Source organism: Catharus ustulatus, chromosome 5 (genome assembly GCF_009819885.2).
Source record: "Catharus ustulatus isolate bCatUst1 chromosome 5, bCatUst1.pri.v2, whole genome shotgun sequence".
Lineage (NCBI taxonomy): Eukaryota > Metazoa > Chordata > Aves > Passeriformes > Turdidae > Catharus > Catharus ustulatus.
In genome coordinates this window covers 69581964-69726142 of record NC_046225.1, presented here as the reverse complement: position 1 = coordinate 69726142, position 144179 = coordinate 69581964, and the positions used below count along the sequence as shown (strand labels likewise).

The 144179-nt window shown below is 42.5% G+C and overlaps 1 protein-coding gene across 1 annotated transcript; it reads right to left on the bottom strand.

Annotated features, from left to right (window-relative positions):
• Positions 1-60660: 60660 nt before the first annotated feature.
• On the bottom strand, positions 60661-129555 carry FAM53A (family with sequence similarity 53 member A). Its single transcript, XM_033061114.1, has 5 exons — positions 129473-129555; positions 108970-109214; positions 102233-102287; positions 97688-98490; positions 60661-61852 (listed from the first exon to the last, which is right to left on the bottom strand). The coding sequence occupies exons 2-5, from the start codon at positions 109045-109047 to the stop codon at positions 61529-61531; spliced, it is 1260 nt and encodes a 419-aa protein (XP_032917005.1). The 5' UTR covers positions 109048-109214; positions 129473-129555; the 3' UTR covers positions 60661-61528.
• Positions 129556-144179: the final 14624 nt, after the last annotated feature.

Genomic DNA, 144179 nt, shown 5'->3' with positions numbered 1-144179 from the left:
CAGAGAGGAAGGAACATGTTACAAAACAAGTTCTGCAATTCACTTGTGTGACCAAGAGAAAAACCACTTTATCACAGTCACAGAATGGTTTGGGTTGGAAGAGACCTTAAAGATCACCCAGTTCCAATGTCCCTGCCATCACTAGGACACCTTCCACTAAACCAGGCACTCAAAGCACCATTGCTGTCACCAACAGTCCAAGACAGCTCAAGGAGGACAGGAGCTGCAGACTTTCACTTGGTCTGGGACACAGAAGTCCTCACTGTGTCCTCTTTGGTGACAGGTGACACACCTTGAGCAGTGGGTCACAGGAGGGGACAACTGCAGTGGGCCAGCTGAATGAGATGGGGTAGAGCTGAAATGTGGGGCTATTAAAAGGTCCTGAGGGCATAAACAGGTGTTTTACATAAAAGCTGTGTCCTGCAGCTCAGGATCTTGTAGGGCTCTCTCTGTGCTCTGACAGCAGACCCAAGTAGGAGCTGGTCAGGATGGATCAAATGGATGTCAGCCTCCAAGGGCCACCTACTCAGAAAGTGAGATTTAGCAGGACTGGGATGATAAAGAAGTCAGAAGGAATGGTATTTAGACATCAAAAATAGGTCAAACATCAGGTATTGGGCTGCATATTCCCTCACCCTTCACTAACAGAGCCTTTTTCAAAGATTCAGAATTCCCCTTTTCTTGCTGCTGTTCCTACTGCATTTGTCTGAGCCCTGAGAAGCCTGTGCAAATCTGTATTGCCCCCCAGCAGACTGGGGGTGTCTAGAGACAAAGGCAGGGCATCTGGCAGGTCCACAAAACAAAATCCATCCTTGGCACGAGCCAAACTACAGGAAAACCTTAGCAAGGTACCCAGGAATTTCCTCACACACCTTCACAACTACAGCAAAGGGATACATTTTTCTCTATTTTCAGCATGCCTGGATGGCTTATCATGATGTTTCAGACCCAGAGGCAGGATAGAGCCTGGGGGTTTGGTTTTGGGATTAGCTTGTGCTGGACATTCCTCTCCATGAATAAAGAATGGTTATCCCATCATGGGCACCAAGGAGCTCTGTGCTGAGGCTGATCCCAGGCTCCAGATGAGAGGATAAACCCAGGTTTTCAATTGCTTGGGACTGTAGCTGTTGTCTTGAACTTCTGGAGAAGCTGAAGCTGCTCACCATGACACCAAGCCAATTTCATAGCTGGGTGACCACTGAAGAAGTGTAAAACAGCAAACAAGCTCATCCTGAAAAGTTTTCTGGATTGCGCTTTGGGTTTTAAATGTTCGCAAAGAAAGTTCTGTTAGTTCAGAGAGCTGTTGGCTGAAATGGACACATTTTCCAGGGAAGTCAGCCAGTTTTTAAAGGAGGCCAAATCTGTTTCCACATGGAAATTGGCTCATTTTTGGAGTATAGATGAGTTTTGCATAAAATATATTAAATTCCTTCCCCCACCCACAACTGTATACATTTTCATGCATCTTGATGGGAGAACTGCTATTCCACCATCACAGGGAAATGCAATTTCAAAAAGTGCAATATTATGTAATTAAAATGACAGTCATGTCAGTATGGATGAAACAGGGAAAAGAGAAGGGGAAAAAAATCTGGAAAACAAAGATTATCCAATTCAGTCAGCTCTTGGAAATGCTTTTTCAATCTACCTAAGTTCTTCCAGAAGCTGCACATGGGTGCAGATACTGTCAACATTCTTGTTCTTTCAAAAAAATAACCAAAGCCTCAGCAATAGAAAGTAAAATTAGGAAAAAAACCCACAGCTGCATGGTATGTTGCCATTAATTAGCAAAAGGCCAGTTATACAACTTGTTCAACTTTAATAGCCCTCATCCTGAGACCATTTGGACAGCAAGTTTGTTCCAAGAAGCACACCCTCCTCAAAGGAGGAGCATCATGGAAAAAAGAAAGATGTTTTTTAAGACATATGTACCAAAGGACTGAGATGTGCTGAGAAACACATAGCAATGCCTCTCTCTGAAGTGGCTGCCATTTGGAATATTGCAATTTAAATACTTTGCCTGTTTAGTATATTTTGAATGGCTTCATTATAGGACTGCAGGGAAATTCTCCACAGAAACTAGAAAAAAAAAATGCTTTGGAAAGTATTTCAGGTTCAGAATTGTCAGAATGCCCCATTTTAACCTTTTCAGTGAAAGCAAAAAAATCACTGCATGATGACACAGATATGTATTTTACAATATGTATCTATAAAATAGATAGGAAATAAATAGTAGCTTGACTCAAAAGCATATGGCTTAGAAATGATCAAAGAAGATTTCAGGTGGTCTGCATTAAATGCTAATGGAAAAACTCTGTCAAAAAATGTCAACATTTTGTCAATTTACATGGGATGGAAACCCAGGTCTTGCCCTCCTGTAATCTTACACATTCTGGATCAATTGCGTCTTTAGCAAAGGAGATCCTAAGGCTTGACTGATGGATGTGAAACCCTATTCCATATAAGCCTGGCACTACAGCAATGTGTAATTGTGGCACTCCCAATCGTGCTGGGTATGAGGAAGAAAGCAGTGCAAACAAGTAGGAATCCCAGTTCATCCAGCTCTTCTTTTATGGAGAAAGGTCATTGCTTCATTCAGGTATTCACTAAATATAAAAAATATTCAGGAAGCTAAGAACTTTGATCTGGATATACTTGTAGGCTCAGTGCTATGAAGGGATGAGGGAAATGTTTAAAAATGATGGAGGGAAACAGATGTTTGGCTTCTCCATCCACGGCCACTAAATCAGTCACTGGCCCAAACTAGTATTTAACACAGGTGATTTTCCACAAAGCTAATCCTGCTTTCATTCAGGGCATTCCTCTTCCAATAAAAGTCCATCTGCCTGCCTAGCTTTAGACACCAGCATAAATTTTGGCTTGTCCAAATGGATCTTGCAAGGGGGTCTCTGCACCAAGGCTGAGAGAACCACATGCTGCTTAGTGAGAAATCACAGAGCTGCTCACAGCTTGAGCTGTCTGAGTCACCAGCTGATGAGAAACTTGACTTTTTGCTTGATTTTTTTCCCCTGTTCCTTTTAAAGGAAACTTTAAAAAACAAATAAACCCTACAGGCAAGCAAGCAAACTTTCTCATTTCATAGGCACCTCCTCTGAGCCATGGTTAAATACACCACAAAATCCATTTTCTCATGGATTTTTTTCATTTATTTCCTGCTTGCCTCCTTTTGTTTTTCCACAGGCATTAGTGTCATTTTCTCCTCCTGCACACAGGCTGTGAGCATTTAGTTCATTCTCTCTGACTTACACACTAAAGGGCTACCAACTGTTACGTGTCCCAGCAGCTGCATCCAATTCCCCTCTGCAAACAAGAAGCCACACTGAGAGGGTTTTCTGCTAAAGGAAGCTGAAAGCAATAGTTTTGAGCTATTAGGTTGCAGAATAAGGGCAGAAGACTTGGGAATCAAATCAACCAGGTCCTCCCTTTGCAACCCCAGCCCTCATTTAAGATCACTGGAACAGCCTGTGGTCAGCCCAGGCTGAGACCCCAGCTCACAGCTTTTCTTCTCTCCCAGCTTTTCTTCTGTCCCAGCTCATATTGGTCATGGAGCAGCAGACCCAGATGCTTATGGACCAGTCAATAAACACAGATAATAGCTTAAAACGCTTAACTCCATGCAACTGTCCAGACAATTATCTGCTTAATGTATTTACATCATTCTTATTATGTCTCATCAGCTCCCCTGCATTAATGGACTTTATCCTCTGCGAGTGCCTACCACAATAGGACAAAAAATCATGTCAACATTTGTTCCTATTTTTCTTATGCCAGGGTTCTTCTGATCATCAAAATAGTTTTTTATCTTGAAAATGCTACAAAAATCCATACTGTCAACAAAAGTAAGTTTGTACTGGAAAGTTTACAAGTTCAACAAAAGTAATGCTGCTGCTTAACAAAGCTGTGATTGCAAAAGAACTCAAAACATTTATACTGCCACGAGTGTAATTTAAGGATATTTAGCCTTCGCTCAACCTTTTACAGACAAAATGATGTTTCACCCTGTCTATTCTAACAACATTTAGATTGCAAAATCTCATAGAGTATTAGCAGCAAAGCTGCATTGTGAATGCTAAAGTTGCATTACAATGCTGCAGCTTTACAAACAGACAAATTATTTCACAGAAACAGCCTTTTAAATTTTTTTTATCATCAAAAATTGATTGTAAGACATAACTTCAATGTCAGCCTATAGGGTAACTTTATTTATGGCATGTATTTTAGTTCCCCATTATGTTTTAGGAACAACAGGTAATAAAGTGTCAGTATCTTACAGGAAATAAACCAATGATAAAATCACTGAGCTTTCATTTCATAGTTCTGGACTAACCCTGAGTTTGGTAGCAAGGTATGCCAATTCTAGTTTGGGGACAACTACAGAATTCTGCACAGACTTCTGCAAGGTGAGTTTATCAAAGCTTAGTCAGGATGAAAAACATGGGGGGATGTTTTGCTTCTCTCTTATTCTGAGAGAATTCTGGGCAAGCTCTCAGTAGAGACTTAAGAGTACACAGGAAAACACACTTGGTTCAGGGTACCACGATTTTCACACCCCCAATGAAAAAAGATCACACAGATCAATAAAATACCTGTCTTCTGCAATAAATTGCTAAATGAAAATCAACATTGTGATACTTAACTTGAATCCACACGTCTTTTCAGCTTTAGGCTTCCTTTGGGAAGCTCTCTTATGTGTTCACCCACAAAATCAACTTTCATTTTTTCCTCTACCCTGAACACACATTTTACCTACAAAGGGTGATACGTGCTGCTCTGTTCATGGCCTCATGGACTGGAATTGGAGGTGAAAGTTGTTTTGGGCTAAAGGAGTATACAGCTGATGTATTGCTTCCATTTATTATTTGATCTCATTCTATTGTGTGCTTCCTTATGGCACACTCAATAGGTCTGTAATCATGGGGAACAAGATAGAAAGGGTAGGGCAAGGATTGTATTTCCTGCCTTGGCTGGTGAATAATTTTTATTAGAGCTTATTTTGAAACACAGCTTTGAGATAAGAATCCAGCATGAAGGATTAGAGATACAATGTTCTGGACTGAAACCTACAGTTATTTATTTTAGCTTTATGTAAGCAACATGAAGAGTTAATACACTGTCCACTTTTTAATAGCTGAAATGTTGGAGCTTTTGTTTAAAAAAAAATGGGAAATGATACAGCGCTGTTTAAAAAAAATTGTTTTTCCAGCTCCTGTGGTACAACAATTGTTTGATATAAACTTTCATGACACTGTGAGCTTCCTCTCTGCTAATAGCCCAAATGTTCTTTTTCCAGCAGGAGGAAAGTGCTTGTGTCCAGGGATAGATCACACCAGCTGCCCCAGAGCAAGAAGCCCCAGGGTGCTGCCAAGGCAGGGCTCAGCAAGGACATCAAGCCATGTGGGGCTTGGCACTCACTGAGGATGGAGGGAGGGATCTGTGCATGCAGGGGAGGGGAGTGTCTTTTTTAAAGGAAAAGCCTTGTATTGTGTGGCTGGTGAGGGAAAAGAGGACATGGAGTAGAAAATTAAATGCAGCTGTTTTCTTATGAAGGGGAACAGGCAGTGCTGTGCCTGCCCCAAAGCCCTGAGTGCTGCAGGGAAGGTGGAGGACTTTGCACCAAAGCAGATGAGATGTGGGCAGGCACCCTGCATCCCTCTGAGGACATGGAGAAGGGGTGACCTGCAGCTGAGACCATGGCAGGGGGCCAGGAACAGAGCTGGCAAGAGGCTCAGGGATGAGCATCCCTGCTCCACTCCCAAGAAACATCACTCCCCTTGTGGGGATGGGTGCCCTGAGATGTGGATATCCCACCTCTGGCCTTGGGGCTGGGCAAGGCAGAGGGCAACATCCTCTGGCAGCAGGTTCCCAGAGATCAGAGAGACAGAGCCATGCTTTGATCAATGTGTCTCTGAGGACTTTTGGGAATTAAGGCTGAGGAAGTGAAGGAAAACTTGCAGTGCAGCCACATGGCTCTTGGGATAATAAAAACCACTTGAGAAGTTGCAGGTTAGGACAGGTCTGGTCAGAAGTTTTCAGAGAAATCTTCAACTCCTTCTTGATGTAGCTTGTTGAAGTGGAGATCTTGCCAGGCTTTTACTCATAAAAAGAGTTGAAAGATCCCCCAAAATAGTCCTGCCTAGGAAGGCAGGTTGCATGAACTGGGGTCACCCAACATCTTCCCACCTTCAGCTGCCTGGTGGGGGATCCATGCCTGACTGGCAGCTGTGCCCTTTACACACAGTGAGCAAGGAAACCTCAAAATGGACCCTGACCCAAACAGACTCTGGGACTCTTCAAACCCCTTGTTCCAGGAGTGCAAGTGCAGATGGAAATGTGCATCCCTAGCCATGGCCCTCCACAAGCAGGCTCCTCCTGTCTCTGCAGCCAAGAGGGACCTTTCCACAGCTCAGATGTCTCCTGCCAGCCCTGGAGCCAGTCCCTGCAGCTGGGCTCTGCAGAGCCCTCTTTGGCCTGGCCACACTCCCTGGTGTCCCCAGGGACAGGCACCCAGCAGTTATCACGCTCAGCAAATGCCCTGAAACACCCTGGCCTGCCATCACTTATCCACTCCCTGGGCTTCTCCCTGCAGGATTATCCAAAGCCCCAGACATCCATATCTGTGCTCTTTGTCTCAGGCCTTTTTGAGCCCTCTGTCCAAGCAGATGGGATGGGGCAGATATTGCAACAGTCACATGGAGGAAAGTGGTGAAGCTCTCCTGCATCAGATGTGCAGCAGTTAATTTGGGATGGCAAGAAGCCCACAGTGGCCAGTTCCTGTGTCCTGTCCAAAAGGTGATGACATTCCCCGATTGAAAACATGATCCTATGCACCTCATAGACAATTGTAGTCACAGGCTAAATTGTATAAATCTACTTTCACAAAAGATAAAATCTTCCCTTGTATTTTTTCCATTGCTCAATTAACTATTGTTTTGCTCAGCATGTTTTAATCATAAATAAGTTCATTAATAGATGTGCTCTTTGGAGTCATGGGGGACTGTGATATAATGGCATTAATCTTTCTGAATAACATCATTAATATCCTTTGCCCCTTAAAGGCACCCACTCTGTCCCCCAGGCAATTACAAAACTTTGTTCCATGGTACTGAATGAGCTCATCCAGCTAAAATGACTACAATGCATGTCTGCATAATATTGCTGTTAGCTGAATTCTATTTGTTTATCCTACTGCTCAGACACTATTGGAACTTGTTTGTGAGCAGGTTGGTTCTTTTGCTGTAAAGCCACCAGCTCAGCTGGCTGTTCCCCACCTGGATCTCAGGAGTGCTGTCCTGTAGAAGGGTCATGAAAGGAGATCTAGAAATCCCTAAGCTTGACATTTCTCTTCAAAATAATCTAGAAATTGTTTGACCACTAGAGATGTATCCTGTTAGAGAGGCTCCCATGAATTCAGCAGGCTTGGGAATCTTGCTAAGCTTATTTGGAATTTCATGCAGCCTTACCAAAACAGAATTCCCAGGTTCTGAGTGGACTGACACTTTTCTGCCCAGAGCAGCATCTCCACTCAGTGAGAGCCTGGGCCATGTCTGTTAAAGATTTCCAGCACCAGACATGTTTGAATTTATTACACTTTCCATCCAGACACTTACATCTTCCCATATTGGAGCAAAGATTCAAACTTCTAAAGAATTTGGGTGTACATTTTATTCATCCTACTTCCTCGGTAGAAAAACAGACACACAGCTCTTCCCTCCTTTATACAGCAAGCTGGGAACTATAGATAAAAATTCCTACACAGAGGTGAGATATCTGAATTTTTTCATGAGAGTACTGGGTAGCTGCTGTGTGCTCTGAGCAGAGCAGCAGAGTTTTGTGGGCTTGCTGTGTTTATTCTGTCCATATTTGGATGGGAAGAGGCATAGGCAGTAGATGAAAGTAGTTCATATAATAAAACTGGGCTTGGATGAAGCTCAGCAGTATATTGCTGCTTCATTTTAGCACTCCTGAAATAGTAAGACCTTGTCAAATTCAGTCCCAGAGGAGAGGACCAGGCAGATTTCAGCTTCAACATGTGCCACATACTTGCACTTTGCCATATTTGCTCACATTATGGCATATATGTGTGCAGGAAGAAGGGAAGAATTTCCCCATTTCTAAGCTGTAAAATGTCTTTCAACACCTCTCTTCTTTACTGCAATAGCAATTTGTCATTACTGGTCACAGAGAGAGGCGATTACATGACTACAGCCACTCCATCTGCAAACACAGCCATCCAAAATGTGCATCCAGCTTAAGTTTAAGCAGGGGGAATTAAAGTTTTATTCTTAAGTTCCAACTTGTATGGCAAAAACCCCCCAGAGAAACCCAGCTCTTCTTGCTCCCTATTTAATATCCAGCTATGCACAAATTCCTGAATACAGGACCACAGCTTGTTTTCCTAGGTGCTCCCACAGGCCTGATGCACTTTGAGGCTGCAAGTTGCATGAAAGGAAGGGGAAGAGAAGCATTTCATGGACAAGGAAGTTTGCTGAACCTTGAGCACAAGGAGGAGGGGTCAGATGCCACCCACTACTGAAGGACAGTGTCCAAGGCCAGGCTGGATGGGGCTTTGGGCAGCCTGGTCTAGGGGAAGGTGTCCCTGTCCAAGGCAGTGGAGTGGTGGAAATAGATGGTCTTTAAGGTCCCAAACCACTCTGTGATTCTGTGATTCTGTGATTCTGTGATTCTGTTTGCAGCTTTGTAGTCAGATTTATCTGATGGGGAAGTACAGAGAGGATGGGGAAGCTGCACTCAGATAGGACAATGTTTAAACTTATCTGGAGTCTGAGATCAGGGAGGAGGCACTGATCAGAAACCTCCTTTTGTTCATTCCTGCCTCATTCCAACAGGAGTAGAGGACACAACCACCCTAGCACACAGGGATGCTGCTTCTCCTGGAGGCCAGAATCTGGATTTCAGCAGCAAGGGCACTCCTGGGAGCAGAGTCCCCCCAGCCCCTGCAATGTCAGAACCAGCAACATCTTCAGGTGTTTCCTCTGCCCAGTGAACTCTGTGGGGTGAAGGGATGCAGCCATCTCACTGAGCCCAGCCCAGCACATGAAACCAGGATGTCCTGCTAACCAAAACTGAGCAGGCAGTGACCTGGGTGCTCCTCTTTGCTGTGCCACAGCTTTCTTTCTGCCATCAGGAAAACCTCAGTGCCAGAAATGCTCTCTCTATGAAGCAGGAATAATTATTTTCTCCCACATCTGGACTAGTCAGCCCTTTGGACAGGGATGTCACCTGGCTGCAGCTTGCAGATAAGAGTGCTCAGTGGGAGCCCTGAGCCCATCTGGGGGCTCCAGGCACAGCCCCACAGGCTGATGAGCAGGGCTGTGCCTGCCCTGCCTCTCCTGCAGCCCTGCACATCAGGGCTCCAATCTCTCTGTGAGTGCTATCTCAGGGCAGACACAGCCACAGATGCTGCTGACCCCACAAAAGGAGGGTGAGACAGGTTTTCATCATCTCTCCTTACTGGCATAGGGGCATGCAAGTTTAGAAATATTGCATAAATAATTCTGCATCTGAGGCACAGGCCAGAGCAAACTCACTGCTGACCTGTTGCAGAGGAAGCTGCCTCTCCAACAACACATCTGGTTTAAACCTACTTTCAGTGCCTTCATCCAAATGTTCCTGCCAAAGTTCATATCTCTGAATATCCCGCTCCTCTGCCCGCTCCTGCCTCCTGCTCCCTCTCCCTCCATCTTCCTTCCCACAGCCGTGGGAACAGACTTCATCACTTGAGAAAAATGCCCTGCTCATACCCCCCGCTGCTGCTTGAAGCAGACAAAAAAAATTAAAGTCTTTTGAGCAGAGAATCCTTGTCAGGACAAGAAATAATACTGACCTCAGTGAGGATGGCACGTACAGCCCGAGAGGTGGCTCAGGCTGTGTGTGCTGCAACCAGCTGTCTGTGTGACTACAATACAGTGTGGAGGATATGGAATATAATTTCCCTCTCCATTTACATTTAATACAATGGCTTTGGACCACACATTATTAAAAAAAACCAACATGAAGTCTCGGCTCTTGGCTTTCACTAATGGCTTGTTACTCCTCTGCCACTGTCGCTTCAGTGAAGAGTGACAGTGTGATTTGTGTCTCTCCCAAAGACTCCCCTTGCCTTCTTCCCTGCCCTGTCTGAAATCTCCTACTTTTTAAAAATAACACCTCTGTATAACAGTGGGAGGACAGGGCTCACATGGGTGGTCTCTTATAATGAAGATAGAGTATCTGGGAACAATATTTTAATGTGTTTTTCTTCTAATTGAGTTTTTCCAGCCTTTGGGATAATTATTTCTACCAATTAGCCCAGTGGTATTGTTAGCTGGAAGCAACTAGTCCTTCTTCAGGCCTCTGACAGAGGTTTACAGTATGCACAATGGTGCACAGTCCAGTTTATGAGAAAAAAATTGCCCCTCTGCTCCCAAAAGTATGGGAAACGACTCCATTGTGAGACAAACATTTCCCATGGAAATTGTCCTGAGAAGCTTCAGAAGGGTCCACATTTCAGATAAAAGCAAGTGGGTGGAGGCTGTGAACTACAGCTCAGGGAAGAGGGGGTTATCCCTGGAGGGGGGAGTGGAACAGGAGAGGGGAGGCAGGGGACAGCTCTGGCCCTTGCACCCTGCAGTGTCCCAGAGCTGCCAAACCCACCCTGGGACCGAGCCTGCCCCCAGCAATGGAAGAGCAGGACAAGACTTGACAACAGTAAATTAATCAGGAGGGAATTTAAGCCCTTCTTTAAGAGCTAGACACTTGTTTTTCCTAATAAATGGGAGCTGAAAGATGGTGCAGCCAGGTAGGTGCCAGAGCAGTGGAGTGGCTTTGCTTTACCTCAGCCCTGAGCAGGGCAGTTTTACCATTCTGCAGAAGGATGCTGAGGAAAGAGGCCTGGCAAGAACTCAGTGCAAAGTCCCTGCAGCAAAAATATATAATTGTTATAAAGGTAAAGACTAGTGAGGAGTAATGTATGATCTGGTAGAAAATAGGCACAACACTGGATTATTTCAAGCCATGCCTTAAAATATTTCTTTGGGCAAAATCCAGTTAGCGAAATCAGCAGAATTTTTCAAGTCAAAGATTAATAGCCTGAAATGTAAGTGACCTGGTGATGATGGACATATAAATATGAATTCTTACCTAAACTTAAAAAAATATTCTCCCCAAATTTTAAAAGAAAGTAGGAGAAGAAATGCTCCTCTGTGGAAATATCTTAGTGGAATTCTCTTCATTAGAAAATTGTTATTCCTGGCAAAGGAAGACATTTGTGGAAGCAGAAGAGCATCAGGACAGACGTCTCCAGATTCAGGATTTTGAAGAGAAATCCTTTAAAGATGGCTCATTTTATGAACTCTTAGATCTGTGTTTGTCCCTATCTTCCTCACCTTCCTTCCCTCCCAGTAAATTCTTCCTATACTGGGAGAGTCTCTGAGCTACTGTTGACAATTCCAGCCCTTTAACAAAGAAGCAGAGAATTTATTACTAAGATAAAATAACCAAACATCCATTTTGGCACGAGCTAGATGTCCTGGTAGCAAGTTCTCTACACAAATATCTCCATACAGAGCCAAGAAGACTGAAACTTCAATGGAGTCACTCACATGATGACCAGGGAGGTGTGGCACAGAGATTTGGACTGATTTCCCTGAGGATTACAGAGCCAATTAATGAGAATATCAACTCCTTCACATCCATTGCCCTTGCCATGCTTCATTATTTATTAAACACTTTATAATATGTACTAATGGATATATTTAAGGAGTGTGTCTCTATTTGTTATTACTTCCAGTTTTTCCAAGGACTGACTCCTATGAGCAGAAATCAGGTAATCCATTTGCCTAGACCATTCCCAGTGCTGTCTGAGCTGTTCTGCCAAATTTGCAGTCACAGAGACTCTACAATATCTTTTGTTAATCTTCATTTCATCTGAAATGTGAGAAAATAAGGGTGAGCATCTTAAAAGCAGAACTGGACACAAAGGAGGTTTTCTAACTAGAAAAAAATATTGTTTGATCTTCCCTTCATATTGTCAGATATTCTTTATATCTGTTTGGGTCCCAGTTTTAGCCACCTCAGCCCAGTTTGCACTGGCTTTTACAAAAGATGAGCAAATTCTATTATAGTTCCAGGTAGGAAAGGGTTCTTCACTGAGATCACACCATAATAAATTTCCTGGTGTCTGTTCTAGCAGAGTTTTAGTAACCTTAAAAGATGGGGGGGAAAAAAGAGAAAATCCCAACTACAAAATCTTGAAGCAATTTCTTTAAAAGAGAGGTCTGTCTCAGATTATAAGAAAGTCCCACTGTGGTTTTCCACAAACTGCTACAGAAAGGCTAAAAATAGTGGATCGGGCAGCAGTCAACAGGGACACCCTGGATCAGACCTAATGCACATCCATGCAAGACATTTTTTAACATGTAAGCCAGCATCAGATGTTTCAGAGAAAATTCGTGCAGCTGTGGGATAATCTGCCTGCCAGGACAATTTCATCCTAAATCTTTCTACTGAAACACTTAAACCCTGAAGAATGAGGTCTGATAATATTTCCAAGCCTCTCGTTTTGTTAGCTTTGGAGTTATAGTTCACTCTGCACTTGCTATCAATATAAAATGTCCAATTCCTACTTGAACCTTGCTAAATCCTTAGCTTCAAAGAGGCTCAGTTTCAACAGTCTACCTAGACTTTGTCAAAAAAGGTAAGGAGAAAGAAAAATCTTTGCAAGTGCCTTAGATATCAGAACCAGCTCCAAGAGAATATAACATTGAGGAAGATAAAGAAGAAGCATAACTTCAAAAGGTCAGAGAGCAAACATCTGAAACAGCTGAAGAAAAAACCATCTCTCACTCCAGGTTTAAGATACCTGGCAGAAGAAGAAAATAATTTTGAAGGATACCTGCTTCCCCCATGCAAAACGAGGTTTTCACTGGTAAGTATGCTAATCTGAAGCTGTTTAATATCACTTTTTCAACAGATGTTGGCTACATTTGCAAATAGTAACTCCAGGAAATGGTTGAGGTGGATGCAAAGGTACTTGGAAATACTTTATAAAGCACTGTAGCTTTCCTGCAGGCAGTGGAACTCTGCCAGTTGTGCAAGATGAAGATCTGGCCTACTCATTAAAGGTTTCAGATCTTCAAGGAAAGAGGTAGGCATGTGTTCAGAGTTGAGCTCCCTGACCTAAAAACCCAAGGAGAGAGTAGCAGAATGGAGCAGCACATCTGAAAATCCCCTGGATAACTGTAGGTCATAGCTCAGAGAGGCACTGACAATCACACCTGGTTCTTTCCAAGAAGAAATTGCTCATATTTCTAGGGGTCTACTAGAAAAGGGATCTTAATTCTGCATGCCTTTTTGGGAGGCAGAGAAGGGCACTGCTAATGAGATATGGGAGCCCTGCTCTGCTGAAGTGAAATGGGCCCTGTATGTCTGTGTAAAGCAGAATCTGGTCTAAGGTAGTGAAAATCAGGGCATTAATTTGAGATTAAAATATACACAATCATGCATTTCTCCTTCTACATAGATATTTCTGGGCAAAACTGCAGAATAACACTACAGGAAATCACCTCAGGTGAGAGCAATGCCCCACCAGGTCCTACCAGTGCCTCAGAGAAAGCAAACACAACATATGTAGGTCAAGTATTTCCATGATGTACCCCCCAAAAGTGCAGTCATCCAGGGATTTACCAAGCTGGAAGAATATGGTATTTAATAACTGTTCTTGGACTCTTCCTCCTTGAAAATGCCTTTTTGAACTCATTTATAATTTTGGCCTCCACATCATCCCTAGCAATGATTTTCACAATTCCACTGGGTGAAAAATTAGAGCTTTGGTAGAACTTATTTTTAAACCTGATAATTTGACTGGATGCCCTTGCTTTTTGGGTTGTATTCACCTTCTCCACACTGCTGAGGATTTTATGTGTCTTCATTGCCTTCAGCCACCTCACTTCCAAGCTGAAGGGTCACAGCCTACACATGAAAGTTGTTCCATTCTTCTCTGTCCTTTTTGCTTTCCTTTGTGCCAGTTCTCCTACATCTTTCTGAACATCAGGATGACTAGGATTACACTTCATATCCAAAATAGAAAAGGACCCATTAGTGTGTATTTATTCTCTCTTTTCCCCAGAAAAGTGCATTTTAAAAGAAGATAATACAAGATTTGCCAAGATCTCTGAAAAGCCTCATTGATTTTATTGTTTCTTCTCACAGTCAACCAGTTTTGCAGAACTATTTCCTTAGATCCTATAGACTTGGCTCTTTTTCCAATAAACTTCAAAGCTAAGTTCTCGCTTACTTTAGCAGACCCTTTTCTTCAGCACTTGAGTTGCATAATTGTTAATCCAAAACATCCTGCCTCAGTGATGCCAAGCACTTTAAAATTAAAATACACCAAAACTTGGAAAGTTATCCGATTCACCCCAAAAATAGCCATGCTGCCATTTTCCAGCAGACTCAATTTAGTGTTGCAGTGACTGCTTGGTGTGCTCTGGATAATCCCTTGCTCTGGGAGGTGTGAACACTCCCAGCTTGGGCTCTGCAGCAGGCACCAGAGCTGACTGCAACGTGAGCTCCAGCTCCCAGGAAGCCAGATTTCTGGAGTCATTGCTGGGGCAGGGTTAGCCAGGAAAGTTATTGCACAGAGGCACAGATTTCACAACATTTCTTCACTCACCACAGCTGAAGATCACTTTTACTGATTCAGTTCATTCACAGCCCACCCTGTTTCTCCTTGTGTTGTTTCTTTTGGTCTCAGGGTGTGAAGTGTCACATTCTGTGAGATCCTTGATACCCTTGTGCTGATCCACCTGCCCTTCCTCCCACCCTGAATTCTGCTGGGAAACACATGGATTGTTCTGGGCAGACTGGTTTGCTGTTTTGGGAGGTACTGAGGAAGGACCAACCTCCCCAGGAGATGTTCTGAAGGTGTGGACACAGCAATGTCCTTTGCCAAAGACCTTACAGCTGGTGTGGAGCGGTGAAAACGATTCCCACAACAACAGGTTTGAAGTACCAACAGTTTTCACATGGCAGAAAGGATGGACTACATTAGTCCTGGCTCCTTTTATGTGTCCAGTCCTAGGGACTATGGGGTGAACCCTGGGAGATACTTAGAAGAACTTCACTATTCAGAATAATAACTAAAAATGAATGACTGGACCTTTACCACCAGCAAGTAGAGCTACCATGTCCAACACACTTGGCAAAAGGCAACCTTCAATTCGTGCAGGATCAGACCTGTTTAATCCATTCATCTTCAGAACATGTTGAAGCAGTTGGGTTTTATCATCCTGATTTTGCAGAAGGGAAGAGCTCAAGCAGCAAGTAGAGTGACTTGTCTTTTGCCAGAGAGGTTTTCTCCCTTTGTTCCTCTTAGTGGTGCTAAAGATCCCACCTTTTCTAGAATAAAGGACTTAACTGGATGTCAACTGAAAGAAGGGTTGGATCAGTCCAGGTTCAGAAAAGAAGGATTTGAACTACAGGTTGCCCTGGAATGACTCTCTCTGCACCTCTCACATGACAGTCTGTTCTCACGCTCACACCCTTGTTTCATGTCTTTCAGGCAGATTCAACTCTATCCAAATAATTCCTGGATTAAAAGTGCAGGCTCATGCTCATCCAAAGCTCAACACCTCCTGTTTCTTCTGCAGGAAGAATGAAGCTCAATAAACTGCATAACCTGCTGAGCTCAATAAGCTGAGTAACAACTCAGCATTACCCAAAAATAGGCCAGGTGTGAAGAGAACCAGAATTCCCTGAAGCTAAACTGCATGTTCATGCGATGGAACACCTTTCTTTATCACACACAGCGCTGCAGGGGCTTTTTTCTCTCTTTTTTTTTTTTTTTTTTTAGGAGAACTTTTGTTTTTAAAAAATGACAGATCACGATCAATAACAGCATTAAACATGGATCATGGTAAGAAGGAACTGGTGGAAGTTTATGGCCACTCAATTCACTTAACTCTGCCAAAGCAATAAACCACCACCAGGGTTATAAATTGTTGAGCTGAGTCTGCAGTTTCAAAATGTTATCCAAAATCAATTGCCTCCCCCCCTCATTAGACCATTAGTTGTCAACAACCTTGTTAAAGAATCAGCCAGTGGTTCACACACATCTGCTTGGGAGCAGAGTCAGGCTTGAGCTGTTTCCCTGGCTACTCGAGCTGAATCCACGTCTGTTATCATTAACGTGAATGTGGGTAGGAAAGCAAAAAACTATGCTGGAAATGAAATCAAGCTCTCCTCCCACTGCCCGAAGCACATAAATCTTCTGAGTTAATGGTGCCACAGAATAGGTCTGATTGACTGCAGCGGGGGTCAGGGATGCACCAGGAATGTGGGGTCAAGCCCCATGTAGCACTGACCCTTTGGAGGAGGTGTGTGTGTCACTGCAGCCTCCCCAAACGTGCTGCTCAGCACCCATCCAGAGTCATTAGTATCTATTTCCACACAGCACTGACAGCCCCTGCAGACCCTCTGCTTTGCTCTGTTGCTATGTGAGCAGCTGTGGGAGGAGCTGGGCTCTTCAGAAGGCCCAGAAGTATGGGAAACTCAGCTGGGGTCAGTGGTCACAGGTCATCAGTGGGGAGATGGCTCCTGTCTGAGGTCAGCTCCATCCTTTCTCTCCATGGGACAGAGACACTGCATGCAAGGGGGAAGGTGAACCTGGGAAATGTGATCCAGAAGAAGAAGAAGAGAATAGCTGGGGTACCCTGGGACAGGGGGTCACTACAAAGTGTGGCTCACACCAGACACTGCCTGGTGTCCTGGGCACGTCCCTGGTGTGCCAATGTGCTGCCTTGTCTGGGTACAGCTCAGCACTGCACTTGGCAGTGCAGGGTGGTGGGGTGTGCTGTGCTGCAGTGAGGGTGAACACTGCAACAGCCTGATGCCAACCCACCAGGAGCCAGGATCTTAGCACACACCACACTTTAAACATTAAACCAGCAAATAAATACAACCAGCAAGGCTGACAGAACTTGTTTTCTTTTCACAGTACAGTAATTTCACGACTATAAGGCGCACCCTTTTGACTAAAATTTTTCCCTGAACCCGGAAGTGCGCCTTATAGTCCGGTGCACCTTATGTGATCTACAAAGTTGCGAATTTTGGCGACTCCCGGGGGGGTGCGCCTTATAGTCCGGTGCGCCTTATGGTCGTGAAATTACTGTAGTTTTGTGCTGCTGACTCTTCATGGACACCAACAACTTATCTCCTGGATCTGCAACAGCAACTGCAACTACATCAAGCATTTTGCACTCACTGTTTCATCATTTGACAGCGCTGTTGCTCCAGACAAGAAGCTGCTGATTTTCATTCCTACAGCTGAGCAAAATGAGGTAGATGACCAGGTTGCTGTTTGCAGAACCACCAAGAGCACAGCAGTGGTACTCCTAGACAGCAAGAAATTAGGCTGGAAACAGAAAGAAAAATGTATTTAAAGCTCTTCTCAACTATACTGTTCCTAAATTAGTTTCTTTTGGTTCCTGGTAGCTTTTCCACTGGTGTCCAAGTAGATGACTCTGGCATTCTGGATTCACCTTTTCTGTCAAGGGTATCATGAAGGCAGCTAATCCATAAAGAAACTTAGGAAGAGCTGAGTTTGATAACTAGAAGACACCAAATACTTGATGTTGATGTTTACCTGGTTTTTAGCACTATTCTCTACGTTTTCAAGACAGGACAAAGTACATCAGTGCCACAACAGAGGCACCTTACCTAGAGATGGGAAAACAGGGACCAGCAGACCTCACACAGAGATGGGAAAGTATGGACCAGGAGATCTCCAAACAAGGTTTTTTTCCTTGCTCACCACCATGTTACACGTGTAAAATACAAGTGGGCATAAAACCTTCACATTAACGTCATTCAAAGCTCAGCTCTACCCTCACACTGCTCTTTCCTCTGGAGCACATCCCATCCTCCTGTGTGCAGTTATTTATATTTCTTCATGCTGTCCTTTCTGGCAGGCTGTTCTACTTAACACCCCCCCAGCAGAGCATTCCCAGCAGGACCTCTCTGCAGCAGCACTGCTTTTAACCTACCATCATAATGACCATAATTTACTGCCATTGTATTTCTACCCCCCCTCAATGTTAAACATTAACCTTGGGCCCACTATTGACTGCAGAAGGCATCTGCTGCAATCATATGGGAAATATTGGGCATTATTTGGCTCTTCAGGAGATGGAGGCATACAGAGGTCCATGCTGTGTTGTTTAGGGGAAGAGCAGAAAATGTCTGTGCATAGCCAGCTTTAAAATTTAAACTGATCTTTCATAACTTCTGCTTACAAAGGTTGGTTCAGCAAAGCACTAAATCTTTTCCACATAAAGCATAGAAGTTTTCCTTGATGATCAACCTTGTTAGCTTGAGGGACCTATTCTTTCAAAGTTCTCATTGTGTGGCAAGAAAAAAGAAAAAATGAGTTCTTGGAAGTAAAAACCCTCCTTCTGTTCAGGTTGGAATAAAGAAAGGGTCACTGCCCCTGAAGGCTTGCCTCTCTCTTTTCCTTTTCTTAGACCACATAAATAGAGGAGTAATGCCAGCCCATAGCTGAATACATCAGGTTCTGATCATGCACCAAAGCTTTTGCAACACATGAAACTCATATTTGCTGTCACATGCACAAGGTGTCACGTACACGTTAATGCTGCACAGGATTGAATGGGCAGATTCTGTGGAGTGCATCTCCCACTGAATAATCCCTGAACAACGCTCTGCCCTTGGAAGGAAAATCTGAGAACATTCTGAAATTTTTTTAACCTGTAAATTAAAGGCTGGTGGAAGGATTAGTAGGTACTGATGGAAGAGTGGCAAGTGGGAATCCTGAAAAACATCTTCCTTTTCTTTGTCTTCAAAAGCCTTGACAAACCTCCCTTTCCCTGCCTTTATCTCATCCAAACTCACCAGAAAAATCCCTCCCACCAAGTTATCCATAACTTCCAGCCCTCTTTTACTTTTTCGGTGTTTTGAAACACCTACCATGTATAAAAGCAAGGTAAATGTAATTGGCTCATCCTCCTCTCCTTCCCTGTACAGCTCACAGTGGCAGACTGGAGGCATCCCACAACAACATCCTTCCCATGAGTGCATCCAGCACCTTGTGTGTGGGGACTCCCACACTATTAATTGCACCTGGGGGCATTTAAATATCCCATGATGGTTCTGTTAGCAAACCCTTATGGTCAGAGCAGACAAAATCTCATTTTTCTCCCATGTAATATGGGATGCAAATTATTCCATTTTTTTGGGGATGGAAGGGACATTAAATATTATCCAGTTCCAACCTCCCTGCCATGGGCAGGAACACCTTTCACTGCACCAGGTCATTCAAAGCCCTACCCAACCCTGAACACCTGTCCCTGAACATCTCCAGGAACAGAGCATCCAAAACATCTCTGGGCAGCCTGTGCCTGTGCCTCACCACACTCACTGTAAATAATTTCTTCCTAATCTGTATCTACCATCTTGCAATTTAAAGCCATTCCCCCTTGTCCTATGAACACACACCCTTGTACAGTCCCTCTTCAGTTCTCTTGTAGCACTTTAGGTGCTGACAGGCTGCTCTAAGGTCTCCCTGAAACCTTCTTTTCTTTTCTCTTTTCTTTTCTTTTCTTTTCTTTTCTTTTCTTTTCTTTTCTTTTCTTTTCTTTTCTTTTCTTTTCTTTTCTTTTCTTTTCTTTTCTTTTTCTTTTCCTTTTCTTTTTTCTTTTCTTTTTCTTTTCTTTTCCCTCTTCCATCTCCTCTCCTCTCCTCTCCTCCTTTTCTTTTCTCTTTTCACTGGAGAGATGCTAAAGCCCTCTGACCATTCTCAGCCTCTTCTGGACTCACTTCAGCAGGTCCATGTCCTTCCTATACTCGAGATCCCAGAGCAGGATACAGCTCTGCAGTTGGGGTTTGTTCAGAGCAGAATCCCCTCCCTCATCTGGTCTCTTTCTTTTGTACTCTCTGGTGAATATATTCAGTTTAATGTCCCTTGTCTGTTCTTTTTCTCTTCTGTCTCGTGTCTTGCCAGCTTTATATCACTGTGAAGTGTTTTTTGTTGGAGAAAAGTGAAGCAAAAGGCATTAAATATGTTTGCCTTCTCTAGGTCATCTGTACCACTCCTGTTCCTCATTAGGTAATGGGTTTATGCCTGCTGCTGTCTTTCTCTTACTTTACTGTATTTATAGCACCTTTCTCCTTGTATCCTAACACTCCACACTGGTTGTAATTCATTTAGCATGGAAACCTTTGTGCCCTACATGCTTATTTTATTCCTTGATCTCATCCTCAGTAATGTGACCTCATTCTCCTTTTTAAAATGATTCTTCTGGGACTCTCCTATCCTTACCCTACCCTCTGGCTATCCACAGTGGGCAGAGGTGGATCTTGTACCATGAGCAACAGCCCCTGGCTCAGATGCTCAGCTCCTACCCCTGGCCCTGCTGAGAAAACCTTGTCAAGATGTGGGATCTCACTCAAACAGCAAGGTTTTATCCAGCACTTAAGTGGTTCCAAATCCTTCCAGCACCCACAGGAAGGGGATGTGCCCCATGTAGAGGATGAGGGCAATGATTGCTCCCTGCACTCACAGTGGTGAGCTCACACCTTGAATCCTGGATTCAGCTTTGAGCCCCTGACAACAAAAAGGTATTGAGGTGCTGGAGTGAGTCCAGAGAAGGGAAATGGAACTAGGGAATGGTCTGGAGCACAAATTTCACAAGAGGCTGGAACTGGGATGTTTAGCCTGAGAAAAGGAGGTCAGGAACTTACCACTCCCTGCAACTCCCTTCAAGGAGGTTGTAGTGAGGAGGGGTCAGGCTCTTCTCCCACATAACAAGTGACAGGACAAAAGCAAATGTCCTCAGGTTACACCAGGAGAAGTTTACATCGAATATTGGGAAAAATTTCTTCACTGCCAGGGTGGTCAGGCATTGGAATGGGCAGTGGTGAAGTCACCATCCCTGGAAGTGTTTGGATGTGTGTGGGTGTGGCAGCTGGGGACACGGTTTAGTGGTGAGCACGGTGGTGTTGGTAAACAGCTGGACTTGATGAACTTCTGGTCTTTTCCCAGCTCAATGTTTCTATGATTCTATATATCAGGGATATGCCAAAGGAGATCCTTTTATCCCATGTTGCTGATGTGTTGGGACAGCCAAGGATGGGAAATGGTGGGCCTCAATCCCACCAGTGAAGGACTTACAGAAAAGTCTCTGCCCCCAGTCAGAGGTGGTTTCGCCCTCCAGTTTTCATGTCTGATGGATACCCTAATGGTTTTCTTCTGCAGCAGAGATGAGCATTTGCCTGTGCAGATCCTGTGCAGCAGAGTTAAAAGGATGTAGGTCTGCCTTGCTCCACTCCTCCTCCCCACTCACACAGCAACCAACACTTCCCAAAGCCACCTCTGGGAACTCTGCAGGCAGTTAACACAACACTGGCTGAAGGGAGGCTGCAAAAAATCCCGTTGAAAACTTTAAAATAGAAATCTCCTCTGGTAAAATCATCTGACATAGGAAGCCCCATGGTACAGAAAACTCAAACAGAACCAGGAGCTTTGTGTGTGTTCAGCCAGCGTGTGCTGCAGAAGGGGGATGTTGGAACAATAGTCTCACCCATATTTGACTTGCAGAAGACATGAGGGGGTTGCAGCCTTACCTGTTCCCTCCTCAGTGCTCAGCAGCTCCCACACCAAGGTCCCTGCAGTGTTCTGTTGTACCCAGCAGCAGCTGAAGTGCCTCAGGTCCTTTTCATGCAACCTCAGCAGGGGTGGCCCTTGGAAACACTGATAAGGGAATAATTAACAAAATTTAAAAGAAGCAGATAAAGAACTGGTCATAGCCCCAGTACAAGCAAGACACAAAAGAAAGCTGATTGGAGCCTCTGGGTAGGACACCAAAGACTTTGTCCAGTTTGGGTTTGGTGATTCTGCTAAGACTTGACTTGGTCTCTCCAGGTAGCTTTCCTCTGCAATCCAAGGTGTCAAATAATCTGCAAAATGCTTGTAACTGCATTGATATCTGTTGGCATGCACTGATACATGTGTGTTCTTTGGGAAGTGCCTCCATCCAAGTACCTCCTCAAAACTTTTTCTCTCTGAGATTGCAAGGACTCAGGACTCAGAAGCTGAGGGAAGGGAAAGCTGTTGTGGTTTCTGAAACAGGGTGTTCTATTCCAGGGGCAAATAGCTCCAGAGAGCCCTGTCTCTGCCATCAGAGTCCACAGCTAATGCAGGGCTGAGAACACTCATGGACCCCTCTCCCAGCCTTCCTAGATGAAAACTAAAATATTTTAAAGATGAGTTTTTCTAACACTCACTTATCACTTATGTGTCTGAGTACTGTGGTGTGTTGAAGCATCAGTTTTAATATCACAGCACCACTCTCCTGCTGACATGTCCCTAAATGATCTCAAACCTCTCTTTATCCAGAAAAGGTTGAGGTTTTATGCCTTAATTCCCGAAATTCAGATAAACTCCAAGGAGTTTCCCAAAGTCAGCCTCAAGCCTGGGGGGAGATCAACAGGGCTGGTTATTTTTCAGCCCACAGCTGATCCAGGCTCTGGTTGCTGCCTATCTCACCCAGTGAGACCTTGGTTGAACCAGCCTGGCCCCACCAGCTCCTGTATCAGGTTGTGTGAATGCAATCTAAATTCAGCCAGCAGCCCTAATTAATGCTCCTTATGTTTATTTGACTCACCAAAGATACACATCGACCTGAGTAGTAAATCTCATCGTTGCATAGGAACTACAGAGATCAGTTCCTTTCCAAATGTGTCCTGGATAGAGCCCAAGATATCTAATACTGTGGGGAAAACACATATTGAGTGTCAAATAAAAGCAACAGCGGCTCTGCAACAAATGGCAACTTCCTCTTGGGAGAGTCAAAGATGGCTGTGACTGCTGATGGTTTTAAATGTACTTTCAGATTATTAATAGAGACAATTTAAAATAGTTCCTCTCACTCCAATTCCTGCTTTAACTCATACCCAACTGCTAAACATACTGTGGCTGCTCCTGCTAATACACTCTCTAACAAATCACAGCCATGCATAGGTTTCCTTTCAGTATTTCCAATTTATTCTTTAATGGGAGACAAATGTGTCTTATTTGCTGACTGCTTAATGAGTCTGAAAGAATTTCCAGGCATGCTCATTAGAGCTGCTTGCAAATTGTTTTACTTGCTCAAATCTGTGGCCATAGGATATTCACTGGCACCTAGATGCTGGGCTGGCTGGTGCAACACTAACATGTAAATCAGTATATTACACAAAATAAATAGAAACTTTGGTAGGACTGTTCCCATTTAGTCCTGACAAGAGTCAGAAATCAACATATTGAACTGACAAGATGTACATGTAAACATTTGTAGGATAGTAGTTGCTGTCTGGCTTCCTGTTGTAGAAATTCACCGAGTAGCTGATCCTGGCAACTTCAGGTCTGTTGAATTTCATGCTGCTGTGGTTTACTGTGATTATTCAGAGAGACTCTTTGTTTTGGTGGCCATGCAAAGGAAATATGCTTCTTTGTGGATTGGTACATCTATTTTGGGATTGGATTTTTTTAAATAATTTTTTTGCTGGGTGTGACAACTCCACCAGGAAACATTTCCAAGCACAGACTTCCTGACACAAATATTGATATTATCACCTGCCTTTCCACCTGCTCCTAGCCACTGGGTCAGAGGTGGGAAGCATGGATTAAGGGCTGGGGACAGGGGGAAATGCAGCAGGGAGAGAGGCTGAGCCTGAGGCGAGGGTACTTGGGGCGTGAGAACGGCTGCAGGAGTTGAGGGAGGGCAAGGGAGTCCTGGGCAGGGGATTTGTACAAATATAACATAAAAAATTTAATTTGGGGTAGGATGGAAGCAGGCTTTCATTGGCAAATCTCTTGGTGTCCATCGCTCTTCCTTCACAAAGGAAGGGTGGTTTGTGGGTGCTGGGTTTTGTGCGTGCCTGCAGACATTGCACAGCAACAAAGAGCCAGATGCAGCGAGTTTGAGCAGAGTCAGATGGGGTTTGGGGGAATAAAGCACCCCAAAATAGCTGGTCATTGGAATAGAAACAAAAAGAGAAATTGTACATTGACCCTGAATTCATGTGACTGAAAAAAAAGGAATAAATCCCTCATTTTTCCAGCATGAAAACCTACACAGTTTTTAGAGACTAAAAGGCCTTAGATCTTATTGCTTTGTCTTTCTTACTGCTAGTAGGGCATTCAGGCTTAAGAAAACCATTAAGGATATGCTTTCTCAGGGTATCTGAGGCTTTTTGCTGTTCAATAACAGGGGAAAAAATGAATTAACATTATTCTGTTGGTTTCACAAACTGAGAGCGGGGACTGGGTGAGCTTTTCCTCTCTTAGAGAAGTTTTACTTTTCAGCTCTCAGCTATACCAAAAGTACCCACATTTACTGCAGAATAGCCCTGTCAGTGTGTAGCACATATTTGAAATATAGAGGCACGCCAGATGAAAACCAGCAGTGTGAAATCAGTGCACCAAGAGAAAAAGGAGGGATCAGATCAGACCCTCTGGGCTGGCTGCTGGCAAGCCTGCAGCGTGTGTGTGCTCTCCCTCCACTCCCAGTGCCCTTGATTTCTCAGGCTGCTTTGAAAGACAAAAAGAAAGTTGGTAATCATACACCGACAGATGGTTCCTTGGTTAGTTACTCTTTATTTAGATTGAAACAACTGCGATTCATCAGCTTTTTCTTTTTTTTTTTTTTTTTTTTTTATAGCTACATCACAGTGAACTTTCAACTCCAAATCTATTTCTAAGAAGTATTGTGTGGCAAGCATCTATTAATAACAAACCTTGGGCTGACTGGAAATTTCCTTTTCTGTATTCATATTCCAGTTTCTGAGATGTTTTCACCCAGTTTTGTTTCCCTTTTCAATGGCACAACTATCCAGAAAGTTTTCCAGTGAATGTCATATTAAAGATACTGCTCACATTCCTATAAATAGAACTCAGATATTTCTTTCTTATTCTTGGACTTGCTTTCTTTATTTTAATTGTGAATTGGTAGCTAATGAAATGCTTGTTTCTTATTTTGATCATGAACAATTTTGTTTGATTATTTGGGGGAAATATGCTTGTATCACCTTCCTAGGCACATCAGAGTTAAGCTGTATCTGTGAGTTGTCCTTTTGAACAGTATTTTAGAGAACTCTATATGCATTTCAAGTTAAGAATGTCCAAAAATAATGTGTCTGGATGAAAGCCTGAAACAAAGATTTTGAATGATTGACTTAAATTTGAAGAGTGGTTGTCTGCAATAAATGGAAAAAAATTATATTACATTCCTGCTCATGCCTACAGGTTCACTTTCCTTTTGGCCCTTTTGGGTTGATGTAGGATTTCACTGCACATCCTAGACCCAAGTGAATAGCAATTTCTCCAAGATTCACTAATTAAAGGAAAATCCTGTTTAAAAAAATCCAAACAACAAGAGATTCAGATTCTCTGGGGGCTTTTGTTTCACATTTCCTACCATCCATCATTACAAGCCTCCACCAGAATTACTGAGTGCAAACAAAGCTGCAGATGAAGTAGTGCCCAAGTTTTCTTTTACAGACATAGGGGAGACTTTTTTCCAGCAGCACAAACTTAAATATCAGAATTATTCACTTTTTCAGGTAATAAAATGAGTTGAATAATAATAATAATAAAAGATTGCTATCTATATCTTTCAAAAATACATTAAAATCTTTTAGATTTGAACAACAGAAAGGGACCATCTCTATGCTTAGTCACCTAAAGCAATTCATGTATCTGTGGCTATTCATTTTTTAAGGGATTCATTCTCAAAGGGAAAATCTCAGGGAACTCAAATGGTCAGTTTAATGTCTTTAATTCTAAAAGAATGAGATCTAAGTCTGCTCTAAATTATCTTATATTTGGACCTGACCTACCTTGAAACCAGTCCATAGCTGACCATTTTCAGGTCACTCAGCACTATGCAAGTTCAGGTTGGGAATTTTTCCCTTTTCCACACAAATTTTTGCCTCAAGGTTTGTTCTTTAACAGGCAAAGTGAAAGGAAGAGTCCCTTTTTCACAGAGTATGCCACACTGCTGGCCTTCTAGACAAAAGCTGCATACACTGATTTCCCATGAGGAATGGCATGCTGTTAGGAGATGGGATCATTGGCATGAACAACTCCCTTCCTTGCAAACTGCTGTCCTCTTCATCTCCCTTTGGCAAGAGGCTCTCATTGATAAACCTCAGCAGGCAGCAGCATTTCCTCTGTTTTGTATCCTCAGCTCACCTGTCTTGGCCCCAGTGCTGCTCACAGGCATTGGGAGGATGCTGTGACAAGATTCAATGGGAGTTCCCCTAAATAAACCTTTCCAAAAGTTCCACCATTTCAAGGATTCATTTTGTGCACATCCTCCCTGGCAGGAGAGCTGGAGGTAGCCAGGGCTGTTGACCTTCTCCAGCTCCTCATGGTGAGGAATGGTGACATCCCCAGCACTCAGATTTGCCCTGCAGGCACCTCCCTTCCCTGACCCCACAGATCCTCCAGCTGCCCTCCTTCTCCTCCTTGTCCCCTCTTTGGCACCGATCTGAAACCCCCCTGGGTCACACAGTGGGCAATGAGATTAAGACTGGGATTTGTAAAGATGAAGCCTTTTTAGAGAGCTTAATAGGCCAGATGCTCAGCTGAGGATCAGGCCATCTGTCCATTCAAGCCCTACCTGTACAGCAGGTTACTGCTAAGAGAGAGGGTGACAATTTGGGAATGCAACCCCAAAACCCAGGGACACAGCATCCTCCTGACACAAAAAACCTGGAAGAGAAAATGGCAGATGATGCACCTGGCTGATACAGGCACTAGTAAGAGGGAGACAAGCCCAACTGCATGCATGGCAAAGGACTTCTTTGCTCTTCCAGCAGATATTAAGGAGCCTGAGAGTCAGCAAAACCTGTAATTAGGCTCACTTTAAAATCCTTTGCTCCACCAGAGCAGGGTGAGAAGCCCCCCCAGAAAAGAGAGTCAGGCCAGTCTCCAGAGCCAGCTGCTGCTTCAGTGCAGTGATCTGTCTCCATGCTCCCTGATAAGCACTCTATGCCCCGTGACTTATAATAAAAGGGAACCCTGGTCCCTGCACAGACCCAGAGAAGAGGTATTGATTTGCAAATAGTTTAAAAGAATATTCAAGGGTCATGAGCTGACCCTTTTTCAGCTCTGACATTTTATATCAGGGATCCCATTGAGATGGGAATTCATATCCTAGACATTGTTTTGTCCTGTTTCATAAATAAGTTGAATAGCTTAATTGATTGACACCCACTGCACTTTCCCAGCTTCCTCAGGCTCAAAAGTACACTGCTGTTTTCTGCCATAAATAATATGAACTTTCAATCAGCCGCCAGGCACAGAAAGGAACTGAAAATTCTTCATACAATAGCTGCAATCTGGCATACGAGGCACTGCAGGTCTGAAGGGAGAGGGGTTTTTGATGTCACCAGGTATTCATTTTTTTTCCTGTGGCACCAATAGCATTTTCCTACCCAAACGACCTAAATCCCAAAGAAGAAGCACCCAGGGGCCCCTGCAAGGAGGAAGACTGGTTTGTCCTGGAGTTGATGTGTGGATTAGGAACCTGGTTTGCAATACTGTGAACACAACATGGAAACGTGCTGGACCATCAGTTCCAGCCCCTTGGAAATGCTGGTACAGCATCCCTTCATCTCTGTTAGATTCTGATCCAACTTCATCTCAGCCTGAGTGACATTATTCTCCCCTAAGCTCCTCATTTGTCCCCAGACCTCACTCCTCTGATTATTACAAACCTTCTCCTAATCTTCAATCCATGCTTATTTGTGTTTAACTGAGATCAATCTGTTCTCATGGCAAGTTTATTCTTTTACTTAAATAGTTCTTTTCCTCCCTGGGTATTTAGTGCCCAATGCATTTTGTTTTCATTGCTCCTCCTCAGTCTTGGTTGCACTAAGGGAAATGAGCTACACATTTTACATCTCTTATTTTTAATACAATTTAATGGCCTTTTCAGCAGTTCTGGTGACTTTTGGAGAGCTCTTGGCTTAGATATAGCCCACAGTTTCAAAAAACAGATGCAAAAAGAGTGTGAAAGTGTTGAGGACTTCCTCTCAAGGAAGGGAGGTGGATATAAGTACTTACCTTCAGTTGCCCAAATTGGAAAATGTTAGCTTCTGACCTCCCTGTGCTTTAATTTCCTCATCTGTAAAACAGAAAGAACAACACAGACCTCAAAGGGGAGCAATTAAGTTTTCCAAAGTGCTCCAAGATCTTCAAATGAAAAGTTCAGTTCTAAATGTGAAGCTCTTTTGTCTGTTATTCTTTACTTGTTACTTCTTAGGCAGTGCAAGCCCTGGAGTGAGGGCACTGAGCCAGACCAAAGCCAAGGCAAGTTCCTGCATTGATTACAGTGGGAACCCCTTAAGTAAAAGGTTTCATAAGGGGTGCAGGCATCTGCTGCTAAGACAGCAATAAAGACTGGGAAAGAAAGAATACTGACTGAAACCATTGCAAGACCAAGTGAGATCAGTAGTCTTTCTTTAGAAATAGCAATATACAGTTAAATCTGTTTTTCTTGCTTTGCTCCAGCAGAAATTTCTCCAAGGATGACCACCATACGCACCCTCATCTGTAATTAATAAATGTTTGGAAGGACACTTTCCCACTCAACATATGAAATTATAGATGATCCCTTAATTCCCCAGACATTTGCAAGCCTTGTCTTGTCAGAATTGAATTTACTACAGCTGATTACCCTGAGAATGCACTGACCTTCTTAGCTCCTGCTGTGGTCTTTATTTTTTCCATGGCAGATAATATGGGGACCAGAAACTGGGGACTTGGTAGTAGGGATTATGTGATACTAATGAGACAAAGCTTATTGTTGATGTTAACTGTTATTACCACTAAAAAAGTGCACGACTTCAGGCAGATGGACTTCACTTTGTTACACCAGGAGGGAGCGAATGCATTTTGACAGTAGCAGCATCTATTTAAAATCTGGATCACATCTGGTGCTTCTCTGAAGCAGACCATATCTGATCAATCAGAATTATGGCTCTTCAGTCTCCAGATGAGTTAGAAGAAATTCATTATCTGTTTTGAAGCCTGCTTCTCTTTCATCTATTAAAAAAAAATAAAAATGAATTGTCATCAGATCCATTTAGCTACTGAAAGGAAAAAAAAAAAAGGACAGTAATTAAACTAACTAGCAAGCTCCACATCTGAAGATATGATTAATTCTTTGAAACACAGTGTATGTAGGTACTTGGCTCACACTAGGCTTCAGTCAACAGTTTCCTAGCTGATGAAATAGATAGCCTAGGACTTATCTCCATTTCTGGTTAATTCATAAACTCTTGGAAATACCCACAGGAATTTCTCTAAACTCTGTCAGAAGTCAATATTTGTCTTTCAGTAACATTTAGCCCTTGGGCAGGGGCTTGAGTTACCACCAGTGTCTCCATGGAGCCTCCTGCTCCCAAGGATGTCACCCCTCCTGGTGTCCCCTCCTGGTATCCCCTCCTGGTATCCCCTCCTGCACCTGCAGTTTCAAAATTGGCACTACATGCTGTGAGCTCTTCCACGTGTGGTCTGCCAAACCCAAAAAGGTGGTGAGAGCCTGGGCTTACAAACAAGCAGAAGACAAAATGTTCCTGTTCTGGATCACTTTAATTTCTTCAGTTTTTTATGATTTTCTTCTTGCCTTTGCTGACGAGCACAATCATCACACCAAGTAGAACTCAGCCTCTGAAGTTCTTATCACTGCTTCCATCCTCATCATGTTTTAAGAGTGCAGTTTGGAAAGATGCCTTGTGAAAGCAATTGGCTTACATCTCCCTCATTCACAACTTTTCAAACAAAACTTGTATTAAAAGATAAAGCATTTTATAGGTTTTATAACTAAAGTTAGTGAGAGGATGGGGAAACATTTATGTGCAAAAGCATAATCTTGGAAGGGCAATTTAAAATGCTCATCGACATTTGTGAAAAAATTCTCAAAATTCTTTGTCAAACTGCTATTTTTAATTCCTGGTAGCAAAACCCAGGGAAGTTATCTACTTTTTTGAGTGAGGTGGAGGCAGTGACTGTAAACCTCCAGAAGAGCATCAGGTGTGGAAAAGAGACCAAGGCTGGCATTAATTTCTTCTGTAGCAGTGATAGCTCAGGAGCAAATGATTTTGACTGCTTGTTGATCACGTCCAGATGGGTAAAGCACAAAATGAGGTTATAATAGCTGCCTGCCTCAATGCTAAACCACCCTCAAAATTAGGTGGGGCAGCTCCAAAGTCATTTATCTACCTTGGGTGCAGGACTGTCATGGGAAAATTGACTCAGGATGATATATATCAAAATCTCCTGCTGGCAGTAGTAACTCCTCTGGAATTTCTACAAATCATGGATGACAATTTTCTAACCGAGAAATAAAAGCTAACGGTAACTAAGGTGGAAATGATTATGTTGGATCCCTGTCTGAGTCAGTTAAAAACACATGGTATTTCAACAGAACCAGGTTCACAAAGCTGAAACAAGTACAAGCCAGTTGTAAGGAAGGACTGAAGACTAAATGTGATGCATGCAATGAATAGTTTAAAATTATTTAGCTGCATGTGAAAAAGAACCAAATAACAACAAAATCAGGCTAAAACTGTAAGTAAAGAAGCAAGCATGGTTCCAAAAATCTAAAGTATGCAAAATAAGCAATAATAATGGATGGCTGTTGAGAAGACAGATGTTGTAAACACTGAAAATACATCCTGGAGCTATACAAAATTAATAAAGAAGAAAAGGGTTGCAAGGAAATATATATGGACAAAAAAAAAAAAGACAGGAAGGAGCAGATGTTTAAGTCCATTGGGACCAAGAGTAACCCTACTAATACTAAAAGCCCATGAACAGTAAGAGCAACAGAATAGTCAGTAATAATGCAGAAAGTCAGAAGTGTTAACAAATATGTCCCTTCCCTTCCCAGGAGTAAACCAGGACATGTTCATATCATAAGGAAAGAATGAATGTTTTCTGCTCAGTCATAATCGAAATGGAAGGAAAACAGTCACTACTGAAGCAACTTTTTAACAGCCAGATTGGTGGCTCCAGGACTACTAAAAGTGCAGGTTAGGAAGTTCCTCTGGATGCTGCTTTTGGTAACTCAGGCCCAGCAGAGGCAGAAACATGAGAGAAAGCAAATACTACTGCAATGTTTGGACAGGGTGAAGGAAATGATCAAATAAGTATAAATCTGTCATCCTGGCACTCACTAAGGGTTGCAATAACAGAAAAATTTACAAGACTTAACAACTAAAGATTTCAAGGAGGTACTCTAAATATTTTGCAATTTATGGAAAACAGAGCTTCTAAAAGTTGCTGTTATGATCACTGTCAAAGACAGAGACAGATAAGACCTGTTGATTTCACTTGTTCTCATCTCCAGAAAAGATGGGAAATATTCCACATATTCACCAAGTAAGAAATATCCGGGGTTTAGAAAAATGTGACACAAAATACAGACTTACTTTCTTTGAAAAATATTTCTCATCAATCTTAGAAGGATGAAGGAGGTCCTAATTAGTGCTTGTACAATTTGACCTAATTTTTAATTTAAAATTACCAGCTGTAATCTGTAACCTTTTTATTTAGTTGTGGTGATGAAGTAATAGTTTTTTTGTCAGTATTCTATTTTAAGAACAGTTTAAGGCTTTAAGGCAGTGCAATCCAAAACACCTGTAGACAACCACAGCTGATATAAAATACTCTTCTCTCTATTGTTACATAAGCTTCAGTAATTAACCCCTGATATAAAGAAATAAAGAATTTGTGAAAGAAGTGGAAGAGAAATAGTCAAGTCAACTCCATCTAATTTCCACCCAAGTCAGAAACAGGCATGAAGCGCGGTCTCCAAAAATAACTGAAATGCTTCCTCTTTTTTTTTTTTTTTTTTTTTTCCTTTTAAATCTGTCATTTCTTTGCTGAAGTAAGGCATCTCAATTCCTTTTAGTCCTGAACTTTCTGGAGTGATCCCCCTGGCAGATGGAGGGTACCGAGTTCAGGAACGACTGCGGCTCGTGATCGCTTCGTGCCGCGATTTCTGCATTTCCCCACAGCCCTTCCACCATATGGGGATGAGACAAACTTCCAACCTCTGAGCCATCACACCTGCTTTAAAACTGTCTGTGACTTGAGGGGTGGGATTGAGATCCAAGATTAGGACACGGGAGCACAGCAAAGTGCCCAAATTTTCATTGTGGTCGGTGGAAATGGGATCAGCACAGCCTGAGAGCTATTTTCCTCTAGAAGGCACTCACTCTTATCAGCAGGTTAAATTCCACACAAGTCCCTTTAACATCTTTTTTTTTCCAGAGAAATTGATCCAAAGTTTTGCAGCAGGAAAGCAGAGCCTTCTTTTCCAAGGCAATACTTCAATCTATGTTTTTCTCTAATAAAATTTCTCCCTGGGGTCATAGAGAAGGCATTGCTCACTGCTTTAAAGGAAATGTTTTTTTAAAGACCCCATTGTTCCTCAGCTTTTATAAACTCCTCTGCTTCACAGATCTGTCCTCTCAAATCTTGATGCCTCATGGGTGCAGCTACAACAAGATTTTTGCAAGCACCATTCAAGAATCAGTAAAACCAAAGCTTGGCATGGATGTCAGTCTGCTTTTGGCTCTTTTGAAAATTTATTCCTCTTTATTTCTATGTGCCCATTAATTCTCTTGAAGGAAGGAAAAGCCCAGCCTTCTCCCAAATGCTGTGTGTGCCATTCCACATCCAGCTGGGAAATCACTGCATTGGAGCCAGGCTTGCAGGGATTGCAAATCCCTTGTGCCAAGAGTGTCCTCGGACAGACTGAGCACAGCCAGCCCTGTCCTGCAGCTTGGAAATGACAGCAGGTTTTGCTCAGGTCACCCTGAGTGAGCCATAACCTTCGGTGTGAGCTGCCCCCTTTCCAGGAACAGGATGGGAGGTGCATGAGAACGCCTGGGGGAAGGAGGCACATTTGCACCACATCTCTGATCATGGAGATACACTGCCGGGAGACTGTTCCTGGGTACTGGGTTATCGCCTTGTGATTTGCAATATTCCAAAATACGGTATTAAAAAAGACCCCAAGCTGAGATAATGCCCTGCAGCACCAACTCTGATGGTAGAAACAGATTTTCCACACCTGCTGACTTCACACCCAAACCCACATCTGTTTAATAAACAGTAGCAGGAATAAAAAAAAAAATACCAGCTCTGGAGTTTCATCAACAATTAGAGTAAACTTGTTATTATGTCAACAATCAGCTATTTCTGCTTGATGACTGCTACGAACATTCACCTGAAAATGTGTCTGGGTTGTTCTTACTTGGGACAAGGGCATGATACAGGTGTAATTTAAAAGCACTCAGATAATGTGACATGGATTGCTTCAAAAGGACTCTCATGGTGGAACTCAGACACAAAGTTATCTTGCTCATACATGTGGTATCAGCACATTTTCATCCCTGATTGGGTTTGAATTTTAAAGTTAATTACATTAAGTTAGACAAGATGAGGAGATTGTGTGCTGACAGTCTTTTTGCTTTGCAAGCCATGCCAAATGCCAGTGATTAGTGCCTTACAATCTCCCGATCTTCATCCCTAACATTTTTCTTCCAAGTCTTGTACTTCAGATTCTTTAGGTATTCTACAGAGCCCTACCTAATCTCCCCATTTTACTGCTCTTCCCTCACCTTCCACACATGCCAAGCATTACAATGCTTGTTGACTTAGCAATGCAGCCTTGCAAGACCCCAACATACTTGTCATAACGAGGATTATAATGAAAAGACTTCATGGAAAAATAGAAAACACTTATTTTTTCTTTCATTTCACTGAAATACTACATTGTAATTTGTTTATGAAAAAAATATTAAGCAGAAAATGTTGATAGTTTCTATGGCTCTTACAAGAACAAAGGTATTAAAGCAAGGCACTGAGTTGGACCAAGAGTGCAACAAAGCATTATAGCCCTAATTCCTAAAACCAAGTAAAAAATCAGAATTGTGGCAGGGGCCAAGGTTCCTCCAGCTGATTATTACAGATTTCAGTAATCTGAGAACTGTAATGAACCTAGCCCAAAGCCCTCAGCTGTTAAATCAGCCTACACCAGAGAACCCCTTTGCTGGGGTCCCCTCTGCAGCCCCGGCTGCCATCAGCTGCGGACACGTCCTGCTGGGTCCCAGCACTGCTCCCCTTTCAAAGCCAGCCAAATCCATTTGTGTCACACGCTCTGCCTGCCCAGGACCATCCCCTTTCTGCCCCTGTGCCCATTTGGCAGAGCCCCCAGCCCTTCCTCCAGCCCATGCTCCTGTCACACACACAGATTGCAGCCTGAGCACCGTTCTGGCACCTCAAACACACGACACCTGTTTTGAAGGTTAACAGATAGTGACAAGTATAATCACAGCTTCTGCTGAAGTTTTAGGCTGCCAGACAGCCAATTATGCTATTATTTTCAATAGTTTTTTCTCTCCACACACATAACTCATCACTGTTGCAAGGCAGTGCCACAGGAAGCTGTGACATGCTGTGTTTGGGGAAAGTGCTCACCTTTCCTTAGACTCCTTCCTGATGGGCAGCAGCTCTCAGTGCCATTCCCCACCATGCCATGGCATTTCTCTGTGATGCTGCTCCTCAAAGGTCACAGTACAAGGATGCTCCAGCAGCTTTTCCCACCTTATGTCCATCAGGTGAGCTCATGTCTGGAGTTCTCTCCTCACATTTCACTTTTGGGGTCCGTGGCCAAGAGCAGTCACGAGCTGCCCCAGTTGTGGTTGTGCTGCAGGGCTGGGACTGGAGCTGGGGTCACTGCCAGGGCAGGAGGGGGAGGCTCAGATATCCCTGTCTAAAGGTTCCCACGACCAGAAAGTTCCTCATAATCTCAGCACAGGGGGTTTTCATTTGTCAGTGAGCGTGCTTTGACAGAGGTCTTCTCTCCAGGCAGGCAGCTGGGCTCCTCTCTTGTGCAGGGAGGAAGAGAGGGAAAAGGGACTTAAAAAATGGGAGTGTAATAACACCCCCAGCTCCCCCAGCTCCTACAGTGCACCATTTACTGGTGTTCAGTCCTGCAGCCTCAGTGAGGACACAATTCCTGGCCATTACAGTGGGAACAAAAAACACTGTCCTAGAACTTCGTATTTTCAGCATTAGGCTTCCAAAAACTTCAGACCAGAAGCAATTATTCATTTTCCAGTGCACCATTTTGATTTCATCTTGGCACAGAAAGGAGTGACCAAGTGTTCTCCTTCCTTTCCTGGAAGAAGGTCTAAAGATATGTGCAACACATCCAAGGTCCATTTCAAGGTCCATCTCTATTGCAAGCCCTGCTGACCTGAGCTGAGCAGCACAGACACACGTGAGGGATCTTTCTTCAGGGTGCTTAACACACTCTGCAATTGAATTCCTGAGGCAGAAAACAAGCATTGGGCATGGTGGATGCAACCTGGAAGGACAAGGGATAAAAAACAGGTTGTTACTTCACAAAACAGGGGCACACAACTTTTTGAAAATACCTTTATTTTTCCAATTAAACTGAAAAAGAATGGGGTCATTAATTCTGTCACCAAAAACTAAAAACAAATTAAAATTTAAAAAAAATTAAAGAAATGTAGCAGCATGGAAAAGAGCCATGATGAGATGACAGTCAGCAGCACTCCTCTCCAGTGAAATCCATTGCTTGTTTCCACTGGAGCTGATGTGCTTTCTCTAGGGCTACACAAAATAGACAGCCCTGTCCCCATCCCATGAGTGGGGACAAGAGCCACGTTTAGCAGGTTTACAGATGGTGACAGGGACAGCATTTTCCTTGTGGAAAGTCAGAGGGTCAGGATGTAGCTAGGAAACAATTACACTACTGGTGCTATGATGTGCCAGCACAGGAAAACTCAGAGCACTATTTCCTTTGGGGTGGGAAGGCTGGACAGGGAATAAGGTTTTTTGTCTTTGCTTGTTTCCCTGCCACCTGGGATGCAGATGAGCATGGCATTCTCCTAGTTTTGGGGAAGGTAATGTTTCCCCTGTAACTTTCTGGCAAAACACCAGTTTGGGGGAATCCACAATTTCCCTGCAGACAGGGAATGTGCTGATGGCAGCACAGTTTCCAGTGGCCTCCCTTACTTGCTCTGAGTTGAGAAAGTTCACAGAACTGCACAGAGGGGGTAGCTGGGGGGGACCTGGAGTCATCAGGTGCCAAAATCTTGTGCCAGCCTTTCCTGACCTAAGGTTGCACTGGGGGTTCTTGTATCCCAGAAGACAAACAGAGGGGCTTGGCATGGGAGTGGAGCTGAGGAGATAAACAGCTGCCAACAGCAAGCCCAGATCCCACCTGCCCTGTGCAGTGAGGGGGCTGGGAGAGAGCAAGGAGAGCAGGAAGGTGGGATCAGCCCCTGGGCATTCCAGAGTGGGCTCATGGTGCAATTGGCTTCAAGAGATGGGAGATCAGCCTGTCTTACCTGGTGTATCTCCACCTGGACCTCGGGATGGGAGGGGAGTCATGGAACACACCCAGAATTGCAGATGGTGCTTTCCTGACAGGGAGGTTCACAGCAGTTCATGATCCACCTGGTTCTGGTGTGGGACTTACACCCCTCCACATGCTAAAATTTTGGCCACTATTGTGGATGCTAAGAAACAGAACAGCTCAGCAAAACAGTCTGCAGGAGGGAAGAGGTTATTTAAAGGGTGTTTGCCCAGGCTCTGCAGCAGCAGTGCTGTGCTGGGAGGCTGAGAACCCTCCTGGGGGGAGCAGCTCGAGGTGAGGAGTTAAGTGCCAAGTTCTCATCAGCCTTTTCCAACCACAACACTGCAGCTAAATTTAAACAAAATCTGTTCCCGTCCGTTCTGCCTGCCGTGCTCTTCCCTGGCACACACAAGGCGACCTGAATTTGATACAACCCCCAGGCACGCACTTATTTATTTATTTGCAACCTGTTCACCTGGTGACCACCCACCCCTGCAGAGCACCCCATGACCTCTGGAGCAGACAGTGTGCCAGGAGCACCCAACCACCACTGCATGGGAAAGGACAGAAAAATGCAATGAATTTGCTGATGGGGTGCATTCACAGTCTCCAGGAATTGTTAAGCTGCAGTTGTCCAGCTCTCAGGTAGCTTGGGCAACCATGGGACACCTTCTCCGCTAAAAGTAAGACTTACACTTAAACCAAAGGTGTTCCCAAAGAGAGGATAGCTTCACAAATGTTTTTGGTTTTTTGGTTTTTTTTCTGAGAGCAGATCTCCTTGACAAATGCTTTTTCCTTTTTCTGAGAGAGACAGAGGAAATATCTGCTCAGATCTCCTGTGTCCTCAGCTGCAGGACAGGTCAGTGAAGAGCAATGAGGCAACCCATCAGCTGAGTGCATGCTATTAAATTCAAACCAGCGATGCCACACAAGTGTTCCCTGTATCATATAATCACATAAAACCAAAATTTCCATTCCTTTCCATTCCTAATGCCACTGGAATGACGTGTAGGATAACAGCAGGAAAGTTACTGCTGCAAATTAAGCAAGGGTTAAGTTTGCACACTGCATGGGCTGGGGGTTGTTACCCATTTAATACATTTCTTTTGTCATGTATCAGAGGCAGAGCTTTTGAGAAAAAATCTGTTTACATACTGCCTATAACTAACACTGCCAGTTAAAATATTGTTTGGTGTACTGTTAATAGGATACCAGAAAAGCACAAAACAGGAAGAACACCATTACCAAAAACATAGGACATGTCCTCAGCAGAAGGAAGAGACAAAACACACCTATATTCCACAACAGTATCCAAAATTTTCCCGTTTGGCAAAGATAAAATATTATCCTGAGCACAGCACTTTTGAATGAAATCCAAGATGGATGAGTGGGTAAATGCCAGACCCTTTCACTTTTTCTCAAAAATTTCAGGAAGGAAATAATAATTTACAAAATCTTTCTTACTGGTAAAAAAATATAAGAAAAGGAAAAAAGGAAAGAAGGAAAGGACAACAAAAAATCCTGGCTACTTATGATCCTGTCAAAGCAGTTTTTGTAATCACTAACCCAGGAGAGACCTTGGCTATGAATTGAGTTTCCCAGTGATTTTAATTTTAATTAATTAAAGTAATACATTAAAGCACTTGTTTGCTTTGCCACAGTCAGTTATGACCTGACTTGGACCTGTGACCAAATTACCAGGACTTTCTTGTGTCTGGGCCTGTCATGCTGGGATTTGGTTTTTGTTAAGTAACCCTGCACAGTCTGCACGTGCTCTCCAAACAAAACCAAGGCTGTGAGCACTCAGTGCCACTGAGCACAACCCCCCTGATGTGCCCAACAGCTCCCAAACACACACCTGGCCCAATCCTTCCCCAAATATGACATGAGGACTCATCTGTTTTAACTGGTTACATTTAAAAATAAGGAGGATATTTGCTTTTCCATAACTTTCCTTTAGAGTCTACACAGTCTCATAAACAACAGTGGTGGACTCTGGGAGGATTAGAAAAAATCTGTTTTGAAAATCAGAAGTGAGACTCTGGCACTACACATGCAAGTGTGCAGAAAATCACTCTGATAGCTGGACCCAACCTCTTCTGCACTTCTGCTTAGCTGAAACTAATCAGCTAAATAATTACTGATTAATGCTCGTTAATGCTGAACCACTTGCTGAACCTACAAATCATCTACAAGAGCTACACAAGACACATGACCAAAGCCCTCACCCTGGAATAATGTGGAAGAGGGCTCATATTTCTGATTCAAAATCTGTTTTTGCCACAATGGATAAATTATTTCTGCAATAGAGACTTGGAGACATCTCTGCTGATCATAACTTGTTAACAGTGTGGCAGGAAGGCAAGGCCATGAGCCTTTCAGTCCCTGTGTATGGAAATGTGGATGGATTTCTGGGCTGCTGCTCAAGCCCAAATACCAGCTCTGCACTGTGTTTGGAGCACCAGATAAATAAAGCCACCTACATCGCTTATTCATAACCAAAAATGGTGGAGCAACAGGGAGCACTTCCTCAGGCCTTCAGGCAAGGGCCATGGCTGAGCTGAGAGCAGACACTGCTCCCTGGCACAGAGCTGAGAGCACTCCCACACCACTGAGTCATTCCCTACCACCAGGAAAGCACAATCCATCCCTGGTGACTTCTCAGGGCAAGGTGACTCCAGCATGGGAGGTGGCAGAGGGACAGCATCCCCTTTCTTGACTCATCCCTGCCTAGCACTTTGCAGCCCAGGCCAGCAGAGTAGGGGACACCTTGATGAAGTGGAGCATCTTCCCCAGTCCCCAGCCATGAATCTGCAGTGCCCACAGCCCCTCACCACAAGGACATCTCACATACATTCATTTTAAATATAGAGAGGTGATCCACTGCCCCACCACCCTGCAGCTCAGTGATGTTTAGCCAATTAGATTGATCCCAGAGTCCTAAGTGGGATATAGTCAGCATTTAAGTAGATCATTGACAAAAATAGAAAATCAGAAGGACCTAGGAGCTATTTTGGTCTAGCCTTTGACTGTAAATGGTGTGGCTGATAGCTGAGACTACTGGCTCCATTACAAATAAAAACCCCATCTAGAGTAAACAGATGAACTGACTCAAATAGACTAGCTTCTGTTTTTACATTTTTAAGAGCCTTTTCCTATGAGAAGTACTTTGAAAAAGGTCTGAAATGCCTTATCCCAAGGTCCCTTACAAGTGAAACAATTAACCCCTACTCTCACCAAATACCTTCTCTTTTTCAAGTGCATCAAGTTATTGATGTACACAACCGTTTTCAGGTGATGCCTTTTCATTCAGAGCAACAATATCCATACATGAAAATACAGCTCATATCTTCCAGTGCTATCAGAGAATTTAGTTTCCAGTAGATAAGATTGCTGCACTAAACCATGTTTGGGAATGCAATATCCAGCCTCTGATCTTTGACTGCTTTAATATTGGCTTCCCACTGTAGCATTTGAGAAATGTTAATGGTCTCTTTTTTTGAGCAGCCAACACCTGTGAGAGGGAGGGAGGTGGTATTATCTCTCTTTTACAGAGGATTGCTCTTAGCAGAAGCAAGCAAAGGTCAAGGTTATCTGCAGTGTCTACAGCCCAGCCAGAAATAGTTCTTCTGGGTTCTATGGAGGGTATTAAAAAAGGTAAGAAAATTGATCAAAATATTTCCTGGAAACCAAACTTACCCTGGCAGTAGAAGAATGCTTAATCCAGAAAAAAAAACAAAACAAAAACCAGCAAACCAAAACAAACTGCCAACACAAACCCTAAAGGGTGGAAGCTCAGTTAAAGCACAGAAATAGAGTGTTTTTCCCAGCTGTGAGGATAACCTTACCATGATCTCCCAAAAATGGGGTCCTTCAGTCCTTCATTTAGGAGTTTTAATAGAAGCTCATTTGGGAACTCTGAGCTTGATACAAAATGATGTTGTATGGTTGAACCATGGGGGAGGTCAGGCTGACAGAACATCACAGTCCCTTCCAGCCTGAAAGTCTGTGACAGGTCATGTCTTTCATATGGATAGCTCTTGCTCCAAGCAGATGCTGAATTATTGCAGCATTTAAGAGTTTTGCTGCTGGCTCTGATAGGATTCTGTGCTCCTACCATGCTGATTTCCAGCTCTTTATCTTCAGGAGAATGCCCTGCTGGTAAGGGCTGACATGAGCTTTGACTTCCAGACACCATGTCATTATAAAAAGTACCAGATCCAGAAATGTACTGGCAATCCAAGATAAGAGAGTGGCAAAATATCAATTTACAGCCTCTTGCTCAAGACAGGCACATCCCAGAAACAGAACACATGGACGAACTTCTTGTTCACATTGCTCCAACATGCCAAGGATTCTCAAGTCTACTTGCCTGGAAAATTTCCAACAGTACCTGGGATGCCAGAACTTTAGTAGATGACACCTCCTAATATGTCACCTTGGACTGATGTCTCTTGTGGAGGAATCTATTAGAGTTCAGCCTAATTGCAAAAGCATGGAATAATTAAGGATGGAAGGCATCCCTACACCAACCCTTGCTTGAAATAGGGCCACCTTCAGAGCTGTCTGCTCCACTTTTAAGTATCTTCAAGGATGGAGAATCCCCACAGTGAAACTACTGAAAAAGAGCCAAAAGCAATGGAAACAAACTCTTCTTGCTAGGGGTAGAGGGTAGAGCAGGAGGCAGTAACACAGGGGAGCAGAGGAGGTTCCCAGCTCCAGCTCAGAAGCTCAGGCTGGCAGCTTTGGGAGCTGGAGATGGGGTATAAGCTCCAGCCTTGGAGATTTTCCAGAGAAGGTGACACAAGGGCTGTGCTGGCCTCACCTCTCATGGCCTGCTTTGAATAGAGGATGGATTAGAGATCACCAGAGATCCGTCCCAACCAGTGTGGCTGTGATTCTGCCAATAGATTGTTCAATGGATCAATCAATCAATGGAAGCAAACACAGTTTTTGCAAAGTTGTACCTCAAAATTCTGTCAGATTATTTGGAAGGATTGCCAGCCATGAGGGACAGAGCAGCTGGGTTGATCCATTGCACCTGGGTTTTGAAAAACACTGATAAATGGTAAAGTCTCCAATAATTTATTGTCATGGACTATCACAAACTCACAGATTAAAACATAAGAAGTCAAAAGAAGAATAAAGGATGACATGAATGCACACACACACATTTGGGTCCATATTTTTCATATATTTTTACATTCTGACATATGTAACAGAAGAAGAGTTTCTGGGAAGTCCCCAACACCTTGTAACTTGTGCTGGAATTTCAGGTGCTTAGTGCAATCATAGTCATCTGGAAAGAGAACAAGTGGTGAGTGAGCAATGATCAGATATTAAAAGTTATCCAAGATTTTTTATCTAAGCCTGAATGTGAGAAATTGGGGAAAGATGGCAATGAGTAGCCAGGCAATGAAGCCATAGTTGAAAGTCAGTATCAATAAACACAGATTAATTTATGTGGGAGAAATCATCCCAGCCATTCACAGAAAAAGAACTGAGATAATTTTGAATAATTGTCTGGAAATTCCAGGGCAGAGGCTTTGAAAAAGAGAATGACAGGGTTTATCAGAAGAGGGCAGAGAACAAAATTAGAAGTCCATTGCACACCCTCGAATTTTGTGGAGGGAAATGCTGATCAGAGCCCTGGAGTGGCATTTGTGTGCCAAGTGACAGTGAACTCTGCAGCTTGCAAAGAGCTGATGGTGGGGTGTGTCCCCACATGGTGACACCAGAAACTGCCTGCTCCATCTGTGAGTTCACTTTCCCCTGACCCTGGCATAAGTTCTTTGCAAAAAGCATAACTATGCACAAATCATACCTGTGCACCCAGGTACCACCCATAACATGGACGGAAGGCAGGACAATTAGCAGCCACTTAAATATTTCATTTTGCATGGCCAAATTTCATATATGTGACCAGAAATCCCCCATTTCAGCCCACAGAGGGAGAGTGAGAAGGGAAGAAAGCAAGAGACAGACCTCTGACTCACAGGTGCTCAGGTGTGATAGAATAAAAGAGAAATGTCTCCGCAGAAGATGCATCTTTCACACCCACAGGCCCCATGATGGGACTGTAACAACCAAGTAGACTTCAAGTGGCATCAGGAGCAGCAGGGTTTCCAGTTTAAAGCCACTGCTGTTTACTTATAAATAGTATTGGTGGGTGGAAATTCCTATTTCCAGTTTTGTAAGAGAACTAATTGCTCTAGAAATCTCTGCTCTCTGTAGAAAAAATCAGTATCAGAGGCTGTGGTGGGTTCAACAGCCTGGAGGACAAAGTCTGGGCACCAAGAGCAGTGGACAGGAGTCTGAATTCCATGGGCCAAACTGGCGCTGGTGCACAAAATTTGACTTGCCTGTAGCTGCTCCCAGGTAATGAGTCCAGTGAAAGAAAAGCTGTCTGCCTCTTGGGTCAGGATGAACTTTCTCCATCTCTGGGCCACATGTTGCCATAAGAGGCAGAGAACTGCCAAGTGTTTCTGACAGCTGAACTAATTTGTGTCTGATGGACAACCCCTTCTAGAAAGACTTTAATACAAAGTGCTTAAATATAGTGGAAGATTTACAACATAGGTTATTAAGAGCTAGGATGTCAAAGAGCTCCCACCCATCCTCAAACCCAGTTTTCCAGACATTACTTTGAGCTCTTGTAATGAAAACCATCATCCAGGTGGATTTGGGCTTCTACTCCCAGTATAACCAGTGTGTAAGTCATGGATGCAGTAGCATTTTTGGCAGTAGTATTTCAACTTCTACTTCTTACAGGATGTTGTTCTGCTTCTTTGTGGATGTTGTTACAGAGTCCTGCAAAACCAAGCAATGCCACTTTTGCATTTTAGTTGTGCCTGACAGGCTTCAGAAACCAAAACTCAACCCCACAGTTTTGCAAGCAGAGTGTGACAGGAAAGCTGGCCAGCACCCAAGCCCATCCTGACAGGGGAAACTGGCTCAGCTGTTTCTGAAAACACCTACTCAGTTCACCCATGCGCTGAGCAGTTTTACAAGTTAGTCATTAACCACCTCACCCCCACTGTGCCACACAAGGATAACAACCTTGGCTCTCTGCAGCCAAGTGCCTTGCAGATGTGTAATGGACCCAAATCCTCACACACTCTTTTGGAGTCTTGGGCAGGAGGAAAAGAAGGGGTTTTGGAAGGAAACTCTCACTGTTTCAATGGGACTCCACTGACAGTCAGGAGTCTGTGTGGGTCAGAGCCAAGTGCTGAAGGTGAGTGACAGAAAGCCAGCTGAAGCACTACAGAACCTGAGAACAGCTGCTGCAAGCTGCACTGTGTGACTCTGCTTGCTGGCAGGAGCTTACCTAGGGCATGAGAAAAGAGCTCTTCTTCCACCTGGGAAAGACTCAACGCCCCATGGTGATTGGAAGGTGTCTCAAATAGAGGGTGTCAGGGCATGTACCCTCACAGGAAAGAGTTGTGGGGATAGAGGAGGGCCAGGTGGAGAGAAATGAGACCTGGTAGTTCAGGCACGCAGCAGAGCCCTCACTCCCACTTCCTGTTCACAACTTAGGGATACACAGCTAAAGTTGTGTATCCTTATCACTACACCATGCCTCCAGTGTCCAGGACAAATTCTGTACCACAGAACTTTCTCATCCATTCATATTTTCAGAGGCCAGTTAAATCTGAAAGGGCTGGAATAGATCACACAGAAGAGGACCAGCCCTTTTTGCTCAGTTTTGAAGAGATCTACTTTGAAAGCTTTGAGAGCTGCCATGGCCATGGCTCTTTGCCCCTCAGAGCAGGACAAGCCTCATTACACAGGGGAAGATTTCCTGAGCACCTTCTGGTACTCTGGAAGACTGCAGTGAAAAGCTGGAGACACCATGTCATAAATAAAAGGCTTCCCTTCACAACAGCAACATTACAGAGGAAACAAAATGACACTGGGCTGAGATAATGCCCTGCACCCTGGTACCCCAAAACCCCATTGCAGACAGTGGCTGTGGGGATCCTGACTGTCTGTCCTCTTCTGTGTTATTGCAGCCAGGGTGGGGGTGGCAGGTGGGTGTCACAGAGTCACAGAATGACAGAATCACTGGGTTGGAAGAGACCTCCAAGATCATCGAGTCCAGCCCATGCCCCAACACCTAACACCTCACTAAAACATGGCACCAAGTGCCACATCCAGTCTTTTTTTAAACACATCCAGGGATGGTGACTCCACCACCTCCCAGGCAGACCATTCCAGTACTTTATCCTCTATCCATAAAAAACTTTCCAAATATCCAACCTGTATCTCCCCTGGCGCAGCACAGGACTGTGCCCTCTTGTTCTGTCATTTCTTTCCTAGAGAAAGAGACCAACTGGTCCCCAGCTGGAATGGGGTCCAGGCACAGCCATGCAGGGATCTGAGCCCCTCAAGCCTCCCTGCTCGCCCCAGGTCTCTCTGAGCCCCACCATGCCCTCTGAAGGAAGGAGTTCCATTTCCATCTGGCTGCTCTCAGAGCAACAAATCAAGAGACCCCTTGTTAGCTTTAAGACAAAAGGGGAGGGGAAGAACAAAAGGTCAGAGTGGGACTGATTTGACATCCTCCCTGTGGATCTTTCCTGTTTATTGGAAAGCTTGCTGAGGGCTACAGATGAGCCTCCAGTGTAACCTCTGCTCCAGACAGCCTCGAGCATTTGGGAGAAGGAAATGACTCCAAACTTGGCAGCACAAGGCCCGTCCAAAGCTGGGGTGTCCTGCCACTCTCCAGGGAGCAGAAAGCCAAATGCCTCAGAGGAGACTTTCAGGGCACAGCTTTTTACCACAGGCCTCCAAGCAAAGGCAAACACCCACTGAAACTGCTCTTAAAAGGATGCAGGCAAGCCCTGTGTCCGGCAGAGTCACGGCTGTCAGGGAGCCAAGAGCACAGCTAGAAATGAGACCCTTCTGCCACGGGATCACACAGGGCTCCTCATGAAAGTGACTCAAAGGGAATGAAGATCTCACCCCTCAAGGCTGCTGAGTTTGCTTGTCATGCTCATCTGTGAACACTTTTAGCCTACAAACCTCAGGCATGTGGCCAAATAGTTATGGAAAGACAGTGCCCTGTCCAGACTGCATTGGCAAGGAGGCAGCGTTTGCTGCAGCACTTGCAGAGCCCCTGTTCCTGCAGTAATGCTTGTAGGGCTCTGGTTTGAGACTGTTTTTTTTAAACAGGAGCCAAAGTTTGCTAACACAAGAGCCACTTTTCCCTTGAAACAGGCAAATGTGGTTGTGAGCCCTAGCTTACGAGCACAAATGCAGATCCTACAAAGCTGAGAGAAAGAATCAGAGGAGATCCTGCAGGTGTGAGTGCTGTGTGCCCAAAGCATCCTGACTATGCAAGAGCTCATCCTTGCTGGTCTCAGTGGTGCACAGAGATTCCTCTCAAAATGGGACAGAGTTACAGTTGTGCTGCATGAAAGCTGTCCTTGCCCTAATCAGTTTTCCAGGCTGACTAATTCCTCCTTTAATTGAACCTCTTCCCCAGTCCTGGGCATTCAGGGCTGTTGCCTTGCAGGGCTCTTCCCTCCCACAGCCTCTCCATGGTCCATCCCTCTCTGGCCAGAGGAGCAGCCCCCAGAGCAGCTGTGAGCTGGGGACCCCACGGGCACAGCCCAGCTCGTGCCACCAGCCCCAGGGAGGTGACACCACAGCAGGGCAGCTGTTCCCAAGGCAAAGCCCAGAAGTGTCCCCCTGAGTGCCAAGGGACACTCTTGAGCTGATACATCCCACATGGGCAATGGGCTCCAGCCCCGCCAATGTGCTACAGGTGGCCACAGCAACTGCAAGCTGTGCTGAAACTGGAGCCTGTACAACTAGTTAAATAACAGATATGGTCCATTAGTTTGGCAGGCCGACAGGCCCCCGTGCCAAAAAGCCCATCTCTGCTCAAAAGGGACACTGTTAACAGTAACTCAAGAGGATGCAACAGAAGAAAATAAACAACAGTTGAGGCAGTTGGTGTAATTGGCCAGCAGACGAAAATAAATTTATGCCAGCTTGTGAATACAGCTGCTGAGCCTGATTCAGGGAGTAAATCGTGTGGCACAGAGCACAGGGCAGGCAGGAATAAAATTAAGTAAGAGACAAAAGCCAGGCTGCCTCTTGGAGAATATCACCCCTCCAACCACCCGGCTTTTCCCATTTCTGCCCATTTCACTCTTATGAGTCCCTCATGTTATTAATGTACGGGCTTCCCAGCCAGCCATAATGTTTTTCAGGAGGGACATATGCTTGAACCACTGCTAAAACAAATACCCAAACCTCACAAAACCCAAGCAGAATTTAAAAAAAAAGAAGAAAATGTTCAGCAGAAAATCCCAACTATTTCAAGTGCTCTTTGAGCACCATACATGAATAACAAAGAGTGAGCCTGCCATTTATTCCTTTGCGGATCACTTTTAAGATCAGCTTTTGTTCTGTGCTTTTTAGAGCAGCTCAAGTCCAATGGACAAAAATTCCATTCCCAGGAGCACACAAGAAAGAATTGAGAGCCCTGGGCTGCACATTTCACCTTTACTTTTTCATTCTATACTATAAATGTTCAGCATGGTCTTAACAAACTGAGCCAGCGTCTTCCTTTATGCAGTGGGGCTGACAGCTTGGAAACTGGAATTCTGCAAGCAGGAGAGGAGGATGGAGGCTGTAGATGATGTGAATCACCCAGGAGAAAACACACCTCAGCCAGAGTGGATGGGACCCTACTAACACAACTTCTACTTTGCAGGTGTTGCTTCCTGATTTTACAGACAGAGCTCCCCTTTTCTCATCTTGGCCTGGATACACAGAAGGCATTTTAAAACACCTGTTTATCTCCTGGTTTAGCTGCAAACCACTTGCTCTTATCAGCTCTCTCTGTGAAACACCAGCCTGCCTTTTATTTTTTTTTTGCAGAGCAGCTCCAGTTCTTGCTGGCACAAAGATGGCTTCAAAGGCAGAAGAACCCCAACGCTCGTGCTGTCTCCCACCTTCAAAGGGACATCCCAGCTTGTTGCCAGCTCAAGCCCATCCTTTGCAGAGAGCTGGGGGCTCTCCTTCCTACAGAAACAAGCTCCCAGCAAGAGTTTTCTTCTTGCCTTTTTCCTCAAACTGAAGAGCTGCTTGTTTCCCCCTGGTTTATTCACTCCATCTTTTTCAAAACAGTCAACCAAATCAGAGTGCAAAGCAATGAGATCACTATAAACTGCACAGAAGATGTTATCAGTGCTATCCTATGATTCCCTCAGTCTTTGCTTTGAATGCCTTGTTTTCCTGAGCCATATGGGAGGATAGTGCCTCCCAGCAAAATATAGACGTGAGAGGTCTCAAGGGCCCTGCCTCAGATAACAAAGACACCAGCATTTCCTTGACAATTATAACTCTAAGAAATGGAATTTTTTCCTCTTTTTAGTTATAGAAGAAATATTTGGGCCAGATTTTCAGTGTATTTCAAATCCCAGGTAGGCATGGCAAATCAACAGCCTGGATTTTCCCTAGATCTGAGAGGCTCTTTGAAAAATCAGGTCATAAAGTGAGAGCAGGAGCTGCTGAAGGCAGAGACCTTCTACCAAACCTTGCCCTAAACAGCTTCCTGTGCTGACAGTCACCTCACTTTTCAGCCTCCCATGGAGCTTGGGAAATAATGTCACCCTGGAGCACCAGGCAGCAGTAGGAGGCAGGGACCACTGAAGTTCATGCTGTTAGGTACAGGTGACACATTTAAGCAGGTATTTATTCATGCTCTGACAGGATGAAACCAAAGCCAGGCATACCCACAGCAGGTGTCTAGGCTGGATTTTTATGCCCAGTACAAAAATAATTTCCTTCTTTGAATATAACAAACACATCTGTAGGGTGCCCAGTCCCCAAGGCACTGTAGGGTGAGGTTCCCTATTTACCCATGGGCTGTGTTTCGTGCACGTTTGGAACCACAGAGTTCCTTTGGGAAACACTGCTGGGCACGTGTGGCTGTGCACAGACACGTGAAGGCTCTGGCTGCTGCTCCTCAGGAGGAGGCTCTAAAGCCTCTCTTTGTCCCTCCTGCAAAGTCACTCATCCAAAGTCCTCCAACTGCCTTGCAAACATTAATTGTGGACTCGTGTGGTGGAGATGCAGGTAAATATCAACTGCCCTGTTTTACAGACCCATTGTGTAATCCCAGCTGATGTCATTCAGAAACTAAAACCAAAAGGTCAGTTTTAAGGACTATATCCCTTTCCCTGCATTGTGCAATATTTCTTCATGTTACATAACCATTTTTCCTGGGATTTTACATGTGTGTCTATCCTAAATTCTGCTGCCTTCCACGATTGTCTGCTCTGCAACCACAGATAAGTGTCCTGCTTATTTACTGGAGATATCCCTTATCTGCAGGCTTTCATCACATGCTGGAGTCCCCAGCAGCTCCCAGCCCCACAGTGCAGCACCAAACCCCATGTGCAGGAACTCAGGGGGGCTGTTTGGACCCAAACCTTGAGCAGATATCAAGGCAGCCTGTGAACCAGACACTCGTGTATCTAATGACTGTCTAGACTCATCTGGAAATCTGAAATCCTGCATCAAGCCTGGGTGGGAGGCACATCTGCCCACGTAACAGCTGGCAAATCTTAGCTCTCTGGAGGCTAATTTTCAGGGTTTGGCACACAAATTCCCGCTTTATTTGGAGAAATGCCAGCGTGATCAGAGGATTTTCAGCTCCCCAGACCTCCCTAGGGTGGTGGGTGTGTTAAACCACACCTCATAAAGGGAAAAGTTGTAATCTCAGGACAGACAGCTATTGCTGAGTGACACAACCATAGGGATGCATATCTCAGTTGTGGGGCAATTTCTGCTCATATTAGTGGGACCTTCTGCTGCTGCTTCATTATTGAAGTGTGCAATGACAGCCAGCTTCAGAATAACCTTGTTTGCAGCAGGTGCAGCTCCAGATTTCATATCTCTGAGTTCATCTTTTGTTTGCTTTTCTCTTGTTGGCCAAACTTCTGGTAGAGCTCTGCTCAGGGTGACAGCACCAAGCTACAAAAGCTGGGCAGATAAGGAGCAGGAAATGAGTTTCTCTAATGGATACAAAATTCAGCATCCAGATATCAAGGTCAAGCAGAAAATTAGATTTTTTTTCCCACCTCCATTTTTTTTTTTTTTTTTTAACAGGATGAAACAAGAGTGATATTCTTGTCACAACTGCAATGTAGCTGGTGACAAGAGACATGAGAGGCTGTGCTTGACTCTCTAGTGTCCCATGGAGGATGTCCACAGGAAAAAAACTACCTTAGAGAAGACTGTGACAAAACATACAGCCCAGGAAGATCACCATGGGAGCAGCTAGAAAAGTGATTTCCCAAAGAAAGCAATGGTCTGACATAACTCACCCATCCACCTCTTTCTTGTCTTGTTCCCCTTGGAGCTGGGGCAAGCAGAGCTCACAATTCCTCTGCCCCCACACTGCACAAGGTGTAATCCTTTAAAATAGCAAGACACCGTGCAGCCTTTGCACCTTCTCAGCACTCCTTGTGGAAGTTCCGTTTTCATCCCACCATGGTGGTGGATCATGCATTTGAACCTGTATCTACAAATCCAACAGCTGTGATGGTGCTTGAGGCTAAACCATCATCTTCTGGGCAAGATAACTTCAGCTTTAAACTGATTCCTCTGCTGTAAGGACAACGTGATGTTTCTGTTCCTGATGACAATGACCTAGAAATGACCACAGCTCAGCACAGGGTAGAAAGAAGAAGAGTTGGTACCAGTTAGGAAAGGAGCCCTCCCTTCCCAGCAGCAGTTAAAATTATACAGCACCTTCTAGGTTTTCCAAAGGACCATTTTACTCTTATACAGGCCCTTAAACTTTTTTCTTTTTCCTTTATTCTGCACAGAAGGGAAAACACTATCCTTGCTGACTGAAAACTGTATTTCAAGCAGTAAAAGCTGGCAATACTGAGAAGAAACATAAGCTCAAGAAGGAACTGTGCTCCAATGAGTACCCTGTTGCGAGATAAGTTTTTCTTTTAGTGATGAATCAACATAATAATCCATCTGTAACACTAGATGTGTCTGCCTGCACTACAGCAAAGGGCCATCTGCCCATCTGCATATATGTTCAAAATGCTGCTGGGACAACCACGATGGCCTCTTAATGAAAGGCACTTGGCAATTAGTACTCCAGTGAAATCGTGCCTGGGTGGCTCTGAACCCTCTTTTGTCCTTCCCACTCCAATGCAACAAGTGTCTGTAACTTTTTCTCTTTGTTTTTATTCCAGCAATTCCTCTTTAAAGCCCGGTGGGGAGGGGTGGACACGTTCTGATGCCTGCAACAGCAGGAGCCGAGGCAAGTTGTAATCAACATATGTCCTGTGTGAGCTGCAGGGCCGCGAATTAGCGGGACAAACCGCTCCTGGTTTCCAAAATACCCACCTGCTCGGGGGCCAGGCTGCAGCAAAGCCATCCACTACGTGGCTCCATCTGTCTGACAAACAGGCTGCACATTTGCTGAAAGCTGAATCATTTTGCCTCTATTTACTTCCTTTCTTTTCCCCCCTCTTGTCCCCCCACTCTTCTAATTGGGGCTGGTTTGAAAGGTGCAGGCACCCACAAACACAATGCGGCACAATGAGGCCGCGGCTGACGTTCGTTAAACTGCTCCAACTGAAATCCTCTGGGGCTGAGCAGAAAGGGACAGACCTTGTCAGGCTCCAGTCAGAGCGGGAAAATTAAAAAACAAAACCAGTCAGGCTACAGAACGGTGCAGAAAACCCACTAGGGAAGCCTTGTGTTGCAGTCAGAGGAAGTAGCTGCAACCAGGATGCCAAGGATGCTCATGGGTCCTGCTGGGAAAGCCAGGGCAGGGAAAATGTCAGATGTTAAAAGTCCTGAGGACCAGCACCACTCAGCAAAGGGGCAGCACAGGGGAGACCAAAGCATCACCCCCAGCTCTGCAGGCTCTGTCAGCAGTTCTTAGGTAGAGTCCCAACAATTGGATCAAGCACAGTCCCCAGATTGTACAAGAAATTATTGGAAATTGCATTCATTGGCATTGTGGTGCCTAAGCAGGTGCAACCAGGAAAGCACAGCCCCTTGGAGGAGATCTTCCCTTGGCATCCACAGTCCTGTGGTCAGTAAAATAAGCATATTTCTATGCCTGCTAAAATAAAAAAAGGAATTATGGCAAGGAGGCTGAATTGTTCCCAGTCTGGAAAGCACAGACTGCTGCATGGAGCTTCTAGGACATGATGTGGTCATGAATCTCCTTCATCTAATCACTTAACCTCATTAGGGAAATGACAGATTTCTCCACTAATCAGACCTTCCATTTCACTTACAAAGGAAAGACTGAAAAAGGGAAGTAATTGTGATTCTGAAAGACATTTTACTAAAAACTTTCAACAATCTACCAGGCAGTAAAGACACATTATTTTCCCCGTAGTCTGGACTATCTTCATAGTAATCTGTAATGTTTTCAGATGGATTACTCACAAAATGCATTAAAATTAGACTGTAAGAGCTATTTGCAAGGATTATCATAGGTAGAAGCACCAACTTTCTGGTGAGAGATTGAGAGATGGAGAATGAGTCAGGTTTCAAACAAGGTTTTGACAAGTCAAAAAGGGTGTTTCTGGGGAAAGCACCTACTCTTTACAGATGATGGTGAGATTTTTCTTCATTCTTTGCCACTGCCTCATTGGATTTCTCCCTAGCATGGCATAGTGAGGATCTGAAAGATGCATTGAGTTAATATTTAGGACAGGAAGACTGTGGGAGAACAAGGTTCACTACACATCTGAAAGTGTTGATACACGCAGCCAATATTGCTGCCAAGTCCAGTAAATTTCTCTGTGGGTTGCAGTGCTCAAACCTGGCTCAGTGTCTTTAGAGGTGGAACCCTTCCATTCCTTCTGTCTACAATTTGCTCTTTTCCTTCGGCTTTGGGAGAACATATACTGAGCTGCCCATCCAAGACAACCTTCTTTCCCTGCAGACATCTCACCATGATGAGCAGCTCTGCCCCAGCCCCCCATGAACCCCCACAGCCTGTCTGTCCCTGCTGACTCCCCTCTCCAAGCAATTATTATTCAAGAGCCCAACAATTTACATGTCAAATTGCAGTTCAAAGTTTGCAGGAGCGGATTTCAACACCTGAAACGGTGCTTGGCCTTCTGCCAGATGAATTGCCCATCCTGTTTTCCCAGCCTTTCTCCCACCTCTGCCCAAAAGGAGGGTGCAGAATTCCCTGCATCCATGTGTCTGGTTGCACTGTGGGCAGAGCATCCCTGCCCTTGTCATCATCCACTGAAGTGTGATGGGGGTTTGGTGTCAGTGTGGGCACATGGAGAGATTCCCAGGAGCAGTTCTAGAGGAGTGTGTGCCGTGCTACCCCTCACATGCAATGACAAAGGAAGATGTTGGTGTAACTCATCCACTCACAGAGGGCAGCTCTGGAGAGATTTTGTTTTATGGTTTCAGTGGGGAGAGCTCCCAGGCTCTGATGTGTGTTTGCCAAGGGATGAGAAACACAATGACTGACAGGGAGCAACAGGGAAGGGAGGAGAGACGGGGCCCAGTCCTTTGCAGAAGGTCTGTGAGGCATCCTGACCCTGTTTCAACCCAGGCAAGGCCCCCAGTCCCTGTCCCAGTGACGCTGTAGGGTGCCAGACACAGATGCTCAGCACGGAGCCAGGGCAGTGATGCAGGCTGGTGTCCTGTCCCACCTGTCCCAGCCCTTGCCCCCAGCACTGATCCCCAAGCCTGAGACCCCATTGCAGGGCCTGGAACCCCACACACTCCATGGGAGCTGAGCTCAGCTGGCACAGCCCACCCAGTGTCCCCAAACCTGGAGCTTTCCACGTCCCTGCAGAACAGATCTGACACCAGGGCAGGAGGGGAGGTGGGCACAGCACGCCAGGAGCCCAGCTCATGGTCAGAGGGATTAAAACAGGGGAAAACTGCTGGGACATCACCACTTCCCATATTCCTGTGCCTAGCTTCAGACAGAGCTTTTCTCACTGCTTGGGAGAGATGAGGGTGGGAGGCAGGAGCAGGGCAGTGATTCCCAACCTTGGGAATCCAGCATTCCTCCCCTAAACACCCCGAGTTTTGGGCTGGGGCCCAAGGTAACCTCTCAGCAGGCAGAAGGCCAGGCTGGTCCCACAGCAGCAGGGCAGGAGCAGGTTCCTGACCCAGAGCCCAGCCCAGCCGTGGTCCAGCTGCCTTCCTGAGCCCCTCAATTTGCATGACTATCCACGGCAGGAGCGGGCAGCCACAGCCGAACAGCTGGCCATTGGCAAAATGGATTATATCAGCCTTTTGTCCCCGTGTCTGCCTCACTCCCTTTGCATATTCAGGATTTTCCCCCGCCCGGGCATCTCCTGTGCTGGGAACTCGAGGTGCTCCCGGCTCAGCCCCTCACAATTCCGTTTGTTTGGGTACACAAATATCCCATGAGGAAATGGAAACAGATCCACTGGGACAGAGCACCCACTGGGAGAGGAGCCAGGAGCAGGGAAATGAGGTGGGATGTTGCCATTTGCAAGTGGATTTAGGAGCAGGTGTGACTCTGAGCACTGGAATCTGTGAAAAAGCAGCAGTACACAAATTAGGAAAAAAAAAAAAAAATAAACATTTTAAAGTTGCTCTTTTCCTGTCTGAGAGTCACTGCTACCATTCTGAGCAGCTCTTGCTGTGCACAGTATTTGTGTCTTCAGGAGTTCAAGGTCTAGGCAGCTTTGTGTACGCACAAATAAGATGAACAGACCCAGTGCTTTCCTGCCTATGGGCTAAATTCACATGCTTTTCCTCAGGGCAATAGTTTTAGGAAACTTCTCTTGGCAAGAACTCAGCGAGATTGGTGCCTAAAGACTATCCCAGCCATTCCCACTAGGCCTGAGTAAGGCTGACTTAAAGAAATTCCTTCCTTTAGAATGAATGTTTGTTTCACACCAAAAATATGCTGGGTAGAACAACTTGCATTTGCTACAGTTCAAACATTGTGCCACAATCCTTTTGGTTTAAATTATGATTTCCTATATTGGACTTTTATTCCTATTCAAATTTTGCTATTTCTTTTGAATTCTCTTTTCCCTTTTTGTTTCTGTCACCATTTTCTCATCTGCCTAGACAATATAATGACATTTGAAAGCAGAACATCCACATCAGACGGGCAAGTCAGACACACTCACCCTGCCCCACATGATGGAGAGAAGCTCCCAGAACAACATTTTTATTACAAGATCCTGATTTTAGAGTTGTTTCCAATGACTTAAAGGTGTTCAGGCTGAAGTTCTTCCATTACAGGTATTTGCTTTGGATTAATTCCTTCCATTTGTTGAAAAAAAGCTAAACTGGTTCAACACCAAAACCAAAATAAACTACAAACCTCCTAGGTAAAGAAGCCTTAGCATCTACAGGGATTCACAACACTCATGTCACAAATCAGCATTTGTGATTCCTACACAGTTTCATCCAATTTTGACCTTTCCTTTAAGGTGGAGAGACACAGCATTTTGTAAACTTTTATTTGAGATTGGAAATTTCATCATCTGAGCTCTCTGAACATTTCACATGGGATGGGCACACATCTGCTGTCCCAGCTCTCTCCCACAGCCCAGGTAGCCCACACACCACCCAAATTCATCCAACAAACCAGCTCTGGACATAATTTTCCAAACTGAGAGAGGATAATGGATGTAACTGAGCAGTACAGAGGACAGAACAGAATGATGGGGATGGAGAAACATTAGGGATGCTTATGAGTCAGAGGGGAAAACCAGAACTAGATCATCTTGTAATAGCCAGACTAAATTCCAGAGTAAATCCTATGCTCCCAAGGCATGGACTTTGATTCCTTGGCAAGTAAAAAGCTATGAAGACATCTGCAAAACATGTATCTTATTTCCTCTCTGGTGGATCCATTCTATCAGACAATAAATGCAGTAGTCTTAGGTTGTATGCTTGCATAGAGACTGACTCTGATGTGGGCCACACAGAGTCATTTGGGTTGGAAAAAACCTCCAAGATCATTGAGTCCAACCTTCTGACCAACCACCACTTTGTCAACTGGACCACAGCCCTGGCTGCCACATTCAATCATTTCTTGGACACCCCCAGGGACAGTGACTCCACCACCTCCCTGGGCAGCCTGTTCAAGGCTTAACAACTCTATTTACGAAGAAATTCTTCCTGAGGTCCAAACTGAACCTCCCCTGGAGCAGCTTGAGGCTCTGTCCTCTCATCCTCTCCCTGGTTTTCTGGGAGGAGAGGGTGGTCCCCACCTGGCTCCGACCTCCTCACAGGGAGTTGAAGAGTGACAAGGTCTCTATTCAGCCTTTCTCTCCAGGCTTTTTCTCTCCAGCTCCCTCAGCTGCTCCTCATAGGACTTACAAAGGTCATGACAACGCTGATGACCGAATCTAGACAATTAGCATATTTTCCTATCTTGTTTCACTGGAGGATTTATATCACATAATGTTTTCAAACTGTGCTAGAGGTAGATGAACATTGGAAAGTCCCTCAGAATTAGCAAACAGCAGAGTCAAGGCTGCCTACAGACTCACAGTTTGCTCTTGTGCACCTTTCTGCATTATGCAAGATTGTCCATCCATGTAACAACATGCTCCATTTTCCATGGGAACACATCTCAGTGCATGGAAAGAGCTTTGGGAGAACAAAGCAGAGTCATGCAGCAAAATCACAAACAAGGGCTACAGCACTGGCCTTTCCCTTGCTGCAGCCACATCATCATGAGCTCTGACACTTCCAGAAACCTGTTCAGTGTCCCAAACCCTCACCTGATCAGCAGAGTAGCTGTGAGATGAAGCAAGGAAGAGGACAAAAAAAATTTAAAATAAAAATAAAATAAAGAAAGAAGCCATGGCAGCTGAACATGAGCATCATCCCAGCCCATACCGGAGTGCTCTGGGAGTACATCCTCACTCCACGCTGCTGCAGGGAGGAGTTCAGCCAAGTCTGTTTGGGAAAGTGGGACACAAGTTTTGAGTACTCTACAGAATATCCCTCACTTCCAATTCACACCACCACTCACATCACACAAGCTTACCTGAATGAGGAGATCACAGCTCTTCATCCAAACTGAGGCATCATGAAACATTTAATCTTATGGTTTGGGTTTTACAGAGTTTAAGAAATGAAATGCTGCTCTAAGGAAGTTTTAAACTTGTTTCCATGGAGCTCATGCCACATTTCTCTGGCTCAAAGCACTCACAGAGTAGATCTCAAAGGCATTTTACAACAGCAAAAATCCATAAAATAAGTACTGCTGATGGGACCAAGAAGCTGCAGATAGTGAAAGCTGCCTCATTTTCTCCTAGTAAATACCCAGCATTTCAGCATGCCAGTGACTATTGTGATGACCAGATGGTGGTGGGAGCAGTGAGTTGGATGATGTTAACTACACACAAACGCCAAAACAACTGATGTCCAAACCCACTTTGAAAACACACCAGAATGGGCTGCTCAGCATATGGCAGCAATGCTCCACTGAAACTGCATTTGGTGTCCTTTAAACAACTAACAAGCTCCACCAAGGGGTCCAAGGATGAGCAGCCACAGCAAGCAGGGCCCCAGATCCCAACTATTTGATGCTCATCCCATTATAATGGTGATGAAAAGGTGCAGAGATGTGGTGGAAGTGTCAACCTGCAGTGCTGGACCAGGTCCAGGGAAGGTGAGCAGGTGTAACACATGCCACCAGCACAGCTGTGTCACCTCTTCTCATGACAAGACCTGAAGGAAACATCCCAGGTGATCTGCTGAGCAGCACTGGGTGATTCCTAAAGAAAGGATGAGCCCTGCTGTGAGAGCCCACTGTGCAAGCACACAGATCTACACTCGGGTACTTTTACAAACAAACAATGTGTTGTTTGCAAAATAAACACAGTGAACAGATTGAGAAAAATTGTTCTGTCATCTGCCGACCTCCACTGAGGGCTTTCCAACAATCCTGTGGGTTTTCAGAGGAACTGCAGAGGCCATCTTTACACCAACAGGTAAGCAGCAACTTCACCTGTGGTTTAAAAAGGTAAATTCACTGGGCACCATCCCTCAGAATGGACCTGCATACACAAAAATACATATTTATGTTTTTCTGAGAGATGATTTAGCCCAACATTACACCACAGAGCCTATATTCTGACAATATCAGCTCTGAGCAGGATCCACAAATCCCAGTTGAACCTCCTTCGTTTCTGCTCGAGTGCTCTCCTTGCCACCTTATGTTCAGCTTCTCTTTCTCCAGCAGTTATTTACCTTGAAACATCAAGGCTTGGTTGGAGATGCAAGCTGTACAGATCCAGAGGAAAATCGGACAGGATCCAGAGGAAAAGGACTGTGGAAAGTCAGCCAGCCATGTCCCCTGCCCCAAAGCAAGCAGTAACGCAGCTATTGCTGCTGGCAGATGCTTGCTCCTAACACATCTCCATTTGTGGAACTGCTACTACTGGCTCCCCACACATCTGTTCACTGACTAGCACTCATCCTAGCTACAATTTAAGCCTCATCAACCATATGATTTCAAGCTCAGTGCTTCCACTGCATCCTCATTCCCACATTTTCAAGGTATCAGTCACCCCACTCTTCACTGCACTTTCCTGCCCCATGTGCAGTCTCAAGTTGCACCTCTAAAGTACAGGATTATCTCGAATCTCACCAAATGCACTACCATTTGTGAACCCTAGCCTGAAGCTTTTCTACCACCAGCAGGACCAGCTTAATCTGAAACAGTGCTCACAAGCTGTCACAACCCTGAATCTGTGCAGTTGTTTTACCCTATCCTAAATTTAGTACCTTGCTAAAAAAGATCTTGTCTTTCCCCACCATCACCTCCCTGCTGCAACCATTTCTACAAGTTGCCAAGATTATTTTGAATTCTAATGCTATCTTATCTTTCACATCTGTCCAGCTTCCTGTTGACTGTAGATTTAACGTGCATACTACTTTGTTATCCAGGTTGCAATAAAAATGAAAGATAAGTGACCTAGAGGAACTCCCTGAGCCCCACGAACACGGTCTTCCGTTCTGACACGGGGCGCAAGATGGAAGGAAACCACTCCCAGAGCAGAGCTGCTCACAGCCCACTCAACTGCTTCCAAGCACAATTCAGTCTCTGAAACCGCACTTTCCCTTCTTGCAAACCATCCTCTGCTTGCCCAACAGCCACACCACCATCCTAGAAGGAAGTCAAAGGTGCCATGTTCACCATCCGTGATTTTGTTTTAGAGCAGGACTTCAGATCTCATGGGGCGGATACAAAGTCCAAGCCTGCCCCATCTGAAGAAAATTTCAACCAACAATTCCTTTTGCTGTTGGTTCTCATGGGGAATTACACACTGGAATCTGCAGACAAAGTGCACAGATTCCTTCCAGCAGATTTCTTCATTCACCAGTGTCACTGCACAGCTGTTCAACTGCTTATTTTCCTGTCACCGACTAACACGAGCCTAAACTAGATAATTACTACTTCCTACTGTCATGAAATTCATTCTTCAGTATCCAAACCCACTCCTTGCTGTTTGTTTCCATGAAAGGGCTATTTAGAGTTTTAACAGCTGGCTTAGCAGGAGGCTGAGTCCTGGGTTACCATGAGCAAATGTATCTGTAACTTCCCTTGGGAAACCCTTCCCCACTTTAAGGATTGGGTAGGAATGTGGCTTTGTGTTGACTGAAAACAGCACACCTACAAAAGCAATTCATCAACACCCCAGGCAGGCTGTATTTCAAAGCTAGAACAAATATCATCTGGTTGTCTACCCTTGCCTTTGCTTTATCACCATCTTATTGATAGCTTCAGCTCTTGTTATTTTTTCATTGACAATGCACATCTTAATTTCCTTCTGTCTGTGTCCTTTGAGGCATTTTCTTCTTTTGCTTCTTCCAGAAGCTTGTCTTCCTTGGGGGAGGAAGAGCTAAATGGATTGCCACATTAGCTATCTCATTCTGTGCCATTACACTTTTAACTAGTGCTTTCAAATAGGTAAATTAGCTTTTAAGTGATCCCAGTTGTACCATTGGCCTTTGCTACAACCCAGCATTAAAGCTGATTCACTTTTACTTACCTCTACTGCTCAATTAAGAATACACAGAGAGGAAAAGCAGTTCTGCAGCCAGCAACTGCAATCCAGGAGTGAGCTGAGCTGTTCCATCACCACACTGCAGCACTTCTCCCATCTACCCATGAGGGGAACTGGCTGCACCTCACTGTTTCTGGAGGGAGCACCACCACCAGGGATCCTCCATCACAGATTATTCCAAATGGCTGCATGTGCCAGCACCTGTCTGCCCTGTGCTGCCCCACAGCAAGCACCTGCAGGGTGACACATTCCCAACAGGAGCTTCTGAAGGAACTCAAGTCTTTGCTCCAACATCTAGAAAAAGGAGAATGATTTTCATCCACAGTGAGTGGGGCTTCACTGCTCCCCCACAACAGGCAGTAACACACCAAGAACCGGGCAAGTCTCTGCAGTGTTCTTGCACCTCACCACACACATGCCAGTACCAATAGCACAGATCACTGGCACTTGCAGTGGGAACCATAAAAATAAGAGTTTAGAGCATCTTTCTGAACACCCTTTTAAAATTTTGTTTAGTTTCTGAGCTATGTGCACTTGTTCAGTAATTAAGAGCCAACCCTTTATGAGCAAAGGCTGACCCTAACCACATGGCTGGATCCTGTACCATACCTTGCCACAGCCTTTGGCATATTCCTCAAAATAGTCTTTTCATATTTTAATCACATTCCACTAGCTGATTGGTTGCTGTATTTTAGTTTTAGTTCCAGTAGGAGTTGGCTTATTTAAGCACGCTAACATGATGGACTCAAATACCATTATTTAATTTTCCTTTTCTTACCCCATTTAGCATTTCTCATTCACATTCTTTGAGATCAATTTCCCCCTTGTTGAGGAAGTTCCTTAGTGTAGCTAAACTACAAAAAATAAGTATATGTTGCAATAGCCTGCAATGAGTGCAGTATGACATTTGAGGTGATTCCAGTGAATGTAATCATTAGATTAGAATGTAATCATTGAGGCACTTCTGGGATCCAGCATGAGTTACTCTGCAGCTCTCCAGACAAGCCTGATGTCACTTTTGTTTCAGATGACCAGAAACCTGCCCTTCCTCTCCACCAAATTCCACGCCTAAGTACCACATTACAGAATCTAGACATTGCTCACCAGTAAAATTCATGAACAGACACAAGTGCAAAGCAAAATGTCATTTTATTTAATTCAAGGACTATTTTCCTTCTAGTATTGCTGAAGGGATCACCTCCTGGGGAATTGATCATTACAAAGTCCCTGTCTAAAAGTTCAAGTGCTCTTGTTGTACATTCTTTTGAAACACAGAAAACATAATGACCAAGTAGGTGGGCAGCTACTTGCAGTTTTAGCCCACCTAAATTAGCATTGCTTCAGGCTAGAAAACAATTCAAGTAGTAAAATAATGAAAAATGTTAACCTTTAAGGTCACTACCATATTTTGATCAAAAAGTCCTGAATGTATGAAAAGAACATTTGTACATGTTATGAAGTTGTTTTTTAACCAGACACTGTCAAAGATGGCAGTTAAGTATTTTGGACCAGTTGTCAACCAGATATTTAAGAGTTCTATCTGAAGGTTTATTACCAATTTCATTATGCAATTCACTTTTCACATTAAGCTCTTTAACAAAAGCAACATAGACCCGCACCAGAATCACTGTAGACAGATTTAGTTTTATAGAATGCCCTTCTGAAAATTCGTTTCAAAATAGAGATGCTTTTTCTCCAGAACTGTAAAAGCCATAAAAATGCAAAATATTTGTTAGGAAATTTTTAATCAAAATTATTCCTTAATGTTCAAAATAACATTTAACCTCCTACTTTTTTTTGTTGTTGTCATCCACATATTGACCAATAGACTAAACAGGTAACAATGGTTCACGTTTTTCCCCCACCTGAAACATTTCTTCTACACAGGCCCAAAGATAGGCAATACAGAGATTCAGGGACATGGATTATGCATGGCAAAGGTAATCCTCTATCACTTTAATTTAGAACAATTCTGATTCTAGCACACAACTTGGAGTCTCAGTTGTTTTCAATCTGCTCTAGGTCCAAGTCCCCACAGTCTAGAGGGAAGATTCCTTCTTCAGTGCTCTCACAATCACTCGTGTCCTCGTCGCTTTCGCACACCGCGTCTCCTTTCTTATAATCCCTTGTTTTGAAGCTACGTTGGCATGACCCGTGGTGCCTCCCTTCATCCAGCTGCTCTTTCATCGGGCTGGAGCCAGGGGTGATGATGTTCATAAGATCATTTGAGTCACATGGGGATGACACAATCGTCTTCATTTGTGTGTCATCATCATCATCTTCATAGTCAAGCGAGCAAAGACTTTTGGAATTTTTTAAAGTCTGCAATTAAAAAAGAGAAACCATGACTATATTAACCATGACTAGACAGGAGGAACAGAATAAATTCTTGAAATTTTTGTGTGGTTTGAGTGTATGTACTCAAGAGTGCCACGTGCTTTAAGTAATCCTGGAAATGAGAGGCATGAAGAAAGAGGAAGAATGGCATTTACTTACTGCACAGACTTTGCAGGGATATTTTGCCTAGATGCTCACTTGTGAGAAAAACAGTCCCATTTTTTATGCAGGGAGATCCAAAAACCTATCCTTGGTCAACTACATGAGGAGAGAGAGACACCCACCCAGCTTGCTGTATTGGGTTTCTGGCAAATCCAGAGCAGAGCATTTGGTGACACCAGCATTTAGGTCAGACAGCTGCTGCAGCCTGGTCAACAATTAATTTCCCCTGCAGACAATGAGCCCTCAGGCATCACCTCTGTGAGGCTGCCAGGACAACTGGCACATTTGGGTAATCTCAAACAGAAGAAATCCAAGCCTCTACTGGGAGCATCTTGCTCCACAGTCAGTTCAGTTTGTCTTTCAGCTGGGCACTGTCTGAACAAGAGCTCAGAAGCAATTCTGTTTAAATTCAGAGGATATTAAAACTAGAGGGGCACTAATCTTTATGTGTACAATGGCAAAAGAAAAGAAACACTCAGCAAATGGGGTACCTCTATCAGAAATAAAAGGAAAAATGGTCTTAGCTCTTCATGAAGCTGTAAGGGGATCCTTGGCTAGAATCCAGAGAGCATTTAAGAAAAGACAAATACACAGAGAGCAGAACTTAAATTTTAACAAGTGAGAAACTTCCAAATTGTCCCTCATGCGAGCACCCAGTGAGAGGAAGGTGAAATAGCCAGGGCTCCTCTGAGAGGTGGTGCAAGACATAATGTCACACTCATTTTCAGTCTCTCACTGGTTAAGTGACTCCAGTCTCACACACGGCAATCATTGGATTACAGGGAGATCCACAGGGAACAAGACCAACTTTCACACCCATTTCCAGCTTCCTCCCCCAATTTGTCATTTCTTAAGTATTTCATATTTGTTTATTTGAAATGGGAACATTGCAACATTCCTAGTATGCTGTATTCCAGATGCTCTTCCAGAGAACAGGGTAATGGTTCCTACTTCACCAATGCACATCAGCACATTAGGGGGCTTACCAGTATCTTTGGGTATTTTTTAAACAAAACTTCACAAATTCAAAAGAAATTTGAATTAGCCTTGTCTGTATACAGCTGATTTAAAAAGGGAAGTTCACTAGAGGAGGAGATTAGCCTGATCCCTTAGGCTGATGTTACAAATGGAACACCTTGCAGACAACCCCACTGCCACACTGCAAGGTCACACAGCTCCTTGGACACACCTACATCAAATCTACAGGGAAAGCTCAGGTAAAGAGCAGAGCCCTCAAGGTTTGGAGCTCAGCCCCAGCTCAGGCAGGCTGAGGGTGATGAGCAGCACTGGGATGGGATGGTGGCCCCATCACTGGTACCTCTCCCTAGGGAAGGCAGCATTTCCCCTGAGCCTGCACCACAACGGAACACATTTCTCTACTGATCAGAGGCTTGTTTTGCTCTTCCCCTGCTCAAACAGCTTTCATATCTCACTTTAAATGGTTAGTTAACAAGTCACACATTTCTGGCCAGAAAGATCTGTAAGGGATAACCTAGTTTGTTTGAACAAATAAATAAGACTTCATCTAGGAGCTGATTTATGCAACTCCAAGGCCTCCATGTGAAGATGAGTTCTCACAAAAAAATTACTGCTGGTCATAGTTCTGTCCAGAGCAAGTCAAAGTCTTTGTTAGCTGTGGTTAGAGCCCATGTCCAGTTTTGCATGTCACTAACACCAAGATAAATAACCTTGCATGATCAAAAAGACTTCTATTTTCAAATTTCACTGCCCTGTGAGAACACTTTGGTACAATAAACATACCTGATTTCAAAATGCTTCATATAGTACCCTTACAGTTTGAGTTTCTTTCTAGGACTAACAGCTATAAACTTCTGTCATATTTACTTAAAAGCAAACTAGCATATTTTTAAAGTAAAAAACTTTAAAGTGTATTTTAATCCTAAGTCTACTTCATTGCTTTGAAAAACACAACAAGATGTGTTCTATCTCCTTACAGGGGACAATATTTTCAGTTCTTTAAACTTATAGTAGGTACTGGGAGGGAAAGGAACCAAATAAAGAGAAGCTTTGAAAGTTCTGCTTTCAGTGTTTTAGAAAGGAATTCCTGAGTCCCCCTTCAAAATATCTTTTATTCAATTTACTGCTAGAAATTAATCCAACCACACAGCTGTCTTTCTAGAAGGTTTGTGTACATAAATGGAAAATTGCCTGTTAGCTGTACTGTGCTGAAACCACTTGAATGGGAACTTTTAGCCGGTTTCAACACAACAGCAAGTGCATTCAACTGGTTCTTTGTTCACCCACTTGTCACAACCTCACCAAACTAAAAATAGGTGGATTTATTATCTCGCAGCACAATCCAGGCTCCTTTCACAAAGCAAAAGGTAGAAATTGCAATGCATTCAGGCCCTCTGAACTGCAGCTTTCCATGTTACACTGGTACAGTACCACACCTTTCAAGAACAATTGTGCTCAGTGGGGAGCCTGCGAGTACTTGCTCAATGGTCCTCATTTTATAAAGGATGCTGGACTAGCAAGACAAAAGAGTCCACAGTTGGCAATGGATAGAACTCAATCAGCTAGAAGTATTCTTTTGTGTGATGGAAAAAAAGGGGGGAAAAAAAAGAACCTCAGTTTTAAAAGAAGTGAGGCGATAAAATGTCTGAATATTAAGAAAAAAAACCCCAACTTTGTACCAAAAACAATGGTGGGGAAGGAAATAAAAGAAATCTCTCTAGACCCTTGCCACACAAAGCAAACAAGAAAAGCCCAGAGCAGCTTGAAAGGAAGCTAATGTCTGTACTCTTTATTAAACCTTCAGCTCAGAAACCCGCAATACATCACTTTCCAAATATAAGAAGCAATAAGAAGGTTGTTTTTGTTTTACTAACAAAACTAGAGCATTTGCTACAGTAGTTAAGGAAAAAATAAGACATTTATGTGCATGAAAACCTAGTGTATAATGGGAGCAGCAGTTCTCATGGTTCTCCCCCAAGCCCCCATCACCCTCCAGGTCCCCAGTCGGAGCAGGGCTGAAGATCCAGCTGCTCATAAGAGGTGCAGCTGCAGCAGCTGGCACACTGAGGAGCACAGCAAGCCTCAAACCACCAGGAGCCCTCAGCCCATCCTATTCTCAGCACCAGTTATCACCATGGGATGGGTTGCTCCCTGAAGCCACAGGCTTAGGGAGAGGGAATTCATCAGACTACTCAGACTGGTTATTTGGCTTGCTTCCTTCCCATCCTGAGATTTTTGCCTATGATGGCACAAGAGATGCTGCTTAAAAACTGTTAAAGTCTCTCTACCAGTAATATGAAATACAGGGATGGTGCAGTGATCCTCATGAAGATGAGATTCTGGAATTTCCTGGAGTATCAGCATCTAATCCAAAAGCAAAATACTGAAGTAGCAGAACCCAAGCATGGAGCAACATGTGGCTTTTTTGTTCCTTCCTTGTATCTAGCCAGCTGATGGAGATGGGCCAAGTTAGATGGGCTGCACTTCTCTGTTAGAGCTTCATGGGTCCCTACTTCACTTCCTTGAATTAGGGTTCCTGTAGCTGGCTCAAAAAATGCCTTTACTGATGGTATCTCCTAGTTAAACTTCGGATCAGAAGCACCACAAACAGCACAATGCATTTGTGTTTCAGACACCAGCCCATCCCCAAAGAGGTCACAGTTGAGTCTCAGCAACAACAAAACCCAGCCATGGTACAAATTTGTTATCTGAAGAGATTAAGGGGAGGGCTTAAGGAAGGACTTTTTAAGAACTGACACAAAAGTCTGGAGCCGAGCAGCTTCCAGTCATACAGAACAAAGCTTCACCTGGCTGACATCACATCCAACCACACACAGATGTGAAGGGTGTCCCTCCCTGTAAACTGAATTTTCACTTCATGCTCCTAATTCCTAATTACACCTAATTAATACCTTCACCTGTGACAATGCAAGCTGGAGATGTGTACAGTGTCTACTGTAAACCATTAGAAACGTCAACTAGCTGTATTTTAAAATATCCCAGTGTCCTAATCCCTGCATCTTTTACTATGCATGAAGTGAAAAATAGTAAAAAAAAAAAAATGCTGTGTCTATGTAACAAACCATTAATCGTTCTGCAGAGTAAATATCTTGACATTTGACTCTGACTTTTCTGTCTTGAATTGCACTGAGCATTTTGTGAACACTCCAGTGTTTGCAGATAACCTTTGCTTTCAAGAAACTTGCAGCTGAGTAGAAATGCTGCTTCACTGGTACAAAGTGGTGCTGACAAGAGGAAAACAATACAATATTCTCCACGATGTTATGTGCTTCAGGCCTGCTAATGCACTACAAGTTAAAACCCAAAGTTAAGTGGGAAAGAATCTCTCCCTGTTCAAACAAGAAAATGAAAGGTGTAGAAATACATTAGATTTTATAATTCAAGGGTCTAGGAAAATAGTCCAGATCCAAATCACTGCAGATTTTTAAGTTATGCATTTGAAGTAAATCAAAAGAGAAGGAATGATTTTTCTTGCATGAGGTTAAAAAACAAGCAGTGAACAAAAATATTTCTATTTATTATGTGGAAACCATCAAATCCCAAGAAAATTCCTGATACCTTCATGGGCAAAATCAAATCTCTGCTCAAATTTATTTGGGAACCAAAGATGCTTTTCTCTTTTTTCAACTCTGCACTTATCCCTTGTTTTCCTGGAAATTTAACATGTACTTTTTTATATTAAAAAGGCAATGTTTATGGCATCCTCCATAGCTAGTAATCAGAAAGAACTGGAACACTGGATATGAATGAGAAAGAGCAAACAGCCTCTAACATTCTGCCACATAATTAGACACTGAACTATAATAACCATTCCTTCCAGCAGATAAAGAATTACTGCTGCAATTCTTGCAGTCAAATAAGGTGAAACTCTATTTGCAATGCCAAAGACCCAGTTAAAAATCAATACAAGCTGACAGCAATACACAGCAATATGGCTACAACTTGAAATGACAATTGTTCTGTGCTTTGTCTCTGCTGAATCTTCAAAGATTATTTCAATTTTTTAGATGTAGGTGCCCAGGAAGAGAAGGAAACTGCCATCAACTCATTTCACATCAGGTGCTATGATGTAACAGGCTTTCATCTCCCACTAGCCAGACTGCTCTAGATTTAAGTGTGCAGTTTTCTGGTGTAGTCTACCATGAAAGTTGATCTATTTATTGCCCTAGATATTTGTGCTTATATTCTAAAATGTGCCACAGTATCCTCATAAGTTTTGTTTATAAGCTGCAAGAACATGTGATTTAGTTTGGTTATTTAGTGCTATTAGTTGAAAAAAGTAATATGACTTTAAGAAATATTTAAGTGAACTGCTGAATTTATCTAATTATGCTCAGATATGACAGAACACAAGGCTGCTCATTGTGTGAAGGAACTGAGAGAAACCACTGGAACAGTTTAAGTCTCCAAGTGAAAATAATAAAATGCACAAAGACTGGGGGACAGGAGGGGAAACTGGGGTTCAGTTCCCTGACTGAATATCACTGAACCTACACAGGGTCCCCAGTACTGGTGAGGGGATTTCAGGACTCAGGCACTGCAGCCTTCAGAGCTGTAAAGCAGCCTATCCACCTAGCTAGGAACCCAATTAACATCACTGCTATCACACCCCAATCCAAACAGCCAAGATGGAGGCATGGCAGATCCCAAATACATGAGGGATTAAAAATATCAATACCCAAATACCTATTCCCCCTTGCCCCAAACTCAGACTTAAAAATCATCCATCATGGACACTACACCTAAGACAGCAAATTGCACACTCAAACTAAATGTGCTCTCAAAGTGTATTTTCCTTTCAGTGGTTTGCAAAGATGATCTTAAAAACTGAGAGTATCCCCAGCCCCTTTCAGAACTATCAGCTCACCCCTCTGGTGCTTACAGAGTACACGTACTCAGTGAAGTTCCAGCATTAAGTGACATGGAAACTAAGTAATTTAAGCAGACTGAAGAAAGTTGGGCAGCCTAAAAGTGTTTAAATTGAATTTAAGCAGCTAAAACCACTACTGTCATTTTGTAGTTATTCCTTTAACAATTACATTTTGGTCTGATGGGGAAATTCATGCAGGAAACTCAGTGCAGGGGTTTAGCAGCTTCCACAGGTAAAGACCATTCATCTCAGGGGTTAACTTTTGTTTGCTTTTAAAGACAAATTGAAAGCTAAGCAAGTTAATGCAGTACTTAATGCAATACAGTCAAGAATATGATTCAACACTAGTGCTAACATGGAAAGGGTGAACATATATAGCAAATTTCCCCTTTATAAAGCCCAGATCAACATTAAATCACATTTTTAAAATTTTACAGTACAGAGTTTTAATCAAGATATTAGTCTTAGATTTTCTAATTCAGTGGATTTGTGAACTGTAACCTTTTACCTTCACTGTCTGAGTACATGTAAATCATGCAAGCTTTTATTGTAAGAACGTGGAACTACACTCTAAAAACATCAGGCCTACCTATTTCACCTGCATGCAATTAAGCAGAGAAAGTTTCAGCTATTCATAGGACCAGTCCAGCAGGCACCTACAGATGCTATGAATTATGCCATTAGCTACAGCAGAGGGGGCTCACACAGAGGATTTAACTCTTCTGAAGTGACCAATAATCAATACAGTGCCAAAGTGGAGCAGTGACATTGTTTTGTTCAGCTGCACAATACATTACAAGGCTTGGGCCAGGGACAAGGAGGTTTAAGGCAAATAGGACAATTCCTAGATAAACTACCAATGTTCGTCTGAAATGCACCCATGCATTAAAACAGAGGTTTCTTCAAAGGCAAAGAAGCACCACAGAAACAAATTATTCCAAAGGGCACTGAAAGAGCAGGGAAAGGACCTGGATGATGAGTTCTGGCTCTGTTGATTCAGCAACAGCTGCAGTCAGGGGTCTCTGCACTATCACAGAAATTCTTCTGCCTCAAGGTAAACCACTGTCTTTGCACACCTTCACCTAGATTATTTTCCTACTTGCTGCTTGACCCTAAACACATCTCTACTATGGATAATGAATTTATTCTCCTTACAGATAGACTGAAGAGCTGGACAATACAAAATTTGGCCTCTACTGTGCTTGAGCTGCATAAGCTCAAGAGGCTTGGGTCTGGCAAATCCAATCAGCCAACAGCACTAATGAGCAATGGTGTGATGAACAAACAGCTGCACCACTTGTGTGCATACAGGGATGATAAACACATCTGGTTTTGTAGTAGAAGGACACAGAGGGAAACAGTGTAAGCACATTCTCTCTCCCAGAAGCAATTCATGCTTTGCCAGAGTCATTCCCTCTTTTCCTATTCAAGAACTATCACCTTTCCTTTCAGAAAGAAAACAGGCTGTGGAAACAAGGAACAACTTAAACTGTGTATTACCATCTTCCTTTGACAAAATTTAATAAAGACTTAGTTTAAATCAAATCCAATTAATATAGATGAAGAAGCATCTACTTTTCCACATTTTAGATTGGGAAATATTAGAAGGCACACATGCATCATTAACATGAGCCACACACATCCCTGAACAGAAACACAGGCACAAAAGGAGCAGCACAAGAAAACTGCTTAACAAGACTATGATTGCTTGCAGTACCATCCCTCAGTGTTCAGCATTCAGGATCCAAAAACAAAGACCACCCTGGGTAGTCAAAGCCTTCTGATGTATTATTCCTCTGACAGAGGAATTAACAGGCTACAATCAGCTCTGAAACAACAAACAAAAAGTTACCTCCAACCCCAGGAGTTTTAATAAGTTTCTCAGCTTCTAACTAGAAACATTTAGACAAGAAGAGAAAAAGCAGTACCTGTGCTTCCACAAAACTCCAAATAAAAAGTGACATTTCAAAGTTTGCCTTGCCATGCCATACTCTGCTCTCAACTAACACGGTTTAAGTTGACTGATTATGCACTGGAGTAACACAGGACAGGATTTGACCCTTGTGGCTTCAAAACACGACCATATTGGCTTCATTTCCTGCCATTTATGTGTCATCTATTTTTATAGAGAAGTGCTATTCCTGAGAAGTTTAGCCAAGGTCTTATTCCTTCATGACTTTGCTATGAGCTGCAAACAATTACTTTAACAACTGAATCACATATGCACCAATTGCTGCAGTATACATCCATGTACCAACTTCTAAAATTCCTGCATGTTCTCTTTTATTTTTATCCTCAAGTCCAACATTAAGTTGATATGATGGGTCAAACTTAGGAGAAATTAGAGAGGTAAACTCCAAATCCTGATTCCAGTGCTGCCCTCATTAGTTACTGACAGATGTCAGACTCACCTATATTATTGGGTTATGCTGGAACTCCATCATAACTAGCATTTTAAGGGATTCTATAATTGGGCCATAAAGTTCACTTCTGCCAGGGGAGGGGGATGGGGGAAAAAAGGGAAAACTACCCCATCAGCTTGGGAACAGTTCCCCCTTCTTCAAATCAATTTTCCACTAGAGAAATACTTGTCCAAAACAAAGCCCCAAGATCTTGCTATGCAAAGTGCACAGAGGGACACATGGGCACAGTCACACACAGACAAAGCACAAGTGCTGCTATGAATCTTCTGCTCAGCTCAATGCAAAACCCACAATTTAACAGTAAATTCTTCCAGGAACATTAATTCAAACTGTAGGTGGACCTTCACCACTAATTATTTCCAGGGACAAGTTAAATTGAACACAACGCATTTGTTTAAGAAGAACAGAATTAGTACCAGAGATTGAAAGTAAATGGTGCAAAGACTGCATTTTTCTAGCTCAGTATCTGATTTTGGACTATTTGAACATTTTGGAAATAAGGTGGTTATTGACATTTAGTGACAAGATTGCTATATATTTTTAATACTAAGTCAACTTGTACTAAAACTTCTGTTTGAGAAATTAAATTGAGACAGGTTTGTTTATTGGTTCAAATACCAAAGCTGACAGCATGTCAGCAGTTGATGCTCAGTATGTTTTTTTAAAAAGTCAGGAAACCATATATGTGGTCCTCTATCCTTCAGTGTGCAATACATGTTTTAAAATCCATCACACCAAGTCAGAGGAGAAGCAAAGTATACACAACTTGTCTAAGGCAGAGCCAACACTCCTATTCCTAAAACATTGAGGTAACACTAAAACCGAGTTCAACCTCTCACTGTATGGCCTGTGTTTTCCTCTATTGTGTAGTAAATCCAGTTTGCACGAAAAAGCTGCAACATTCAAAAAAAAACTATACATTCAATTACTACATGTGCTTTGTTCTGCAGATGAGGATCTGTTTATGCTAGCCCAGCTTGCAAACTTCCTTTTGAGTTTTAGTCACATGGTTACTAATATAATGAAAACTGAAATCAGGAAACTCTTCAGAAGTCTCATTTATTTAAAATTCCTTTTCTGCTAATACTTAAGTTTTATTGCCAAACACATGACATCAGAATAAAAATGAGTACTTTCAAATAGAGAAACAGATGAGCTATTTGATTATCTGCAGCTCACCTTCACACTAAACCACCACCTCCCAGATCACTTATGCAGAAAACCTCTCCTTATTAACTATTTTCCATTAGAAGTTGCATCTAACAGCAACTTAAGAACAGGACAAACATCAATTTGTATGTACTTGAAAAAACATGTAAACAAGTCAATATTTCCCATCCTAATGGAAAAACTGACATCACTAAGTGATGTGGAGAAAGTCTCATCAGTTCATTTTCACAGGCTTGAGATATCTGTTCTGCTTTTATCACAGCTATGCACCAGTGCATACATGCAGCAGGCATTGAGCAATGCAATGCAAGACCAGCAAAAGACCAAGGGACAGTTAAATTGAAGACTTTTCCAAGTGATTTTAATAAACCTCTCTGCAGAGAAAAGCCTCAAATGAATCAACTTGGTTTAAGGTCTCTTTTAGATGATGGTGCATCAAGTCAGAAAGTGACTGTCAGAAAGCAAGGGAGGTTTCACAACAGATAACAGAGTATGGAAGAACAAAGTCTAATTTCAGAGTTAAGTCCTCACATTCAGGTACCACAAAAATGTACAAATCCATTCATTTGATTAACATGTTATTACAAAAATACTGAATATTTAAAGAACCATCTCCCTGAGTTAAATTCAAAGATGTACAACTCTTGATAAATTTTTAGAAGATTGCACTGGGATATTATTATTTGCCAAAAAAATCCAGAAAAAGTTCCCATATCAATGATGAAACACTACTCGACACTTCTGCTAGCCATCATCTCTTGCAATTTAGAGTACAGGAAAAAAATAACTTAATCCCCTGCCACCTGCCAAAACCCAGATGGTAGAACCTGAGAAAAGTGCTCTCACCTCTCTTTAAGCCCTCTGATGCAGCTTAGGCACATTAACTATAAGTACCCTATATTTAACACTGAACCATAGCTCAACTCAGTATTGTATTGTTTTCCAAACAACATCACCAATAATTTTAGCATAATCCAATTTTCTGATGGGATAAGTAATAATTAAAAAAATATCCACAGCTGGCTGAAACCTGGCATGTGGGTCAATAGATGGCCCCTTTCTTTTCTCATAATGTCAAATGCAGCTGGTCTGGTACTCATTAGCTCTTTCAGCAAAGAAACTTATTGTACATACAGGAACTTGCAAGAAAGGAAAAGCAACTCTGCAGCAGATTTTTAGCTGCCTCCTCTTCTTCTCAGCACGTTGCTTACAGGAAAGTACCACAAGCACACACAGAGCTGACTGCAGGTATGGCAAAGCAACACAGTGATGAGCAGCTCTGGCTATCTGCAAGATATTTGTTACAGAATCCATTCACAAAAGAGGGGAGAAACCTCCATCCTTAATGAGATTTCCTTTTCTTCACTCTCCTCAGGGCTTATACTCCCTCACTGTCAGAGCACAGGGAACCTCCAGCACAAGGGCTCACTTCATTAAATGCCATTTCGGGCCTAATTTCACATTGTGACCCACTCTGGCGAGGCAAAGAAAGCAAAACGCCAGATGCTCTCTGTGCCTGCTACCTCAGCAGCGTTTCATTCACTGCTCCAAAAAACTTCCAGGCATCCATTCAAAACCAAGTACCCCCAGCCTGCTCTGTCCTGTCACAGGACAAAGTGCTGGCTTGTCTTCAGCTCACTTTTGATGCTTGCCTATCATCTCCCAGCCCAGCCTACTCCTATCTCCTTTCCTTCTTCCCAAGCCTGCTGGAATTTGAACTTTAAATGGACGCCCTCCATGGCAACAATAGATAAAGGAGCCTTTGATTGTTCATGCGTTGCAGAAAAGAAAGGAGGAGATTCATCCTGGCTGCGACCTAGCAGAAACTCATCAAGCACAGCTCCCCTTCCATTGCAATGGGATGCCTGAGCCTCCAGCTACTCATTCAAGCTCCCTGCGTCTATGTTTCCATTCAAAGAGGATGAATTCTTCAGGTTTCCCCTGTTAAGGAATTAAATGTTGATCCTGTGAATGAAGGGCAACACCAAGCTTGGAAAGCTGCCAAAAGGTTCTGTAACACTCAGCAGTTTGGAGTTAATTCAATACTTATTGATACCTAGCAGGATTTATAGCTGCATTATTTATAAGGGGGGGAATCACAGAGCCATATTTAGACCTTGGTAATAAACTATTTTTAGCACCATCTGTTTTTCTGGTTTGTTCCCTTGCTTAGGCAAGAGCATGCTTTTATCCAGCTCCCCCTTCCTTGCCCATTTAAAAGAATCCACAGAGTCTAAACCAAAGCACAGTTAGTATCACTCGGAATATTTATTGTGCAGCAATCCTCCTAATCATGTTCTGGAAGTCAAACCTGCTGACTAAGGACAGTCTTGGGCTGATGTAACACTATATCTTGTCTTCACAGAACTGAGCAGATTTTTTTAATGCAAGGGGCAATGTGTTTCACACAAAGGAGGTTACTATCTGGAAAGAAACAACTGATCATTAACTGCATTAAGCCATCTGAAAAGTGGCTCACAACTCCTGGCAGTGTTCTTCTGGGACATAGTTGCCAAGTTTCACCCTCATTAAACACATAGATTTTTTTTTTTTTATGTCACAAGTACATTCTGCCAGGCCAGACTGCTGTTAGAGGGGGAGACAAATCATAAGCAGCTGCTGCAAGCACCTTGTTTCAGAGATGAGTTTTAAGCTGCAGCTGTTACCACTCAAAAGCTCCCCCAAACCTCAAATTACCTCTTAAGAGTTTACGTGGATATTCTGCTTTTAGTATGTGACAACACTGGTGGCCTCTGCAGCATGGCAAGGGACAGAATGAAGGGATTGCTGGTTCCTTGAACTCTGAGAGAAGCAAGGCTTTGGGTACTTCATGCTGATTAAGTTCTCAGAAATGCACTTGATAGCAGTAATATATTCATCTTACCCTCCCAGCTCACAAAACCTTTGTTTTTACCCAAACAGTAGAACAAATATTCAAGTTTGACTGTTAACTATGTAAGAAATTTTACTGTAGAGTAAAGCAGAAGACTCATGTAAAATATGAGCTCATGGAGGAGCTCTTACTTGTTACAAAGGGCAGCAGCAATAAGGGCTGCAATCTGGTTTCCTAGCCTTGCAGCACAGGTCAAGCAGTCCTAGGAAGCAGACTGCACGCAGCAGAAAACCAAAATAACTCCCAGCATGTAGTACATAGGTCAAAATTAAATTCTACAAATGCACAACAGAAACATACAGCCACTATAATGGGTTCCAACAAAGTCTTAAGGGCTTTGAAATTTTCAAGCAATCAATATTATTAATAGAACATTCATTTGGCACTGGCATTATGCAATAACAATTTCACTGTGAAGGAAATATAACAGTGCTGGCCACCCAGCAGCCCCTGGGATGTTTCCTTCCACTTCACTGCCTTTTTTTTTTTGTTGTTTTTTTCAGTGGAAGAAAGAGGACACAGCACTAACAGCAAGTACAACAAACTGCCAGGTACATCCCCGGCAGCACAAGACATGGACAGGCCATTCCCAGGATCAGAGCCAGGATGGTGAAGTCTGCTCCTGGTGAGAAGCATCTCCACACACCCCAGCAGCAATCACTGTGCCCATCTGCCAAAGCTCCCCACTGATGGGTTCTGTCCCTCTCCAGGGAAAGAAACCTCCAAATCTGTGCTGCTTGGAGAGGACACCTCTCAAAGGACAGTCTGCCTCAACTGAGAGCTCAATAAAAGCTGTTCAAAGCACAGAAATCAGTCTGCAGTACTTGGAGTGGCCACACAAAGCACATGGACAAAAGCCAGCACATACAGTAACTGTCGCAATAAATTTAAGATTTATTGCCAAGTATGTTTAAGAGTAAAAACTAAGATTACAACTTGTAGTTCAATTCCCTAAGGCTGTTGCATAACCTGCAAATATATTACAACATGAGGGCAAACTAATACTGGTGATTAACCAGGAATATAATCAGAGGATCTAGAAATCTTTAAAAAGACAGCTTGTTGCAAGCCTTATAGCAAAGCATCCAACTTTCAGGGGGCAAGGATGCTCACTTGCTTGCACATAAACATACACTTTGTGAAGATTTGGAAGGTATAACCCACCTGATCACTTTCACAAAGCTGACACCTTGCTAGCTAGTACATATGCATATTTAGTACAATTCTGCATTCAGATGGGACTATAGGGACAGATGAATCACAGTCTCAGAAAGCAGCTGGAGAAGATGATGGCAAAAAGATCCAGGATCAGGCTCACTAGGATCTGCCCATCCACCCTTCCCTTATACACCAGGTGGCTCTGGAAAGACAACAGCTATCTGTCCTTAAAAATCAGTGATCACAAAGAAAGGACTTCTTGATTAACTCTCAAGTCCATACCAATCTGAGGGGTGGCTGGGTGCCAGTGAAAGAAAGTGGCAAATCAGAAGAATCTGTACAAACTCCATTTATATCCTAGCCCATTCAAGGATCTCTCCCTTCCACCCCACTGACTGACTAAGGGATCTGAGCAACTGGGACCCACAAGGCCAACACAGAAACTCTCTCAGTCAATATTCTTACATAGCAAGCCTATGAAATTGATCGACAAAAAACAGGACCATTAGGAGATTGGTATTTTATCCTACTTAAATAGCTAATCTATAAATGAAGTTTGATCTTATCTATCTTGAACCTCCAACTTTAAAAAAATGCTCCAAAAGCACTGAGGTAGTTTGAACAAAATGTTACTTTTAAAAAAAGCCATACAATAAGTATTTTTTAAACCTCAGTAAGTTACCACTCCTCAGCATTTTAAATGGTATGATGATGATCATTATTCAGCAACATGTTTCCATGTCAAGGCCTCTAATGGCAGACCACAGTGAAAAAAGTACAGAAAGGCCTTTCAATATATACATGAATTGTGCATGTGCTCTGTAAGCAACCACAAATAAATCTTTGTCTCCTGACACTAGTCAGAATAAACATATCAATACTAGCCTACAAGGTCACTAACATGAACTTATTCAGTGTTAAGTCCACCTGATTCAGAATCGTATCACCCTTGTTCCTCCTAGCAGAAACATTTTATCATGACATGTACAAAATTCCCTGACAATATCCAACAATTCACCATTTTCTACAGTTGTTGTATTTACACAAGCACATGCTGTCTTATGCCCACTAAAAATGTCTGGAGGCCATCTGAGCGAGTTTGTGTTACACTCAAGTCAAGCTATAGGTGGGAACCCAAGTCTTGAGTTGTTAAGATTTAAGAAGTGGATGCATACTTCAGGTATTGCAAATATGCTTTACAAAGGATTCCTCCTACCCCCATCTAACAGAATAACCAGTGTATTTACCAGATTAACCACACCCTAAAGTTTTTGAATCAGACTCTATCATTACAAGATGCTTGGCATGCAGGCAACCTCACTGACTTGAGGACCCATTTATCCTCAAACTGAATTCTTCCTGCTGCCCACTCTTGCAGGGAGAGCACACCTCCTGCAGAGCTCAACCACCACAGAACAGAGATAAAATAAGCTGGATTTAAACTGGGGTTTTGTCCAAATGAGATGAAAACAACCAATCAGTTTGGAGCTCAAAGAGTTTACTGGTGCCTCAAAAGATGGGACTCAATCAAGTTCTTTGCAGTATACTGAAGCCATTCAAGATTATTAATTAACTACTAGCTAACTACTAAGGGTAACAGAAAGGACAGAAAATTCTCATTTCTTCTTATGGCTATTCTTACTCTTCACAAGGTGTCCGCTCCCTAGGAAAACAAAAAATTTGGTTCTTTTAGAATATGAACACCAGAGAATAGTGTTTTTCAACATGGAGCATATATACACTTTAGTCACAAGTCTGAAGTGAGTCTGGAAGTGAAATACACTCCACTGCAAAGTTAAGGATTTCTGCTCATATTAAATTCTATTATTACATTCCTACTCACCTGACAAAGTACTTCTATTTAACGAGCTTAAGGGCCATTTACCAGCCCAACTGCACACTTGCATGCCCTGAAAACACACCTTACTGTGCCAAATATGTGAGCTTGGCAAAATTGAAAAAAGCAAGTTTATTGCTCTGGGACATGCAATTTTAACAAGCCTTGGAAATTCAACTTAAAAAATTTTTGGTTCTACAGTAACACAGGCTCAAATTACAAGAGTTACACAACCAAAATATTAAATGCTTAACACAGTGGCCTGTGCATTGAGCACTCAGGACAGTACAACCACTCTGAAATCCCTGAAACCTTCAACTCCTTATTTTGATTCAGGAAAGTATCCTCAAAACAAGTATGATGAGTAACATTCTCCAAAGAAAAAAACCTGCTAGGCAAGCTATTATGCAAAAGTAAACTCTAATTAGATGCTGAAAGAAGAAAAACAAGGAAAAAAATCCCCACACTAAGTTTATATTTGAGGGGTTTGGAGCACATAAAGAATCTCAGCCTCTGGATCAGTTTTTTGTGCACTAATGAAGAATTTCAGCAAGGCTCTATGTTGACTACCTTCAAGCACAGCTTTTTTCTGCCACTCTCAGCACACACTACAGCAGTTACAAGTAACCTTGAAGCTCTACAAAATAGGACATGACAGTTAAGCCACAAGCACCTGTCACATGTGTTATAAGATCTTTCATACTATTTGTACATCATAACACTACTTCATATCACTTATTTCAACCTACTAGTTCAAACTTAAATACCCTTGTAACATGCAGCTTTTAGAAAGGACAATTTTCAACACACTGGTTGAAATGGAGTTACCCAGCATTAGATGAAGTTCAGAAAACCTTCAGTCCTGCTAAGCAATTTATACCACAGTATTCTTGTTCCAATACTGCCAAGACCACAAAGTTCTCCTCCTCTTTACTGGTAATGTGAATTACTCTAGAAGACAAGCAAAGCACACTCTGATCAACGTAAAACAGAACTGAAAACTGAGATAGTTAAAATATAACTAGACAAAGGAAAAAAGTCTCATACAGTATCAAAAGCCACACCTGAAGAACACTGGGAATATGCAAAACCCTTTCCCAGAAGGACAGTATCTTTTCAGAGTTTAAATTGCTCAACCTCTGGTCTTAGAGGTTCTTTTAAACTCTGCACTTGTAAAACCTTGAGAGGCCCAAGCAATTATACAGAATTTTTGAGTTGTGACAAACAAGCCTGCCTCTTGCATGAGGAAAAGGACCAGAGTCTGATTTTAGTATTCAGGCTTGGCTGAGGGAAGGCAGTTGCTTTAGCAGGGAGCTAGAAATGTTAGTAAGTGTGGCATGGCAGCCTCCTGCTACATGCATCCTTCCTGGGTGAGGAGGCAGAGGGGAGACTCGAGCTACATCAGGCACCAGGGACCCCAGTGAAGGGACAAGCTGAGCCAGGCCTTGGCTCTCATGCAGACCTAAACATCTACCCAAGAGTGAGATCTACCACTTCTCCTTCCCCTTCCACTCACAGGCACAGGATGTTGTTCTCCTATTGCACTAGAACATTGTGTGCTTTTGAAAATGAAATAGTTACATACACATCTGCAAGTAGAATTTCAACACTTTGATATTTCTGATCGAGGCAGACAATGCAATGATACCTGGAACACTAAGGTACTGCAAATATTGAATGTTAAAAATTTTCAACAGTCCTCCAAAATACAATTCAATATTTTATCCCACTGAAAAATATCATGAAAACACATCTGTGCTGGAGATATTTAATGCTCAAAACATTCTACTGAGAGGGCCAATTTTTGCAACTCCCAAAACTGAAATTAAGGGTTTGCATTTATAAAGAATGAATGGGAATAGGCACTACATTAAGAAGAGTGTCTGCATTCAGCTATTTACAATAGACACTGTCCTTCACACCTCACACCCTTCTCACTTGGTAACTGCTACACAGGCAAGTCTCAGCTCACTCATACATGGGGCCTTCCTACAAATTGTCCCTTCCAAGTAATGAGTTGTCAAACTGGTGGTATGATCAGAAAAAAAAAGTGTTTAAGTCCAGGTTTCCTTTGGTAATACTGCAAAATAATTCATATGAAAGAATGTTAGTGCTGTTTTCAAATGAAAACCAGAAGGTGTTTCCCTACTACAGGAGAAACATGTTTGACAGACTGAAGATTTAACCCTTGTCAAATCATCCTGTATTCCTTGCATTAATAAAGCACAATTCAATTTAACATAAGTACAGTTCAGATGAGTAGACTGCATTTCATGCAGCTGGAAGCAACAGTCCTAGGTCAGAGAAAGACAAATTTGTACAAACATCTGCAAAAGAGTTCCATGAGTTGATCTTCTCTCCCAGTTTCTCAAGTACTCTGCATTTTTGCTTCCCCTATCATCCTTCTTTATGATGCCTATAAGAAAGGATATTCTTTAAGAATAAAAGAAAAAAAAAAACAAAGCAGCCAAAGTTACACTTGACAAATTATGTGTTGATATTGTTTTAGTTTCCATCAGTTTATCAGTTTCTATATCTAATTTGAATACTTGAGTATTGGTTGAAGTTAGTAACTGAGCTATCAGCACACTGTTGGCTGCTTAGCAGTACTGGAAGCAAGCAAAACCAGTTGCATTTAAGAACTGAGGATTCATTTGCTATTTTCTCAAAAGCATAGAAAGCCAGTTAAAATGGAAGTGCTTGCTGTTAAGCAAACATCCGGATCGATGGAACAGTCATTTCACAGAGCACTGAATGAACCAAGTTATTTTTTAACTACTGCAAGTTCAAGATTCTTAAAAAAGGCTGTTGGGCGGATGAAGTGTGTCACACCAGTATTGCAGCAAGAACAACTAATGGAAAACTACCCTGGCTGTTTCACACAGGGTGCTGCAGTTCAGACTCCAAAAGGTTTGGGCTAAGACAACTCTTCACATTTCTGCCATTTTATTGTTGAACTCAAAGCATTTTAGCCACTGCAGGTCTATCAAAAACACCCTGGTCAGCAAGATACATCTTTTGACATAGCAAAATTAAGCTCAGCACAAAGGCACCTATCTACTACTTATCCAGTTGATGACTTGCACTAGAAATATTATTTAATCCCTGATTATCTTCTACTGCATTTCAGAGTTAAGAACTCCTGTTCAGGAGCTGCATTTTGTTCTCTATCACTTCATTATTACATCAGACTCAATCTCCAAGGTACCACCTTATTTCCCAGCTAATGCAAATATTTACTTGAACTATTTAATTGCATTTTTCAACCAGACAGGTGATGTCTGATCAAAGTATTTTCCTCAAAGTCAGATACACAACAGAGCAGATGTGTTCACGTGGCAAAGCAACCTCAAAATCTGTGGTGGGATCTCCAACACTGGGAGCAGTGCAGAGCAACTATAACCATGACAACAGCAACTCACCTACAAAAAAGGGCTGCAGCACCTCCTGATATCAAAACAACATGAGTCCTAGCTTCATCCTGCATTGCCCAAATACAAGCAGTGTTTTTCACTCCAAACTGACACTTTTAATCTTGATCTCAAGACCATATGTGAAACCAGCTCCTTTAGAGAATTAATCAAAAACTAAGACAACCAAAGACTGCAGACCTAAAGAAAAGCATTTTAGAATAATTCATTTTTCCACCTCTATGTGCACAGAAGTTTGACAGCTTCAAACATCTGGATATGAAGAAACTAGCAAGATTTGAAAGAAATTTAGTCTCATTTAGTCCTGATTTTCTTTAGACTCACCTGAAAGAAACTGTAATAACTTCTGCCATAAATAATTTTTCATTTCACAAAAGTTCTTGAATCCTTTGCTTCAAAATGCACAGTAAAAACCTCATACACCTGACTACTTGAATCCTGGTAAATCCCCAGAGATTCCAGAAACTCCAAATCCACACCAGAGGACTGCCCACCAGCACTATGTGACCTTCCTGTTGCTCTCTCCCTTCAACCATACCAAAAGAGCCCCCAGATTTTAGAAGCTTCTTGGCACTGTCTATTCCTGGGTAATTCTTCTAAAACAGACAAGACTCCTCTTGCTTTTTGCAAACTCAACCCATTCTCGTTTCAAAATGGAAATTCTCCCCTACACACAAGTCCTCACCCTTGTAATTTCTGCAACAAAAGCCCATCTCACACCAGGACTGCAGCTGCATTTGTTGTAAGTCAATTTTCTTCCTTCACCAAAAATCCCCAGCACTTATTACACTCAAGCAGTCTTACAGATACAAGTTTGAAGCAAGTTATTTTCCCTAATATGTTTATACACCACACTGAATTTAGAAAGTCTTTTTGAACATCAAAAACCCCACAGAAGATGAATCTTCTCCACTAATCCAGTTTAAACCTAGAACTTTCTTATCATCATCTTGTGTGCACTGATCTCACAGGAAGTTTCTTGGGTGGAGACTTGAGAAAGATTTCAAAAGCATCTGAACTGCATCTGAATTGCTAGTCTGGTTTTATTGCACATTCCCACTTTCTACAATCCAAACAGACCTTAAACCAGAGTACAGTTCCAGAGAAAAAACTCTGCCCTGGCATATCTTCATGCCCTTAGAGCTGAGGAGATCACACACTCCATTCAGAGAGCAATTAAAGTCATATTCTATTTACCCTTACTGACATAATCAAAGCAGGTTAAAAGACTTTTCCACAAGTAAGACAGGCAAGGGAGCTGAGTGACCAGACTGCAGTCCAAGGGAGCCCAGAACAGCAGCATGACACAACTAGTCTTGGAAGTTACACCTTGTCCCAAAAGGAACAGGGTGAGTTATTCAAAACCATGCTATGACACAGCACTTGGAATAAAGTCAAGTTATAGTCTGTACTAGAGACCCTAACAGCAACTAACTTACACTGCCTACAACAACAAAAAAAAAAAACCTAAGCATTGAATCTCAATTGCTTACTACAGAAATGTAAGTCCAGAAGAGAATAATTGTTCCTCCAGCATGATCAGATGCATCAGAAGAGATTCTGCATCTCTTCTAGTTTCATGTACTTAAGAGCACCAGTATGTTCATCTCAAGTGTGGCACACAAACCTGCTCCAAACTCTAATGCTGTCCTCCATGACCAGCTAAATCATCATTTATGACTTTTCTAAGACACAGTGCAGCAGTACTGAGACCCTCACACAGAGCAGAAATCTCATCAACACAAAACAACTGCTCAAAGATGGAGGTGACATTATACCTTTGTGACAATGCATCTGAAGACTGCTTAAGAATGGGAAAAATATGCTCCAAAGTGTACATTATATTCACATACTTCATGAGTTAAAACTGAGTGACATCAGCCACATAAGGGAAGGCTGGAATATTCATGAACTTGATTGAAATGATACCATGGGCACATTTATAGAAAAGCACAAGGTCACACCATCAAACTGCATCACGAGGAATTAATCAGTTGGAAGGGTCAGAGCAGGACAAGAAAAACAAGTGACTGCAGCCACCAACACAAAACAGCCCTAAAAGGAGAGAGAATAGAAGCAAGCAAAAAAATAGAGGTAGGCAATGTTCACAGTCTGCTTCAGCAGAGCCTGATTCACTTAGCATGGTTAAGAGACAATCAGCACTAACTTTCTCTAAGCAGGCACACTGCAGGGGGATCAGCTGGAAGGAAGAGCTAAAGAACCAGCCAGGGCACAGACACTTGATAAGGACACATGATATGATCAGCCATGAGTAAGTTTAAGACATCACTCACAACCTTCTTCATGCCAGTTTTCCAGCATAAACCAACCATGTTGGGAATGAACAACAAAATCCAGATCCAATTAAAATTCATGTTAGATGGTGCTCATGTGCTAATCCTAAAAGTAAAACAACACAAACCACAGCAGCTTCTGCAATATTCACTGATTTTTACAAGATATTGAAGCCCAGGAACCTGTGCAATCTTTTTCAATAAGAGACTTCAGCTTGGCTATACTTTTGATGGTTAGTGTTTCTTGGAAATCGATGCTTCTACAGTATGTAAGCCTAACAAAGGTTAAGGAAGAGAAACTAGCAGGGTGGGGAGTGTTACACAAGAACAAATTTACCATACATCTCAGGACATTTAAATAGATCACAGAAATATATTTTGACCACAAGTTGGCCAGTGAAGGGTAAAGTGAAAGTAGCCTTACTTTGTGTACACAAAACCTTTTCAGATGGAGAGAAGAAAAAAACTCAAGTAGGTATGAGTCACAATAAAGAATTTAAATACAACTGCTTTGGAATTGACGTGTAGAAGGGGAAGGAGGTTTGAAGCAGAGGGAGTTAACAGCAGCACTCATAGTTCAATAACAGTTCCACTGAGGTTTGTTCTTACAGATTAGAGGTTATTACAAATACAACTGTTCACTAAAAATGCATTTCAACATCCTGCCCCTCCTTCATTTCCTCTCTGTAATCCTTTGGTTTACAGTTTCCAACATCAACTTCAAGGACCAAGTTATTTCTGCTGCAACCCAAAGGTAAAACCACTAATGCGCATTACAAACCATATTGTCACTACAAAAGTGGACTAGACCCTTAGTCTGAATGAATACAGATCAAATGATCCCCCATGGAAGACATGGTTCACAGCAACAGAAAGACTTCACCACACCAGAAGAAAAAACCACCCCAGTATGACAGCAGCTAAATCAGCCACGCAGTACTGCTTGCAACATCTCCTGTAAGATATCAAAGCAAAAGAAGATTGTTTTGTTTTTAGACAAACAGAGGAGAAACTCAAAGTGTCCCAAACCTGTCACTTGTTACACTCTGCAGACAATATGTTGCAGCACTGGTTTGAATCTCCTTCCTATTTAGGTCACAGTTCCTGCTACTCCCACAAGTTACTGCAGGACAGAGAAACACCTCATATTGCTGCTACTACTTGTGGTCAACGTGGCAGTACATTGATTTTTGCTTTGTGTAACTGGCAGTTGGTTTCATCACTACCCAGGAGAACAGGGATCTTAACTGAAGTTATTTCACAGGTGCATGAGGAACTCTAAAGTAGAAGATCCAGTATGTATCACTAGACTCATACCTGAAGGAAGAAAACAGCATTTATGCCTAAACAGACATTTGAAACCAAAGGCTGTCTCAAGAAGATCAGCTTTACAAATACTGCTGCTCAGGGAATTAATAATTGGAAGAGACAGGCACTGAGAGCTATTTATAGACCTAGAGCACACACTAAAAAGGTTGCAGAGGACATTCCTTCCTTCCCCCTCAAACTCTGGCATCCCCTCCTGAAGTACACTAGCTTGCTTTTTTAAACCCATAGCTTTAAGGCACTAACTTCCAGACTATCAAACTACTGACAGTGGCAATGAAAAAAAAAAAAAAAGATAGATATCCCCAAATTCTCCTTGGGAACAGACCTTTTGGGCAATTTTCACCCTTTTGCCATCATCCTCTAGCTGCTGACTGCAACTTGACTCATGGTTCCCCAGAGGCCTTCATATTTTTCAGAATATGTATTAAGGCAGAAAAAGCCAGAACCATGCTAAGTGGATTTCAATTTAATATGGTAATGTTAAAGATTCAAAACCACAGTCATTGATTGCAGAAGCAGATTCACCAAAAGAAAAACCAAAACACAAGTACAAGCCATAAAAAGAGTTGATCACATTAGCAGGATGTCCTGTGTGTCTGGGAGCAAAAATGGACAGGGAGATGTTGGAGTGAGTTCACATGGCTTCAGAGATGCTGGATGCCCTCAGCCCTGGCTCTCAGATATGCCATGGCTACAACATCCATCAACATCAGGGTCACTAGATCCCAAGCCTACCTAGTCAGGGCATGTTTTGTATAAGGCAGCTTCTTACTGAGCCTAAGAATAGCTCAGTGTATTTATATAGGACTAAGTGTGGGTCATGCCACCAGACAAAAGGATCAGAGCACTCAGTTCTATTGGATCTTTCTGCTACAAGTCATAGAATATCCCTTACTGCCATAATGGAAGTGGAGCAGGACTTAAGGATGCTCAGCAGGAAGGACAGCTGGTTTTCTGGACAGTTATTCTCTACAAGGATCTAAACAGGATTTTGACACCAGACCAACTAAAAAAAAATCCTAAACAGAAAGCAGCAGAGCAGAGCTACAAAAATAACTCAGAGCAAAGCCAAAGGGACTCACAGAACAGCAATGTACATGAAGCAGAACCTGAGGAATGGCAAGCTGTGTAAACTACTTAATTCTGCACATGTCCTGTTCTCACACAGTAATAGAGAAAAATCACTCCTGCTTCCAACATTCAGTTCTGCTATCCTCCCTCCAAAAGAAAGAGTTTACAGCAGCAAGTAATAGTCCATAACATCCTTATGAAACATGCAGGAACACACAGATACAGTAATAGGGAAAGAAGCTGGCAACACTTGGACAGAAAAAAGTTTTTAGACCGTGTGAAATTAGCCAGCAGACATCATATGCTGGGTTGCCAATTCCCAGTAAACACAGACATGCATTTTGTAAAGATGCTTAAATGCCATCTGAAAAAAATATTGACTCCCAGTAGAAGAGTTCCATACTTTAGGTTTGTACCATGCAAGATTCATCTTAGAGGAAAAGGCCTTACATACAAAGGTTTCCTTTTTCAAGGCCTGTTACTGAAGGAGCTTTTCAAGTTCAAGAATCTTACCTTTTTTTTTTAAGAACACAGCTGGGCAGAATAGCATCCAAATTCAACAGTATCAGAGTCAGAGACTAGAGGTTCCCCAAACCCTGTGACAAACCATCACACTAACCCCTTCAGGCAACAATGTCCAAGGTAAGAAAAACAGTCATCTGTCTTTGAAAAATAACTAGGTCAAGAAAATACTCTGCTGTGGTTAGAAAAAACCCACAAGGCCACTTCTTGACAAACTTCATGACCTGTATAACTCCAGTTTGGAATGTAGCTATCACTTGTGTTTCAGCACAGAAAACTTAAATCTGTTTGTGACAGCAAGATCATTTTAAGGAGTGAGGCTGAAAAAAAATGCTGCGCTCTAACACTGCTCAACCTAAAAAGTTTTTTCTAACAAATCAAGGGTTCCATTAACTAGAAATTATAGGTATAAGGACCTTTTTGATAACAATGAAGGGGGGAATTACACAAGATCCACATTAGCCAAATTCAGATGCATCTGAAATGGAGCCTTAGACGGATAACAATTGCCAACCCTCTTCCCTCCCTTTTTTTAAGCTAGCTAGATAATAATCTTTTTCATGGCAGAAAAGAAGTAAAAGCAAATTTAAGTCTATTATCTCCAACAACTTGGTAAACTGTAGATTGTTCCTCAGGTACTTACACTGATACCAGAGTAAATCAAGTCAGGGTAACTGGGCCTATTTACTAAAAACAGGATTGGAAAAGTTAAAAGCATGTTTGAATTCAGGCCTGGTAGAAGCTGAAGGTATTGGGACAGGACCTGCTGGTCCTGCCTGAAGGATCTGTCACCAGTATCAACAGCTGCTCCTGTAAGTCTGAGACTATACAAGAAGCCTCAGATGTGCCCTGGAGCTCTCAGGAAAAGATTTCCAGTTCTACAACATTTATTTTGAAAAGTCTTCCTTCTCAAAAATGGCTATTCCTTGGATAAGGTGCAGAGACTAACAGCTCTAGTGTCAAAAAATCATCAATAACCAAAGGAATTTCAGGAGTTTTGCACCAGGCACAGAGCTGTACACAAACAACATCAGATGCACTGAAATAGCAGGGATTTGGAGACCACTCATGATCAGCAGATACCAAATGCTATGGGCTGGGCTCTCCTACAAGTGTGAGCTCTGATGATTAAGTGCCCCAGGCTACTGGAAACTTGAAGCTTACTGAAGTAATTATTTGTAGTACTTTGAACTAAGCTAAAAATACATAGTCTTTGATATATCAAGGATCCTTCTCATCTAAATCAGTATGAAGCTAGCACTACATGCACACCAATACAGGCAAAATATATTGCTTGTCCCCTTCACTGTAACAATCACTTCTTAATAGACTTAGTTTCATTTTTAATAGATTATAGCTTAATCTGTGATGCCCTAAAATATACTCAACAAGAACTAAGCAAATAAAAGTTCAAAAGGTAACCCTGTAAGATCAATTCATATCATTTTTGTACCACAATATGAAAAGTTGGCATTTAAGGGTTTCACATATTAGATCAAATTATAAACTGGGTATAGAATATTTCTCTAAATCACCCCACTAAAAATACCTGTCAGATGCTAAAGCTTATCAGGACCAGGACACTAATTATCCATGATTCATTAGCCATCCCACAAATCTGTTATTGCTTCCTCACATGGAAAGTTCTTAAGGACTGTCATATTCTGAAGCCTGGCAGTCAGAAGATGACTCACTAACTTGGAGACAAAACATTATTACCAAAATATAATGCCTGTTTCATACAGACATTGTAATCACCATTGTATTTGAAAGATGAAAACAAGGAAAAGGAATTCAGCTTCCCTTCCTCTGAGTCCTCCTCATACAAAACTCAAACCACAGGGGTGGCAAGGGGAGGGGAGTGAGGAAGGGAAAAACAAATGCTAAAGTGGTTTCTATAACCAAACCCTCCATAATTTCAAAGCATGTATGACATGAACAAGCTGCAGAGTGACCACAGGAAAGCACAGCTTCAGGGAAGATAATGCCTTTTGCACACTGCCATTTGCTTAACGACATCCTTAAACAACAAAAATTCAAGTAGTTGCAGAGTTCAAACTTAAAACTACACACTAGAGGTTGTGAAAAGAAGTGTTTGACAGTTAGCACATCTTCATCTACATAAAACACAAAGAAACTAAAGCATCAAGTGATGAAGGACAGTCTGTAGTTCAGAACAAAAAAAGGATACAGTTTAAGTTACTTTTTTTTCACCTATAGAACTTAAGGGAAAAATTAATTTGAGTTCCCAATGAACATTTTATTGGATGGGGACAGGGAGTCTCAATTACATCCCCAATTCAAAAAACTGTGAGGAAGTTAAGAAGCAGTACTTTCAACATCTCATTCCATAATTACACATGCCCTTTTCTCTAGTTTCATTGAATTGCAGAATTATCTGAGCTGTTAAGCTCAAGAAATTGATAGAGCAAACATCAATTGCTATCAGAGATGCTTCTATCAGAGTAAAAAAATTGCAGCCATAAAAGTTCACACAGACTGTTCAAAAGGAAAGTGAATTCCACAGGGCAGTGTCTGACAAATCCACTTGGAGCTGTGTTATATGTGACTTGGATAGAGCCCACAAGTTGTACATGAAAATCTCAGACAAGTCAGTTCAGTAGCTACACACCATTGACACCATCTGGGATCTCAAGCCCTGTGAGATTCACTGTCACATTCAGTTATGACCTGTCCTGCCTTCCTTACAGGCAGATGTTGGAAGGTTCATGGAGTGTTTACCTCCTTCTGAAAAAGATGTATTAGATTAGATACCATTCTTCATTTTAAGGAACTGTTCTCACTTCCACAAAAATTCGTGACAACACATTAAAGAACTAAAAACCACACTTGAGTCTTTGCACCACTAGCACAGAAAGCTCCTAAAGTTTGCTCCCCAAAGGCCCTTTAAAGTCAGTCATGGCACAAGTCTTCTCCTTAGGCAATGCTGCCACACACATTTTGGTGAAAATTCTCAGCTCTTTGTACAAGAGTACTTCTGTTTTCACCTGGTACAATGCCTAAAATTATTTCAAAAATTAAAGCTTAATTTTGCTATGTTGCTTTGCCAGTTATTAAGCATAATACTCAGTTTTAAAAATAAAGATTTTCACACGCTTCACATTAAAAACCATCTGGGAAGAGATGGAAAATGAACATCAGTTTTGCAACACCACAGTGTTAATAGGAACTGTGTAATTATAGATAAGCCTTTTAACTGATGTTAACAAAGTCACTCTTGAAATAGAAAAATTTAGAGACCTCCTACATTACTTTCACACAACAGATGTGCAGTTCATCTATTTAGGATTAGAAGGATGAAAGAGCCATACAACTATGCCTGAAATGACAAAATCCAACTCAAAACTGATTGTCAGATAGTAACATAACGCCCAGTGGAAAATACAGATTTTTTGACAAGGTTAAAAAGCTGTCTTTAAGCTTAAGTCAACTACTTATGCCACAAATGCATACTCTAAAAATAGTTTCATACCTCCCTGAAAATACCACTGTTATTTAAACAAGTTCCTGCTCAAACAATGGACACAGCAAGAGTCAAGCACTAGCTGGTTAAATATGATTAAGAAGTTTAGAAGAATGCTATACTGATTTATAATGGCATAAAATAAAGTCAGGGAGAGGGGTTGTTGCTTTGGTTGTTTGGGTTTCTTTTAAACTTCTGGAGCTTAAGCCCAGCTTTTTATTCTGATGCAATAAATCCTAAGGAATTTTTTTTTTGGTTCTGAAGCCAATAATTGAGTATTTCTAACTTCAACATAGGAAGTAGTATCTGTACTAACATCTATGAAGGTACATAAAGCTTAAGATGATTGAAAAAGGTTCATCACTTTCTATAAAACAGTCATTCATTAACCTATTTTACTGGAGTACTTTGATGAGGTTTCAATTAAGAGACCTAACTATTAGGGAAAGGAATAGTCTAAATGTTTGACTGGAAATGGAGATCTAGCTGAACACCTCAGCTGGTGCTCATCAAGTCCTTGAAGCTCTGCAAGAAGCTCTCATCCCTGGCTATTATTTCTCAGAGCAAAAACTCCTGCTCTAACTTACAAAAAAAATTCCAGGCCAAAAAAGCAAAGCCATTCACAAATTTTTCACAAAGCAGAGAAGTGTAGCTGGATACAGGCTCCAAGGCTCTAGGTACCACATTTAATATCTGCTATTCCTCCTCTTGCTCCTGCAGAAGTTGCTTTCAAATGGGGCCTCACATCTCACATGTTTTTATTACCTAGAGGACCAGGAAGAATAAAGTTCTATTTCCATTAAATAGTATCATGACAGTAGGAAAGAAACCCAAAAATACATGACACTATCTTAAGTGAGTCTAAATAACTTTTATAGCTTAGGCAAAACTGCCTCTGCTTCCCACAAAAGACTCTTTTATCTGCTAAGGAAACCACATCCCTGGAGGCATTTAAAAGGCTACAGTGGACCCAATACTAGAAAAAATATATATATTGTGGGAAGTAAGCATGCATCAACAGAGAATGAGACAGGATGATTTAGGACATCTTTCCTCAGCCATGATTTCCACAATTGTTTTTTATAGATTGATAGCCAACCATAAACAGCTACTCACACAAAATCTGATTCCAACTGCTGTACGCTATTTTTTATTAAATTTGAGAATATGGGAGGTTTAATCACACTACATAGCAGATGCATATTGCTTAACTTCAGAGAGGCAAATTAAACATGCAGTCTAAGACAAAATACTTGGGAATTTATTAGACATCTGTTGTCCAGAGGTGCAGAGCTCAGGAATAGCTGTGCCCTTCCAGCAGGGACTCTGGTGCCAGGACTGCCACCAGCCATCACTGAGGTTTGCTCAAGAAGTAAACACCACAGGAGGAGGGAGGTATCTCAAGAAATTGTTCCTACCTTCCACATATCTGTTCCTCTCCAAAGAGGATTTCTTCCTGATCTTAGCAATTCTGACCTCTTAATTGATTTACACTGAACAAACATAGCTTGACCAACCTCTGGCAGATTGACACTGACTTGCATTTCATTGTTCAAAATCTTGCAGGCATAGCAGGAGTTTATCTTAACTCTGCTGAAGCTTAGAAAACCTGCAAGTGTCTCACTGTACTCATTTTCATTCAGACATTCGTCCTCCAAGGCAAGATTACTCTTAAAGAAAAACCACACTGAAATATTGAAGTCTTTAGCCTCTTGCACACAGGGGACACTACATGGGCAAAGAGTAGAAAAATTTTCCTTGAGGTCCATTGCTCACAATTTATTTCTGGCTATAAATTATGTTTATGCCTAGAATTACACAGAATGGATTTAAACCACTGTTTTACTTAGCTGGGTAATTATGATACAATGTTGATATTTGAAATACAAATCATGTTATCTTTTGCTTTCTTGGTTTACGATCACTTACAGAAATTACCACCACAGGAAGAAAAAAAAAAGCCCAACAAGTCCCCAAAGTGTTTTTCAAAGTAAAAGGCAGGCCAGGATTAGTTCTGTTTTTCAAATGTTAAAGACTTGCCTGGTCATAGGTATCAAATTTTAAATAACTAAAATTCTCTTCTTGGTTCAATTGTTTCATTTGTAGCTGTTCTTTTCTGGTCTTAATCTTACACAGAGGGAAACTACTAGCATTATACATCTATATTTTATTGATCCCAATCAACCCCAGCCTAATCCTTCTGTACATATTACTCATCTGTATTGCATTTTCCACAAACCATATTCAAAACCCAAGGGCATCAAGGGTGCCCTGCAGCACAAGACACCCACAATATAGTGCAAGGACACCTGTCACCTATTTTATCTGAGCACTGCTGCACCAATACACCACTGAACTGCAAAATGTCATAGACAGGTAGAAAAACCAGACCTACATTCTGACAGAGATGCTGTAGTACATCTTGCAAGTGAATCACAAGAGCTTAAGTGCTTACATGCTGCAGTGGTATTAAAGACCTTCCCCAAACCACACTGCACTCTGTGCAGGGCACAGAACAGCCTTTGCTGCCTCCACAAGCAGAAATTACATCTGCCCCAAATAACCTGTTTGTTCCCACTTAGACAGGAGGCTACGAGAGACAAGCTTTACATAAGCATCTCAAGCTATTTAAAGCAACATGTTTACTATTTCCAGAACACAATCTAAATGAACTTCATGAGCCAGCACTTAACCTACTTTAGCCAGTGCAGCCCTGACTCACAGGGCAGGCACCCTGGGAGCTTAGTGAGGGACTTGATATCACTTCTTTATCTTGCACATGCTAAAACAGCAACCTGGGAGAGAGCTTAATAAAAGGGAGTAGCTCCTTCACTACACTAATCACAACAAGAATTCAAAGAATCAAGAAGAATGCTGACACATTTACTTTGCTTAAACTCAGCGAGGTCACAGTATGGCTAATCCATAAACCTGTCCCCATACTAACCACTACAGTAACCTCAAAGGGGAAAAACCAGCCATTGCCTGGTAGTTCTCAGACTCCAACCACATACTGTTACCCTGGCTTATATACCTAAATAGAATAATCAGTATTACAGCTCACCCTTGTATCTATTCACACTGGCTTCTACACACTGGCCCACACAAAGCAAAACAGGTATATGGATGCAGAGATTGCACAACACATCAGGAGTTACAGGAAAGTCTCTGTAATAAAAGCAGCAGCCACCTGACCCAAGTTCAGTTGCAACACTGCTGATGTGCTCTGCCCTTTATTAAGGACTGCCTCCTTCTCCTCCCACCCTTCAGGGACACATATCCACCCTCAGCATTCACCTCTGCTTTGTACATGTTTCTAAACTGCTGTGGAAATCACTACCAAGTAGTCCTGCTGCTTATTCTCACATGTAAGTGACACTCATTTTGTTGTTTTGGTCCAAATTGACACACTTGATTCGTTTGTTCACACTCACCCTTTGAGAAACTCTCGTTGCTATATAAAGCCATTACATCACTGCTATCTGCAGCATAAAGGCAAAAGTCATCAAGCAATTTTAGCTCAACTCACTTTAAGGATCAAAGTTATCCAAGTGTTTTGCCTGCTGAAGAGCTGAAACTTCAAGGAAGACTAAGCATTCAGGTGTTACAGGTGATGAAGGTCTGTTTACAAAAATTTAACTGTTGTGTAGCACTGTGGAGGTTCAAAACATGGGGCTAAAAAAGATTATTATCAACAGAAAATAGCTCTCTCAGTAGTTGTCAGAGTTTGAACCACTGATGCACACTCTGAAGCCCCCAAGATGCACAGTGGCAGGAGCCAGGCCATGCTGGAGGAAGTATCACATTGCACATTCATTGTTCCTGCATCCCTCAAAGCAGCTGTTCTGGTTGGGCAAGGTGCCAGCTGCAGCTTTGGCCTGACCTGGTGTGGCACTTAGGATCTCTCTCACTACCAAGAAAATCCAGTAGCATAAAATCCAGATGACTTTAAAACACTTCTAAGAAAAGCAGCACTCTGTACTAGGAAATTACTACTTCAGCCCGAGTTACTCGACTGTCTAGAGACCCTTGAAACTCTTGATTGTGCCTTATCAGTCTAATGCTAATTAATGCATGATATGCCCAGGATTCAACAGTTGAAACTATTACTTATGTGGATAAAGCCAGGTATTTGGTATTAACTATTTAAACAGACCAAGCACCACTTCACAGCAAACACAAATAGTTTGGGATTTTTAAGTACGATACCAGGATTATTAGTTTCTGGAACTTCATGCCACCACACTGGGGGAGGAGTAACGCAAGAATGTTGAACAGCAGAAATACTTCCAACTACAGTGTGTTGTTTGATCTAAAAGAGAATTAAATCTCACTGTCACAGTAAAACTTGCTTACACACCAAAAAAACATGTGCAGCCTCTTGGCTGCTCTTTCCTTGTCGCACCTCAGAATCAACTGACATAACTCACGAAGCAGAACACTGGAAAAAACTCAGCACTTTCCACTTCAGTAAAGAAACATTTCTCTCCCCACACTGCAGTTAGCAGTCTAAACACCACCTTGACTCATCCTGTGGCAGCCTCTGAGACAGAGCAGATTTTCTGCAGGAGAGCACAAGCCCAGAGAGGCTCTTGGCCACACGCAGGCACCTCCAAGCACCAGGGTGACGGGATGTCTGCTGCCATGGAGCAGGGCTGACACTGCCACTGCAGCCAGCTGCTGGTCTGGGTGGTTGTGAACAAATGCTCAGCGGGCACAGACATCATACTGCAGCTCCTACAGCTCTCCTCATGCACAAAACTGAATGGAGAAAGTAATTCTGAGCCTTCAGGGGCTGAGAACAGCGATCGTATTTTGTTATCTTTTCCTAGTCTCTTCCACTTGTTTTTACAGCTGTCTTCATGTCCTAGAAGGTCTGATGTTTCACAAGTTTGTATTTTCAGCTTCTAGTCCAGAAAAAGATCCTTCCAGAATTTAGCACTATGTGAGAGCTAAGCAGGGGTGTACAGCAATCTGCCTGAACACTTTAATCTCTTTCTACATACATGAATCACTCGCTTTACTGGATATTAATATCGCATTTTCCATGAGAATTGAAGATATGGCGTATTCCTTCCCAAGAGGGCATGAAAACCTGAACCAGAGGGAGAGTGCAGTGAAGTGTGAAGGTCTATGGAAGAATAAAACAAAGTCAAAGTACGTAGAAATAAACAGTTTATGGTATTCTTTACCTCTTCTAAATAAAGGCACAAGTCAGGATATTAAAGATGCAACTGTAGAAGGAACAAGTGAATATCCATGTACAAGGACAGAAATTAAGAATAGGCATGGATAAATCAATAATCTGAGTATTCTCATCAGTGAATTCTGAACTTAAAAACCAATGACAATGGAAACCTTGCTTTCAGAATTAGACTTTTGATTTTCTAGCAGTAATATTTATCAAATTATTAGGGACTGAAGCAGCAACCAACAAGGACATTTTCAGAACTCAACTAGCAAAAACACCAGCTCAGTAATGAAAAAAAAGCCCAAAACAAACAACCAACACCAAAACAAAAACAAGATAAAACACATCAAACCAAAAACACTTTTATCCCCTTCTGCCTCTAAAGCTTCACCCAACCACAGCTATTCAAGATCTTCATTCAGATACAACAGCTTGCTTCAAGCTAGTGTAAATGAATCATTTAGTGCTGATAAATACTGATTTGAGAGAAGTCCTTGCTGAGAAGCCTTCTGCAACTTTAGCAGGTGTTTGTGCCAACCTCTCAGGACACCAGAGCATTGCAGAAACATCTACAGCTCCAAAAATTTCATCTTCAAGCAGTTGTGCCTCCAATATTTGACCCATGTTAAGTTCTTCACATGCACTATTATCTAACTGCTGACCTGGTTTTGAGCAACTGTGCTTGGTAAGTTGAGCTTTTTAGGAAGGTTTGAGAACATCAAAATATTTGCAATAAAGCTTAAAACACAAATCTTTAAGAGTGCTTTTTTCAACAGAGGTATTTAATAAACTGACTTGGAAGTGAATTTGAAATCACAGAAAAAGTATTTTTGGAAACAATAAGAAGCCATCAAGATACATGAAAGGAAGGTCTTGCTGAACTTTCCCTAATGGTAACCCTGATCTTCACTGAGCTCTATGCAGATATAGGATACCTTATATGACACTTCAAATAAAGCCTTCTGTAGTATTAGCTCATGATACTTTGCACAACAAACTTTTGCTTAAGTTTCAAACCATATACATCTGCCAGGATTTGGGGCATGCATGAAGACTTCTAACAATAAAATGGGTAAGCATGCTAACACTGTAAAAAAAGCCTACTATTTCTTGGAAACTTAATTCAACTTTTATTTCAAATGTTTCCAGTACTTGCCTAGGTTTTAAACAGATGTTTTCATTAAAGTTTAGCATGTTTGGAAATTGATGTATTTTCAAGCTATAATTTATGCCTTTGATTAAATACATAGTAGTATCTTAACAGGAAGATCCTACTGAAATAGTTGGAAAGAAATGATCAGGCCTTAACACTGCAGAATAAACTACTCATTGTGAAATCATCACTTCACAATAGTCTTACAAGAAAAAGTAGACAAGACTGGCTAAATATTGGTGTCATATACAATTCTGCAGCAAACCTAAACAGCCAAAAAAACTTCCTATAGTCATGGGATATAACAGGTTTCCTCCATACATACTGCTGTATGGATTATTTAAAATTAATACTTGAGTAACTGAAGCTATTCAGTAGCCTGAGATATTGCATCTCAACTCCAGAGCTTGAAGAATGAAAGCACTGAGTCTAGCCAAAAAAGGGGCAGGTTTTAAATTCTGCATCAAGAAACCTGCATTAGACCACACAGGCAGTTGAAAGGCAAATCCAATAATACTTCTGGTCTAGATTAGCAAACTAATCCCAGCAGTGATTAACACAGAGAAACAGGTAAGATCTGATTAGCTAACTAGTAAACTTGCATCTTAGCCAAAACTCAGCACACTGGCCAGTCATACCCAGAACAGAACTGGTTACCAACTTTGTAACTAAACAGATTGTTCTACCCCACCAGCTCCACCAAAAACGTTGTGTTTTTCAAAAGGAAAATACTTTAAGATACAAAGAAGGAGTTTCATCAAAGTACAAGAGAAGTAGAGTTCTCATAGAGACACTTAGCCAAGTGGATATAAATTAGATACTGGAATGTTAGTTATCTTACTGGTATTTTTCCCCATGTATTTTGATGTACTGGGGTACCTCAAACTGCATGTTTTAGCCACCACTATCTCCTATCCAGCTTTTCTCTTGCACAGTGCATCACATACAGGGACACTGGTTCATAACTGCGTCCCTTCCTTACAATTTTACTGCTACTTTTGCAAACTGCCTTCTCACCACTAGTCACAACAGATCTACCACACAAGCCTTCAAGGTCTGGTATCTACTGAAGGCAGTAGAGTTACAGTCACAAGCACAAAGTGCTCTCTGATCATAATGTTAGATTCAATTTTACATTTTGAACTGTAGCATCCAACTCTGTGGACAAAGAAGCTCCAAAAACTGAGCTGTGTTACACATCTGTACTGCATGTAAAGTACAGGCATGAATTGAAGTTTTCTAGTTCTTGAATCAGCACCTCTACTCTCATGAGGAAGGAAGTAGAATTCTAAATAATATTCTGGAGTAAAACACCTCTCCATTGAGCTAGAGCACCTGTAGTTTCCATGTTAGAATACTATCTCTTTCCAGCTGCTTATTAGCAGCTTCTTTAGTTAATCCATTTATACAGGAGTTTGCTTGCTCTTATTTAGCTTTATGGAATTACTCAAACCAAGGGGAGGCTTAATCAAACAGATTTGCACTAAGATTACTCAGAAATCAGTGCATTTGGGAACACAGTGGTATGAATTCTTTGCTACCATGTCTATTCCATTCTCCATGGCTTCCTTGCTTTTCAAAAAGCAAGCCATATTTTTTCTGTGGTCTCTGCTTTAAGCACTCTAAACCAAGTAGAATGGACTTCAAGAACGGGGTTTTACAGGCAAGATCAAAGTTGCTTTAGGGTGTTAGTGTAAGTAACCTGCTCTCCTGCCAAAGGTGACAGATACAGGGCACAAGCAAACCTGCAACACCTACAAGTTAGTGCAGCTGATCTACAAACAGCCTTTCTGCAAGAGCTCCCTTCCCACACAGAGGAAAACAAAATCTCACCCGTGTCATTTTAAAAAAGTCTAACGATGGCCTGTTCCATCGTACGTCCTCCTCCCGTCTGCGCTTCAGCCGGCTTTTCTTTTCGTTCAGCACGCAGGGCTGCGAGCGGCACCTCAGCAGGCCCTGCCGCCGGCTGAGCTCGGGTGTGGAGGTGGGAGTGCTGTTGGCTGAAGGCAAGAGATTCCCTGTCTCGGTGATGTGCTCCTGGGAGAGGGAGAGGCGGCGCCTTGGGTTAAAGTCACAAGGGCCTCCGGAATTCCAGCGGGTGCTGGAGCTCGTGCTGCCCTCGCTGCTGTCCACAAACCCGCTGCTGGCAGAGGAAGGTCTGGGTACTGGAGAGGTGTTGAAGCTGGTGATGGTGAAGACGTTGTTTAGGGACAGGATGTTTTGTGGCAGGCTGATGCTTGTGCTTCTCTGCAAGGTGGCACTTCCATGGCTGTTGCAGCGCTGCAAGGTCGCGCTGCCGCCGCTGTTACAGCGTCTCTTTGACACGGGAGTCCAAACCTTGGAGCTGCCGGGCTTCCAGGGCGACCGGCAGCGAGCCAGCTCGTCCGGCTCCGACAGCGAGCGGCAGTGGCGCTTGGTGGGTGGTGCCAGGGGCTGGCCCGAGTTCTCGTTCAGGTTCAGCTCGCTGATCCATCCCGACACCATGGATGTGTTGGAGGGCTCCTGCTGCCACGGCAGGCTGCCATGGCTGGCAGCGCTGCTGCTGAACGGGCACACTGGGAAAGGGTAAGCTGAATTCCTGGTGGTGTCGGGCTGGATTGGGTAACCCCCATTTAAAGCTTTCCAAGGACTGTCTTCTGAAAGCAAAAAAAAAAAAAAAAGATATGGGTTAAAGATGAAAAGTGAAAGAACGGTTTGTTTTAAACCTAGTTTAATGTAAAGCCATCAAAATCATCTTTGGAATAGTGAGCCATAAATACCCAGCTCTTAATCAAAATTTCACACTAAAAAAAGTAGAAAATTCAAAAGCACAAAGACCAAAGTACTCCAGGAACCAATCCAGGCATTCCAATCCATAATGTTGGATAATTGTTAATACTCTTTCCTTTACACAGAATAATTGCAATATGTGTTTTTCAGTGAGCAACAGCAAATTTCCTAGTGAACAGTACATACCACAATTAAATCATGTAACAGTGAACAACCTCAGGTACAAACAAAACAGATTAACAATGTGAGAAGACATCAGGGAACTTTTATTTTTTTTTTAATGCAAAAGCAGGATAACCTCTTCAGACTGCTGTTCCTCATTTATGCTCTTCTATTAAGAACACCTTATTAAAGAAAACTTGCAAAGGGTGTTCACATCGTCTAGTCTGAAAAGCTTTACTTTAAATTAGAAACAGTAAAAAGTTAAATTAGACTGAAGACTGCTACCTTCCCCCCTTAAACTCTGAATATGAGAAAAAAACCCCAAATCTTAATTTAATGCATAAAATAAAGTATCCCTTAAGAACCTGCTGGAAGTTTTACTGTGAATGCAGACATAGTGCACAACTCCTCATCTGAAGTGGCAATGTTGGGTTAAAAGCAGTCTGCCAGTGCAGCCTCTCACTCTTTTGTGAAGCATTTCTTTGAGAACATTCTGCACATTTTACAGCTGTTCCTCCACATTATACAATGAAGTGTAAGAAGAACTACAGCAGACTTTGGATTTGCAAATTGAAAAGCAGCAAAACTGTTGGCCAGCTAACAGTGCTTCATGCTTGGTTAGAAAATTTGCTAATTTAAACCAATTAGCCAAATAAGTTTCACTTATCCTGGCTTTAAAGAAAGAACATTTAAAATACCCATTTTTTCCCATACACCTATTTTAAGAACCTAGATAGAGCCTAAACACTGAATACTAATATATTCTTATGGTTGACTTTCTAAACTAAGTTTTAGAGGAATCAACAGCTAAAAGATTTGCTGAGTAGCTTTAAAAGTTGCAAACCCAAATAGTTGTACATGTTCCATGCCCAAAGTATGTCATGGATTATCCTGTTTATTTGGATCTTATTTAAAGAACACCCTATTGTCTCAAAATCATTTAACTGTGCAGACAGCTGGCCTATTCAAACATGTTTTATTAGAATTCCTCTGTCCTTCCTCCTCCATTCTTTCAGATGGGTACAACCACATACTGTGCTTTGCCTTAAGCATGCAAGCTCTTCAAGGCAGGGACCATCCATAATTCAATACAAGTAAAAGAGCCAACACAATGGGATCCAGCTAATGTTTGAAACTCCCAGCATCTACTGTAGGACAATTTCCTAGCTGGGACTCACCTGGTTTTTTTTTAAATCCTTAGGAAGCATATTTAAAAGTTTAATGTAAAAAAAAACCAAAATTCAAGAGTTGATTCTGTGTTTTAATTCTTTATATGGCAGGAGCACTTAATTATTTAGTCTGGAAAACAGCTCTAAGATCAGAGTCCAACTACTAAGTTAACTCCACCAAGCCCACTACTAAACCATGTCCCAGGTGCCACATTTACATGTCTTTTAAATACCTGCAGGGATGGTGACTCCACCACTGCCCTGGGCAGCCAGTTTCAGTACTTGACAAGCCCCCAGTGCAGAAATTTTTCCTTACATCCAATCTAGGCTCCCCCCAGTGCAATTTGAGGCCATTTCCTCTTGTTTTGTCACCCATTATGTCCCTCATGCACAAGACAGGTCACCTTGTCAGAGAAGGAGATCAGGTTGGTCAAGCAGGACCTGCCTTTCACAAAGCCCAGACTGACAGGTCTGCAGTTCCCAGATCCTCCTTCTGGCCCTCCTGGTAGATGGGTGTCACACTTGGTGACCTCCAGTCCCCTGGGAGCTCCCCAGGGAGCCAGGACTGCTGGTAAATGATGAGGAGGGGCTCAGTGAGCCCACCCACAAACTCCCTCAGTCCTCTTGGGTGGATCCCACCCACCCCCACAGACTGTGTGGGTCTAAGTGATGTAGCAGATCCCTGACCATTTCTCCTTGGGTTATGGGAGCTTCATTCTCCTCCCCATCTGTCTTCCACCTGAGGGGGCTGAGTACCCAGAGAACAACTGGTCTTACTGTGAAAGACTGAGGCAAAGAAAGCATTAAGCAGCTCAGCCTTTTATCCTTTGTCCCTATATTCCTCCTTGCATTCAGTAAAGGACAGAGATTCTCCCTAGGCCTCCTTTTGTTGCTTGATGCATTTATAGAAACATTTTTTGTGTGTTTTATGGCAGTAGCCAAATTAGGTTCTTGCTGGACTCTGGCCCTTCTAATTTTCTCCCTGCATAACCTGACCATATCCTCATAGTCCTCGTGAGTTGCCTTCCCCTCCTCCCTCCAAAGGTCAACTCTCCTGGCTTTTTTCTTTTAGCCTTGAGCTCCAGCCAAAGCTCTCTGCTCAATCAGGCCAATCTTCCCCAGTGGCCCATCTTCCAGCACATGGGACAGCCTGCTCCTGCACCTTTAACATTTCCTTCTTAAAGCACATCCAGCCTTCCTGGACTCCTTTGTCATTCAGGACTGCCTCCCAAGGGATTCTGCCAGCACAGGCTGAAGTCTGCCCTCCACAAGTTCAAGGTGGCAGTTCCAATCCCTGCCTCTCTCTCTCTCCAAGGAACAAAAACCCCAGTCACTGTACCCAAGGCAGCCTCTGATCACCACAACACCACCAGTCCTTCCCTGTTCAAAACCAGCAGGGCATCTCCCCAGGCTGAGCTCACTCATCAGCTGCATCAGGGAGTTTTCTTCCACACAGTGCAGGAACCTCCTGGACTGCTTCCTCTCTGCTGTGTTCTATTTCCAGCAGACATCTGGTAAGCTGAAGTCCCCCACAACAATCAGGACTAGCAATTGTGAGGCTTCTCCCAGCTGCTTACAGAATATTTTTCTGCTTCTCTTGATCCTGGTTGGGTGGTCTATAACAGACTCCCACCAGGAATACCTGCCCAGTTGGTAATGCCATGTAAGACAAAGCACCATTTGCCTTTGAAACCTCTTACAAACCAAGATTCACATTTTATGAGGAATCCCACTGAGCAAATACAAGTCCTCCATGCTCAGAGAAAACATAACATGCAAAATTTCAAGTCCATCCCTTAATAAGGCAGCACAAAGTTTACATATCAATAACTATTGTTTTTGCTAGATAAAACTTATTCTAACAGGACCAAGGGGGAATAAAAGCAAATAACATTTCTGTGAGGACACTGGACTTCAACTTATGGTTTGCATCATGCTGGATGGTCTATGTAGCAAAGATATAACAAGGTATACAAAGATATACACTAGTTGAGGAATCTGAACATGTTTAACATGAAAAACAGCATTAGTGTGCTTCTGTACACCAAGGCAGATATTGAACCAAAAAAAAAAGTGTTGCAAGGGCTTTTTACTATGCAAAGCAGATCACAAGTAGAAAACTAACAACCAGCTATTCCCAGTATTGTTCAAAGACCAGCTTAAACCAGCAGGCTCTACAGCAGCATGCTCCATCCCCCTCACCTTATTTACAAAAGAAAGGCTGCTTGCTATACCAATTACCTCAGTAAAACACAGCTAAGGTTTCTGAACAACTTACCATTGATTTCGAAAGGGAACAAGCTGCCACTTTTGTTCAGCTTCTCAGATGAGTACTGAAATCAATCAGAAAAAAAAAGTTTTAACTGTGGAAAGAGTCAGCATTCACTTGAAGGAAACCACATGCAATTTCTAGTTTTCCTATATGTGCACTTAATGCCTTTAAAAAGATGGGGTTTTCCAACATAACTTGAAGAAATTCCTGAACAGCTGATCTTTATAAATAAGCCTCTGGCACCTAATGATTTGTAATGTTTTCTGATATATTGCTAAGTACCAAACTGTTTCAAGAGTTACAACATTAGCCCATGTGAATAAACTGGAAAATTAAAAGTGATAATTCATCCTTAATGAAAAAGCTTTGATCCAATTCTCATTTCAATAGAGAGGAAATTACAATCTGGCAGCCGGGTTTCCATTTTCAATCTTAAGGCTAGAAGGCAAAACACTTCATCTTCAACTAAGGGACAGGAAAAGCTCTATCTAAATTAAATATACAAGGTCTTGAAGTTCACCACCATAAACACCATTCCAATCAGGCTTTATTAGTATTTTACATTTTCTTATAATCACTGCAGTGAATTTTTTTTTCATTTCTTCAAAGTAGAAAAACCATTGAAAAATAACTTTCCTAAACATCTTTAGTAGACTGACTACTTTTTAAATCTCATCTTATTGGTGGGAAACAACATAATAGCCATTTTTAAAACAAGGTTTGTGTGTATAGGCCTTCAATTAAGCCTCATCAGTAGCATCTGCACAGTAAGACAAGTTTGTAACTGATTTACCTAAGAAAATATTACTACAAAGGCATTCTTAATGGTCTAGATTTCTCAGACAAAGCACAGAGCTTGCAGTCCAGCCTCCTATAAAGGAGCTATAAATAAGTGGCTCATAGCTCCATCAGCCCAAGGGTCATTATTCACTCCCCCACCACCACCTCAGGATGGAGAGGAAGATTGCTTTAAAAAACAGCAACACACTTGATGTGAACATTGTTCTTTGTGTATAGCCAGAGAAGATAGCATTGTACATACACTTCCTTTCCAGATACAAAGTCAATTTTTAAACAAACATCCTTGGGCTACAAAGCTTTTTCTTTTTTTTCTGTGCAGCAGCACACAGTGTTAGTGACAATGTTATATCCTTGAGCCCCACAGAGACAAACACTGAGCTGTGGTAATATTCCCTTGGTGTTATTGTTTCACAGGTAGGAAATAACAGAACAGATGAAAGGATAGGACAGCAATGAGATTCTTAATCTTATTTTTTATCAGCATCTGCATGAGATAAACCATTTCATTTTTACTTCGTAAATGCATCTGTAGATGCATTTATAACCTCATTTTAAAGAAGTTACTTTAAGTAAACAGCAGAGCCCCAAGTTTAAACCTCCATTGGATCTGCTGTTAATTAGTGCAATTCAAACCACTTGAAGTCTGCAACCTGCCAGTTCTATAGAATTCACATTTAAAAAGCCAGTATCCATTGTCTACTTTCACCAGGTACCAGCTTCATGTGAAACACAGGAGCACAGTAAGGTAACAGTAAGTTACATTTCAGCTGTCCCTGAAGGGGAAATGGACAAATTAAAGACTTAAAGGTAAGGTCTTACAACAAATTCTTCCTTTCCAGCATGCCCCAAATGAAAGCCAATACCAACCTATTCAACTATCAAACCTTAGCTACAGAAAACGTGTTTTTGTAACAAGTTCTGTGTCAAAAAGTCTCACAGCTGATTTATCATGAGCCAGATGAAAAGGGAGCAAGATGAGTTAATATGAGCATAATAGTTAGGGATGTTTAAAAGACTATTTATTCACAGAGGCCAAGACATTGACTGCTTATAAGGAAAAGAACCTCGAGGACAATCCTATGTGGCTGCTGATACTCAGTTTTTACAAACTTCAGCCAAATGCATCTTTAACTAGGTCCTCTTTATGAATGTCCAAGTTAATTGATTACATGCATTTTTACCACCTTAAAAAATCCTGTCTATCAGGCAGAGACTGAACTACTTTCTATCTACCTATTCTATTAAACCATTTTTCAGGGGGACCATGGAAAAAGCTGGATCTCATACATACAGACTATTTGTCCTCCAGAGAACTGCAATATTCCCTAACTCAAACAGTAACCTTGTCCTTACAGCTATTTCTGACCAGCTTCTGGAGAAGTCACTGCCATGACAAAGCAGACTTACTTCCTCTATAAATTGGGATCATTTAAACAGAATCATGCTAAGTCACAAAAAAAATTTATTTGCAAATTATTTGGAGATTCAGACCAGAAACTGTAAGAATATGACATGTGACATCACATACTGAAACAGAGAGTAAGCTGCAATATTTCCAGCAAAAGCTCAAGGCACTGAAATAAGGCTTGAGTGACTAAGAGGACAGTAAGTAACAAATCTCCTTTACAAAATATGCTTGGTTTTCCATAACTGAAATGAAAACACTTGGAAACACTGTCTGCTGGTGTATTTTAACCACATCTGGAAGCCCAAACTTGAGAAGATCCCGTCAGGTTGTAAATTTTTATAGGAGGGAGGATTTCTTTTATCTATACAGCACATGGCACAAGTCCCACTAGATATTACTGTAACAGGGCACTGAACCAGTTTATCAGCACTCCTGGGCTGGCCACATCTACCCTCCCCCACTCATCCCCTTTGTGCTATCATCTGCCTGAAGCTTCCTCAATTAATACTTTATTTTTTGATTATGCCTGAAAAAATCTTGCAATTGCTAAGAACCTTGACAGAAATCTTCCTTAGATTTAGAATAAGGCCAAATTATTCAACAAGAGAAGACATCCATTTTGCAGCTACTGCTTTTTTAATAGATGTTAAAATATCCACCAAGATCTCATGCCTCTGGAGAATTTATTAGGAAAATAATGGCATATTTTAAGATGGACACTGAAATTATGTAATTTTCACCTGAGGTTAGAATTTTTTGCTTCATGCCAAGAAGTGGATCTACTTTGAAATGCTTGTTCACAAACAATCCCTTTTGTGCAGCTGGAGAGACTATGTTCAAAAGGAAAGGAAATGTGTAGCACAGCATTTAGGACAGTGCTGCAAGTTTCAGTTGGTTTTCTGAATCTCAACAGCTGCTCTTTTGTTAAAATACTCAAAAAGACACCTAGTCTGAACTGAGTAAGTGGAAGAATCGTGAGGCTGAATTATAATTTACATCACTAAGTGTTCTTTGCTAGCAGAAGCCAACTGTAACAAAAATAATTCTGGCTATTCTTCTACACTCCAATGTACTGCATTAAGAACTTCACAGCCTGTGCTATCCCTCCTCATTATTCTCAGAATGACAACTTCATCTTCATACTTTTAAAATTAATGGCTTTAATTTCAAGGCATTTTTTCCAGTTTCCAAGTATATTTGAGTTCCTCCAATTTATCAGCATCCTTTCCAAACCACAGGGAAGCCATTGTTTGTTATTCAAATACTAATTTAACCACCACCATACAGATGTGGCTCAGTTTGAATAGGCCATGCCAGACCTCCATTTTGCTACCAAATATCCTCCAAATATGACTGGATATGAAAGAGGCAGAACACTGACCTTTTCTCAGGATGTAAAGAAGTGATTAAATCAAGTAGTCTGACCAGTGGCTTTTCCTCTGAGGAAGTCAGTCTAATTCTACATCTTTCAACATAAATAAACCTCAAAAATTAAAAATAACGAAACCCCACATGCCTGGAAGGGGTTTTAAAGTAAAATTTGTTCCTTTTACAAATCCTTGACTGGCAGTGCTCATGTTTCCCTCTTAATACCACACCTTGAAGTCTTACAGCTCACATGCTGCTACTTTACAAACCAACATGAGATTCTATACAGGAATATAAAGGTGCAAGTTTAGTCAGGATACACTGAAAAAATCCAAGAGTTTTGAGCTCTATGAAAGTTCTGAGAGTTCAAGGGAATAGAGATTTGATTTAGTGCTGCTGTCAACCCATGAAAGGCACAATGTGTTCACAGAATTTCTCACCCCTGTTGTGAGGTAGACTTGAACAACCAGGGACACTACCTTGTGAACTACAATACCCAAATAGAGGAGAAAAAAGCTTGGAACAACCTTCCTGCTTCTACAGCAGGTCACTCAGTCATTTTCCTGAAGGCAGGTGCAGAACAAGGCTGTACAACACAACTGAGCATGCACTGGCTGAATTACACCAGCTTGGAAAATTAGCATGTCATTTAACAGCAGTAAAAAGCTGCAGCCAGTATTTTACAACATAAAAGAGAGGTACTTGGTCACCACACAGCTTACACAAATGAAAAACTGTACTATGTCCTATACATGTTGTCTTTCTGCCCAGTTCGGCTGCACACTAAATAGCTTTGAAAGAGCTATTCTTTTTTCTTTTATAACCCTCATTCATGAGCTGTATTACAGAATAGCTTTCCCCCAGCTATTTTATCTACTTGTGCCAAGACACTTGTGCAGATGCACTGCAAGAGGTATCACAAAACTGATAAGGTTTAACTATATTAACCCAGGCAAGTAAAGTTGGTCTTAATCCTCAATCAGCTCCCAATGAGGGTCACCACATGGTGTCACAGAACTTTGTGCCAGCACAAGTAACAAAAGGTGCAGGCAAGATCACTTCAGAATTGCTGCTGCTATTAGAAGAAACTACAGCATTAACCTGAACTTCTTGCCAAAAGGCTGAATGTGCTAGCAGTGATACCAGACCATTACCAGCAGTCTTTTTCTCTTAGTAAAATTTAGCAATTGCCTTCACCAGTGGAAAAAGCACACTTTTCATCATCTCAGGTTCACATTTTAGTCACAAAGTCATTATTTGCTCCCATGAATCCTTTTTACTAGGGAGCAACCTACTTGCACACTTTTATTCACACTCGCTTCTCTATTTCCACACCTCACTATGCAATTTCCACACTTTTTCAGGGTGCCATTGTGTACAAACAGAACCTGTTCCTGTCCTCAGAACCTATTTTCTGTAAGAACTAAAGCACTTACAAAACCAATTACTTGACAGATAAAAGGAGGAGAGGAACAGGAGAAGGGCGAGGACGAAACAACTGATGAGACATCACGCGCCATTTTCCGCTCCACTTGCTCTTTTTCATGCTTTATTGTAAGTCCAGATAAGGACAGGAATAAAAAACAACGAACCTACAGCACATTACAGCAAGCCAAGACACTCCTGTACAGACTCCACACAGTGTAAAAGCAGTAACATGTCCTCCCCTGCTATTAGTGGTCTGTGGTCCAAAACCTACAGTGACTATTGGTAAAAAGACTAGAAATTACAAGATATTGCTACATGTTTGTAACACTGCTATTGGTTTTAAGTGATTATTGGCTCAAAATTAGGCCCAGAATTTAGTTTCAAATGATGACTTGGCCAATTCACACATGCAGCAGATTCTCCTATAAACTGCATGTTCCAAGTGCACACCAGATAAAAATGCAAGTTAAGTACACACTTCTCCTGAGAGTTAACATCACTTCAGCACCTTACATTTGCTTTCAAGAATGGCACATATTTAAGGGGGAAGGTGAAATAAAAGTAAAATCAAATGGAGCTGCTATAGTTTTGAAAATAAAACTGTTTGATTAAGGTCTGTCAGATATCCTTACTGGACAAGGAACTGCATACATGAGAATTGCAGGTGCATGTGCACAAACCCCAACACATTCAGGGTATGCTTCACCTGCTTTGGCCTTGTGAAGTAAATAAGGAAGCAGTTCAGTTGTTTAAGTTACAACACAGGGAGAATTTTGAAGTAACTGACACACTTCAGGTCCAATATTTGATTATTTAAAAAAGTAACAGAACTAGAGCTGAACAACACTTTGACATTTAGTCAAATTAGGGATTTTTTCTGTCCCACTGGAACATTGAAGTTTGACCAACAGAAGGGTGCCACTGAAAAGTCAGTAAAATAAAATTAGTGCATTCCATACACAATATGATTTCAGGGTTCTCAGGCAGGCACCTAAAACTGACAAAGGACTGCCCTGCATTACTCACTCTGGAGTAGATATTTCATTCACAAGAGAGATGTAAAAAATAGATTCCTTCATGCCTGAGCCACATAATGTATCCAGAGATTAAACAAGCAAGAATAACACCATAAACTACAAAGTTTTGCAGAGCACCAGGCATCTGAGACACTGAAAAAGCAAGAATCCACCCTACTAGCATCAACAACAGTCTGGTAGTAACCTGACTTTTAGTTTAACTGTATTTACTTGATGACCTGTTCTCCTTCTGCCCAGCGCTGATAGTTACCTACATGGCAGTCTAGGATTTTTGTAAGTAAATACTCTTGTCAAATATAAAGATATTAAGCACCTGAGTTGCATGGGGTGAAGAAAATGTCAACCCACACAAATACATGTGCATTTTTTTAGCAAAAAAGAATCCTGAGATGCTTGGATAATCCTTTTCAGTCATTAGAACACTGTTTCATGAAGAGAACTGGCTTTTTGCTATGTAAAACAAGCAGCAAGGTTAAAAAGAGTAATTTTTTACATTGAAGTAAAAAAGCATCACTTCAAAAAGAGACTAAACACTGAAGATCTACTTTTTCCTTTCCCTTACAACTCTCACCCAGCCTTGCAAACCGGTCCTAACTTAAATAGCTGAATTCTGGCTGATCTGCATTCTTGAATTTGCCATGCAGTTTTGAGTTACTTGGCATTCCAAATTTACTTAAAGTGTTGTTTTGGTAGATCCTTACCAGATTAATATTGTATGTTTTACAGGTCAGATCATCCAAGCTCTGGTTCTGCAGCTTTTCTGTTATTAGTGTTACCATGGTAGTTGCTCCTTTTCCACTGCTCACACAAGTGTTGGAGGCTCTTCAGTCTCTTCCTTCAATACTCATGAGCCATTTCTGTTTTGGTCTAGAATCTTGAGATTTATGCTTCCATCTTACTGCCAAAATTTATTTCCAAATGCTGTCAGTGTATCATGTCTGGTTTCCTGTAAAATTGGATTAGAAAAAAGGAAAAAGTCAAAAAAATTCTTGCATACATCCTAATTAGTATTGTAATAACACAACTCTTACTTGTACTATTCCTTGCAAATGTATCACTCTGTGACCAATGCTGGTGGCTGGCATTTCAGATTACACAGCTCTACTCATGAAAGAATACTCCTACTTGAGGTTTCACTGACTAAAATTCCAGAAAGGAGATGGGACTCATTAATGGTGAGGATCAGAGTTACTGTTTGGCTGCTCCCTGCTACTGAACTGCTTCTACCTTGGAGTTTAATCCAAGGCACAGGGAAAGCTTCCCCTCATTTAAAATACTGAAGCCTAAGCCAGGTATACCAGCATAGCATATGACACAAGCATTTACCCACCAAACTGCTCTGCATGTTTAACACTATTTGGCATGTTAAAGCATTTTTCATCACTAATCCCTTCTTAAAAAGAAAAGTGAAGCAGTGGTAACAAACACTATGCCCACTTCCCAAACCCTCAGCTACTTTTCATGTCTTGCCCTGCATTTTTTTTCAGCTTTTTCTTTAAAGGTTACATAATTGTTACCCATCAGCCAACACCAGATCTGGTAACCAGGACAGATTCCCATACACATAAAAGTATCAAAGACAGCAGCTTTGATATCTTTATTCTGTGATCAGTCATCTACATCAAAAGCACTAGGTTCATCAGCTACCTCTTTTTACCCTCAACATCCTCTGTATATTTTCTCTTTAGTGACCTGCATTAACCATTCCTGAGCATTTAGGTTGGCCAAGCATATTCAGGGACAGCTTATAGAATGTAACATGGGAAGAGATCTTCACAGAGGTATTTTCCAAATTTAAACATGAGGCTTGGGAGGAACATTGATGCTACTAAGACCATGAGTGACTTATATTTTCTATTTTTAACATCTACAGTTTAAAAAAAGTAGAAAATTATTTTCAAATAATGCTTCCATAAAAATATTGCCTCTTCTACACTACTAATTAGCTGTTTAAATAACCAGCAGTAGCAAGGAAAAAAAGCAACTTGAGGCTATGAGTTAAACCCACTTAAAACTAAGATATTAATAGTAATAATAGTGATGTTAGGCTATCTTTTAAACTTGTTGCCTTTAAGTACATCCTCACATAAGATTTTCATATGCTAACTATGCACTATTTCACCTTCACAGCAGTCTGCTACACACCAGCCTCCCTCAACCTGAGAGCTGTCCCACAAATGTAACTTTTGTTCTTATATCTACTTTTTTTTTTTTTTGCTGTAAGACAGAATGCTTAGAAATGTGCTTCCACCACAAATAATGCTATCCAGATAGCTGGAAATTCAACTGGTCTATTTTTGCCTCATGTGTCCTATCAGGAATGCAGACAACTTCAAATATTTACATCTTTTTCTGAAATTACACTAGGTCAAATACTAAAAAAGCCTCAAGTTCATACACTCACTGGTAAAGGTGGCACATACACTGTTCAATGTGAGCAGTCACAGCAAAGTGTGGTTCATGGAATACTGAAGCCAAGTTTGAGGGCAAGCATGTGAACACAGCAGTATCTAGAGCAGCACAATCAAATACTGCTGTGTCCCTTTTAAGCCTGGTGGAGTTCAAAGTAAATCTGGAAATCCGGAATAGAAGTCACAAGAAAGGCTGACTGGAGGTCAGATGGTTTTTTTTACAGATTGAAAACATACTGAAGAGCTTCATAACTGGTGCAAAGACTCTCAGACCTATGTTAAAGATGAATGTTTCCACTAGAAGAGGTTACTACTAAGAACCAGCTGAAAAGTTCAGCACATGTTTAGTTACCTTTATTTGGAAGGGCCATAGAAGAATTCGTGGGTTATATCCCTCAAGAAAAAAAAATAAAACCCAATAAAACTGTTCTGTAATCAGTTAATTATAGTTAGATATTGCTTAGTACTTCAAATGTTTCACTGAAATTTAAGTCAGCTTAATACAAGCTAAAATAGAGACTAGACAGAATGACATTAGACTTTAGTTAATGAATCAATTGAATCAAAGGATAAAGGGAAAGCAAATGAAATGACAGAAGCACAGCACTTTCACAATCATGCTGAATTGTAGTTATTCACATTCATAAATCCTACCAGCTACTGACAGGAATATTCAGGCACTGCAACCATTCAGGCCCTTTCTGACAGCATGGAACCCCATCAATTCTGAAACACAGGCAATGTGGAAAAACCCCCCAGAAAGTTTCATTTTAGCAGCTCACACAACAATAATTTTTGAAATGGAGATATGCTTCATTGACTAAGATTTTGTTTTTAAGTATGGGGCAGGGATGAAATGGTGCTGAAAAGCCTTCATCTATCTGCTCCCACTTTATCCTGCTCCCCATCACAAGTAAATTCCATTTCTCAATATGAAGCACAACATTGATAGCAGGGGTTGTAGTTCAGATCAGAAGCACATTTACAAGTGAACTCCCTTCTCACCTTTCTTAAATGTGCTTGATCAGTACATTGGCATTAACTGTTTTACACTAGAAATCTGTTCTTACTGGGCAGTCCTTGTTGACACAATGAATGTTTTAAGTGGTCAAAATGTCACCAACACACTCCTACCACTGAAATGTCACCATCACACTCCCACCACTGACAGCCGTTCTGGGTTGCAGTTTGATGTACCTCAGCTGCCATCACAACTGCCAACACATTCTCTGCTCTGGCTATTTGTGGCCCACAGCAGTGTGCCAGCACAAGTGTTTCTGCTCATCACAGAGAACTAGATCAAGGAATTTTTATAGCTGGATGAAACCAAAACACTTCCTTTTGTTTCTGAGAAATGTCTTCCAGCTGGATCGCCATGAACTGGACACAAATGCCTGTGTGGGTGCATTGTGGAATGCTGACACTGCTTGTCCAAGTACCTGCTCAAGTACAGCATCAGAAAAAAACACCACACAAAGCCACCATTTCCTACACTGAGCCACACAGATTCTTCTTTAATTAGAAATTAGGTATCTCCTCCTGAAGCATGGTTTGAACATGTTTTGCTCCCATCTTCCTTTCCCAGTTTGTACTCCTTTGACTGGTCAAACTCAGCAGCTCAAAGGGATCTGAAATCCTCCCTGCAGCCTCAGCACCTTAACTCAGTGACCAAACTCCTGGCTGAGCTATGTATACTCTACAAGGAATTGTTTCCCTCATTTCTGCTAATTAATAATTTAGCTGGCAGGAGACAAGAGATTCTTCAGAATGACTTCACTCAGCTGTGGAGCTGTGGTCATTTTAAATCTGCTATTATGTATTCATAAGCTTTTTGCCCCTCAGTACCTCCTAGAAGGAAGCAGCTCACTTAATTTTCCTATTTTTGAGGGTTTAGTTTATTTTGAGACTCTCTGCTATGGTATGTATTTAATGGATCCACAGAGAGAATAGAGTAAGGTGTTTACTTTATGTACTTTTTTCATCATGCTGTTTTTCTAGAGCTGGTTAAAGGCAGCCAACTTTATTTTTCAGCCTCTCCTTATCAGGCTGAATCCCTCTCAAACTGCTCAGCACTTCATACTAATTGGATTTTCAGTGATATGAACCATTTGCCCATCCTTGTTAGGGCAAGGAGGATGCTGCTGAATTAGCATGTTTTCAGCTGTCTCATGGCAGAGATCCTGGCACAGGGCAGTCGTGCCCCAGGTAACACAGCTCTGCTGTCACCCAGGCTCCACAGGCAGCAGCAGAGCCAGGCACTGCCAGTTCAAACAGGAACATCCTCCAAGCCTTGAGCTAATAACAATAGGCCTTGGAGCTCCAAGTTGGATGGAGTCCTGCAAGATTATGGCCACCTTTCCCTCAGCACACCATCCTTTGTGGAGCCTGATTGGGTAGGATAGTGAGCAAGCTGAGACCTCCAAGATAAACACACACAACAAAAGATGTTACTCACTCTCTGTTCTGGGAGAGACTTAATCTTCCTATGATCTCCTTGAGCTGAAGGGCAGAGGTGAGAGGTGGGGAGGAAGAGAAGCTATTTTTTTGTTGTTGTTGAAAGGCAGAATAATCAAAAGGAATAAATGGAATATAAAAATCAAACTGCAAATGCAAGCCAAAGCTAACATTCCTCAAAGCTGGAGAAGGAGCTGTGATGGAATCAGGATCACCAGTGCCTCTGATTTAAAGTTCTTTTCTATTAATTCTGAAGGCTGAGAAAAGTAAAGATTCATTATTATATCTCTATAGTACTACTAAAGGAGAGAGGGCTTATTTCTTTAAAAGATTAGCTACAAGTAGTAATGACTTGTAAAATATCTGCCAAAATTAACAGTGGAGATAGAACAGAAGTGCCCATGTCACGAATTCTGTATCTTCAGTGACATCACTAGTGTCTTTTTTGGGGAAGACTACTAAAAATACAGATTATCCAACCTCCCAGTCAATTAAAGGATGTCAGAGGCTCATTCAGTTTGACAAGCTACTTTCAAAGAGATGAAGAGTCCTGATGAAGACAAAGCCAACACAAAAAAAAAAAAAATTCTCTCCTTGGCTCTAAGAAAGCAAGGCAGCCAGACTCATTTCCCAACCCACTTCTCCTCCTCTGCATCCCGCAGGACAAAATGTTCCAGCAACAGCTCATCTCAATGGGAAAATTTACATTTGTTTGAAACACTTTCTTCTGTTTCTGGAAGTTCTATCTTGGATAAAGAAGAGATCACAAGATTTTTAGATGAATTCCCCATAACACAAATGTAGGTGTTTCTTGGTGATGACTATTCCATTATTTTTCTGCCTATGGCATTAAAATGACCTGTGAGAACACAGAGGATTGTTTCCTCTGATACTTCACATTATTTCCTACTCTTTGCTCCAAGTGCTACATGGAACCTTTATTACCAACAATCCCATACATGCACTCAGCTTGCTCCCAGCAGAAGGAAAGGATTAGCTGGAGTCAAAATTCCAATTGGGATAAGTAGGTCCTTTAAATTATTATCTCTGCTTCAGCAAGCCAAAGGAGCTAATCACTCCAGCAGTACTAACTCCAGATCTAGATGATTTCACTACTAGACTCTGGATGAAAGGTGATTTTTCGCCTCCTGGCACTTTCTGCAGCATTCAAGAAGCACTTCAGAATTGAAACATGACACAAAACTGATCAAGTTTTAACTCTGCCTGTCCCATCCCACTTATGCTTGAAGCAACACTAAGTTGGAAGACCAGATTTTCAGAAACTGCTAAGCTAATCCTTTATGCCATCTGACAAAAAGCTACAAAATGTCTATTTTCCAGCAATGCAAAACTCCAACTTCCAAAAGGGAAGAGAACATTCTATTTTTAAAAATACATATTTACTACAGTGCTAAGAAGTTCACAGAGAGGCTAAGCATTCCTTACAACATAAGTCTATTATTAATAGCTTTTAGCCCAAAGAAGTTGTTGATATCAGGCACTTAAAAGAGAATTATTTGGATTCTATCCTTTCTAGCACTAATCTGTAGTGTGGCTATTCTGCAAACTTTCCAAAATTCCACACCAAGTTAAAAAAAAAGTCAGTTTTAATTAGGAAGTTCCCTTCAGCTATAAAGTTATCAATCAACATTTTGGGGGATTTGTTCTAAAAGGGGACACCTCCATTTCCAAAATATACTTCAGGAGCCCTCTCAACACCATTAACTAGCACCCCTTTATTTTCTGAGGTTCTTTACAAAGGTTTTTTACAGAGCATTAGAATAAGTTTCTGAGAAAAAGGGACAAAGAGAATAGAGTTCATAATCCTAGTCTGTATTCTGCAGAAACTATTCCACAACCATTTAAAAAATTCTGTTTAAATTGTAGTTCTCCCTGAAGAGCTCAGTTGTGACAAAATAAAGCCTTAAAACCACACTGCACACATTCTAGAACTCTGAACAAGCAAACCAAAGAATCCAGTTTCAGCATTTGCAAGTCAGTTTCTCTAAAAGGACTGAAGACAGATTTTATGAGTTACAGAACCTCCTCACTTTCTCCATGCAGTGTTTTCATAAGCTAGTTCTGTAAGAAGGAAACTTCAATATTAAGAAGCTTTCAAGCTTGGATTCAGGTTGATACAACTCCAGCACAGAACTCCAAAAAGGAACAAGTAAAATAAGCTAGAAGACATCCTTTACATCAACTTATGGCCACTGGAGACAAATTTCAGATATTCCACAGGCTCTGGAAGCACAAGGAATATCAAGAGCTCAAAACTGTCTGCTGAAGAACAAACATCATCTAATGTGCAAGGCAGGACTACAGATCACTGTTCTAAGGTTAAAAATTAGGATTGGGTTGTTAATGCCTTCAGAGATAGATAAGAAATATTGGGTTTACTTTACCTCAAATGTAGAAGATCACTACTGAGCCCAGAATTTCACTGTTTTGGCCCTAAAGCATCACCACTAAAACCAACTGGTCAGTGAGGCCAATGAGACAAAATATAAACTGCTGCTAAAATAAAGCTGCATCCTGCACACTCACTTCTACTCCATCTCCCACACTTCAGATCCAAGAGCTCCTATGGGAAGGAAGGGAAGCCTCAACCAACATACACAGCCTTTGGATTCCACTTTACCTAAAAAAGACAGGGGGCATGCTCAAAAGAGGTTAAAGGTAATACTTTGGTATTACCTTTGATGACACAGTTTCCCATCCTCAGCTGTACAATTCACCCAGCTTGGCTGAGGAACACATACAAAACAAAAACCTAAAATAATTTAATACATTTTGAATTAGAACCAAAATATTTTACATGATGAACTGTTGTCTGTAATAAATATACCCCCTTTTACTTCTCAAGTTACTGTCAGTGGTTTGGGTTTGGATTTAAAACAAGATGAATCTCCTACCAGAAAGGAAAAAGAAGGGTGGAGATAGGCCATGCTAAACCTTTGTCACAGTTTATAAAGTACACTTCTCAAAGCAACAGAAGTGGTGCAGTAAGCTCAAGAGACTTTTTCCAGGTCATACCTAATTAAAGCAGGGAATATATCACTACAGAAAACTAGGGCTAAGAACTCAGCCAGAGGTTAAAGCATTTATTTATTGCCAACTCATATCAGTAAGAAGTCAGTCTCTCAGGTTGGAACCTCTTTCAGAGCTGATGAAAACCCAATACTCACATCACAGACAAGTCATCCTGCATCTTTTAAAGTAACTTTGTCAGACAGGACCCCAGATGAGCTGTGCAACCATGCTGTTCCAAGATGCTTACATTATTTCCTAAAATAATGCACCACAATGACAGGCCAGGATTTCATTAATTCTGCTGAAGAATATTTACATCTAGTCTGTTTGGAGTTCCATCTGAATGAGCCATCAGCTCAGGCCCATGACCACTCATCTCTCTGCAATGTGATACTTGGAGTCCTTCTCAGCCCTACTGCAGAAAGCCCAAGGCTGTGATGTGAGGTTGAGGAACAGAAGTCTGATCTAGTGAGGCTTGAACACATGAACACCAAACCCTTGGCTTTTGCTGTAATTATGAACTAAATGTGCTAACAGTCATTATTTCAAGACTACACTACTCAAACCAAGAGCTATTGCCTGTTTAAGCAATTCAGAACAGAATCTAGCAGGCAATCACCACCTCAGTCCAACTTTCAGTGTATATTACTAAAAGCTCAAAGCTCAGGTACTGCACAAATTACTTTCACCTGAATATAGTTTCACCTCAATTTTTTTAATAAAAATGCTATTTAAAACCAATAGAAGTATTTCCTTCATAGACTAAGCCTTCAGTAAGATAGAAAATTCTGACTCAAATAGTAATTTATACTGATAATATTAGTGTTTGGAGAAACCTACCAGATTTTCACTAAAGCAAGTGATCCAGACTGCACAAGACCTATGAGTTGGTTTGCTTTTACTAATTCTAAGCCTTGAAGAATGAAAGAAAATATATGAACTGGCCCTGCTACCAAGATATTTGCTTCACTGGTTAGAAAAGCCAGAGGAAGAAAAATAAAATAATGAGTAGTATCATCTACTTTCTCTTAGTGTTTGCCCTTAAAACTGAGAAGTAAAACAGGCACATATGCATACTTTAAAAATACCCAGGGCTGAAAAAAAAAAAGTGGCACTGACCTTTAACTTGTATGGCAGTGACAATGATTACCCCACACACATCCTGCTCCCCTGTGACAGAATGGAATAATACCAGCACTCAAGTACTGTTCTATTACCAAAGCCTATGGGCTTGGAGCTGAGGGATTATACAAATCTCTTCCATACATCCTGCTCCCAAAACACACACAGCTAATAAACCTCCTCCTGTTTGCCTCCAGGTTCATTCTGAGGAGTTTCAGACATCTGGTTGGCTTGTTTAAAATAAAAAGCCCTAGTAGTAGGTTTGTTTTTATGATCCCAAGTGTGAAATGTTCTTGCTGGAGGCCTCAGGCCAGGTGAAAAACACTTATGCTAAGATGCTACTTCATGGCATTTAGGGATCTAATGAGCTATATAATCTGCACACAGGCACATCTCCCTTCATTAGCTTGCATACAACTATGGAAATTAAAAATGATGAACCTATGGTAGTGCAAATATTTTTCACTAAATAGTACAGCTGGTGAACTGCACATAGCACTAAATTTAGAACTCAGGTTCTGAGCACTGTTCTGTAAATATCCATACATCTCAATGCTTACAGCAAGATGAAACATTTCTCCAAGCCTCACTGTACTTATTTTTCATACTATGAGTAACATTTTCTTCTCATGACAAAGTATTATGCCCAATTTAGCAGTTTAAGGAAAGTGTGTCTGTCTCAAAACTGGAACTCTCCAGAAGATCACTGTACAACTAAACTGAGCACAGAACATGTGTACCCTTATTTTAGCAGCTCACAAGTACACTGTTTACATATTTTCATCTAAAACCCTGAAATATAAAGAAAGCAAATTAAAGGAAGAGTTCACTCCACAGTAAAATTCTACACAGGCTTGCATTAAAGAGTTAAAGCTTGCTGCTACATTATCTGTGTGGAAAGAGCATGGAAATGCATTGAACAGATATGAAATATGGTGTGTAGCTGACAACCAAGCTCCATCTCATGGCCCAGACTTGTTCTCTATCACAGCTCACCATCTGCAATTTGTCACTGAAGAAACCCCAGTTCATGTGGCAGGAGATACCACCTCAAGAGGTGGCACACAGAGATCCCAAGTTCTACAACACCAATTTAGTTATCAGATCCATCAGAATCCAGGCAATAAAACCCAAGAACCACACAGCTTTCAAACAGCAAAAACTTTATTTAAAATAAACATGACTTGGCATCACGCTACAAATGGCACAACTGAGTTGTAGTTTGAAGAATTTCTTCTTGTTGCTCTTACTTTGCTAAACTACAGCTCCTCTCAACTTAATAGATGGCTTCCAACTTCTGTTTTGTGCATACCACAAGCTTTTGAATGGTGAAGTCTCTGAAGGGATCTGCACTACATATAATCTGCTCTACATGTGAGCTCTCAGCCCACAAATGACCCAAGTATGAGCAGACCACAAATTAAAGCCCATGAAAATAATGGAATGAAATACAAAGGCAGTACACATCAATACTGTGAGTGCTTTCAGCATTCAGTTCAGACATTACTTCCAGTGTCACCAGGGACATCCCTCTTGCCAGACCTATTAAAGGTACTTCAATAAAAATTAGTTCAGTTGAGCTATGCAGCTCTTACTAGTTCACCAGACTATTTGAAAAGCCAGATAACTATTTTGTCTCTTTGCAGTCAGCCTTGAGCAGCACACTGAACAGCTGGATACTGGAAATGCTGTGTTAGAGGTCAAGACAAACCAAGGAATATACACATTGCAGCAGGTATCTAGAAAAAACATTTGTAACAATTACACCAACTAATGAAATTCATGAGACAAAGTTACACCACGTCAGAGGAGGGAAAAAAAGTGAACTATTTTAGCTACATTAGTACGATTTTTTTTTTCCTTTAAGAATTGGAAGATCACCTTTGCTTGTTGGAAAAGCTCAGTATTTTCTATGTATTACCTCAATATTAGCTGATATTCTACAAACAACTCATTACTTCTACAAGCAAATTCTACTGGAAGATTTACTTGTCAAAGGGAATTCACAGAAGTCCTAGAAGTCACTAGAACCCCAAATTACAAAGTTTACAGAGGATGGGCCACAAAGCCTTAATGTAAAACCATGTCCCAGAACAGGGAGCAAACAGGCACAAGGTGCCAATTAGTACACAAATACTGTAAACCATACTTCAGTCAGTATAAACATAACTATTTTATTTGAACACAGAAATGTCAGTAGAAAAATGAGTGTTGAGGAAGGCCTTCTCTTTTAACCTTCCTTGACTAGGACAGAAATTTAGCAGCTTCAAATGGCAGCAGGTAAGTTGCTTGCCAAGTCCAGCACACTGCAGACAGCAACTGTGCAAAGGAGGACAGGACCAAGAGTGTTTGGAGGGGAAATAGGACCTCCCACGTGGACAGTTACCTTTCCAGATTACAGTATTCCAACAAAATCAACTTTGGAAACCAAGCTGAAGCACAAAACAGTAAAGATTTATCTGATGAAGTCAAGGTAAGAGATGCTGCCTTTCAAATGATCTTTCAATGCTGACAAGAAGTGCACTCCATCTGAGCTTCCTTCAAAATAAACCTCTGAAATTACAGCTGGGCTCCTGGCATCTTCACACATGCAAAGGTTAAGCACACCATAATCTGCATACAGCAGTAACATCTTTGCTGATGAAGATCTGAAACAAATGACTGTGTGAGGAAGTCACTGCCTGAGCACCTGGACTCAAGTACTGAAGTGATAAACAGGCTTGTGACAGCTGCAGCCTTTTCTGCAGGTGCAACAGGCATTTACCTCACTGCAGTTTGACTCAATCCAACAGCCAGTTTAGAACTCAGAAACAGGTTTGGCATTATTTGATCAGCTTGTGCTCCAGTGAGAAAAGGACAAAGGGAAGGTCCCCTCAAAACAAGTTTCAAAGTTTCAGACTATATTTAACAGGACTATAAAGTTTATGCTCAAGGATTCATGGCATTTTGCAGTTAACTCCACCAGTAAAATTGGAGTACATTTTATACAGAAAAACCTGCCACAACCATGAACACACCCTGAAAGAGCATTTCTAGACACAGCATCCCCATAATCCTGTTAAAGATCTGTAATACTTAAACAACTATTAACCTAAAGTACATTCAGCACAAATTTCACCATCCACATTGCCTTTAATTTCCCAGAAGCAGGTGATGCTGCCTTACTGTTCTGGTAACATCTTGTGGGTTCAGAATGGTCACTGAGGTAATCCCATCTATTAAACATTCAATATCTTTTGCAAAGGACCACCAGATATTCTAAACCTCTGCTCAATTTAACACTGCAGCATGGTTTCAAAGCATATCTGTCTACCTCCTTACAGCATCCAGGGGAAAGAATGGTTGGAAGATAAATTATTCTAGCTTTTAGCCAGGCACAATAAAACTTTTAACTACACTCAAATACATCTGTGTGATGAGAATAAATTGTTACGTGTGCAGGGACTGTAAATAAGGCAATAAGAGCAAGTCTGAGGGAATTACTGAATGGCAGAGATGTAAAGAAAGTTTAGAGGAAGAGGTACTGGAGAAAAAACAACAAATAGCACTTAGAGAACTGTGTCAAACAACCCCAACAGAGAGAGGGCTCAGAAAAATCCATTTCTATGCAGCACAACGTTTATTATGTGCTTTGAGTTCGACAGAGGAGATAATATGAGAACTAAGATTTCAAACAGAAAATTGCGCCTACAGAGGCATCAAAAAATACTTACAAATACAAATCCAAGAAAAATACTCTAAAGAAAAGCTGTTCCAAGCAGTGGAGCTTATCCTTTGACACACAGTTTGCAATGAAAGAGCAATTTCATCTCAAGAATGGACAGCTTCAAAGAATTCTAACTACAAATGACTTCAGTCACTCTAACACCTGGAATTACTTGCAAAGTACTAGATTCAGGCTATGTGATATATTTAAATACAGACAGAAACAGGACATGGTTGGGGCTTTCTTAAAACAAAACAAACAAAAATGGGTTTGGACATTAGTTTGAGGTTAGGCCTGTCTTCATTCCATGCATGCATTAAAAAAGGTCAAAATTCATGCAACCAGTCTCCAATTCCCACATATTTAATTAGAACCTCTGGGAACCTTTTGTGAGCACTAGAAGTGTGCAGCACCCACCTGGTTCACTGGGACATCAGTGTAACAGGGTCTAGGGGCAGGGAGGAACCTGTGAGCTCACACACCTAAATTTTACAGACTTGTGCTGCTGAGAGGTAAGCAAAGGCATCCTAGGGGGACAATCACAGCCAGAGAGCAGCTGCCAGTGGTGTGTGGGAGAGCACATCGAGCAGGAACCCAGCTCAGTTCCATTTCTGTGCTTCCCATGATCTGCTGCTGGCAGAGGAGGCTTGTTATATGTAGGAGAACAGCAGGCAGGACTGCAAGACAGCCTTAAAATCCTGCACAACTTGGATAAGTTGGAAAACTCTTCTGCAATAGGATACAAGTGAGTTCTGAAAAGCACGCTCAGGCAGGATTAAATGAACAAACAGGAAGGCAAGGTCTTCAGAAGAAAGCTGTGAGCTAGGTGGGATCAACAGGCTGACCTTGAAATGAGTGTTAAGCTTTGTCTTGTATGTGTAAAAAAGTCCAGTGTACAGGGATGCATAAACAGGAATATCAGCTTCAGGGCACATGAAGCCATTTGTGCACTCCACTCAGCACAGAAAGTCTCAGCTGCAGTACAGACCTGGGTTTTGAGCACCACACTTGAAGCCCAATGTGAACTAACTTGAGAGAACAACAGAAAGATCAGAGCTGAAAAAAGCATGACCTCTCAGGAAGACCTGAATACACTAGTTTTATTTAGGACAAAAGTATCACAAGGGTGGAGGGCACAACACAAGGAAACAAACATTGCAAAGAACAGTTGAAATATTTTAAGCTTACTTACTACAGGGGAAGGAATAGCTGTCCCTCATGTCCAGGGAATTAGACAATAAGCTTGACCTGCAGTAAGGAAGATGGTTCCATATTCAAAACAAGTTTTAGTCCAGAGTTTTGCTGTCCTCAGTAGAAAGAAGAGCTGCTCAGGCTTCTGCCATGAATCACATCAGATGTGCAACACCAGTATGGGGCAGGAGACTCACAACCAGCCTACACCTTTCACAGCCCTGCTTTTTTTTTTAATAACATACAGTTTCAAGCCCCTGTAACGTTTTTGCTTATCCTCCTACAATGTTTTTTGAGTATCAATGAACTAGAAATTACTTTCCTGATTTTTCAAATTAAAACTTCAGGATTTGCATAATCAGGTTATTTTATTATCCAGAAAAAGTCACACCCGCCCCATACTTTCTTCACACAGAAATAAACCCCCTCCTGTGGCAGCATGCAAGTTTCAGCAATATTGCAGTATCCTGCTGCATCTTTCTTCTGACCAAGAGAAGCCAGAAGCCTATTACTTCAGAAAGACAGGCGTGCTTTGCCTTCTAACAACCCGGCAGGATGATGTAATGGCTTTCACTGATGTGGTGTCAAGGCACTGTCACACAAACATGTGCCTGCACCTTTTACACCCACTGCCTCAGGCTGCGTTAGGACTTCCTGAGGATGGCAAATGCTGCACGCAGCAGCCAAATGCTCCAAAACAAAAATTAAGATATGCAGCATTTTATAAAGGGGGAGTTGAAGCAAAGAGCATTAGTTACAGTCAGAATTCAAATCTAAACTGCAAAATCCAAAGTCACTAAAGCACAGAGGAATTAACTCTTAAGAGCTCAAGCATAAATAGGCCACTAAAAAACATAAAACCAGACAAAGCACTGTCCTTTTTCACTCTGTAATAGTTTGGTACTAGAAGCTATCCAGGTACTTTCCTGCTTTACTAAATGACATTCTTCTGATTTGTGAAGCATGAAAACAGAAGAGCAGCAGCAGTCCACCCTACCCTCCCACAGTTCAGCAATTTCTTATCCAAATATTGAACCAGAAAGGTCTGGTCAGGATGGGGTGCTAATGGAAGAAAAGGATGAAGTCAGCAGGCACACATGCAGCCAAGCTCAAGGGGACTGCTGTGCATTCTGAGAAGGGAACAAGCCAAGCACCAGGCTGGCACTGGAACATGCTGGCTCACGTTCCAGCACAATCTCCAAACCAGCAACACCCTTGTTGTCTCTTAACCTCTGGTAGCCTCTTACAACAGGCAGCAGCACTTCAGTTTAGCCTTCAAGTTACTCACACTTCTCAAATTCATCAAGGTTCAACTCTGTTGTTTCATCGTTTAAGAAATGAAAAGATGAAGTGCTGGGTACTTGTTCCTTCCCCCCTTCCCACTACTAGAAATACATGCTGTACTTTAGTCAATTCATGTAAGCAGTTCTTGAATGCTGCTTTCATTACTTCTCTCTCATTTACTAAATACTACATCAAATTACACTCCAAAGCACAGTAGTCTTGAGGCATGCTCAACCACCACTAGCCTCCATTCCAACAGATAGCAATGATTTATTTGCCACTACTATCACAATGAGATAATTGGGCAAAGAGATTCCTTTTTTCTTTTTTAAACTAGGATTTTAATTTTAACTGACAGTTCATCAAAAACCCTGTACAAACATACAAATAGGTTCTGGGTATCTAAACAGAGACCAGCACTTTAAAAAAATCAATAAATCACACCCTCAAACAGTCCATAGATCAGAAGTTTTCTGTGTTATGAAAACATAACATAGTACAAAAACCACCTGCAATCTCAATGGCCATTTATATATTAAGAGATGCTGAGCTGCAGAAGGCAGAACCCCAGATCCAGACCCATCATGTTGCCTCAACTATGTTCCCACAATTCTGTTTCACAGACTGCATCACACCTCCAAACTTTAACTCTGCATACTACTTTTGGACAGTGGAAGCTGATAAGGCCACAGGGTTTGACAGACCTCAGTGACACACTGTCACTTGTCCCCATCCTTAAACACAACAAACTTCCCTCCCTCTAAAACCAAAGGAGGTCAGATCAACAGAAACCTAGAAGGAAGGCAGAAGTCAATTTTTCATTGGGAAAGCAGGAAGAGTTAAAGGAAAAAGAACCTTTAAAAAGAAGAATTCTCATTCTAAACAAACTTTTGAGGATAAAATAAAAAGAAAAATATCATACAGCATCTAGTAGTAACTGTGTGAGATGGATGAATACTTCACCAAGACAAAATCTAAAGCCACAATTAAGAAGGTGAAACAACACATGTGCACAGCACTGAAGGAATGATTTAGAGCTACTGACATCAACACAAGCTGTGCAGAGCAAAAATTAAACATGCTGCAATAATAATCTGAACTGCCCAATTAGGTTAAAAAATACATTTACCCTACAAATTAAAAAACCTCCTAAACCCCTCGAAGGCATTAATGCTGTTCACAGTGTTATTTGAGATGCAAATTAGGGACCTAAAGTTAATATAACACCAACAGAAGTTTCTATTATTCCTATTAATGGCTCAAGGGGAGGTGACAGTAAAAGAAAAGCCACAGCCCTGTTACATGAGGTCTCATTAGGACAGTACACGTTCTCCTTCATTTTTAATACCTTCACTTTAATGTAGAACTGGGCAAGTTAAAAATGTGATCTTCCATAATCCAAGAAAACTGGAGTGAATTAACAAATGAACAGCAAGCTGGTTGTCAAGGCTGGTTGGCTGAAGGGAGTCTTAAGGAGAAACAGGTAATCCTGTAAAAAAATGGAATTCAGATGCTGCCTTCCAGCATCATAGATCTCAGGCTAAAGCACACAACCAAAGGTATAGACAGTGGTGCTGCACTTATTTCTTCAAGTATTTCCTGTACCAGCTGTATGTTCCAATTCTGAAGCTCAGCAAATGCAGAAACAGCTTTCCTGGAGCTGCCCTCCCCACAATGACGTGTAGGGCTTGCTACACAGAGTCAGCTTTGCAAATGACACTGGCAATGAAAGCTCCAGGCAAAATACAGTTTGATTTCACACCCCTGGCTCTCTGCACAGACAGACCCACACACTGAAGAGCAGCTGCCATCACTGGCACTGGATGTCCCAAGCTCTGGGCCTGATACATCACTGACAACTCTCCCCAGTGCCTTCCTGCAGTTAAATCCTCACAGGAACTTAAAACAATGTTGTCAGATCAGGTTCAGAGCAATGATGTTCACATCAGAACCCTTGATCTTGCTGTTAACACCCAACCTGCAAAACATGGCAGCTGCATTTTACCAGAATACACTCAAGTTCAAACAGGAGAAAACCAATTATATTAGTTTTGTTTTTATAATTCAATAAACATCCTAATCGAAACATTTCATATTACCTTAAAGCACAATATTCAACTGCTTGCTTAAAAAAAGTGCTGTCAGTAAACTGAGAGCCATAACCCAGATAATGTATTTAGTAACAACCCTGCCTACTTCCTCTCCTCAACCTAAAAATTAGCAGCAACATGGCCTTCAGAAGTTATTTACACCCACTGCAAAGCAATAGCAGTTAGCTGAGCAGCTTCTTGCCAGCTTGCTAATGATATTATTCCCCAAAACAACCAAAAAAAGCCAAAACAGCACCAAATTTAGGAAAGGCTATGTTAAGAGTTGACAGTTACCTTCATTTCAGGTTTCTCTATATTTAACAGTACCAAAATATCCAGTTGGATCATAACAAAAAACTGTAGAGTAGACTTGAAAGGAGTTAAAAATATGCCACACCCCCCCCTTTTTTTTTTTACAGGCCTCCTCTTGAGTGCAAAGAAAATCCTTAAAGAAAACCATTTTCTGAAAATATGATTGTCCCAATTGCCCTAACAGAGTGTTTACAGTTAAGAGAAACCAACAAAGTGAAGGTGTTTTTTTTATTAAAGACTGATCACTGGATTGCAGTACTTCAGTGCTAAGATCTCTTTAAGGACACCAACTTCATGATAACCAAAAAGCAGATTATCCATGTAAAGGGCTCCCTCACAGGTGTACAGAGCCAAGGGATTAAAGCTTACCTCCCTACAAAGTATCAGACACTGCACTGACTTCAGGTACCTGCATTTCTAGCCATGAACTTCTTCCCTAGAATTGAACAGGGTTTCCTTATGCTGATTAACCCTCCCTTCAGGAGTGCTCATAAAGCCCTCCACAGGTTTTTGTGAGCAGTTTCACCCTCCCTGCCCCCAGTAAGGTTATATTACTTGCAGTATGTAAAGTAAAAGTTGCAGATAATTCCACAATAGGCAAGAATCCCTTGCACTTTTAAATAGAGTACCTGCAAGATCATTCTTACAAAATCTCAGGAATACAGTAATCAAAAAAGTCCAAGAAGTTTATTTCACAAAAATTAAAATTACAGTTTAAAGCAAGCAAAGTTTTGTCTAAAAAGAAAGCACAGAACTTGTGAGCTTGCAGGGGAGAGAGCAGTTCCCTGTTGCCAAAATACAAAATTTCTGTTTATATTATGACCATCAACATACACAAAAAGAAATGTAAATCATAACAAATACTAATATTTTCCACTCAAGGCTTAAGGAGACTTCTTACTAGTTTTTAAGGCAACTCAAAGCAGAACCACAGAAGACAAATTTTTATAACTAAACTCAAAGCCAGCATCAAAAAAGTGGAGGAGCAAGGCAAGAATTGTGTTTGGAAAGTTTTAAGTACACCATGATTCTAAAGGGAATAATCTATCAAACCACAGGAGGTGACTAGAACTGCCATCATCACTGCTAACACAAAGGAATGTAGATTGGGGGGAGGCAACAGAGGAAGGGGGAGAAAGCACAGAGAAGGGAAAAGAAGGAACTAAAAAAAGGGAGCCACAGTAATGGCTACCAGACTCTCAAGGAATTCCTAAAGGAAAGAATAAATCCTTCAAGGTTTTGTTTTAAATAAAGCAACCCATGCAATAAATTGCAGTCTTCTCAGTACAGTCAGGCTTTCAGTTTATCTGCCCACCATATTTTCATAAATATAGTTTTACACCTCTACTAAACTTCCAAAGCTTAACACAATGGCTACAAAGATAAGTATTTCTTCTCTCAGCCTCCTCATTCTTCTGAATCATAGTACCCTGCAGAAAAACAGCCTTTTGAAAGGAAGTAGGGAATTTGAACCATCCTGAATTTAAAATATCCCTTTACAATTATTTAACCAGCTTTAATTCCCCAGTTAAAAGGACAATAACTATGGGTTAGGCACTGGCAGGTAAAGGCCACTAGAGGACTGCCAGATTTCCACAGGAACATCCCAAAGGGTAACATCTCATTAGGGGGCTGATCTTGCACATCACTGTTTTGAGTTTGTGTCTAATAGGCAGCATTTACTTCCATATGATGAAGAGTAGCATCTTGCTATTGATGCAAAAAAACAGAGCTCATTAAAAACAGCAGACATGTTAATATGAACAGTATTTCAAGGAAATTCAAAATGAGTGAGTAGTGCACCCATTTTCTAGTTCAGAGCTCTATGAGATTATGTAGAGCTACTTAAAATGTATGTTTTAGTCTCCTGCCTCTGAGCACAATTCTTCCAGGCATTTTTGGAAGCTCAATAACTGAAAGGATACAAGTTCTCTGGGGTTGAACAAGCACACTGCACCTCCAATAAAACCAGATCAAGTAACATGCTTCATCAGGAAAGTTTCTGCTATTTAGCAAACATTTCATAAGCCCGACTAGAAGCAAGCAGGCATTCACAATTAAAACACACCCAGAAACGTTTCAGCTTGCCACAAGAGATACAAACTTACTGGTTCTTGCCAAAAATGGCAAATTTTTCTGACAAAAATATTTGCTATCAGTCAGGCAAGCGAACAGGAGGCAATGGAACAGTAAAGGCTCTAAGAACTGTTCTCAGGAGCTAATTTTAATGTAGGCACAGTGAACCAGAAAATGGATTTGACCAGCTGGCTCAACTCATCCCCAGGCACTCATGGTGAAAGCCAGGGACAGAATCCCCCAGTCCCTCTCAGCCTGCAACCCCAAAGCTGAGGTGCTGCTCCAAAGCTTCTCAATGCTGGGATGGGGATGCCCTTCCCTACAGGGGAAAAACCCTGAACTTTTCAATCCCTGAACTTTTCCATCCCAACCCCAGGGGCTCAGATCCCTGAACATCAACCCTGAGAAGCCTCCACAGGAGGTGCCTGCTCTATCTCTCAGGACCTGAGGCGACCTCCTGAAATAGCACCCAGAATTTCATCCACACATTTCCAGCAGGCCAGAAGACATTTAGTAAGCCAAACAAGCAGAACAAAGCCATGTTATTGCCTTGAGAAAAGCAGGGGAACACAAAGAGCCCATTCACTCGCCCACTGAGCCCAACTGGTCCTTACACTTCGGGGCCATAAACTACAAATCGACTTTCCTATTGCTGAGGCGAGGTGAAGGAAGAAAATAACCAGCGTTTCCACCCAGAAATCACTATGGAAGGCAGTTATTGTGGAAAAACAGGCACCTCCACAGGGGCAACCCTATCCTTGAGCCAGACAGGGGGGAATCGCCTCAAAATCGCCGGGGTACGTGCCTGCAGACATGTGTTTCCAGGGCAGCGGCACAAAGGAATGTCCGAGCCCCGCCGGGCCGGGCACCTTCGCTTTCCTTCCCGCACGGCCGGGCCAGGCCAGGCCCGGCCCCTGGGACACCCAGGGCAGCGCCGCGCACCGGCCCGGCCCCCGCCCCAGCAGCGCCCATTAACGCCGAGCACTCAATCTGGGGTTACGGGTTCGTGCCTCCCGGCGGGGCGGCCGCCCCCAGCGCCAGCAGCACCGGCGGAGCGGGGGGAGCGCGGCCCGGGCCGAGCACGGACAATAACAACACAACGCACAACATCCACACCGCTTTACCTATCTGCCGAGGTAACCGGAGGGATGAGCGGGCTGCAGCCCTGCGGCAGCAGGAGGTGCCGCTGCGGGGAAGCGCAGCCTCGGGGTGACACCCCCGCCCCGCAGGGTCCCCCGGGCCGCGCTCGCTGCCCCGCCCGCCCGGAGCTGCGCGGTGCGCACGGCCTCCCGGGCTCCGCCAAAGGCTCCGAGGATGGCTGGGCCGCCTCCCCTGTGCCCCGCACTGCCTGCGGGCCGACAGCGGGGCTGATGCCTGTTCGGTTGCTGCCTGCCTGCAGGGCTGTTATTACCTGTCCGGCTGTTACCTACACGGCTGTCACCTGTTACTCGCCCGACTGTTGTTACCTGCCGGCCACGCTCGTTGCCCCCCGCCCCGTGCCCCCCCGCACGGCAGCCGCCGGTACCTGCGCGGCCGTGCCGCCTCCCCTGCGCGTATGGACCGGGCTGCTGAATGGCAACCGAACAAAACACCGCCGGCCACGCCCCCTCCACCGCCCGCCCGCGCCCATTGGCCGCGCCGCCCGCCCGCCGAACCTTGACCCGCTCTGCCATTGGCCGGCGGCGCGGTTCGGCCCCGCCCACAAAGGGGCGGGGGGCGGGCGCTGCCCCGGTCGCGGCAGGGACGCGCAGCTGTGGGTGCCGGGTGGGGTGGGGAGCGCGCGCTGGACTACACCCCCCAGCAGGCCTTGCGGTGGCGCGCGGCTGTCATTGGCCGGGCAGCGCGCGTGCGGAGGGGCCAGGGGCGCGCGGAGGAGAAGACGCGCTACACGCGCGCGGGGGTGATGACGTCATCGCGTGCCCGGATGGATCCGCAAGGGGGATGCGCACCGTGCTCCTCCTCCTACTTTTCCTCATCTTCCTTCTCTTCTTCCTCATTTTCCTCTTCCTCCTTCTCTTCCTCCTCTTCCGATTTCTCTTCCTCCTCCTTCTGGCTCATGGCACCCTTTCTGCCTCTGCTCATTTTGCTCCTGGCCCAGTTGTGGATTCTGGTGCATGGGAAATTGTAGTGCATCTGCTTCCACGATCCTTGCCCGTATCCTTGGCAGGGATTTGACTCCATCCTTGGAATCAGCTTTTTTGTTCAAAGAATTCCCCATTGAAAACAATGAAGCCAAACTTAGAACTAATAATACTGTTTTATTTTTACTAAGAATGAAGTGACGGTGCCGTGTTCCCGAGCAGGCCGAGGCGCTGCCGCTGCTGGAGCCGGCCGTGTCCGTGTGCTTACACCGCCCTCTGCTTGCCCATTCCGGCCGTGTCCGTGTGCTTACACCGCCCTCTGCTTGCCCATTCCGGCCGTGTCCGTGTGCTTACACCGCCCTCTGCTTGCCCATCCCGGCCGTGTCCCTGTGCTTACACTGCCCTGTGCTTACCCATTCCGGCCGTGTCCGTGTCCCTGTGCCCACACCGCCCTCTGCTCGCCCATCCCGGCCGTGTCCGTGTGCTCACACCGCCCTGTCCTTGCCCGCTCCGGCTGTGTCCGTGTCCGTGTCCCTGTGCTCACACCGCCCTCTGCTCGCCCATCCCGGCCGTGTCCGTGTGCTCACACCGCTCTCTGCTCGCCCATCCCGGCCGTGTCCCTGTGCCCACACCGCCCTCTGCTCGCCCATCCCGGCCGTGTCCCTGTGCTCACACCGCCCTCTGCCTGCCCGCTCCCTGCCCGCTCCCTGCCCGCTCCCTGCCCGCCCCACACGCGGGCACTCAGCCGCCCGCAGCTCCGCTCGCCCCTCAGGAGCCGTTCCGTTCCTCTGGGAGTTTCTCAGAGGAGCCCGTGAGTCAGCCCGAGCGAGGAAGTGGGATGTGTTTGGACAACAATTACACCGTGCACTTGTCAGGGCAGAGGCTGCTTTATGTGGGTGCATAATCCTTAACGTCATGAGAAACCAAAGGCTGATTTACTGCTGCCCACAGGCCTGACATTACTGCGGTGCAGGTATTTCTTATTCACGGTAACTGTTATCAAGCTCTTCTGGCCCCTGTGACAACCATCTGTTGTTTCAGCCTTCTGCAACCTGTTCTTCTGTGTTTGCACATGGAGTGGTATTTCACTCACCTTTCCTTCGACCCACGAGTTTTTCAGCTGGATTTACCTTATTTCCCCGTGAGATTTCACTGAATTACAGGACAATGCTGCAAGAGATATCCGAGTTAACATCACGATGCAGAGTCTGAACCAAAATTGTATTCCTGGGAAATGTTTACTTTGGCTAGCTCACTTTCAAATTTGAACCTTAAGAGACCAATAAATTAAACCAAATTTTATTTTAAACAACATTACCAGGTTTTACTGCTGGTCTTCATCACTGTCCTCCCATCTTTTGCACTCTGTACAACCCCACAGTACTTTTTTCACATAGTTTTCCAAGATTCCTTCCCCTGATTATACAATGAATATTTAAATCAATGTTCTCGTTCTCTGTAAGATCAACACATACCTCTCTTCAGAAAGATCTTGCAAGCGATTACAGGTACACAGAAGAAAGTACACAACTTTCTCCCATTGCTCAGTCCTGGCTCGTGAAATGCTTTGTGATTGTGCTCATTTTGCTCCTGGCCTTATTGTGGATTCTGGTGCATGGGAAATTTTAGTTCATCTGCTTCCATGATCCTTGGCAGGGATTTGGCTCCATCCTGTAATCAGTTTTTGTTCGCAGAATTCCCCATTGAAAACAAGTTATCCCTGAAGCATAGTTGCTAAATCCTTATCCAAATTTAGAATAACAATTTTTTGTTTGTTTTTTAAAATGAAGTCATGATACAATTTGTCTTTCACAACCATTATAAGTATTCTGCTGCAGTAGAGCAGCTCAGGTGTGAGATTTTGATGTAACACTGGTTTTCCTTTACTTATGACTTTAACCATTTATGTAGCTTGCAAACATTTGTGCTTCCATGATACTTTCCTCCAGACTCCTGTACTATTTCTGTTTCAAGTAGGGTAAAACCAGAGGGAACTTTGTGTGTCTGAAATTGAAGTTTCTTGGTTGCAACTGTTGAGTCCAGGGCTGCAGCATTAGGGGAGGCACGTGAAGGGGGCACAGCTGCACTTCTCCAGCACCAGTGCTGCTGCTCTCAGCTTCCACAGGCTGGGCATTTCCATCTGGAGCAAAGCTTTGCAGGAATTAAACTGTCTTATGCATTAGATAAATCCCTGAATTTCTTTCTCTTCTTCTGAAATTCTTCCCTGATCTATCACTTTCCATTCTCCTCTCCAGCTTTATCTGTTTTTTTCCTAATGGCTCCAAACTGGCTTCTTTTGGGATGGAACTGCTTTTGCCTCTCTATTGTCCAAAACCACGTGGGAAGATGAGCCTTTAACTGGAGATGTTACAGAGGTGGTGCCTCCTATGATCCCAAAACTTATCATATAGTGGTCAACAAAAACAACATGACAAGGTGGGAGAGAAGAGTGAGTGATCATGTCTGAGACAGGGCAGGTGGTAGCTCTAATCAATGTCACTCAGTATTCAACCAGAGTCTTCTTTTGTTTTATACCCAAGAGTAAAGCCCTGGCAGGGATCCAGTTTATAATTCAGATCTTGGTAAACACAGACCTAAATTTCCCTCATGACAAGGTTCGATAGTAATTGTCTAGCACTTTAAATATCTAATTACAAACATGCTACCACATGGTAAAGTGGCCCGTGTCTGTTCACTCAACTGTGTGTCTTCAGGAAGGACCATCTGTTTCCAACAAAACAGTGAGACACAAATGTAGGCAGGTTTCTAAATTAAAAAGAAAAAAAAAACAGATAGAGGAAAGAAAACAAACTAAAGAGAGACACAAAACTGTCTTTACAATAAAGCACAACTGAAATAGGTGCAATCAGAATGGCCCTCAGGAGACAGTTTTCACCTAGGGAACCGATGGATGGCATGGCTGCTCTAAAATGTCCTTCTGAGCATTATTTTATGCACCTAAACTGCTGCATTAACAATATGGAAGTCTTCACTACAGGATGAGTTTGGTCCATCTCGACCCCTCATTTCCATGAAGAAATAGCAGCTGCTCTGACCTCCTGTCTCCACATTCAGGTCATGGATCCAGGTATTCAAGAAAGGGAATGTTTTCACCTCCTTAGAGCGTGGCAGATAGACAGGAGTGACACTCTGGCGTTGCCTCTCGGGCAAAAACAACAGACAGACCTGAACGCTATGGGTGTGTGTTAGAACTAAGCTGCTGCCTATCTAGGCAAATTACCACCTAAGATTAGGAAGGGAAGCAGAGGAGACTGTGCAACTCAGTTCTTTTTTTGTTATTATTTTCATACTGTTTGTAGATAAGGAGCCCAGCAGCTATTTGATGTAAGGTCATGAAGTGCAAAAATAGTTCACACACTCTGTAACGTGCACAACTGCTCGTAAAGGTCAGATGAGCATTTCCAACACTATTTCAAACTGATTGCAAAGTGTTTTGCTGTGGACACTGATTAGGTCAACACCAGTACCCCAAAACTTAGTGTATTTACTGCATGCAGTGTTCTTTTACCAGTGAATTACAGAAGCAACAAACAGGTTGGGATAGGAGATCTCAGCTGGGATAGCAAGTGTCAGGTAAATTTACCCCAAATCATGCTGCTTCTCTTCTTGTAGCAATCACTGTTGGCCATTCATCTGCTTCCCCATAAAATATATAAAAAATATAGTGGCAAAGGGGCCTCTGTTTTAAAGACACATTTATGAAGGCCTGTCAGAAAGAGTCCAGATCCAATAAAATCCTTCACTGATCCTGTTTCCCTCAGGGTCACTTTGCACTCCCCCTGAGGAGCAAGAGGGCAATGTGGATTCCATCTCCCAGCCCAGGGAGAACCCATGCAAGGGGTGAAGAAAGACACTGGACTGACTCTGGAGTCTGACACACAGCAGGTACAGGAGACACTGCTTGGGGATTGAGTTCACTGTCACGTTCTTCCTGTTTTGAGGGGATGTTTGAGCATGGCTGAGCCCATCAAAGCTGCTCTTCACACTTCTCCATTCTCTCTGCTGAGTGGTTTCACAGCTTCTGGGCACAAGAGGAAGTTCTGCCACTGATTATATGTATCAGTTTTTGGGTTTAATGTAGACCTTGCTCAGACAGCTCAAATAGATGAAGTTATTCTATAAGGTACCTTGCCTTACATTCACAAGCTTGCTGTAAATGAGATAAAGCAATAAGAATGCTAAATAAATAAGCTGGAACTGAGAAGCAGAGCAGTGTTCAGCATCAAAATCTGAAACAAGCAGAGGGCTGACATCCAGGGATATTAGAGTCAGGGGTCTCTCACATACCGCTACGAGCTGGCTGGATATTATGTTCCTTTTTAACTCTTTAAAAGATTTTGAAAATGTTGAGTTAATCATGACCAGATCAGTTTTCATTGGATTTCATGGAAGGGTGACTCCATCCCGTGCCCCCTGCACACAGCTGACTTTTCCTACACCTAGCCTTTCACCTCCATTACCTGTTATTCCAGCTACACACTTGCCTGTTTCTTCTTACATGGAACCAACTGGCCAGGATATATTTCCTTTTTCAGGGTATGAATTAGCCACTGGATTCCAAAAAGGACCAATCAAGCTCCATGTGCTGAGCCAATACAGCATTGTTCAGCTTTTCACTGCAGTCCCTGAGGAGCAGCCCCACTCCTGAGAACTCTAAACCACTAAGAGTTCAGCCAAAGCATCTTCTGCCTACTCAAGTTTCCAGTCCTTCCTACATACGTTTCCAAGTGCCTTGTTCTTTTTGCTGTATGCAGCACTTCCTTCCTAGACTTTCCAACACTTGTCTGATTTTCCAAAAGGCTTGTTCATCTCTTGACTGAGCTTTTTCTCAGCCCAGAACTTTTCCCCAGCTTGTGTCTCCTTAAAAAAGCCAGGGGCAGCACAGGTGCATCAGGTATGTCCATCCTGCTGCTGGAGTTCTCAGATTTGCAATTTTTCTGCAGAGCTCCTGCAAACTCCTCCAGTGATTGCCAATAAAAGGCATAGGGAAGGCATATAACTAACAAATAAATTTGATTAATAAGCTATGTAAAGCCCACTCTGTACAACACATCACACTTGTGATGGTTCACCATCCTTAATACAGAATATCTGTATGAGCCATTTCATCTGCTTCTCATTTTTTATGAGTTGAGGTTGGGGGGTTTTTTTGTTTGGTTTGGGCTGGTTTTGGTTGGTTTTGCTTAATTTTGTATTTTTGTTGCTGTTGGTGGTTTGTTTATTTGTTTGTGGGTTTTATTGTTTTTTGTTTTGTTGTATGGGGGGTTTTGTGTGGTTTTTTGTTGTTGTGCAGGTTTTTGTTTGTTTTGTTTTGTTTCATTTTGGTTTTTTGCTTGTTTTGTTTCATTTTGGTTTTTGTTTCAAGAAGATGGTAGTTAGCCCTGTTGGGTAATTTTCTGCTTTTACTTACCCAAGAATCTGAGAGAGTAATTAGCAAATTAATTTTCCTGGGGAAGCACACTGGATAAATATTTTGTTAGTGTTAGAATTGTTTATACCTGCATAGATATTATTTTCTTTTATTCTGCCTCAAACTTGGCATGAAGTGATAAATGTGCAGTGGGCAGTGTCACAGTGTCACGCCTTTTACCATCTCTCAGGAAACAAAGATCTTTCAAACATGAAACTTCCCTGGAGAACAAAGTGATTGCAAGCCAATAATATCTGTATGTCACTTCATCTCATTCCTAAATTGACTGTGGTTAGATAAAGCAGGGACTATTTTAATCCTCAAATCAAAACAGGACTATAGGGATGAATTTTCCTTGTGTTTCAGCCAAGCAGAATGATATGTACCCAATATTTTAACCATGAATTCTTCACATAGATTTGTGCATAGTAATTGTGGGGGACATTCAAGTATTGAAGGGTTTTCTCTTGCATCTTGTATTTCTGGCTAATTTCCCATGCAGAAAGCACAATCCCATCCCACCCTGACCCCCTCACTGCTGCTGCAGTGCTGTCCAGCCATGTCCTTTAGCCACACGAGCCTCCTCCTCCTCCTCCTCCTAACTCTGATGGCTCTGTTTTTGTGCTCTATTTTAGTTGTAGCAGCCACAAACTCCCCATCTTTTCATTCAAAGCCCTTCACAGCCTGTTGTGCCTCTGTGTACCTTTGACTAAAGCAAAGGCTGTCCTGCCTCTGGAGCCCCCCAGACACTCTGAGCTGCACCACTGTGACCTCTACTCACCTCAGCCCTTTGCATTTAACAAAGGTACTCATATATTAAGCCCAAAGGTTTCAATTAAACTAAAGCATTTTCATTCTCAGGAGAGTAACCTGTGTTTCACAAGCAGAAAACAAGAGTGATCACCATGGCCTGAGGCTTTTTTATGATGACCTGAATGATTCAGGGGGTCAGCCAGGCCTCTGGCTGTAGAGGAAAGGGATAAAAAAAGACAAATGAATCTTCATGTCCGTTCTTCCCTGACTGGGAGGTAAATGTCTTCCTGACCCCCAATCAACCCTGTGCAAGGGAGCAAGAGCCATCCATCAGTCCTGTAGAAAGAGGGGTTTCCTCAGCACCTCCAAGCACTCACATAAATTGTTCTGTGTTTTGAACTAGGAGACATCTAGGATGTTTCTGAGGAAGGGAGGAGATAATATTGGAACTAGTACATTTTAAAATCTGTTTTAATGAAACTTGGTGTCTTTTGAATGTGTTTCAAGGCTGACTGACTAAGATGCAAGTTCTGGCTGAAACTTTTTCTGCACTTGGGGTAAGAGAAAGCCTCACAATTTTTTTTTCCTGTGTTCTCTGTTGTCTGAGACTACAGGAGCTGATTAAGAGGCTTTGTCTTCAGTGGAAATACTCATGGGGTGTTTTCCATTCAGTTGAGTACTTCCATGAATTTTGTGCAATCTCCAAAAGGTTTCTAAACCTCTACTAAATTCAGTTGAAGTTGCCCAACTGGTTTTAAATCTGTTACATCGTGTACAGATATGCACAGACAGGCACGGATGACACGCAGCAGTGGCTGTGTGTTATCACAGAAACACACAATGGCTTGGGTTGGAAGGGACCTCTAAAGGCCATCTAGTTCAGCCCCTATGCAATGAGCAGGAATGTTTTCAACTTGGCCAGGTTACTCAGAGCTCCAGCCCACCTGGCCGTGAATGTGTCCAGGGATGGGGCATCCCCCTCTGGGTAATCTGTGTCAGTTCTTCAGCAGCCTCATCATTAAAAATTTCTTCCTTATATCTGGTATAAATCTATTCTTTTTTCCTCCCTCATCTCTGATACTGTTGGTTAAAGGCAGAAGATTTAATTCTAGCTGTTATTTGAATACCAAACAGGAGTTGTTACAAGTCCAGCAAAAGGCTGCCCACAGAGATTTACTCCCAGAAAGAAGGAACTGAGCAGGAAGAGTGTGACACTGAGTGTGACACTGGTACAGGGCTCAGAAAGCAGCAGTGAAACCCCCCAGCTCCAAACCTGTGACCCACAGGGCGAGGCTCCATGGTTTCCTCTTGAAGCTAATGAAGCATCTCATGGCTTTGTTTAAATCAAAGGCAAGTGCAGTGCATTGCTGTGAGAGCAGAAATAATTATTTAAAATCACAAGAAAATGTCTGGTTTCAAACTGCAATAGATCAACATGACAAGGACCACCAGAACTATAATAAAGATCAGCCATGGTACCTCTACCTTCTCTTTAAACTACACCAAGACACCTCTTGGTTTCTGTGGGCAAGGATTATACACTTACTCTGTGTAGGTGCACTGCCCAGCACAAGAGCATCACAAGAGTTCCTAGGTACTTTAGGTAGATAAATAATAAAGGTAATCTGAAAGCAAAAAATTGTTTTGAGGGTTCAAACCAGTGGAGTGTTTTCTGTGAAGCAAAGAATATAGTTTGTCCTCCCAGAAAAATCACTTTAAATACTCTACATACAGATCTGTAGATCCCAAATGCAGGGAGGCACTATTAACAGCTAAAATAATTCCTCTCTCCTCACCCCAAGAGCTATCATCAAATTTGTGTTTTGAGGAAGAAGTGTAATTTTTGAGTATATTTCTTCTGTTTCAGTTCTTTTTTAATGTTCTAAATACAGCGGGTACTTATTTAAAATAAGCATCTCAAACTTTGTCATTAAAATAGCTGTTCTGATTTTTTTACATTTTTAAACTCATTATGTATGTCTGTATGCTGAGGCCTTCTGTGAAAAAAATTAAAGGCAAGCTTCATGAGAGCAATGTATTTTTTTTCCTAGTTACCAACCTTGTACAAATTAAAAGCACATTAGCCACTTTGAAAATAAATCCAACTGCAGTTCAACCTCTTTGGAGTTTTAGTTTGAAGATAGCAGTGGCATTCCACTGACTAAGCCACTTGAGTGAATTTCCTGATTTTGCTTAGTTGCTTAATTTCCTGTTGGGCTCACATTTTGCCTAATTCAAGACAAAAAGACCCCTATAAATGGGATAAATGATTGAAATTGCAGAGCTGGACACAGTAATTTGATTGCAGTTCAGCATGTGCCTCTCTGAACAGAGGTAGAATTTCTGCAACATGCATATAACTAACTCTAAAAATGTCTTTAATTCAGCATTTTCTCCCCTTATTGAATTACCCATCTATGTATCTGAATATCTGTTATCAAAGGTCTTCTCCTTGTGTCCAAGGTTTAATGTGTGTCCATGACAAGTTTCCCCCTGTTATGACATCACTCTTGAGGCTCTAAAACAGAACAAAATGTAAAACAATAGGAAGTGCTGTGGTCTGTTCTTCATAAAAGCTCTCTAGCAGTAATTAGGAGTACATTTAAAGCAGATCTCCTTCTCTGCCTTATTTTTGCAGTGATAGGCTTTAACTTTTAAATGCTCAGGATTGTGAATGGGCTTAAATAATGCCTTAGCCATAGCTTATAAATCATGGCTATGTAATACATAGAATTTAATTCTCTAACCTGATAGTTGCACACACCTTTCCTTCATGTATTGCCTGCCATGCTGTACAAAATTACTGGACTATAAAAGCTTCAAGTAAAACGGTTGGCTTTTTTCCTTGCTTCCTTCCTCAATGAAGAGCACTGCCAGTGTAGCTTTATGTATTGGTTAGGTCAGGGGAAGACTTTATGAATTTAAAAATGCACTTTGCAGCTTTCTCTGAATGCCATCAGCCTAGGCTAAGCCAGATCTTTTCTGGGAAGGCTTTCCAGGCAGCTCTCCCTGAAAACACAGACTTTCCACAGCACTAGCCATGGTCCAGGAGCTCCCAGCATGTAACCTGTGTGGGACTGGAAGCTTCAGGGATTTGAACCCTGTGTCAACCGAGGCTAAACTAAAATAATTGTATCACCCCATTACAAGGTCACTTTCTGTAATAGCTGTTCTTCAAGTATCTTTTTGCTCAAGAACTTGGTGGTGGATTGAATCCCAAATTAATATAGTTGAACTGAACTCTCATATTTATTAGGTTGACTTTGGATGCTTGAGCCTGATGATTCTGAAAGGGATGGTTCTGCAATGTGAATATTTCCAGCAGCCTGATTTGCTTCAAAGGTGACAGACAGATCCTTCAGGAAATGAAAATGCTGTCTTCTTTCCTGAACATTATTATTATTATTATTATTATTATTATTATTATTATTATTATTATTATTATTATTATTATTATCATTACTACTACTAATTGCTCTTGTGTCTGTCTGCTTGATCGGATGGTCTGTTAGAGACAGGGATCTTCTCACTGTTAAACATCTGGTTGATGGCCTACGACTTCATCACTGTTTACAGATATTTCTAACAGAAACTGAGATCAAAGATGAAGTTAATGGAAGAAAGAAAAATGAAAGATGAGAGCCAGTGCTCCTTCAGGAGGGACCAGGTTCTGCCCTTACAGAGCTTTGTCTGATAGGTATTTCTCCATCTCTGATGACTGTAAGCCAGATCCTGAGATCTTTATATTGACCAACTTTGTAGTTTAAAACTACATCAATAAGATGCATTTAATTTGGGCACATTTTTAACCCACTGCTCTTTCACTTCTGAAAAATCCATTTTACCTAGCAAGAGCTATGTAATGCTGCTTCTAAAAATACTGTGCCTGGGCATCCTTACTGCCATGGACCAAGATACTGGCTTTTTTGTGGTTGTGGAATTGGTCTGAAGGTTGCATTATTTTCTGGGTTCTTGCAAACAGAAGAATATAGGTTGAGACAGGAAAATAATTTCTCAGAAGAACCAACCACACATGGATCCAACAGCCTCTTGAAACTTTGCAAACTAGGTAGCTCTGAGAGTGGGCTTCAGGTTTCCATTTATACAGGAGCATATTTAACAATATATGTATATATATAACATAAACATGACCAAGATACTATGACTGATTTGGGTGGTTCTGTTTTTATGTTATTTTATTTTTAAGCATGGTGGGAGCAGCCATGGTTTAAATTAAACCCAACACTTCCACATAATTGAGGAGGGATTTACAGAAGATGCAGACACTTTTCATGCCAAATGCTGTGCATGCACAGAATGAGAACCAACAATTACAGTTAATTTCTCAGTCCATGTTCTGTACCCAAGAAGCAGCACAACAAATGCATGGGGGAAGGGGTTTTACAGGGGGGTTACGCATTTTTTTCACCGCTGTCAGAACCTGGAAGTTGTGAAATGCCTCGGATTTCTTTTGCGTGCGTTTGTCCAGGCTGGCAGGAAAGTCTGCAGGCTGGGACAGCAAAGGGCCCGGCAGCATCCGAGAGCTTGAAGTGCAAGTTGTGGCAGACAAAAGCAGCGCCTGTTGCATTCCACCTGTTATCTGCGGCAGTCAGCAGCGCTGCCTGCCCCCTCCAGCTACCGGCAAGCCCTGGCAGCGCCGAGATAACATTCGGCTCGGGATCTGCTCCTGCCAGGTTATCGACACGGCGAGGAAAAGGAATACCTGCAGGGAGCAGGGCTGGGTTCTCAGTTTGCTTAATTTATGGGCCAAGTCTGCCTGCTACAATGGAAGTCCCGCTGTCAGTGCTTTCACCGGCTTTTACAGGATGGCATTTTGGGACATGAAAGGAGGTTTGAAGAACACTTTGCAGTGGTGGTGGCTGACCTACGGCATTTCTGGTTACGATCAACAGCACATTCTCACCCACTCTCTCTGATTCTGCTCGTTCACAGGCCCGGGGGCAACCGGAATAATTTTCTTTTGTCCCACACTCCTCCATCACCACGGCAACAAATGGGCAAATATTATAGTGTTTTCGTTTTTTTTTTTAATTTGCAAGTAGACTGGTGAGTTTTCAAGACCACACACACAGGCACACAGTACGTGTAGCTCAAACTCGGGGATTAGCACATTAAAACCATGGGTTTAACCAGTAATTTGGGCTGTGGCCTGGCTCCTGGCCAGTGCCCACTGGAAAACGCCGGCACAAAGTCACACAGCGGTGGTGACAGCACAGGAATGTGAGCCATGGGCCTGTGGCTGTCACCAGCAATTACAGGGAGGTTGAGGTCCTCCCCAGGACCACCCTGAGTCCATCCTAATTGTGCCACTGGTGGAAACAAAAGTCAGCTCTTGTGCAGGGCTTTGAAAGCTGAGCTTGCACCCCAAGGGGACACTGTAGCCCAGTCACTAATCCCTGTGCCCCGGGAATCAAAGCCACCATCTGCTTTAATAACTGTCCCCAAATGAAGGGGCAAAAGAAGTAACACCAGGAGTTCATCATCCCCTGGGAATCGAGGGGGGATTCATCCGTGTGCCCACTGAAACCCCTGTGTCACCAGGAACCCCAGCAGGAATGGCTCATCCATGCAGCAGCCAATTCAGCACTGGGGCTACAGGCACACGTGGAGCTCCCGTTTCTGGTTTGGGGTCTGGGAACAGATCCCTGCCAGCTACAGCTGCTGGAAGGTGCCGTGTCTTGGCCATTGGGCTGAGGGAGCATCTGGCATCCGACCCCAGGGAGTTTGAAGTCTCTCATCTGCAGCCTCTGGATCCAGGAGCTAGCCAGAAGCTTTCCCTGAGCACCCTGAAACATCTGTATCACTTGGGTATTTCATGGGAAAGTTTTCTTTTTGTTGGTTACTTGTTGCTGCTTGCACACGTTTTTTTTTTCCCCCATGTATCTAGACCATCTATTCTTTTCAAGTGACAGATACTAAAAGTAGTAAGCTGTAAAAACATGTACCACCAGAGCTATAAAGAAAATCTCTTGGGAGATGGTAAAACAAACCCAGTCCCAAACACCCTCCCCTGGCCCACGTTGCCAAACCACCTCCTTTTCTACCGCCCTGCCAACAACTCAATTCTTCCACAATACCTACAGGGAGGGAGGTGGTAGCAGATTAAAGGCAGGTTCCTCCCTCGCTGAGGTTTCCCAGCACGTATCGCCGGCCTGGGGAATACGGGGGAAGGGCAGAGGAAAGGCTCTGCCCTCAGTAGGGCCCAGCGAGTTTTCAGCTGTATAAAATACACGAAGTGAAGTCCCGATGGCGCTGGAGCCGGTGTTGAAAGATTTCAGCAAGGCCAGCACTTGACCTTTCGCAGACAATAGCCCCGGCCCTAATTGGCAAGGGCTCATTGTGCAGGGCTGAGCTGAGCTCAACAGGCGGGTTTAGGCTCCTTCCCCTGCTCAGGTCCGGGAGCCGGCCAAGGTTTGGCCATTCCCGATTGTTCTATAATGCCACCTGCTGACTCGAGGGCGACGGCAGCCAGTGTATCAAAAGTCCTTTCACGGAGCCCTGCTTTTAACTTTAGTGCTATTTATATTAATGGGATCATTCAATGCACTTCACTCACGTCCTGATTTAGAGTCCGAGGACAGCCCCGAGTTACAAATCCTGAGTGAGCACCGTAAGATATATTGGGCACTAACTATGCTGGCTTTTTGTGCTTCAGCTGGGGTGAGACCACGAAAAATAATGAGGAGGTGATTGAAAAGGTCCTGGAACTCAAAATATTAACATGTCTGTTTATACCACACTGTGCTTGCTTGAGACTGAAGCAAGCCCGAGCATCTGTGTGCCAGCACTACAATGTGTCCTCACCAATGGCCAAGGTGGTAGGAGGGGGCAGACACAAGGGGCTGTTTTGTCTGGGAGGCACAGATCCTGCTCCAGCTACAGGCATCCACAGAATTCATGCAAGGATACACAGATTAAGGAAAAGGCTCTGTACCATGTACTTTTGCAAAGCCTGGGAAAGTGCAAAACAGACCTGGGAGTGGATGATACACTGCTAATTTAATCCTTTAGCAAATTGAAAAATCATGGCCCTTTTATCTGACAAAATTTGCACTTCCTGAACTCATACAATTATGCCAATGAGTCCTTGTTCTTACTTCCCTGTCTAGACCAAAATTCAGTTTTCACCTCCCTCTCTGGGTGAGCCCTTTTGCTGGAGGATCATCTCCATTGTAGGGTGCTCCCAGCACACCTCAGCTACTCATACTGCTCTGCCTAAACCCTGCTTATTCCCTCACATCCATTCTGGTTCTCTTTCCTTACAGTCTGGCTCTGCTTTTGCTCCTGGCACCAGCCTTATTTATCACCTCCATAAATAACAGCTCATCCAGGTCTCTACCAGCACCTGCAGCAAATCTTTGTGTCTTTCTTATGAGCTCCCAGCTGATGCTCAGGGTACAATTTTTGGAGACCTTCTGACACAGGCAGCTTGGTGCTCTCCAGCACAGCAAGACAGGCACTGCAAGGCCTTTGCACTGCTCTCCTCCTTCTGGCACCTTCATGGGGTCTAATTTTTTGTGCTGGCCTCCCACACACTCCATAAGAGACGCACATTCAAGCAGGCTTTGTGCCCGGAGCGCAATTAAGCATCCAACTGTCCGATCTGTGTGGCCAAATCCTCTGTTCCCGGGGCTTCTCAGGTGCAGGTTCACACTGGTTCATCAGGTTTCCATAGGAGGGAGGAAATGTAATTTAGCTCTTTCAGTCTCAGTCATTGAAAATAAAAGGGGAGTAAGTGAAGCTTGTCTCGGGCTATAGGAATGGCAAACAAACCAGCCATGATTCTTTATCTTAAAGTGAAATTTGCAAGTGAACAAGGCATTATAATTGATGCAGATTTAAAGATTTAAGGTGAGGCTATTCTGTGTTTGAATGACAAACCTTATCTCACTTTTCCCATCCCCTCCCTTTTTCTTCCCTTGCACAGCAAAAAACCCGCTGAACAA

Coding starts and splice junctions, on each gene's coding strand:
- FAM53A (XM_033061114.1), bottom strand. CDS start 109,047: ATGGTAACACTAATAACAGAAAAGCTGCAGAACCAGAGCTTGGATGAT. Junction 98,491..102,232: donor GTTCCCTTTCGAAATCAATG/GTAAGTTGTTCA, acceptor TTTTGCTTTCAG/AAGACAGTCCTTGGAAAGCT. Junction 61,853..97,687: donor ACTTTTTTAAAATGACACGG/GTGAGATTTTGT, acceptor TTTTAATTGCAG/ACTTTAAAAAATTCCAAAAG.